This window comes from Rosa rugosa, chromosome 6 (genome assembly GCF_958449725.1).
Source record: "Rosa rugosa chromosome 6, drRosRugo1.1, whole genome shotgun sequence".
Classification (NCBI taxonomy): Eukaryota; Viridiplantae; Streptophyta; class Magnoliopsida; order Rosales; family Rosaceae; genus Rosa; species Rosa rugosa.
In genome coordinates, this window is record NC_084825.1 from 3,031,489 (window position 1) to 3,171,889 (window position 140,401).

Sequence of the window (140,401 nt, forward strand, 5' to 3'; positions counted from 1 at the left end):
GCCTGTTGTCATATGATATATGACAGGACCTGCCCCGAATTTCACCCTGAAATCCGAGGTGGCCCTGTGGGGCCCACCTTAGGAATAACTCTACCAAAAATTTGGCAGAGTCAACCCTAAAATGGACTACCCAAAACCTGTAGAATTACAATCACACTTCTAACAAATCATCTATAATCTCCTGGAGCCACCCTGCTCCCCAAAACCCAACAACTTCACAATAAGTAACTGAAATCCGAAAATAACATATTCTTAATTACACCAAAGTAACTTCCAACCTTTACATTATTTATCCCCCACAGGTTATCAGAGCAATCTAAAAGAGGAAGAAGAAAATAACAATACAGGTAGGTTCAACAGTTAACCTACAATGAAAACAATAGCAGCAGATGCTATGCCCCGAATCCTACTATGCCGAACCAGCTACTCTGCAGACTGGGCATTTGAAACCGAAGGGCCCAGGGGAAAAGCACATAAAACGTTAGCGTGAGTGGACAAAATAAATAAATAATTGTAAAGAAAAGTGGGTTTTGTGCTTTTCGATAAAACAATTGTATTCCGTAAACAACAATTCGATAAAACAATACGATTTTATATTGAATCCCGAAAACCCCACGTAAACTAGCAACTCCAACTCCTTTCGACTTCAAGCCAAACTTCACCATTATATCAATCCGTCGATTAAGGTATTCCATGACGGAATAAGGGAAATCCGAAGGCCGGATTCCCACAAATCAACAACCGAAACTCCACACTTTCAAAATTCACAAACAATTCCAAACTCCTCCAAAAATTACCAAACTTCATAAACAAGCTCTACTCAAATTATAGGATTTAATGGGCTAAAAATTGGAATTAAATGTCAGCCCTACGCGCCACCACGCGCCACCCACAGTGGCGGCGAGTGGGGCCCACGCGCCGGCGGCCACCACCTCCGATGGCCACCAAATTTGGACAGTAGCTTATACTCAACAAACCCAACCATTCATTCAACTACAACATCTCACAATTTTACCTTTAAGAGCTCGGATTAAGCTGATGAAGTTTGCCCAGAAAATTGCTTCGGACCCAAGGATGTTCTTCGTCGATTCGGCCTCCACGATGCAAATCGGAGCAAGAGGCCTTAGGGGAAACGTTCGCCGGCTCAAGGCGCTCCTTCAATCCAAGTTTGGTGGTCGGAGACGGCCGGAAACGGCGGAATCGCCGGAAAAACCAAAATTGCACCCGGAGGAGAATTTGCTTCGAATCGAGGTTTTTCGGCCAAATTGTCGAAAGCCCAGGGTACCAGCGTGTAGGGAAGGAAGAGGCGGTCCCAGAATGACCAGTGGCACGCCGTCAGGTGGCCGGAATCGGAAATTAGGCCGGAAATTCAAAAATCCCCCGAACCGGAGGAGGAGAGATCGGGGGAGAGGAGAGAGAGGGAGCCCGGTAAGTTTCCAAAATTGGAAACTTACCACAGTGATTTTCCCTTTATATAGAAACTTACCTTGAACAGTAACTTTCCTTTTTCGCCTATAACTTTCGCATATGAGCTCCGATTTTTACGAACCACATATGCACGCGCTCGGTTTAACATCCTCTACAACTTTCGTGAAGAAACTTTTCTCAAATTCTGACCCGAACAAAAAGTCAACTTTTAGGGCCACTAAAAGTGCTGAAACGACAGTCAAAGTGAAAGTAGTTGTCGTCTACCGTCCAAATGACCAGTAAACGGGTGAATTTGGGTTCGGGACGTAACAATATATGCTAGGAGTGTAGCATAAGCAGCATTACAAGTGGACAATGGCACAACACGTGACCAGCGTGCTTGCGTGTCAACCAACATCATGAGATATTTAAGCGTCCGCAAGTTGGTTGAATTAGTCCACAGAATCCCCATGGATTCTATGTAAGAACATAATGAGTATTTTCATAACCCTTGCATAGGACGGTCTCAGTCCTAATTTCCCTAAGGAACAGGCTTTGTAAAACGAGCGAGAGGCTTTAGAAGCAACCAATGAGGATTTTGGTCAGGCTTGAGCGTCTAAAACGATATTTGAAGCAAAGTTGGTGATTGTAGCATCACCTAGGGCGCCATCACCATGATGGATGCCATCCATGGCGTCATGGATAGGGACTGTGCCAGCCCTAGGCTGGTGGTGGACGGCAGCAGCGCCAGAGGTAGCGGCGGCGGTCACACTTAGTCCAAGAATCAACTTTTGATTCATGCTTTGTTTCGCTCCAGAGAATGGATGTCTGTATGAAGTCTTTAGTAGAAGGATCATCATATCATGACCAGGATGACCTATCCTGTCGTGATAAAGCCAATATGTGTCTAAATCCAAGAGATCTTCTCTCATAACTTTATTGGATTTAATAGCTCGAATAGTGACATAGCGTTCACTAGAGAGACACATAAACTTCTCTAAGATGCAATCATTAGAGGTATTGCAAAGGAACTCATTTTTCGTTCTCTACATGCGTTTCTGCATGGAATCCGTTGGCTATTCATAGATGCGATTTGCCCTAGGAGCGTAGAGAGTTTCTGTGACAGTAATCAAGGTGTCATTTGGCAAGGGGAACTTGGGCTATTCCATGTCCTTGAATTAATACTGATGGCCCAGCTATCTTAGTCACAAAGTAATATGCTCAGAATCAAAATGGAGTCATAATGAAAAGAACTCGAAATTTTATTCATAAGCCAACGGAGTACATCATTGTCTCTTAACCATTAGGAAAATCTAATTCAATTGCTAGCTAATGCAAAACAATGGTAGTCGTCTAACTTCTTTTGGTAACTCCAAAATAAATATGATCAGGTGAGTAGACAAATGTCGGTGGAGCAAGGCTCGCTTTAGTACCACTAATCTCAAAACCTTCCTAGACATCACACTCACTTTGGATGAGCCTACTTTGAAGAAAGACTAAACCATTGGCATCTACTACAAAAATATATGGCAATTGCATATTACATCTCTTGAAAAATAAAAAGACTTAATCAAAATCGCCAGTCTCTGGATCTTGGCCTTTAAAGTCTTCAACCCTTAGAGCGAGATCGTCATCTTGATCTTCTTGCTCCATGTAATTTGCTTCCCTTGCTTCACGATACGTCTTGTACGTGTTAGCAACATTTTGGGGTGCATTACATGCTTTGGCCCAATGTCCGGACGCTCCACACCGAAGACAAGCATCATTATGGTCAAGCTCCCTTGATCGAGGAGCGCTTGGGGCATGTTGGGGACGACTATGATCCTTGGTGGAGCCACCACCATAGCCGGAGGCTCTGCCTCTCTCTCTCTCCTCACACGTTGACCTCCACGGTTCTGTGCACGCCTATCTTAGCGGTTTCCTTCCTCTTTGGGGCGAGAATATGGACCAAAAAGTCCAGAATTATCCATTTCCTTAGGGTTTCGCTCCTTGCGCTCTCCCTTATGGGCACAAGTATGTTCTCGTGCTTTTAAGCTCATGAAATCTTGTGATGCGTCCGACATTGACATCAATCCGATAATTCTTTGCAATCATCAATGCCGAGACGGGGAAGGTAGATAGAGTCTTCTCGATCAACATTGTATCAGTGATGTTTTGTCCACAGAATTCCATCAAAGACTTGATACGAAGGGCTTTCGAGTTGTAGTCAAGTACAGACTTGAAATCACAGAACCGGAGGCTATGTCATCTCACTTCTAAATCAGGAAGTAAGGAGTCACGAATGTTGCCAAATCGCTGCTCGAGTTCTACACATAGCTTTCTAGGGTCTTCCTCAGTAAGGTACTCATTATGGACGCGTCATTCATGTGTCTTGTCATGAGAATTATGGTTTTAGCTTCATTCGCCTCTCTCGTAGCTCTATTCGCTTCAAAAGCAGCATCTTGTTGAGGAGTAAGCACGTTCTGACTTGGCTCTCGGATCGTATCTAGGATCCCATCAGCCTTAAGATGCTGGCGCACATCACGATCCCACTTGTGGTATCCTGCCCCTGTTGTCTCTAGTGGAGCGAAGCTTAACTTGTTCAGGTTACTCATCCTGAAAAACAACAAAGATTAGGGTTAATTTCGGAGCGAAAAAGGCTACCACGAAAACAATAAAAATTTATGAGCGTAGTCGCTTCCAAGAAATTCGATTCCAAGAGGGGTTGGATTAGATCGAAACAATGATGTTTGTGGTCGATCGTTTCTTCTCAACAAACTCTAAGTTTGGATGACTCTACAAGCTCCAAGCTTGGAGTGAGCACGAACCCCCACAGTTCTGCTTAATTAGGTCTCCCCTATGATGAAGAAAGGGGGGTAGAAGAAGAGAGTATGTAAGTCCTCGAGAAAAAGAATAAGAACTTCAAAAATGGAAACTTTTAGTAAAAATTACCTCGAAATAGGTCGTCGGAAAATTTGCCGGAAAAAGTCGTCGGAAAGTGGCCGGAAATTTGACCGCAAAGTTACTGTAGCTGACGTGGCACAGATTTGTTGATGTGGCAGGATCTGTTGACGTGGCAGGGGCAACTGATGTCAGTGGACCTGTGGCAGTAGGCCTGTGGGCTACTGGGCTTCTGAGCTGGTCACGTGCTTGGGCCGCCTCCTTCTTTTCTTATCTCTGGGCTGCCTCCTTCTTTCTTCTTTCTTTCTTTCTTTCTTTCTTTCTTTCTTCTCTCTGCCGGTTCATGGTGTAGCAGCAGTCAGGTGGCCGGTTCTGGGGAAAAAAATTTCGGTTCCCGGATTTTGGGATCAAAGCTCTGCTGCTGGCAAAATTTGGTAGCAATTGGAGGTCCAAAAGGTTGTGAACCGGTGGAGTGTTTGCTGCGGGTGATTGGAGCTTCCGGTGGCCGGTTCGGTGGATTTCCGACCTGTTCTGGTTGTTCTGCCGCTGGTTCTGGGCTCTTGGGATCAAGCTCTTTAATGTGTCAGGTGGAGGCAAAAAATGCTTCAAGGTTTTGTATTCGAATTTAGGGTTTTAGCTTCTTGAATCAAGGTTTGGCTATTTGTTTCAGGGTTAGAGCTTCGTGCTGCTAACGTGTTTAAGGAAAACTGAATTGGAAGAGAATTGAGTCGTGCTTTCATTGATAATAGGGACCTCTTTATATAGAGGATTACAAGACATAGAATCAGAGTTGTACAAGGAAGCATAATATTACATTGATTGAATATCTCCAAGATTCTCCGATATTATCTCTAATTCTAACCATATTCCCACTTGGTCAAGTAACCTAGAGTTTGGGCCAGATACATATTCTGGATTTACTTGAACATGTAATTATCTAAAATCTAAATGACTTATTAACACAATTTCTTTCTTATTTAGGCTTGGTTTATTAAAAAAGGTTTTTGTCCATTTACCCCATTTCTAGAGATTTTTTTCCCATTTACCCCATTAAGTTTTTTTAATTCCCTCTTATCTAAAACACTAAGGAGGTATTCCCTAATACCCCATTAAGATTTTTTTTTTGTTTTTAAAATTTTTTTAATACCATTTTACCCTCACCCTTTGTTATTTAGAGAGAGAGAGAGAGAGAGAGAGAATGGAAGAGAGAGAAACCATATGAGACTTTGCCGGAGCCGGTCACCGGTCGCCGGAATCCGGTCACCAGTCGCCAGAATCCGGTCACCGACCACTACCCACCGGAAATTTTTGAAAACATCTATTGCCCCCCAATAGAGGGGCAATAGAGGTCTATTGGCCCCAATAGTCTATTGCCCCCTAATAGACGTCTATTGCCCCTCAATAGACGTCTCAATTACCGAAATGAGAACTAATCTTCCTAAAATTGGACAAATAAAACTTTGATTAAATAAAGGGAAAATTTCACAAACAGTACACTAAGTAAAGACCACTAATAATTCTTATACATAAAGTTCCAAACCAAACATTTCGGTACACGAAATCTGAAACTCGACCCACTATCAGTGCACGACGTCAATTTTTGACACCAAAATGTCCATTATGCCCTCAGTTTTTTTTTTTTTTAATAATTTTTTTTTCTGTTTTTTTTTTTCCTTCGTTTTTATCTCTTTCTTCTTCCTTCTTTCGGCTCCACGAAACCCACCTCTGTTTTCATGTGAGAAGAAGCCGGAAGAAGGAAGAAGGAAGAAGAAAGAGATAAAAACGAAGGAAAAAAAAAAAGAACAGAAAAAAAAATTATTAAAAAAAAAAGAACTGAGGGCATAATGGACATTTTGGTGTCAAAAATTGACATCGTGTACTGATAGTGGGTCGAGTTTCAGATTTCGTGTACCGAAATGTTTGGTTTGGAACTTTATGTATAAGAATTATTAGTGGCCTTTACTTGGTGTACTGTTTGCAAAATTTACCCTTAAATAAAAAAACGAAGAGATTATATCAATTCAAAACGTCTATTGCCCTCCAATAGACCTTTATTACCCATTGATTTTTTTTTTCTTTTCTTCTAGGCTTATGCTGTCATTTTCTCTCTGTCAGTAGTCCAAAATAGTATTCAACCAAAAGCTGGGGTTTGTCATCGGAAAAAAAAAAAAAAAAGTTGAGGTTTGCCTTTTATCTTTGTTTGCATCTAAGACTAATAATAATCAAAATTTCAAGTTTGCTAATTTTAGTTTTGATACCCATATTTCCCCTGGACTCGAAACTGTGCCACCCTGCCAAACCTTGTATCTTTAGGATTCTGGAAACACTAGCCAGCAGACGGTAATAATAATTGGTATGTGAACACAGTTGAAGGAGAACTAACTGGACATACTATGGACTCTTATTAATTAAATAATACATCCATTTCAACTTGTCCTTTTGTCATATATACACCTGATGTATGATTGGAAAGATAGAAAGAAAAAGAAAGATGAGAAACGTGCAATGCATCTATTCTCTTCTTTTTGATAAATAGTAATTGTTGCTAGTCAAACCTGCAATTTTGACTAGATTTGGGCATCAATGCAACGCTAATTTCTGGTGGCATATGCATAGCTATCAACGCCGGTGGTTTGCACCGGCCATAGACGTACGACTGGTAGCTTGGAATTTCCAGATAATCGACGATTTCTGGGTCAGACACGGCCTTATACACCACCGGAGCCTCCGACAAATACCCTAGAGAGAGAGAGAGAAGAAGAAGATGTATCCGGCAGAGAGAAAGAGAGAGAAGATGATGAGAGAGAGTATTTGTAATTTTTAATTTTTTGGAGCCCAAAATCGTCATTTAGCTGTTAAATTGGGTTAGTGGGAATAAAAATCTCTTGGTGGTGTAAGTGGACTAACTTTATCTTATTTTGGTGCTATGGGTCAAGGACTCAAGGACCCTATTAAAAAAGTAAAAAAAACTGCGCCAGTTTCATTCGATTAAAAAATCAAGACTCTAGATTCTAAAACTATATAGCAAGGTACCATATAGGTATCATTAACACTCCCTGGAAGATCAAATTTATTGTGAATGACATAAAAATTTTGGCTGCTCCTCTGGATCATATTTCCTTAAAACATGTCAAGCGTGAAGCAAACTTTTAGCTGATGCAATTGCAAGCACAGTTCATGGTTCCACTACTCAAAGTTGGCGTCATTCTCTCCTTTTATTAAGATAATACTTGGCTAATTAGGCTAACCATAGCCAATAGCAAGAGGACACGTGTCTAATAACTAGTTAAAAGTGTTTGACAAAAAATGTGAAGAAGTTTCCATCACAATAAACTATTATTATTATTAGGGTTGGGCGGTTTGACCCGAGAGACCGAGAAACCGGCTCGATTCGGACCGAAACCGAACATTCGGGTCGGGTTTGAAAACAGAAAGCCTCGGTTCGGGCTAAACCGAACTGATTAAAACGTCCTTCGGTTCGGTCTCGGTTTCAATATTTGCAGAACCAATTAGAACCGATCCGGACCGATAATTGTACATGTATACGATTTTCTGCATTTCTGCATTTGTAGTTTGCAGTTTTGTTGCATTTATGCAATTCTGCATTTTATGTTTTACAGGTTTGCTGCATTTCTGCTTTACAGTTTTTCTGCATTCTCTGCTTTACAGTATTGCTGCATTTTTGCATTCTCTGCTTTACAGGTTTGCTGCATTTCTGCATTTTCTGCTTTACAGTTTTGCTACATTTCTGCATTTTCTACTTGCTTTACAGTTTCTGCATTCCTGCCAGATTTCTTGGCCCGAAAAACCAACAAACCGGACCGATTGTTTCGGGTCGGTTTCTCATCGGTCTCAGCATTCTGCAAACACCGATCCGGATCGAACCAACAGTGTCGGTTTCAGACTCGGTTTTCAATATTTTCGGACCGAACCAATCCGAACCCAGCCCTCATTATTATCATTGTTAAATAGACACGTGTTCTCTTGTCATTGGGAATAGTTAGCCGATTATTCCTTTATTAGCAAGTTATGTGACTTATGTCTTCTGGTTTGGTAATTTAGGATGAGAACTATTTTTTTTTAAAAAAATAACAAGGTAACATATCGCAATAAAATTGGAAAAAAAATTCTTTAGAGAAATTGTCGGGGTGTATATCCAATCCATACAATCAAACACACACGGCGTAGCTGCTGATGGAGTGAGCTACACTCGCCGTCTTCCTCCGCCTTATTTTCACTACCCACTTTGTAAATGGAGCTCCACCTCCTCCGCTCCACTGTTTCCACCCCAACTCTGTACCCTGACCGCACCCACAAGCCAAACCCACCAATCCAGTGTCTCCGTTCGTCAAAACGGAGCTCCGGCCCGAAGGAACTTTCTCGGATTCTGAGAACCGAGGCTGCTGTTAAAAACATTGAGAGGAAAGCAAACTCCAACAAGTACATTAACCTTTGGCCGAAGGCTGTCTTGGAGGCCTTGGATGAGGCTGTTGCCAACAATCTCTGGGAGACTGCTCTTAAGGTTGTCTTCTGTTTGTTTCATCTTCTTTGTGGGTTTTGCTACTTTCTGTGGATTTTGGCTTGTGGGTTGTTTGCATTTTCCTTGTTTAAGTTCTTGGTTTATGTGTTTGTTATATTGAGGATGATAACCTTTTGGAAATGGAAAGTTGATAACTTTGATTCAGGGGAGTAGGATCAGGAGGCTTTGTGGTGAAAAGTAATGATCTTTAGCCTTGTGGAGTACATTGTTTGTTAAAAAAAAAAAAAAGAAAAAAAAAAAAGAGCCTTATGGGTCTGTTAGATGTTCAATTTTCTTGGTTGGTTGCTGAAATTAATGAAAGGCTAGTTCATCTTTGTTAAAGGTTTTGTTTGTTAATTGGTGCATCTCAGGGAATATCAGTTAATAGCTGTAATTTGTTTGGATCCCAAATTCTTGATGATTCAGTGCTTTCATGCTAAATGTAATTAGGAGTCCAAATATAAAGTTGCCCATGTACGGTTGTCATTGCTATTATAGCAGTTTGGTTTCCTATCCTGCCCGCATTACTGTTGAATTTCTTCTGTTGTTTTCACTTGTGGATTTTGTTCAGGATTTGAAATGTTTCTGATATAAGTCAATGGTTCCTCTCCATAGATATTTGGACTACTGCGTAAGCAACATTGGTATGAGCCGAGATGCCAAACTTATGCTAAATTGTTCATGATGCTTGGAAAGTGCAAGCAACCTGAGCAGGCTGGCTTACTTTTCGAGCTCATGTTAACTGATGGGCTCAAACCAACTGTTGACGTCTACACAGCTCTTGTTAGTGTTTATGGCAAAAGTGGTCTCTTTGACAAGGCATTCTCTACTGTTGATGATATGAAGTCAATTTCCGACTGCAAACCAGATGTGTATACATATTCAATTCTTATCCATTGCTGCACTAAATTCTGTCGCTATGATCTGATCGAGCAAGTTCTGGCTGAGATGTCATATCTGGGAATTGGATGTAACACAGTCATATACAATACTCTTATCGATGGATATGGTAAAGCTGAAATGTTTGAACTGATGGAGGACTCATTGACAGATATGATTGAAAGTGGCAGCTGCCTTCCTGATGTTTTCACATTCAATTCTTTTCTTGGCGCTTATGGGAAAAGTGGGCAGATAGACAAGATGGAGAAGTGGTATGATGAATTTCAGCTAATGGGAATAAAGCCAGGCCTTAAGACATTTAATGTCCTGATTAAATCATATGGGAAAGCAAGAATGTATGAAAAGATGGGATCTGTTATGGAGTTTATGGAGAAAAGGTATTTCACCCCAACTGTTGTTACTTATAACATAGTAATTGAGGTATTTGGGAAAGCTGGAAATATTGTGAAGATGGAGGAATACTTCAGAAAAATGAAGCACCAAGGAATGAAGCCTAGCTCTATTACTTATTGTTCCCTCGTTAGTGCGTACAGCAAAGCTGGGAATATAAATAAAGTTGATTCCATTTTGAGGCAAGTAGAGAATTCAGATGTTATACTTGATACAGCTTTTTTCAACTGTATTATTAGTGCTTATGGTCGGGCTGGTGATATAAATAAGATGGGTGAATTATTTTTGACCATGGAAGAGAAAAAATGTGTTCCTGATCATATCACCTTTGCTACCATGATCCAAGCCTGCAATGCACTAGGCATGACTGCGGCTGTCGAAGATTTAAAAAACAGGATGATTACCACCAATGACAGTTCAGGTATCTAAAAATGCCTTTTCCTTGTTCTGACTTCTGTCAATTGCTTTGGTCTTTGGAATTCTCCTGCAACTAGTTATATTTGTACTGATGAAGTTACTATATTTCTCTAGTCAATCATCAGATAAGGTGGGAGTAAACAATTCTACTTACTAAAATCAGGGAGTTCAGTGAATAAGTTGTTAACACTAATTTGATTGGTGCCAACTCAGCTAGCATTTATATTTGTAAATATGAATGGTTAGGGGATATGCAGCTGTTCTTTATTATTTAGTAACACTTGAGCTAGAAGATTCATATATGAAAGAACTATTTTCTGTTTGGTCATGTGGAGGCTGCCTATTGAGCATGGGCTGGATAATGAGAAACTCTCACATCCCATAACCTTAACCTCGGTAAAGGTCGGATCTATTCTAATTCTTGGTATGACGCCAAGACTATCTAATTTGTGTCTTCTGAAAGTTCATTTAATCGCTACTATTAATATGGCTTATTTTTAAATAGATGCTTTCCTGTATTAAATGCTCCTTCATGAACAGTTGTGTTTGTGTTCTCAGGCACAAGGTTGATTGGATTCTAGTATCTTCATAGTGTTGAAGAACTATCTTCAAATAAGCAAATGCAAACTTCCAGAATGGTCAAAACTTGGACAAAATTGTGATAGCTTGTCCATTGTTCACTTTTATAGCAGGTAATCATAAGATCTCATCCTCTTCTCTTGCTTATTTGGCTATTAGTTTCTGCTGGTGATGTGATTGGAACATCATGAATTATTACCTTTAATGATTAAAGAGCCTATGCATAGCAGAAACTATAATTTTTCTGCATCATGAGCAACTTTCACACCTGTTCCGTATTTTGTAATCTAGATTAGAGATGATATGGTCTTCTCATCCTATGCTAGGTCCAAGAAAAGAGTCTGAAAGGATATATTTTGTGGGAGTGAGTTGGAGATAAAAGATATTGGTTGGTGTTGGTTGAAGTTGTTTCTAGTTCCTAAGAAAGGGGAGTTTAGAATAAATTTTTTTGATGAGAAGTGTGACTCTTTATTAAAATCTGGAGGTTCCTTCAAAGAATCCCTTAGGTATGTTGAAAGCATATTAGGGCTAAATGTTATGGGTATTCCCCAATCCAATTGTATGATCCGAGACTCCAGTCGATGCCCTTTTCATATAAATATCACAAGTTATAGCTTTGTTCGTTCTTTATCTTTGTTTAGCTGTGGGGAATGGTCACCGGGAGTAATATATAGGTTTTGGGAGGAACTGTGGATAGGGAAGTCTTTATTGTGTGCATTTTCTTAATAAATATTTTAGACTCTTCAGCCCTCATAGTGAAAAGAGGAATTTGTGAATGGTACTTTCATGTGGTCTGGGCTCTGGACCCCCTCCTAGCAATTTGGCAAGTTTCCCTTCTCCTTAAGATACTAGGGAATTCTAGCAGGGACCAAGTTTCAAGCCCTGATCCACAAAGCGGGTGATGATTTCTTGCTATAAAAAGAAAAAGAAAATAGCATCCCCTTGATGATTTAAAGATAGTGAAGCCATTCGTTTTATTTCTATTGATATTATATGCGTACAATTGAGTTGGATAGAAGATATTTGAGAACTCGAGATCTTTGATGTTCTTGCATAAATGTATCCTTTGCAGTCTAATTGATGATCATCCTACTACTTTTCATAGGTTTTCAGATGATTTGGAAAGAGAAGTACTGTGCAAGAAACTAATTTGGGGATGTTTTATCGCCCATGGCCAAGCCAATAGTCGTAGTAAAAAAAAGGAGGCCTTAGTTGATAACCACATCGGTGTAGCATGCAGAATGGTACCTTGAAGTATAGACCATCTTTAGACTAAAGAAACAAGCAGTATAGACTATAGACCATATGTTTTTCCGTCGCCTTATTACTCTAAAACTTTGGCACAGTCTGTTTTCGAAAGTGAATCTGATATGGGTGATCCCAGAATTATAAATTTCCATGTCTATTGAGAAGCATTTTTCGTTTGCAAGGGAGAAGAGCAAATATATGTGGTCGTATGATGGCCATTTTGTGGTTAATGTATGCATTACACCATTGCCCTCTAAAACTTTGGGACAAGCTGTGGAAGCTCATTGATACAAGCGATCATAATCTGTGGAGAAGCATTTTGAGTTTGGAAGGGGAGAAAAGCAAAAATTTGACTTTTATTATTGTAGGGAAGCATTTTGAAGAGGAGAGCAAAAATAGCAATGTTGTGGTGAATGTGGATGGAATGAAACAGGAGGATTTTTATTTTTTGGAAGCCGACGGTTTATGTGGCAGAGTTCGCCTTTGATGGCCTTCAGTTTCAGCTAAAAATCAGAATGTAAAATTTTTCTTATTTCATTTGGATTCGAAGGTGGTAGTGTCTTTGGATTTTCTCTTGTTTTACAGTTATAGGAGTGTGTTTTTACTTTATAAGCTACTCTGGGTCGACGTTCTTTTGTGTGTTCTCCAGTCTGATTGTTTCTTCTCCAAGCATGCTTGAACTACATCTCAGATAAATATCTATGATTCTTTTACTCCAGTACGTGCTGTTATGATGTTGGTGTTCATTCCTATTTGTTTACTATTAAACGGGTTTGTAGAGTAGCCACCATAATCAGGCCAAAAGGTAAAATAAAAATAAAAACTAGCCATCATAAATATTAATAGGCTAATTCCACGAGTCGAACTTATGACCTCTCTTATTTACAAAAGAGAGACTAATGTTATTAGATCAAATAATACTGAGCAAACATGATTCTGTCAGTCTAGCCTACTATGGGGTCTTAGTCCAGGACAATCTCATAAATATGGTGGCGTATTGTGTAACAACTTCGAACCCTGTGATAGTGTGAATTCTGAATCTGTATAGGATAAGTAATAACCCCATTAACCACGTTCTCTTGGGCAAATATACAAGACAGCCACATTCTCGATTAGGGTTTGGTTTTCTTGATCCAAAACAAACCCTAAACCCAAATTTCTCAAACAAACGCAAACCCTAGCTAGCTGTAAACCCCAACACATATTCATTGATCATATCTCTTTCGTGGAAGCATGGGAACCAAAAGAAGCTGCTACTCTTTGGGTGAAGATCTCATAGTAGAAATTCTGTCCAGATTACCTGTGAAGTCTCTGATGAGGTTTAGCTGCGTGTCAAAAGAGTGGTATTCTCTCACCAGAAACTCTTACTTGATCAATATTCACCTTCATCGCGCTGATTCGAATCTCTCTCTTCTCACTCATGAATATGATCGTGATAAGCGGTTCAATACTGATCCGAAGTTTGGAATCTCAATGCTTGGAGATGAAGCAGCAGACCTTGTGAGTATAGATTTACCTATCTTGTCGAACTCTTCCAAGTTTACAAACATTGTAGGATCTAGTAATGGCTTAGTATGTCTTGTAGCTAGGGTGAAAAAGAAAAGACGAAAGTTTATGGATAGTGCAGAAATAATAATATGGAACCCAGTAACAAAACAGTTTCGAAGTCTTCCTAAACCTGTACTTGAGGAAAATTTCCATCGTTTTGATCGTCCTACTCTTGGTTTTGGATTTAGTGATGATAACACCGATGATTACAAATTAGTTAATATTTTCCATAAGCAAGTACAAGTCTTCACCCGAAGTACAAATTCTTGGAGAGAAGTCGAGGGCAAAGGGTATCCATCATGTAAATATTGTTATGGAGATTTTTGGGTTTCGTTGAAGGGAGTGCTGTATTGGTCGGCAAGGACCGATAGATCCAAGGGCCGTTTTGTTTTGTCTTTCAATCTGCGTGATGAGGTATTTCATGTCATACAATTACCATCCGGGAATTATTGGTACTCTCGACTGCTTCTGTGGAAAAACTCACTAGCAATCGTGAGCAGGAATCAGGTTTGGGCGGCGAAGACCGATGACTCTGATGAGAGTGGTGACAATAACAAAATCGTTTGGACCAAACAATTTAGCATTGATTTTTCAATATCACGATGTGAAGAGGTCTTTGGAATTTGGAAGGATCAAGTACTAATTCGGAGACATATCTCAAGATATGACAGGCTTTATTTGTATGACCCTATAACCAAGGAAAGGGGAAAGTTGCTTCGGAAACCTGATGAAAAGAACTATTATGGTTATGGTCAACTAGTCAATTATGTGGAGAGCCTAGCTTTAGTCTAAACTACTATCGAGTTGTGGATCGATTAGCTAGGAACTTACAAATGAACCAAGTACTTTTCTTCAATATTCATTTGGCATAGGGCTTGTAACTAATACAGTTGAGTTGTTTCTACGTACGTAGAAGTTGCATTGAGGTCTTCATCTGTTGTATTGCTGATAATGATAAAGCAGAAGCACTTTCATCGTGTCCCATATGATATTCTCATGAATCGTACTAATTTAGTTAGGGACCCTTGTATTGCTGTGAATATATATACACACGTACTGGTCGATTTCCTAGATAGGTTCCTGGGCGCCCTGAGAATTGTAGTCCTTATTCTTTCGGTTAATTTTGGGTTGCGTAACGTGTGTCAAATGCACTAACATGATGGTTCACTTCTTTCTGGTTGATTCACTTCTCTGATCGTTGTTTTATTTCAGATCCCGCCTGTGTTAGGCTGGATAAGGGGATGTTTCACATCGTTTTGAAGTTGGATCTGGGCCACATTTCTCTTTTGTACGTTATCGATTATGTTTTTTGTGTTTTAATTTCCATATTGTTGTCAATAAGTTCTTCTACTTATTGCAGATTGAGTGACTACTTGATCTTTACACTCACTGTATGTTGTTCTTCTGTTTGATCTATCTATTCTTGCGTGTATTGGATCTTCGCTTACCGATGATCTATGTTTTTGCTACGGAGAGGTGTTGACTTTCGCCCCCCTCTCCCTCCATGTAGTGATACTTTTTTCTTTTTTTTTCCAATGAATTGAGATTTTTTGATAGATAATAAAGATATTTTAATTAGAGAATTTTTGTTAGAAAGTGCATATTATTATTACTTCTAAAATTTAGTAAATGTGAAAACTGTATTAGTTCACACGGTTTGTGCAATATTCTGATTTGATGGATATACAGCAAATGAGATGTTAGGTGGGTCTCCCTTAAAACTCTCACAACAAATTTTTTCTGTGTAAAAAGAAAAGTCACCGGCCAACGGTGGCGAAGCAGGAGAGGGTCTTGCAGTTTGGATTCAACCACCAGTCACGGTTACCACCCAGTTATAGTCCCCTATTGGGTGTTATCAGCCAAATAGCCCTAGGGAGCCACCCCACTCGTAGGTATCCACTAAGAGATGGTGCGAACTGAGTGTGTTTGACAGGGTAGCAAAGGTAGAAGAAAAAATGTCTGAGGAACCGACGAAGAAAGTGGATCCATCCAGTGCCCCATACATTTCACCTCTGCAGAAACCCTTCCTAGAAGAAGAATAATGGTATACAAAAAAGCATGGGAAAATAATGCCTTTGAACTCCTCCAAGAGAAGAAGGTTGCAGAAGCGGTTTGAGGAAGCCAAGCGGGTGGTACAGGCCATAAAACTAGGCCTAATCAAACCTAGCCAACTAACGAAGTTCAAACGACAATTGGAGGCTCAAGCTCAACACTTAAGGGCGAAACCATTCTTTGAGCCACCTCCAAACGAAGCCAAGAATGTCATTAGCACAGAATACAGAATAGGATGCATCAGAAGTTCGCCCTCCTACAGAGACCAGTAGATGATGGAAGAGCGAGCTATAGGGGGTTAAAAAGTTAAGAAAGAGTCCTTAGTCTGGAGGGCCAATGACGCAGTCGGAAGTAACCCTAGGTTTACAAGCAATAAACCTAAAATAAAGATTCTGGAGTCCACCAGAGATAAAAGAGAAAACTCTCAATTTTGATTGATAATATGATAAAAGATAGGTTCTGCAGCCGTTTAAGGTTGCTTATATATGGGAAAAGAAACCCTAGGGCGACTAACAATGAAACCCTAAAGCCCACGGATTAAAACAAAACAAATCCAAAATAAACTAGAACACCTAAAATAAAAAGAATGTAAAACTAGCCTAAAAATATTAAATCACGAATCGGATAATTAAGACGATACATTTTGGCCTAAATCTGATAGGGCTCACTAAAGTGAGTCTTGAAGATCTCGTCGTTCCCATTCTGGAAAGGTATCATGTGTCTCAAACGGACATTCTGGCCAAAAGTTAGTCAAATCTGATTCAAAATCAAAACCTGACTTTTCACACGAGAAACCTGAAAAGTCCAAAACCAAATTTTCTTGGATATTGCAGCGGCTAGTAACCTCATTATGCGTGAATTACCTATTTTCCAATCACTCTTCTTAATTCCACGCCGCTTCTTTATTTTTCTAATTTTCCGGCTAAACTAGGCCCATTCTCGTCCTACATCAGCCAAGAAAAAAGCTGAAGCACCACAAGTGCAGAAGAAATCTATTCAGAAGACAGGACAACAGGCCCTGAACTAGCAAACTGTAGCTGAAAAGAAAGGGAATCAAGTTCAGGACCAAAAGCTACATGTGGTATTACAAAAGGAGAGTACCATAGAGCCGCAACACCAATTTATGATCATTTCCTTCAGTGTTAACCCTGTACTTTCAAACGTTTCAAAAACCGAAAACGGGATCCCAATCGCAAGCCTTACCAAAACCATCTTGAAAGCAGAGAGAAAATTTTGTTTTTCTTTTCTTCCTCAGTATTTTAATTATACTTAATTTTCGACTTTGTTTCTCTTCAGATATTTTCTGTTAATTGGACAATCATTGTAATAGAGCATGATTGATTAGCTCAAAGACTAATTTGATATGATCCACCTTATAAATTTCATTTGAAACCTAAAGTAAATGCTCTTAACTCAAATTGCGCGCACAAGAAAATATTTATTGACTTTCTTATTGGCCTCGATAATTTCATAAGAACGATTTTTTTTTTTTGAACCCGTTCAATGCTCTCAGATAGGTTTCATGTGGTTAATTTGTGTATGATCTTAATTTTATCGTCTTTTGAGAATGATCATGGAATTTACACGAAAAGGAAATTTACACCACACCAAGAGTTCCTTTAATAAAGCTCTCAAGGACATTGACTGGACGGCTAACTGACTCAATGACACTACTTGACAGCATAATGCATGTCGCATTCTCCCAATAAAGCCATCTTTTCCAGTCTTTGAATGAAAACCCAAAATGAGAGAATGACACATCTTCGCACTTGGTTTCTAAGAACATAGGCTTCGCTAGAAAAACTCTTTGTAGGTTGTCAGCTGGAGGGATCATATTTAGTTCTTTGTACTCAAAAACAGTTAATGATCTTGGTACAATGTTTTCGTCTAGCTTTTCTATCCAATCTTGAAATGAATGCACATGACACTGAATGAGTGTCGTCTTCTCACTGAGTCTCCTCCTCAAACCACAGTCCTGTTTATCGTGCTCAAATCAGGATAACAAATTTACCCACACCCACTTGCAGCATAGATGCCACCCGTATCGGTTTGAACGCTGATCTATCTTCTAACGGTCCAAATCTCTTATGAACAAGCCATCTTTTTCTTCCCAAAATGGAGGCAACTCGTCAGAATTATCCCTTCGAACTAGCCATCCCAAGGATTCCTTTTGATGTTGAGTAAGCTCCGACTTCAACAGATGATTGGGAGGCTCTGGTGGTTGCAAATGAGAATTTCTTTTTGCACATTCATCCAACTTCTTAAGTATAACTGTGTCACCCCTTGTTTTCCTGTGGTCATGAAATTCATCCTTCTTCTTACTCTGAGAATCACCTCTACTCCCGTTCCCTCCCATATCTTCTTGCAGCAATGTTTGAAATATTTAAGATGAAAAAAAAAAAAAAGATACTAAGTTAAGAGACGATAAGAGAAGCAAGAAGTAAGTTGTGGAGAACAAGTGGTAGCAGATTATATTTATGAATGATCTACTGAAATGGTTTTACTACGGTTTTACTATACTAAAACGTGACTCAATTACATCGACATAAAAGATCCTTGAGTCAATGCAACCGCCTTCTATAATCATTCAAAATCAAACGCAATAATAAAACATTATTAAGCAAGCCTCTCAATTAATCGATCCATAGAAAATTCCTCATTTTCTTATTATAATTAATTGTTAACAAGTTAAAATTAGGATAAACAAGCATGTAGCTACATTTTTACAATATAACTCGTTGATCTATCCACCAGTATTTTGCACATATAGACTCATAAGTCGAACTAGATCGACGAAATGTAGCTACATATGACAACCGGCCTTTTAGGCCAAAGAATTAAAGAAATTTTCTAAGAAATTTAACGCCAAAGAAAGAAAATCACACTTCAAGCTTTCAAGAACGTCGATGGAATACAAAAGTTTTACATAAACAGACTCTCAAGATCTTCGACATAGTTATAATCAGTCTTCTTTGGGCTTCCCAGAGAAGAGAAAGATAGCAGCGATAAGGGCAATCTTGTTGAATTTGTTTTGAGGAACAACAGCAAAAAACTTAATTACTTTCTTAAAGAGTACAGTGCTGTCATTGCGAATGTTATTAAAGGGAGCATTCTCAATCTTGAAAAACTGTCTCCACCGACGAATGGTTTTGAAACCAATATCATTACCGTTGTTGATGTATCATTGAGCAAGCTCTTGAGGTAATCAGCCACCAGTGGAACCCATTTAGGTGGAAATTCTTGGCGGAGATAGTTTCAACGCTCAGCGTTCCTAATCTTGGCCCATTTTTTATTGCCGCCATACTAGAATTCCAGTAACACCGAGTAAACGGAGTCGCTTGGTAAACCATCTCCATCCAAGAATTGAAGCGTCTCTATCCTAGAAAAATATTTAAAATTGCCGAATTCGGTGGCATGCTCTCTTATTGTGTTATGTAGGCTTACGGGCATAGTGAACGGGGCGATCAATACTACGTGTTGCTCTCCCTTTTTCGGAATCTTCAATACATCCGTCGGGGAATACACATAATAATACATGAATCAATGTGCACCGAGTGAATTGTACCGGCGAGCGTTATGCCTCAATATCTTCATTCATCGATCAGAACTATTATAAATGCTCGTTATATCCACCTCTATCTCATTAGGTGGAAGTTTCATTTCTATCATTTCTTGATCAAGAAGAAGAAGAAAAGAATAATAATGAGAGAATCTAAGCATACGAAGAAGAAGAAGAAGAAAAATAAGAAGAAGAAGAAGAATGAGAGAATCTAAACGTAACTAAGCAATTGATTCTTGATGAGAAAGTTGTAAGGAAAAATGTGAAATGAGTTCTGCTGCAATTCGTATTTATATAGTCATAAAAGTTTGGAGACATGTGTTGTAGCATTAATTGCTAGGTAGAGAAATAGTTTAACAAAATCCTCACTCTAACAGAATCTTTATTTAGCGCCTCGCAACGACGCTTGGCAGTGGAGTTTTGTGTTGATGAAGTAGTGAATGTACACTACGGTGTTGGTGTAGGAAATATCTGCGATGGAGATCCTATCGACAATACCTTTAATTAGAGTCAAAGAGTGATACAAAACGATTGGATCCTAAGTGTGGGGTTACCTGATGCTCAAGTGAGTGTTTTCTCAAGGAGTCTATCAAGTATGTCAGGGTTTAGAGATTATCGTACATTCTTCCATACCTCTCATGATATTTATACTCATTTGAGCCGAATTGTACAAATCCATGACTGAGAGTATTTTGGGTATTAGTGGGCCAATGCATGTGGCCCAAAAAAGAGCATGTGTATGTTTAGCCAAATTTGCTTGGAAGTTAAGAAAATAGCCTATATGTATAGAGGTTAGGGCGAAATCTAAAAAAGCATGTTTACAATTAACATATATCAGTGTAATGCTATCAAATCTCTCTTGGAGTCTAATCCTCCCTACAAACTTGAGATAAAGTCTGAAACCTCGGACTTCGGCATAGTTCCTCCATAAGGTTGGACATCAGCTTCCCTTGAGCTTGGGTATAGTTCCCAGCTAGATTCAGGATTAATCTCCCATAAACTTGGGTCAAAGTTCATCAACCTCATCCTATTGATAACTCCGCAAGACAACCCTGGTTTAGTATTGATTTGTTATTGACTACTTGGTGTCAATAGTTAGTTAGGGCTCATGTGGCCTTTGATGAGTTTCAAGCTTGTTGAAGGAGTAAAAAGTCCTTCCTCAAGGTAACCCAAAAGAACTTCGCCTGAAGTTTATCCAACTTTAGGCTACCAGTTGCGCAAAGAAGAAAGTGCAAGGTAGCAACAAATTCCTACAAAATTACACCAAAAGATGTTGGCACGCTTGTAGAAGCAGTCAAAACAGACAACATCATAACGGGCAAAAAGGAAAATGTTGATACCACACGCATACTGAGCACAAACACCAGAAGTACATGGCAAAAAGTCATCGGAGATCGCCCTTCTAAGCTGTTGGAGACACGCCGGAGCCGCACCCCCCCCCCCCCCCCCCCCCCCCGACAACAAAGGAGCAAGACAAGTTGTTGACATCCATGTCGATCGGAGCTAGCTCCAGTAGCCGGCAAGACATGAATGCAGAACAACTCTCAGGTCGGCTACAAGAACTCCAGATCATGAGTGAGGACGGTACACCCTTCCACATCGAAGCGTCATGGGTGTGACCCTCAATATTTTCTATACATACTGGCAGATACTTCTAAATCAAGGTATGTCAAAACTATAACTTCTCCATACTGTCACTCCACCTTTATCTTACATTGATACTGACTTAGGCATCAGAGGTTTATAGGTTGGAAACCCCGGTATCGGAGGTTTATAGGCTGGAAACCCTGGTCTACCCCTAACCTATCTCTTTATCTTGACAGGTCCTGGGATGGAAGGTACTCAATCCGTGATTCTTTAGGTGGAGGTATCCCGATACCGACAAAAATAGACAATTTACTACCTGTCAAAGGCACGTCAAATAATTTGGCATACCCAGTGGGACAACTGTGGAAGGCCTCTCCTAGTTAACATGGGAAAGGAAAGAAGTCGGCACATCACCATCATCAAACCCATTTTCCTGAACTGACGGAAAAGATGGTAGATAATAATAACGACAGCGAACCCCATAACACAGAGGTCATAAAGACTTTTCTCAATTCTCTAAAGTAGTCGAAAGGAGACAGCATGGAGTGGCTAAAGAGATTGGAGCTAGCTAACGCTAAGTAGATGAAGAGGTCACAAAAAGCTAATGAACAAAGGATGCGAGAGCCTCTAAGAACTGCAAAAGAGCCAACAATTCATCTCAGAGTTGGTCCACAAGGTGCTGCTTAACAAGGTAGATGAGGGTCCTTACCAGTTCTAGAAATTGCTAGCGGTGAAGGCCAAGAAAAATAATCTCTATTTAAGGGAGCAAGCCCTTAAAGATGACATTTCACCGAAGAAACTAGATGAGATCCTAGCTGACGCTGATAGGCATGATGTAAGCTGAAGGAGAAAAAGATCAAACATAAAATGATGAAAAGAAGAAAATAAGAAAAAGAAAAAGAAAGCCAAGAAAGAAGAGAGCGAAAGCTCTTCATCTTCCAACAACGACTCCGACAGCAATAGCAGCTAGGACAGTGATAGTGACGATGACTCTAGTGTCTTATCGAAGAAAGGCAAGAAAAAGAAATGCATCCTAATGAACTCGAAGGAGATGGCTAGAGTTTTGAAAAAGTTATTGAAGAAAAGCGACAAGAAACAAGAGGCTTACGTATTGCTCTCCCTGAAGACATTGCAACTAAACCTTATCTGAAGAACTATAAAACCATCAACTTCCACTTGTTTTCAAGCGAAGACATTAAGGAAAATGCCACCACACATATTACTAGGTTTACTACACATTGTGGGGATCATGAGTCAGATCCAAATATGAAGTTCACGTTTTTTGGCACTTCACTAACAGGATGTGCCTTCACTTAGTATTCATTGCTGAGGCCTAGGTCAATCAAGACTTGGGTGAAGATGGAGCAGGTCTTAAGGGAGCACAACAGCAAGATGGAACCTGAGGTAGACTTGGGAGTGCTGGCGAAATTGTACTAACAGCCTTCGAAGGTGGTTTAGCCTTTATATCAAAGGCTCAAGCTCTAGTATGGAAAGTGCAGTGATTTAATCACAAAAAAGCAGGCAATCAAGTTGGCCCTAAGGGGTCGAATTTAAAGTTTCAAGAAAAACTCCATGGGAAGGAACTCTCATCTATTGGCGATTTGATCAAGGAGGTTGCCAGCTATGAGACTTTGCTAAGAGAGATTGATCACAAACAAAACGCATTGAAAGGGACCTAGGTACCTCCCAAGGGTAGGGATGTGAATGTGATAGACGTATGACAGTCCTCAATTCCTTTTGATCCATATTATTAGCTAGATGAAAGCATCACATATGCTGAGGATGAAGACGAAGATAGTGAAGAGGCTGACTATATATCAGCTTTTTAGCGTATGGTCGAGGAACGGACAATAGAACCCTTAAATGTGTTAAATTTTTTACCCATTACTGTCCAAATGACTAGAAAATAGATAAATCTTGGTCCAGGACCTAGGCTGTGCTCGTTCTAGTGTTGGTCTCTAGTTTGTGCATATTTCTTTCTGCATTTCTCTTGCATGCTTTTAGTTTCTCTAGCATCAATTATCTAGGGTTGGTCTACCGTTAATTATTTGGGTACTACGTAAAGTTTAAAATACTTCTCTCACTTGACAAGATTCATACGCTTATAAGTTTATGCATCAAGTCATCCCACAACATAAGCTTCACAAGGGGCCTATAGGAGTTCTTCTGTTGTATGCATGGGCATGTCAATTTGTGGTTGAGGACTTGGCAATGTTTGTTGTGTTGATGAGGTATTGCGCCTTGAATATGACCCACGTCAACTAGTGGAAAGAAACGTTATTCATGGGCGCATGTTCAAGGTGTCTTAGATGCAAGAACTTTGGGACATGGATAGTTTTAGGGTTTCTTTACTTGGCGACAAAACTCAAACGTAGCTAAGTATGACTGGCAAGGAATCCATAAGAGCAACTCCAACAGCTTCCCCATATTTTAATTTTTCTCTACTTTAGGGAAAAATGAGTCTCTTTTGCTCCAACAGATTCCCTATAACTATCCCTATTTTAGGGAAAATGAGGAAAGAGAAAACCAAATTCCCTATATTTACAGCAATCTCTAAAATTTTAAGGAAGAATATAGAGATTTTAGATATTGTTGTAAAATAGGGAATCTGTTGGAGTTGGAGAAGAAAAATATGCTAAAGTTTTGACTTTTGTCTGTTGGAGTTTCTTTAAGATATGATACTAACAGACATTGGTCAAGACACAGTCGAAAATCCTTCGTTTATGTGTTTCGGGTTTTGCCCGCCCGAGTACTTTCTTTAGTCTTCACCCGCCTTGTTAATCAGAAGGCCGGGCTACGACTTGGGCCAATTTGAGATTCAAACACGTGTGAATGGAATTATTGAAAGCATGTGTATCAATGGTTTGGAGCAAGGGTCTTATAGGGCATCATTGAGCAATCCACGAAAAGACTTACTCAAGTCGAACTCAGAATTTCCAAAGAGATTGCAACAAACTGAGATCAAAATTGACCCCCAAGCCTTTAGCAAGAAGCTTCTAGTGGAGGTTGTGACAATCATATAATTTGAGAGTTTTTTTCAAAAGGACCAATGAGTAACATCATTACACATAGGAAAGCAACCCTTTGAAGTTCTGACCAATGGGTTTACGACCCCAACTGTTTGTTCAAAATTCAAGTGACTAGAACTAGGTGGTCGGTTTCAATTGAAGTAATTGTTTGGTAAAGTGGCATATGGGAAGCTGCACTTTCGGAGCTGAATGAAGCTCATCCGAATACATGTGAAGCGAATTTGACATCGTATTTTCTTTGTGGGCAATGATGAAAACAACTTGCTATTAGGAAGAGATGTGAACTCTTTTGCCGCCTCTAGTCTCATATAGGACCGCCTCTAGTCTCATATAGGACCGCCGATGCTTCTTCAGTAGTGACATTTTTGAAAGTGTACGTAACGCTAAAGGTATCACATTCTCTTATCAAATAATATCATACCCTATTTGATTGTCTAGTATCGATCCAATTACTACAACATAACGTAAAATATTGAGCTGAAAAATGTAATCCAACTAAAATTGTTCTTCTTGTATGCTCTAAAAATAGTAAAATATTTAGAATTGGTGACGAAAAATGATATATATTGTATTATTAAACTGATTGCGTATAATAGTGATATCTTAAGACACATCATATCCATCACATTCTTATGAGGGGATCGAGGCGCATACAACAATAAAAATTCCATAATTTTGAAATTTGAGGACCCATCAAAGGGACTTTATATTAATTACTGGAAAACAATAATAAGTTCATATTGTCGAGCATTATCAGGATATGGTGGCCAAGGATCAATGTGCTACTCATTATATATCTTTGTTCCTAACTCAACACGGAAATATGGAGCAGGGAATATCTATCTATTCATATGGAAAGTCAATCTTGGCCAAAGACTGAGAAAGAAAAAGCAGGCAGTCACTTAATATGGTACAAAATCAAGTGCATGTGAGCTCATCATTGGGAATATTGAGATATGATGTGAACGTTTATTAGGGTCAGGATCGGAGTTTGATTTAACTTTAGCTATGCATGTTCATATGGAAAATCAATCTTGGCCAAAGACTGAGAAAGAAAAAGCATGCAGTCACTTAATATGGTACAAAATCAAGTGCATGTGAGCTAATCATTGGAAATTTTGAGATATGATCGATGTGAACGTTTTTTAGGGTCAGGATCGGAGTTTGGTTTAACTTTAGCTATGCATGTATTCCAAATGAAAGTTTTATGAATGTAATTCATCATTTTTTTTATTTAACTACTTATAAATTTATACGACGAGGGTAAAATTAAAATCATAAATATCCAATTACATGATGTACGTATATTCGAGATGCGCATATGATGATCCACGTAAAGAAATATTACAGTTCCACCCATGGTTGGTGCTTCACATGCAGTTCCATGCAACACTAAATCTCAGCACTGATCATCGCCATGAAGGTCCTGACCTCTTTCGTACCGAATAGCGCAAGGTCTCAGCTATGTCGACGCAGTTCCTTTATGGGTCCGCAGAGGATTGAAGATCCTACTCGGGGCTCCACCGGCCTGAAGGTCTCAGCTATGTCGACGCAGTTCCTTTATGGGTCGACAGAGGAGTGAAGATCCTCCTCGGGGCTCCACCAACTACAGGTTCTGGGACTAAAACCAGCCTGAATCTATTATCTGGAAAGTCTATGGAAGAGTTTGCCGTAGCAGCCACCCCATTGTTGTTCAACAGTAGCTAGATTGACGAGATTTGATTGTCCTTTTGTGGACACCGGCTCCTCCCCCATCTGGGCTAGGAAGATCGTTTTCCTGTGGTGTTTGGGTTCCCAAGGTTGGGACAAAAGGGAAGAAAGTATTATGTTATTGTTTTCGTTACAATCATGCACATTGATGAGCTTGATGTGTGGTTTCAATGCAGTCATTTTTTTATTTATCAAAAGGAATTACGGAAAATTTCAATTTCTCTGTTTTCGTGCTATCTTGTTAGGACGTTGTGTGTCTCGATATAACTAAAGATGCAGAAAAGATAAAGACCCATCTCTATAGAAATTATTCTATGCATTAGAAAGAAGACACAAAAACATAAGAAATATAAGTTGTTCAATTATTCTTAATAGTACCAAGCATTTTGGAATAAAACCTCCCACCTGTTGACACGTACCCTCATACATGGGTCGTTATTTCGTTACCATCGGAGTTCGATCAACACTAAAACAAAATACTTTACATCGTAATCTTTACTTTTTGAACCAAACGTCATCCATATATATTTTCCATTTCCAGAACCTCAACTGGCAAAGACTCAGATTTTCAGTGCCGACTGTAAACCAAAAGTTAATTCATTCCTTCAATGTGGACCAACTACATTTTCTTCTCTAAAACTGGTAATTCCAACCAAAGAAAAATTTGTTCCAATCGCACTCAAAAGTTTCTAGATGGCCAAGTTGGAATGTTGCTTTGAACCATTAATTAACTGTATGCAGCAATTCTTCTTCCTCCTCCAGTAAACCTTGTGACCTAGCCTCTCTCCCTCCCCAACCAAATTGGTCTATTTATGTGTCGTATTCGAGCATATTTGGTATGCACCAATACTGAAATGTCCCCATATTGTTTGGTAAATATGACAATATTGTTCTTTTCTCTTTGGTATTTGTTTACCTTTAGGACCACAGACCCATATATATAGCATCAAATTCCAAATTCCGGTCTGGGCCAAAGGAACTTGTTCCTTGAAAAAGTTTCCAATTTGCAATGAGAGAAGGTAGAGTTGATTATTGTATTAGTGTTGCTCACTTGCTCCTCATAGTTTCTGATAGGAGACTCATAAATCAAATCAGCATAACCATTTTTAAAAAGTATTAGAGTATTTACTATACCAGAGTTTTTATTATTTGTTAGTATTGAGGAAAGGAATCTCATATGATCTGGAGTCTTCGTTATTGCGATCTTAATTAAGAGATTTGTATTACTATAGTTAGTCCTATAATTATGGATAGGATTAGCATCTTTGTTATATAAAATGTTGTAAACCATTCTGAATGTATTGAAGTTATTACATATTATTCACACTACCAAATCTCTTTATGGTATCAGAGCAATCGCTCTTGAGAACCTAGAAATCTACACAAACAAAATACCTCATGGCTGGTGACGAAGAACAACAGGTCATTAAACACAAGAAAGACCAGAGCTCTTCCAATACCTCAAAACCATGGGAGAATTCCAATGATGGCCACCTGCTACTAGAGCAGTTGAATTCGATCAAACAGCCTTCAGCCAATCTTGTTGGTAACATTCCTAACTATGAGGAGCTCTCGGGTAAAGCATTTTCCCTCTCACAAGATAATAAAGATGTCACATGGATCCTTGACAGTGGAGCTAGTGACCACATAGTTTGTAATTCGGCTTTCCTCACATCTTTTCAACCTGTGCACAATCGTACAGTGAAGTTGCCCGATGGTACCATATTTCTTAAACAAGTTTGTTTCATACAGGACCTTCAATCGGGGAGGATGATTGGGACGGGAACTGAAAGTGAGGGACTCTACTGTCTCAATCTGCCAAAGAAAGGAACATGCAATGTGGTGAACACTAAAACACATGACCTATGACATCAAAGGCTCGGACATCCATCTAGCAAAGTGTCTTTATTATTTCCCTTTTTGCAAAATAAATCTTGCAATGCAAGTCCTTGTTCCATTTGCCCTTTAGCTAAACAAACTAGAAGACCTTTTCCGTTGAGTGTTTCTTCTAGTAATTCTTGTTTTGATTTGATTCATGTGGACATATGGGGTGGCTACCACGCCCCATCTCTTTCTGGGGCACAATATTTCTTAACCATAGTTGATGATCACTCTAGAAGCACTTGGGTTTATCTCATGCATCACAAGTCAGAAACACGAGCCCTACTCATTCACTTTGTCAATTTAGTTGAGAATCAATTTGGCAAAAGAGTAAAAATTGTTAGGAGTGACAATGGTCCAGAATTTAAATGCACACAATTTTACTCTTCCAAGGGTATTTTACATCAGACCAGTTGCATCAACACGCCCCAACAGAATGGCGTCGCTGAGCGCAAACACAGGCACTTGTTGAACATTGCTCGTGCACTTCTCTTTCAATCAAACTTGCCTAAACCATTTTGGGGGGATGCCATACTCACCGCTGCCTATCTAATAAATAGGACACCGACACCAATTTTGCAAGGTAAAACACCTTTTGAAACGTTATTTCACAAATCACCAAACTACTCTCATTTGTGTGTTTTTGGTTGTCGTTGTTTTGTGTCTACTCATCCACTTCGGCCCAGCAAGTTTGATCCACGCTCTACTGAGTGTATCTTCCTTGGTTACCCTCATGGTCAAAAGGGATATAAAGTCTATAGCCTGAAAGATAAGAAAATGTTAGTCTCACGAGATGTCATCTTCTTTGAAACTGAGTTTCCTTATCAATCCAAACTCTCCACATCTTCGCCTTCTGTCAGTTCTCCAACACCTCCTCAACTCTTTCCTTCTTTATCTACCTCACCTCACATTGATGACGATCAAATCTTCTCATCAAATCCCTCGGAATCAAATCTTGATTCTAATCCCACAACTTCCGCTGATATCAATCCCACAAATCACTCTGAATCAAATCTTGATTCTAATCCCACAACTTCCGCTGATATTAATCCCACAAATCACTCGGAATCAAATATTGATTCTAATCCCACAACTTCCGCTAATATCAATCCCACAAATCACTCGGATTCAAATATTCTACCATCTCATTTTCCAAATATGTCACCACCAGACTTATCCGTATCCCAAGATGCAATACCTCATTCTTCATTGCCACAACCACGAAGATCATCACGGCCAACTAGAACTCCAACCACATTGCAAGACTTTCATATTGAGGCAGCCCTTCCTTCACGTACTGCACCATCATCTTCCACGAGCGAGGTTACTCATCCAGGTACCCCTTATTCTATTGCTCATGTTTTATCCTATGATAGACTCTCTCCTACACATAAAGCTTTCACTGTTAACATTACACTTGAAAAGGAACCTAGATCTTTCTCTCAGGCTGTCCTTGAACCACGATGGAGAGAAGCTATGGACAAAGAGATTCAAGCTCTTCAAGAAAACAAGACATGGAGTTTGGTGCCTCTCCCCCCTAACAAGACACCAATCGGTTGCAAGTGGGTTTACAAGATCAAACACAACCCAGATGGCACAGTAGAGAGGTATAAAGCTCGTTTGGTTGCAAAAGGTTATAATCAAGTTGCAGGGATTGATTACCGCGAGACTTTTGCTCCGGTGGCCAAACTAACCACAGTTCGAGTGTTACTCAGCCTTGCAGCTCTTCAAGGTTGGCATCTTCATCAACTAGATGTCAGCAATGCTTTCCTTAACGGTGACCTCTATGAAGATGTGTACATAAAGTTGCCTCCTGGTTTCGGACGAAAGGGGGAGAATAGAGTTTGCAAGTTACACAAATCATTGTATGGCCTCAAGCAAGCATCGAGGCAGTGGTTTTTGAAACTTTCTGGTGCTCTCAAGGCTGCCGGATTCAATCAGTCTTGGTCTGATTACTCACTCTTCGTCCGACACACTCAAGGTAGATTCACAGCCTTGCTAGTCTATGTTGACGATGTTATACTGGCAGGAAACAACTTACAAGACATCATGGAGACAAAGCACTTCCTTGCAAGTCATTTCAAGCTCAAAGATATGGGTCAGTTAAGGTACTTCCTTGGAATAGAGGTGGCAAGGTCCAAGCAAGGCATTGTTTTATGCCAACGAAAGTATGCATTAGAGGTCCTTGAAGATGCAGGCTTCCTAGGCGCTAAACCATCTCGATTCCCAATTGATCAGAACTTGGTGCTAACGCAAGGTGAAGGGGTCGTTTTAAAGGATGCCTCTCAGTATCGCAGATTAGTTGGAAGGCTCATATACCTCACAGTCACGAGACCAGACCTCGTGTATGTTGTACATATCCTAAATCAATTTATGGATAACCCTAGACAACCTCATCTAGATGCAGCTTACAAGGTGTTGAGATATGTTAAGCAGGCACCAGGGCAAGGAATACTTTTGCCTTCCACCGGACAATTGGAGATCAAGGCGTATTGTGATGCAGATTGGGCACGTTGCAAGGACACAAGAAGATCAACTACTGGCTACTGTATTTTCTTAGGCAACGCACCCATCTCATGGAAAACAAAAAAGCAAGGAACAGTGTCTCGTTCTAGTGCAGAAGCGGAGTACAGATCTATGGCAACAACATGCTGTGAGATTACGTGGCTTCGAAGTTTATTAAGAGATTTGAATGTTGAACATGCACATGTAGTTAAATTGTTCTGTGATAATCAGGCTACCATTCATATAGCATCAAATCCCGTCTTCCACGAACGCACAAAGCATATTGAGATAGATTGCCATGTTGTGCGGGAAAAAGTACAGAGGGGGCTAGTCAAAACCATGCATATTCGAACAAAGGAACAACCAGCTGACTTGTTCACCAAGCCGCTGGGTTCGAAGCAATTTTCAGCACTATTGAGCAAGTTGGGTGTAATTAACATACACTCCAACTTGAGGGGGAGTATTGAGGAAAGGAATCTCATATGATCTGGAGTCTTCGTTATTGCGATCTTAATTAAGAGATTTGTATTACTATAGTTAGTCCTATAATTATGGATAGGATTAGCATCTTTGTTATATAAAATGTTGTAAACCATTCTGAATGTATTGAAGTTATTACATATTATTCACACTACCAAATCTCTTTAGTTAGAGTGAAATTTTTGAAATAATAATAAAAACTCTAGTATAGTAAATTTCACTCCAACAAATTTCGTATCTTTATCATATATTCAGGGCCGGTTCTAAGAATGTGAGGACTTAAAATGAAGTAAATCCACGACCGTCGAAACCTTTACGACATTAAACTATTTGTTTTAATTAATTGATATAAAAAATAATTATTAAATGAAACTAAAACAAAGATTGCATAGCAGTGATAGCACAGTGGATATATGTAATTCTATCAAAAACATTTTTCTGCAATTGAGAACCATATATCACTAAATTATGTAAAATCTAATAATAAAAAATCAAATTCATATGATACATATAAAATAGATTATCCATGAAGAAACTTCAAACTTTAGTATTAACTAATAAAGAAGAGAAGAGGATTGAAGAATTTGGAATTAAAACTAGAGCTTCTTATATTTCTCTTCATGTCTTCCATATATCAATTTTTGCTTTAAGCAGTGAGCGAAATGAGAGCAGCCGAAACCGTGAAAACGTGGTTTTTAAAAGCAATATAAGTGTCGTGCTGCTGGGCAAAGCGGCGAAGTATTGTATATTTGTACCCTATATAGTGAGAGTCTGTGCCTTTTATTTATGGGAATGTCTTTATAACGAATGATTTGTTGGTAAAGCTACGTGCATCATTTTTTTTTTTTCTTATGCTAGATTTTTACCAACGTACAATATGTTTGTAAAGGTGTGTGCGATTTTGTTTTATTTTTTATGAGACAAACATTCGTCTGGATATGTGTGTCGCTTTTGATCATTTTATTTTCTTTATGATAGGCTTTCAGCAACGAACAAGTTGACAACTCGACATAAGTGTGTCCCTTTTTCTATTTTTTTTTGTTATGGAATGGTTCTATCGTCCATATACGTGTGTCCTTTTTTGTTTTATTTTTTTATGAACCGCTTTTAGTGGTGACAATTTCGTTAGTAAAAGTGTGTACCTCTTCACGTTGGCTTAGGGCCGGCCTGGCGTATATTATGCTTCACGATTTCATTACTTATTTTTAGACTGAATGAGATAGAAAAGATTGATAATGTTAGTTATCAATAAGACTCTTCTTCAATACAAATTGCATGCACACTCATTAAAAAAAAATGTATGCTTATTTAATGTTCTATTCTAATATTGTGAAATTTACCTTATTGCAGTGTCGTGCCGCCATTTCCATATCGGTGACTGTTCTTCATAGATCAAAACACCACGCCACCACCGTTTAGATGAAGAAATGCCTTTCAAGGTCTTTGGCCGACGCCATCTGTACAAGGTCACATGCGTCTTACATTTGCTGCTATGGCGTTATGCTCTCTTGACTTGCTTAGGAAACATGAAGTTCCTAAAAATAATTCCAAATGCTGCATTTGAAAGGAAGAAAAAGAGAAAACGTTTATTGTGTTGATGACTTCAAAAGAGAAATGAGAACAAAAACACCGGTTGCTTCCATTAATGTTCAACAACAAATTGGGAAGAAAATTTTTATTTATATTTATTTTTGTAGGTTTGGCATGGGTTGACAGTGTTTTATTTTGTGGTGTCAAAGGAAATTTTTTGAGTTGTGTCATTCAGTCGATCATGCACTCATATTCCTACAATTAAGAAGAATGATAAATAGGGCATCATAGTCCTAACTTAAAACCTTGATAAGATTTTAAGCCGACATAGGTCATATGTCCCAAGATCTAGGTATTATGTTTTAAAACAATGTTATGACCCGGTAGTCGAATGTAAGACTAATTAGGGAGAGTCATTTTATCGTGCTTCAAATATGTGAGTGATTAGGTCTAATTTTGATCCTCATAAATAAAGGATTTTTATCACCACTAGGGTGAAAACTTTCTTGCACCGGACAGAATGATACCCAACTTGCAAAAGTGATCAAAGAGGTACCTAGACCTATAAAAATTGATCAATTTCATACCCTACTTTCAAAAGTGATCAAAAAGGTACTTAGACTTATAAAAAAAATTGATCAATTTCATACATCTGTCCATTTTCTGTCACATCTCCGTCAAAACGAAGGGTATATACAACTTTTGATCACTAAATATTTAGTTGGAATGTCATATTATCCTCTAATTTTTTTTCTTTCTCTTTTTCTGTTCTCGTTCTTCCTCATTCTTCTGCAATCTGCATATTGCATCGAGTCATCTATAACCAAACTATCCAAGCTTAATTCTTCTTTACTTGTGATTGCACGACTTTAGTTCAATCATCTTCCTTCTGCATATTGCATCTATAACCCAAGATTTTTTCTTGTTTATGTAAAAGTAGTTGGATCAATGGTTATTAAGCAATAGAACTGTGTGAAAACATAATGGTCTCGCCACCGCCGATGACACCACCGCCGAGGAGAGTGCAAAGAGAAGTTAGTGGAAGAGAAAAGTGAGTGAGATTTTTTTTGTTTATTTTTTTAATAAAAATATAATTTGTAATTGTTATAATTGTCCTTGTGATTTAATTAATTCTCAAAGTTTGTTTAATTTTTTAGGGTCATTTATGTCAAAATTTTTAATTTTGACTAACAAAGTCCATTCGCTTAATATAGATTAGACATTGACACATGCTCGGCATCTCACTATTAATAAAAAGAACATAAACTTTTGTAAGAAACATTGTTGACGTAATTAGGAAGAGAATGGAAAACAGGCTAGAAGTAGTAAATTTGTAAAGGGAAGCAAGCATTCAACTCTTTCACCATTTTCCCCACAAACACACACACACAACTCATTAGAGATTGACTGTAAAAGGGCGGTCGGATCAGCGCTTCAGATTTTCCCCTTTTACCACGTCGACGCGTCAACTCCGGTCAATTAGAGACACACACGTAAAAGCACCAAAAAAAAAAACAAAAACAAAAATTTGTGTACAACTCAAAATCTTTCTCCCCTTTTCTTCTCTCTCTCTCTCTATAACCGAAAAAATAGGCCCAACGCAACAACTATATAAACCGACTCCCGCTATTTCTCCTCACACAATAAGCACACCCTCCCTCTCTCTCTCTCTCTCTCTCTCTCTCTCATGGACTCTCCTCGTCGCTCCTCCGTGATCATAATCGGCGCCGGAGTCTCCGGTGAGAGCCGAAACCTCTGTTCGATCACGTCAATCGGCGCCGTTTGATCGAGTTCAATTTCATTATTCTTTAATTTCTGGCTGATTAATTAATTTTGTTTTTTTGTTTAATTAAGGCCTATCGGCGGCGAAGCTTTTGATCGAGAACGGCGTAGAGGACGTGGTGATTCTCGAAGCTTCGGACCGCATCGGCGGTAGGATCCGGAAACAAGAGTTCGGAGGCGTGTCGGTGGAGCTCGGCGCCGGTTGGATCGTCGGAGTCGGCGGAGAACAGCTTAATCCGGTTTGGGAGCTCGCCGAGAAAACTAACCTCCGGACTTGCTTCTCCGATTATAGTAATGCTCGCTTCAACATCTACGATCGCAGGTCCGGCCATATCCCGGAGCATTTTAGTGAATTTCTTTTCTGTTTTAGCTTGACGTACGCCGCGTGCGCAGTGCACTAACTTCAATGCTCTACCGGCGCAAAACTAACTCCAGCATGAACACTCTTTCAGTTATACCGGCGCACTTTAGAGTGCTTTTGCTATTGTGCGCCGGTGGTGAACTTTTATATCCGAATTTGAAATTTGCTGAGCAATTTGTAGTCCGTACTTTTGGCTCCGGCGGCGTATATTAGCGTTCACCTGGATTTGGTTTCTGAAATGCGCGGCGCGTGAAGAGTTATAACTGACCGAGTTTTGTTTGTGTACTGCAGCGGGAATCTAATCCCGAGTGGACTCGCAGCAGACTCTTATAAGAAGGCGGTGGAGTCAGCCATGGAGAAGCTGAGGGAGCTGGAAGCCGACGCTTGCTACGGCGGCAACGTCTCCAAAGTTACCGAACCGCCTTCGTATGTCTCCTTAAATATCGCTTTCATTTTATATAACTGTACTCACTTTCACTGGTTTTTCTGCGAAATTTAACTGGTTGGAGTTTGATTTGTATGTTTATGAATTATGGTCTTATTTAATTTTACTTTTTTTGGATTTTAGGTGCGGATTTTCCAGTACGCAGAAAACGCCGATAGAGTTGGCGATTGATTTCACCCTACACGATTTCGAGATGGCAGGTCAGTTTTTGATCAATGATCCAAAATGCATTTAATATCTTGATTAGCTCAGTTGCGTCAATGCTTTGCTATTATATTTTGAATTTTTTTTGTTCCAAAACTTCGTGCGTATTAAACGTATATATAGTAGAAGTTCGGTTTTGTTGTTATGTTAATGTTTTATTCGTTTGTAATCTGGGTGCAGAAGTTGAACCCATAGCAACCTATAACGATTTCGGAGAACAGGAATTTTTAGTTGCAGATGAAAGAGGGTACGAGCATTTGCTATACAAAATGGCCGCTGATTTTCTTTTTACCTCTGAGGGTAAAATCTTGGACAGTCGTCTCAGTCTCAATAAGGTACATGGTACCACCAACCGTACAACAATCATACTTTTTATTTTTTACATGGCCAGTATTTTTTTTTTTTTTTTATAGCTAATTTGATTCTTTCCTTGTTTGGTTACCCAATCATCGGGAATGAAAACAGAGGCAGATTTGGAGTTTTCTGAGGACAAAATCTGATTTTCCGTTAGATAATGACGTTTCTGATAGCTCTTTTATAATTAACTCCTTAACTTTCATGATTATATAATTTATATTGCAAACCACTTCTTTCTTCGAGGGTCAACTTGTTTTTTTGTACTTTTACTGCTCCTTTGTTTATAGTAGAAATTTATCTTCATTTGCAAGCAAACAAATAAAAAATTTGTGGCTTCTTTTTGTATTTTTCTTTTATCTCAAAGTATGACAAATAGACAATATAGTTAAAAAATAATGCAGTATTATTGGATATCATCATCAATCTCAGCAGCAAAATTGACAGATAAGGTGTTTGAAAACTTGTTTGGGTGGATAAATGCTTAGAAAAAGCAAAATGGAAAGCGGTAGTAACGTCTTAAAATGCACTTCATGCTAGTTTGTTTATGCATTCAATCCATTTCTTGTTATTTATATTAAGATTGAGCAGCATTCGCTACATGTTTATTTTGATTTCCGTAACACATTTTGAGTTGAGATTCAAAATTTTTTTTTTTCATTCATTCTTTCTTTCAGTAGCTGAACCCGATTCAGTGCCACACATTCTGACCCTGTAACAATAAAAGTACAGCCATTAAGGCACATGATGCTTGAGACCTTTAGTAGCCTCTTTTAGCACTCATAAATTAGTAGGCCCCAAAATTCCCAGTTTCCATTACACTACACAGTGCCCATTATGAGTTTATGACCCAAGAACAATAAAACGATGAGCTGAAATGTCAAATTACTTTCAAGTAAGAACACGAAAATAGGGAGTCTTGTTACTTTTCTCCAATAAATGGATTGGTGTTGTCGTTACCTCCTCAATGGATTTAATTCTAAACCCTGCTTCAATAAATCTCTCTCTTCTGGGAGTTTTATAGTTCTACATAATATTGCAACTCTGGAGACTAGAGATATAAGCCCTTCAATTAATGCAAGACACTCCACAAATAGTGACTAGTCGAATGTTTATAGTGTTTACTGTTTAGAGTTTGAATAGCTTTGGAGCATTTATAGAAGTTTTGGTCCTTTTTCATATCTGAAGCTCAGATTGCACTGTTTTTCTTAGTTTGACTGTAGATGATGTAATGGGGTTGTTGCCTTGGGCTCTTCACATCTTATGGTAAAATACATTTATGAAGATTTCTGAGTCCATTGGCATCCTTGATTTGGGGCAGGTTGTTCGGGAATTGAAGCACTCGAGGGACGGCGTTACCGTAATGACGGAGGATGGTTGCGTCTATCAAGCAAATTACGTCATTTTGTCAGCTAGCATCGGAGTCCTCCAAAGCGATCTCATTTCCTTCAGTCCACCCTTGCCTGTACGTCACTCTCCTCTTATTTGTCTTCATATCTTTTGCAAGTTTTTGCTGTTCTCCATTTTTGTCTGTCACCTGCAAATTCCCTAGCTCATATTTTTCTTTCCTTATTCTTCTTTTTTTAAAGTCAGGACCGGTGCGGGCCTAAGCCTTGATTAAAACATGTTTCCTTTACTAATGGGAGAATCTTGCTCATACAGTGTACATAGTGCATAACTGCATATAGTGGAATCTGAAGGTCTAGCTAGGACCTAGGGGGAGGCTAGGTCCTAGGATATGGGTCCCTGTAGATGGGAGGTTGCTATTTGCTACTTGTTTACTTATTTAAGGTGTGGTCCAGAATGTTAAATGCATATTAGAAGAAGTCAGAGTTTATGGATAGCAGGGCTCATTAAAAAAGGTTCACTACTTGATGATGCAGGAGAAAGATTGATTTTGGGAGTTTGATCTTTTGTTTTTTATATGCCAATACCACGGATCGTACATGATCCACAGAATTCTAACCCATTGGCTCCATAAGGTTGCCTTGCTGGTTTGTGGTTCAGTAGGTGTAGGTATTGAATGCTTCGATGCAGATCAGTATATGAATATAGTGACTACTGAAAACAGTGTGATAACTAAATTGTTAATGCTCGATTGCTCTCTTTACGAGTTTGCGTTACTATATTAGTTAGTGCCTTCATAGTTGGTTGACATTTTGACTTGAAAACAGTAAAGTGACGATAGTTTATTGATACAAAACTCTCAGACGCATGTATGGAACTTTTGTTTAGTTTGGTTGCCTGAGATTGCATCTAACTCATCATTAATTTGACTGTATGCTAGTGTTGGCATTACTTGAGTAACTAGTGATTGGTGACTTCATTCTCAAATCATGGTCGAATTGTCAACTCTATGAAATGTAGCACACCTTTTAGCAGCTTCTTAGAGGAGTTGGTAGTACAGTTTAAATGATATAAGACTGTAACATGTTGGAGTCTTGCCTTACATGTCGTTCTACCATAATGTATATACTTCCTTGCTAGCATAAGACCTACGGTTATGTATAGTATGGTCTGCTTAGGCAGACATCTGTGACAAGAATATGATTTTTGATTTTTGATTTTTGAGTAAACTTTTGAGTTAACAGAACTGGTAAATATTTTGTTGGACGTTGCCTCCGTTTAATGCTGACATCATGATTTAAATAATAACACAGAGGTGGAAAACTGAGGCCATAGAGAAATTGGATGTGATGGTATATACGAAGATCTTTCTCAAGTTCCCTCATAAGTTCTGGCCATGTGGTCCTGGGAAAGAGTTCTTCATCTATGCCCATGAGCGGAGAGGCTACTACACATTTTGGCAGGTTGGTTTAAATGATTGTCGTTGTTGTTGCTAGTTAACTTATATGTGAATTTTCCATGCTGCTGCCAGCAAGATTTACAGATTCAGTATTTTGCCTTCTGCAAAGATTTTACTACTAGCCTGTCAAATATTATTTTGTTCAATGAAACAAAGTTCATTTGAAGTGTTGTGTCATTCACCTTGGAAAATTAATAGAAGTTTAGGAATGCTGAACTACAGAATCTTGGGCACAACCTTTCAACATGTAAAATCTTATTTTTGTCTTAGCTGAGCTGACCAGACTGTCAATTTACTTTTGGTTGGGAGGAATCTGGCTGCTTCCTATCCTGGTTTTAGTATAAATAATTTCAGATCTACATTTAAGTCATGGAGTCTCTCTGTTAAGTTATTTTAACGTTCTGAGTAGCATCATCTTCAACTTTTTTCATATTATCCCATGTTATATTCTCTATTTAACTTTTTCTTTCACAGAAGTAGTTGATAGTAAGTTAGTAACAGAGGTTTCTTTTGCCTATGTCCTTGATATGCACCTCATTTTGATATAGCTACGGATCTTCTCATTTCCTCCCCATGTTAGACATGAATTTTGCTCATTTCCCTTTTTTTTTTGTTTAGATGACCTTCATAGTAGTTTTGAAACAGGAAACATTTAAACTTGTCCAGCATTTTTTAAGAGTCAGGTTATGCCATTTTATAGTTGAGTTATGAAACTTATTTACCAAACTAGAGTCTCTTACAGATTTTTATTTTATTTATTTTTTATTTTTGAATGTGTCTTCGTTTCCCCATCTCTATCTATTTCAGAAATAGTTCTGGCAACTTGTTAAAGCAGGCAATAATGGCTACATTTTGAATTCAGTCGCTATCTCTACCTATTGTCAATTTTTTAAATCAAAACACTACATAATATAATCAGATCTCAAACATCATTATTTTTGTTTTATTAGGAAATAATCCATATATTTAAAGTATCGCACATGGCTTATTTTTGTGGAGGCATTGTGTAATGTCAGTGTCTCTTTCACATACAATAATCTTTACTTCACCAATATATAGATGGATTCTAATGTTATACTATTTTACGACAAATAAGATATTGTGATTGAAGAAATTCAGCATATTCTAATCTTTGTTTGATGAGTATTGTTGTCTCCAACCTCAAGCTGGCTGCTAATTTTTCCTTTTTCCATTTTTTGTCATCAGCACATGGAAAATGCATATCCTGGGTCCAATATCCTGGTCGTGACATTGACAAATGGGGAATCAAAGCGTGTGGAAGCTCAGTCTGACGAGGAGACGGTGAAAGAAGCCATGGGGGTTCTTAGGGACATGTTTGGACCCAACATTCCTGAAGCTACTGATATACTCGTACCCCTCTGGTGGAACAATAGGTTCCAGCGTGGCAGCTATAGCAACTACCCAATAATCTCTAATCATCAAGTTGTTCGTGATATCAAGGTTTGCCATCTCTCCTATCTAAACTTCTGTTCATCATGTGTATATCAAGAATCATTTCACTGATTCTGGCCGCTTTAATTAAGAATGATGGCTTAAATCCTTACATGACATTTCAAACACCATATTTGATGCTCCCTTCATCTGTAGAGGCATCACGTAAGATGCATTAGATAGTATAACCAGCTGGTTTAGGTTTAGCTGTCTTCATGAGATATTTACCTTCTAGACTTTTGGCTTCGTTAGCACGTTGCAACCGGCATGAGTCATAAACCTGAGTTAGGAAATGTCAAATGGTACTTTTGTATCGTTCTAGTGAAATCTTTATGATTTGACATCAGACTTTTCGTCCTTTTGTTATATCAGGCCCCAGTAGGTTGCATCTTTTTCACTGGAGAACACACGAGCGAAAAATATAGCGGCTATGTTCATGGTGCATACCTTACTGGTAAGGAAATATGTCAAATTTATGTTGCAGGTTATGTCTCTCTGTCTCCCAATTATAAATATAACCTCCAATGGCTAATCTGTGGCATACTCTTTTATGATCAATAGGGATTGACACTGCAAATGCTCTGCTTGAAGAAATGGGTAGGCAGGAGGAAAGGAGTAGCGAGAATAAAACGTCGTTGTCAGAACCCTTGCTAGCATTGACTAGTTCACTAATTTTGACACAGAAAGATGCTGTATCGAGTCTAAAATGCGATGTCCCTACACAGTTATATCTTGGTGCCAAACACCCCAAACTATATTATGACTACTAGACTTGGCATGGTTAGTTTGTTATGATGGTGAAAATATGGCCCTTATGAAAGATTAAAAGATGGGTTTGGGTAAATTTTCTGTTTAATCCTTGGCGCCATTCCCACGGATAACGGTAGACTAGGGATAATCAAGGGAGATGCAAGGTTTTGGACTTCAAAAGGAACTAGTATTGGGAACAGATGTTACAGTCCACATTGAGACTAAGGGGAAAGAAAAGTGGAGCAGGTAGTTCAGATTCCAATTGTATTGGTAATGTTACACAAGAAATATTGGTAATGTTACACAAGAAATAACCATTTTCATTTTCTTCTAGTATACATTTACTTGCTTATTCCAAGATACATGACATGAGATTAATGCTTATCTTCCAGCAAAAGAAAGAAAAGAAGCAGAAGATCATAAAATTAAGGGAAAATTTCGCAAACAGTACACCAAGTAAAGGCCACTAATAATTCTTATACATAAAGTTCCAAACCAAACATTTCGGTACACGAAATCTGAAACTCGACCCACTATCAGTACACGACGTCAATTTTTGACACCAAAATGTCCATTATGCCCTCAGTTCTTTTTTTTTTTTAATAATTTTTTTTTTCTGTTATTTTGTTTTTTCCTTCGTTTTTATCTCTTTCTTCTTCCTTCTTCCGGCTCCACGAAACCCACCTCTGTTTTCATGTGAGAAGAAGCCCGAGCTCACCCACCTCTGTTAACTTCTCAGCCACCAAAATAAGATAACACAGGTGCCCATCCGCTGGAATACAACAAGCATTACCAAAAGGAAGCTTAGAAACTAGCTTATCTGAAGCATCCTTATCGAGTCTAGTATCCATTAAACAGAAAACATCAAGAGCAACTGAAGAAGACAGAAAGGTTGCTTGAGGGAGAAAACATGGCCGTGAACAACCACGGCAATTCCAACTTAGGATTGTCATTCTAAACTATTGAAAGAAGAAGGTTCTGCATTGGATTTTTTAACAGAGTCTCTGCCTCGTTTACAAGGACTTATAAAGAAAGATAAAAAATAAGGAGTCACATAATCTTGACTAGAGGTATGTAAATTTATGTACGAAGTCATGGGTTCGAGTCACCATGGGGGTAGGAGTGAAATCATTTGATTCTCTTTTTTTAAAAGAAAAAAAAAAAGAAGCCTAAGCTTGTAATATGCAGATTAACAAAATCAAGAACAAACAGAGAGCCAATAAAATTAATTGAGCAAAAGTAAAAGACAAACCTAGCCTTCACGAACTCAAAGCTACAATTAAACATTAACTGACAATTATCCAAGCTGAAGGAGAGAGGAGAGTTTAGGGGGGGGCATCTGCAATCCTCAAAGCCAAAGAGGCGCAGAGCCATCGAGGAGTAGAAATAACCTGAGCCCAAATGGATATCGAAGAGATTCTCTGGACCAGTGCTGCATCTGATTCCAAAAACCCCAATTTTCTGTTGTTGCCATGCCATATAGTCTTGCTCTCCTCCGCGAAAAAACCGATCGATGATCGAGAGATTTATGATTTGGTTCTTCAAATTGATAATCTCTGAGATAGAATTGATTGAAACCCGGCCAAGGATCTTTCCATTTGATCACCAAAGCTACCTAGAATCCCTAAGTTTGTGGGTTCAAGTCGAGTACCTCGAGTCTCCAGATAGTTTTTTTTTTTTCCTTTGGTATGGACTGAAAGGAAATATACATATACTTAGGGGTTTTACGGCCAAATTCTTGTCTAGGCTGCAGCCCAGAAAGCCTACCATTTGGTTCCGCCCCTGGTTGGAAGCGAGGGAGTGAGCCCAGAAGAAGGAAGAAGAAAGAGATAAAAACGAAGGAAAAAAAAATTATTAAAAAAAAAAAGAACTGAGGGCATAATAGACATTTTGGTGTCAAAAATTGACGTCGTGTACTGATAGTGGGTCGAGTTTCAGATTTCGTGTACCGAAATGTTTGGTTTGGAACTTTATGTATAAGAATTATTAGTGGCCCCTTTACTTGGTGTACTATTTGCGAAATTTTCCCTAAAATTAAAATCTTTGTTTAGCCAAAACAATGCAAGTTCTATTCACTTATAAGTATAAATTCACCATTTTGTCTAAGGTGATGTACTTCTGCTGGATGATGCTGCCTCAAGCCCTCAGCTCCTCCTTAGTGTTCAGCTCTGGGTTAATAAACAACTCAGCAACTAAGGGCCATGGGTTAGATAACCAATTGCTCATATCTCATGATTGGATTTACATCTCCACTGTTTAGATTTCAATCCTTTTATTGGGTTTGCATGGTCTGGGTTTTGGATATGTGTGTGTGTGTGTGTATATATATATATATATTTATATATATAGGGAGGATCAAGAGAGGACGTCCTTAAACTCTTAATGACGCAGTCGGAAAGTAACCCTAGGTTTACAAGCAATAAACCTAAAACAAGGATCCTAGAGTCTACCAGAGATAAATGAGAAAACTCTCAATTTGATTGATAATATGATAAAAGATAGGTTCTGCAGCCGTTTAAGGTTGCTTATATATAAGAAAAGAAACCCTAGGGCGACTACCAATGAAACCCTAAAGCCCACGGGTAAAAACAAAACAAATCCAAAACAAACTAGAAAACCGAAAATTCTGAAAAATAGTAAATTGCAGTTTTGAGGCCCTAAACGACCCCGAAAGCCAGAAAAATCTCACACGTCATGGCATAGCAACGAGTTTTGTTCCTGGCGTTGTTCCCTTTCCGGAAAGGTATAGCAATCACGATTCGGACACCGAATGCCAAATTTGCAGCAAACCAGGTTTTCCTTTGGAATGATCGAGCTGTTCTTCGATTCTTCTCGCCAACCGTTCTACATCACTTAAAGTGGGGATGTTTTTATTTTTAGGGTGTATTTTAATAGTCACAACCACTCATTCTTTAGTTACCTACACATATATGAATCCTACAAAAAATTTGCCAAATCGAAAAACATTTAACCATTTGATGAGCACAATGTTTGTTTTAATTTTATCTAACGGATTACATTTGTTTACACAATTTTGAATGACCAAATGATTATGGATTTGGTTTATTTTTTGTACGCACACTTCTTGCGTAGGAATCTAAAGGATCAACGGTTAGAATCATTAAATTAGGCCATATACTAGTGTAAAATAGTGAAAATCCTCAAATTCTTAAAGTAAAGACGTCCTCTTTAGAACGGGTGTGTGTGTGCATGTGTGTGTGCATGTGTGTGTGTGTATATATATATATATAATGGGTTCTTTGGTAAAATCAGATTTAAAACGAAAAATTGAAGAATGACCAAATACTAAAGGGAAATGAAATTCACACGTACTCCTCATTTTATAATTTACACTCCATGTTTCCTTTTTTAATATCTTAACATCATATATGTTATAATTCACACTATAAAAAGACAAAACTTAATATAATAAAAAGGGAAACCGCACCCGCTCTTTATTCACAAAAAAAAAAAGGGAAACATGACCTTTTAGAGGAAAAAAAAATGAGTGTGGATTGTAGCAACTCCAACAGCTTCCCTATAATTTTTGTATTATAGGGAAGCAAAAGTCAAAGCTTTACCCTCTTTTTCTTCTCCAGCTCCAACAGATTCTCTATTTTATAGCAATCTCTAAAATCTCCATAATTATTCCTTAAAATTTTAGAGCAACTCCAACAGCTTCCCTATATTTTGATTTTTCTCTACTTTAGGGAAAAATGAGTATCTTTTGCTCCAACAGATTCCCTATAACTATCCCTATTTTAGGGAAAGTGAGGAAAGAGAAAACCAAATTCCTTATATTTACAGCAATCTCTAAAATTTTATGGAAGAATATGGAGATTTTAGAGATTGCTGTAAAATAGGGAATCTGTTGGAGTTAGAGAACAAAAAGATGCTAAAGCTTTGACTTTTGCTTCCCTATTATACAGAAATTATGGAGAAGCTGTTGAAGTTACTCTTAGAGATTGCTGTAAATTTAGGGAATTTAGTTTTATCTTTCTTCACTATCCATAAAATGGGGATAGTTATAGGGAGTTTGTTGGAGCCAATGTTCTAAAAAACGGCCTAGGCGGCCGCCTAGGCGCTAGGCGGCAAGGAACCGCTCCGATTTTGGCCTAAGGGAACGCTAGGCGGCAAGGAACCGCTCCGATTTTGGCCTAGGCGTTGGGCTACTAGGCGGCCGCCTAGGCGGGCTAGGCGGGGACTAGGCGGTTCTAGGCGGGGCCTAGGCGGTTCTAGGCGGGGCCTAGGCGGTCGTAAACCCTAATTTATTCTATATTTTGACTATTTTTATATTTATAATTAATTTTTAGACTTTAAATATTGTTATTTATATTATTATATGTCATAAAAATAATTTAAAATTAAAAAACAAAAAAACCGCCTAGTCCCTGGGTCACCGCCCGACTAGCGCCTAGCGTTTTTTAAAACCTTGGTTGGAGCAAAAGAAGCTCATTTTTCCCTAAAATAGAGAAAAATCAAAATATAGGGAAACTGTTGGAGTTGCTCAAATCACTAAAAGGAGAAGTGTGAATTTCAATCCTCCTACTAAATTAAGAGGTTTGAACAGAAGTACAGAAGCCTCATTTCAGAAAAAATATAAGAATCTCTCAGATAAAAAGAAAATTACCAACTTAATATACAGAGTAAATTAAGTTTGGAAGGTTAAGCAATTAAGCCTAAACTCTATATTTCAAAAAAAAAAAAACCTAGACTCTAATAAAAGTGGAAATGAAATTTCATTCCCGACTTAATTTCCGCTCAAACAAATTAACAAGAGCCTAGAATCCAAATCAAATTATATGGCTCCATATTAATAAGGTAGGAAAATTAAATAAATAACAAAGACCAAAGAAAAAAAGAAAAGAAAAGAAAATAGAAACAGTACTTTCCTTATCAACTAAGGATTTTTTTCATCTTTCCTAATTGGGTTTGGATTTGGATTTGAAGCCCAAAGGTTCCCCAACGGTCGGAAACTGCAACCCCTTGGAGAACTAGGAAACACGCGTACAAAACGTCGCCGTGTATATATATATATATATGATCCAATAGTAGGGGCATTTCTTCGCCACCATTCCAAATCAGAAAGCCGCGGTTTAACATTCGTTTCTTGATTTCCTCTCTCTCTCTCTCAAATATGGCCGGAATCAAAACAAGAAGCAATAAATCAATGTCTCCGCCGTCGTCTTTGCCTGTTCTTCTACTGTTGGCATTAATCATCATTCTGGGTATGATCTCGTCTTCATCAACGTCGCCCCAGTCGACGACTCCGAAGGAAAGCCGGAAATGGCGATTATTGACGTGTGTGGGTTGGCCGCCGGTAGCCGTGATACTTATTTTGGCCGCTCTCCATGGCCACAAATTGAAAAGCATTCTTGGGTCGCCGGAATATCTCAAGACTGCAGTGCGGCCATGGCTTTTGCTTGCTCTGTTTGTGGGATTATTTTTGACCAAGAATTATCAGTGCACAATTCGTAATACCTTTTGGTGGTGGCTTTAACCTCAATTTTTTTTTGGGAATTCGATCGTTTTTGTACAAATTTAGATTATTCTGGGTTAGGTTTCCTCAAATACTAATTCATCTGCTAATTAAGGACAGTTCTTCAACAATCGCTGATCTTCAATTGTTATAAAAAAAAAAAAAAAAAAAGGACAGTTCTTCAGGCCACCAAGCTCCGGCGGGCCTCCGATCGTCCGATTTAAAAAAAAACTTATATGTTATATATATATATATATATTGACATTGTGAGCGCTGACCATAGTAAGCGTGTAGTCTAGTGGCAAGCGTTTTTTCCTTTGTCTGGACGACTCAGGTTCGATTCACCTTGGTCCTGTTTTTGTATTTTTTGGCCCTTTTTTGGTTTCTATTTGGTACTTTTGGCTCCTTTAATACATTATTATTCCTTTTTTGTTTTTTGAGACACATACTTTTTTTAATCTATAAACACAACAAAAAGTAAGAAAGCTAAATCTTTAATATTCTATATTTTTATTTCATGCGTTTTTTTTATTTTCTAGTTATTGTTTTCAATCTTATAATAAAATTTATATGTAGTTATTTTGAAGAAAAAAAAAATTCATGTAAAAATTAGTTGCTAATGCCTAGGCCACATTCCAATTATTTCACCTCAGACCTTCAAAATGTCGGGGTCGGCCCTACTAATCCCTTTAACATTACTGCTCCAGTTTCTATAGCTATATGGCCTATACCTTCAATTAAATATCATTTAGTTTAGTAATAAGATATTTCTCTTCACTAAAGTGATAGCAGAGAACACTAGTTCAGCTTCCCCCCATTGATCAGAAAACTTCAGAACCATGTCATTATAAAAAATAAAAATAAAAATTAGAAAAGCTTACAAAAACAAAAAAAGTTTTTTATTTTATTTTTTTAAATATTCTAGACGACAATACCCATAATGTCAGTGAGATTTGAACCCATAACTTTCACAACGACTCACCAATACAGAAAAAATCCTTCACAAAAAGAAATTCTTAACCGATCTTTATCGTTTTATCGTGATAATACTCTTCCAAACTATTTTAAAACAGTTCTTCTCATGATCATCCGATATGGACACAAACCAATAAACCTTCATGCGAGCGTGAACTCTAAACTGTGATAAAATACTTTTACCACACAACTTCATGCAAGGTAGGGCTGCCTGTACCTGTAGGAGTGTCAATAATTGTGGAATCTTCTATTTCTTGGCGGAGAGTCCGAACACACTCGGTACACTCGTACTCTCACTCTGTCGGTGGCTAACTGAAAAATGAAACTCAACAAAGATTCGTTCTTTGGTAGTGTAAGAGTGTTAAGAGTGAAGAGTGAAGAGTGAAGAGTGAAGAGACTCCCAGGTAGGTTAGAGCTTTACACACACATATTCAGAGCAGTTTTGGATCCAAATCAAATGTTGGTCCAAGACCGCTCAATCTCAAAACCCACCTCCAAACCTCACCAACTCTTTCTCAACAATCACTTCCTTCAACCCAAAACCTTTGTCTTCCCCAGATGGCTCTCCTTCAACCTCTTCAAGATCGCCACCATTTCAGTCCTAGCCTTCACCATTGCCGCCCTCTTCTTCCTCTACACCAACAATGACTCCCCCACCACCTTCCTCTGTTTCAACTCCAAATCCCACTCCAAGATCCCCACACCCATTGAACTCCCCAGAATCAACTTCAACTCCATCCCACCCATTTCAGATAAGTCCTCCAACTTCGCTTCTTTCACCTCAGACAGATGGATTGTGGTCTCTGTTTCGGATCCTCCATCGGACTCGCTCCGGAAACTGGTCAGGATCAAGGGCTGGCAAGTCCTTGCAATAGGGAACTCCAAGACCCCATTGGATTGGAGCCTCAAGGGAGCTATATACTTGTCAATGGAGGACCAAGCTAAGCTGGAGTTTCGTGTTTTGGAGTATCTTCCTTATGAGTCTCATCTGAGGAAGAGTGTTGGGTACCTTTTCGCCATTCAACATGGGGCGAAAATGGTTTTCGATGCTGATGATCGTGGTGAAGTGGTTGATGGTGATCTTGGGAAGCACTTTGATTTGAAACTGTCAAAGGTAAGTGTAATGCAGGAGAGGATTTTGCAGTACAGTGATGAAAACCCCAATAGAACAGTTGTGAATCCATACATTCATTTCGGGCAGCGGTCAGTTTGGCCTAGAGGATTGCCTTTGGAGAATGTAGGTGAAATTGGTCATGAAGAGTTCTATGGGGAAGTGTTTGGAGGAATGCAGTACATTCAGCAGGGGATATCCAATGGCTTACCGGATGTGGATTCGGTTTTTTACCTCACTAGGAGGTCGGGGTCGGAAGCATTGGATATAAAGTTTGATGAGCATGCTCCAAAAGTTGCCTTACCACAAGGTATGATGGTGCCATTGAATTCTTTTAATACATTGTTTCATTCGAATGCATTTTGGGCTTTGATGCTTCCTGTTTCGGTTAGTACAATGGCTTCTGATGTATTGAGGGGTTATTGGGCACAAAGACTGTTGTGGGAAATTGGTGGTCATGTTGTTGTTTATCCTCCTACTGTACATAGATATGATAATGTTGAAGCATATCCATTTACAGAAGAGAAGGATTTTCATGTAAATGTGGGTCGATTGATTAAGTTTTTAGTTAGTTGGAGATCTGGTAAGGTCAAGTTGTTTGACAGAATCTTGGAATTAAGTTTTTTGATGGCGAAAGAAGGGTTTTGGACCGAGAAGGATGTGAAGTTCACTGCGGCTTGGCTTGAAGATCTGCTTGCTGTTGGGTATGTTCAGCCAAGGCTGAAGGCCATAAAACTGGATCAGCTGAGACCAACCACCATTGGTCATGCAGATAGGAAAGAATTTGTTCCTCAGAAACTACCTTCTGTGCATCTTGCAGTTAAGGAATCAGAAACAGTGAATTATGAGATTGGGAATCTAATTCGCTGGAGAAAGTTTTTTGGCAATGTTGTTGTGATCATGTTTGTCAGCGGGCCTGTGGAGCGAACTGCGTTAGAGTGGAAATTACTTTATGGTAGGGTGTTCAAAACTGTGGTGATATTGTCCGACAGTGCTAAAGCAGATTTAGCTGTGGAGCAAGCCACACTGGACCAAGTATACAAGTAAGTTATTAGTGTTATGTCATGGTTCTTTGTTGTCTCCCACTAACTTCCACACATATTTAAGGTTAGAATAGTTTGTCTTGGTTTTTTTCTTGGTCTGTGCAATTGTGTGTTTATCTTGATCTGAGGATGAACGCTGCATTTTGGGTCATCTTCTGCTGTCATTTGATTATTTGGCTGTTCTTCTATCTTGTTTCTTTTGGTTCATCAATTTAATATGCATTTGAATATGAAATTGAGATAAAATCAGAGTATAAATTTAAACAAAACTGCTTTGGCTGTGAACTAGTTCAGGTTGTTCTTCAGGAAGTGCTGCTAGGTTAATTGGTAAGAAGTGCTTGGATACTGAAGGAAATTTTGTATGATACTGAAGAGAGCTATATATAAAAGCTTTTTGTTATTGCATTCACTAACAGCTACTTTGCCATAACATTCCGATACAATTTACAATAAGCAAGATTTTTGAGAAAAATATCTTGTGTAGAAAATTTTGTTGGAGAGGTTTGAGCATCAAGTTAGATTTGTTCCCATATTATTTTCAGTGTTTCTTATCAGTTGTTTTTTTTTTTTAAAATCATTTTGTTTATCAACTGGTGTCAAAATAATGTTTCTTTTGAAATTTGTTGTAATCGGATGAACTACCAATTAGGTTGTAAATATATGTGCTCTTCTTATATGGTAAATTGTTGGCAAAATTTGAATCACTTGCTCTGCTTTGCTTCTCAGGGTTTTCTTAATGTATTTTCTGCTGTCCTTCCTTTAATATTCCCAAATGGCTTGCAGGTACCTCCCCAAAATATTTGATAGGTTTGCCAGTGCAGAAGGATTCTTGTTCCTCCGGGACAATACCATTCTCAACTACTGGAACTTACTACATGCAGATAAAACTAAGCTGTGGATCACTGACAAGGTAATGCAAACCCCAAGTACAACACCTGGGTTTTTAAACAAGCAATAACTCTTTCTCTCTTCTCTCTCATTCTCACTCATAGGTGCCTCAGTCTTGGACTAAATTCTCAATTGAAGGAGAAGGCTCAGAATGGTTTTCTAAACAAGCAGACATGGTAAAGAAAGTCGTCAGCACCATGCCAGTTCATTTACAGGTCAACTACAGGGAGAGTAGCACCAGTAAGCAGAGTCTCATGATCTGCAACTTAGAGGTGTTCTATATCCCTCGACAATTTGTCGGGGACTTTGTGGATCTTGTAGGTCTCGTTGGCAAGTTTGACATCCATAATAAGGTAGCAATGCCCATGTTTTTCATGGCAATGGATTTGCCTTATAACTATGACTCTGTGCTCAATACAATGATTCATAAGCCAGAGGCATCACTGAGCAACTCTTCAAACATTTATTCTGCTCAAGTCCCAGCCGTCTACCCATGGACTGTTTCCAGTGAGTCAGATTTCGTCGAACTCATAAGATCCATGGCAATCGGTGATCCACTTCTTATGGAGCTATTTTAAGGTACGTAGCAGTTGTAGAGATTGATGCTGGCAGTGTAGGAAGATAGCAAATACTGATTAGTCAACTTTGATGTTTACTTTTTGCTTTTATTTTCTTCTTTCTTTTGGAATTGTAAATCTTTAATTTGGTCGCTTTGTAGCCTATTCAACTGTATGATTCATTCTTGATGTAAACTCATCCATGTATTTGATTTATGGATTTAACAAAGAATAAAATAACAAATGGGTAGCATTTTTAAAATGCCTCATAGCTCATTACTGGTGTTAACTTCGGGTTACGTCTGTCTTTCCCCATAGATTAGTTTGGGCTGTTCAAGCCTTTTTATTCATTATTTGGAGGTTCGTTTCTAACTTCTCATAACCGTAAACACACACTTAATTGCTGATATCAATGTGATTACAGATTCTTCTAAAACTGATTGGCTCCAACGCTGATGGTTGTACTGACATTCCATACAAATATCTGCAAGCAGTTGAATAACTTGACTAAATCCATGTTCAAGATAATACAATAACCAAAGTTTCTTAGTGATGCAACATGCAAAGGGCTCCTTTTGGTGAGGGGAAAATTTTACAACATAATACATTTCTTCTTCTCATAAATCTGGTGGTTTTTTGGTTGGTTTTGACAAGTTGGGGAAGAATTGAAGGAGATTTTAAGCCCAAAACAAAAGGGTGACTAGAAGGACTTGATGTTGGTGAGCTTATCATTTGCTGTTTATGCGTATATCTCCCAAAATTGTCTGTGCTACTTGGTAAAAGCTACAAACGTTCTGGTTTCTTTAGGAATGTTGTATATTTGAACCTTGATCGAGTATGTCTTTGTAATGGATAATAGAATGTTGTACATCCAAACCTTGAATAACAGCAGTGTGTTTGCTATTTATGATTAGCCTGAGGGCATAGAAAATGGAGGCTACTGTTAAGGATGGCTCATTTCAGGATTTCATCCTCTTCCGAGTTCCGAGAGGCATAGAGTATTTATAGTTACTAGTGGTGAAAATTCTGATAACTAATGAAAGACAAGGAAGCCTTCTAGTTCGTTATTTGGAGGCTCCTTTAACCTTGCCATCAATAGTGATTAACTCAAATAGAAAGTTTCTACCAAAGAAAAAAGAAAACGAATACAAATTAAAAGCACTCTTAAAGACACGCTTAGTTGCTAATATCATGTTATTTCAGAATTGAAAATGCTTCGCTCCAATGATGATTGCTGTACTGACTATTCCATACATCAATTTTCAAGAATCAATGACAAAGTATTTTATTGTTGATGCACCAGGTCTCTTTATGGTAAGGGGCAAAATTGGAGCATATGTCACAACATACAACATAATAGATGATACATTTTTTCTCTCATCCTATCAAACCAATTTTTCTCACACGAAATATTTTTCATACAATGCTTTAGAAATAGCAAGTGCATCTCCTTTTGCCTTCACTGGGTAAAGCTCTGTACCTGCTTGCCAATTGTTTGAAAAGGATATCCATTCTATTCTCCATTTTTCCACTTCAAAGTCTTTATTTTCTCTTAAGCTTTTTGACAAATAATGAAAGTAGGTTGAAGCTCGTGGTAGATAGTAACTTTCCAATAGGCCACTCCAGAACTTATTTGCTGATGATAATGATCGCTAAGTTAAGGGGGGAAAATGACAAAGCTTGAAACTATATTATATGATCAAGAAATTAAGATTACCATAATCATGAAGCTGGCTCTGGTTGGTTTTTGTGGTATCATACCACATTGTCACCTGCGTTCTTGCATTCCACTCATACTGAAAAAGACAATAAGAACTTTTAATCAACCATTTCAAAATTACTTTATCTGCCACATATATGATTGGGGAACTTGCTCTAAGGATCCTGGAGAAAGATTCAATTTGTAAGTGTTGTATGCGTTACAAATTCAATGGGTAGCTATCGCCAAATTCATGATGTTGAGCAGAGTAACAATGTGGACAAAAATCAGGAGTGACGACAAGATGACCGTGCCCCTTGTTTAAGCAGAAGATATAAGCCTAAACTGAATACATTCGAAGTGGAAAAAGGAAATGTGTGGTTTACCTGACCTCAATATGCGGAGTAAGGGTTTGTTGCATCACAATGATATGTCTAAATTAATTGCTAAAGTAGCTATATTGCCCCCAATAAAATTCATGAGCTAAAACAATAGGCAAAGAGGGAAATTGTTCTCACCTGCCTCATTTCCGTAGGACTGGTTGCCAGCTTTTTTGCACTTTCAAGCCAAGTTCCAAGTAAAAAATTATCATCAGAAGCAAGAAGTACATCAATATCCCTTATGAGTTGAACAAACTTTTTACTATTGAGATCAAAAGCTTTTACATCCTTCCTCTGAAAAGCAGTCACTGCATTCACATATACTTGGTTTGCTAGCTTTGACAGCACTTGGCGTGTTAAATCAACCAAATCATATCTGTCACAATGCTAACGACAATTAATGATCCAAGGCTTTAATTCCTTTCAGTTCCTTAGTGAAGATAATTAGATAAATGGAGGCAACTGGAAAAATCCTATTGTATCCAAGAAAATCTGGAAGAAAATTGAACTTAACGATTGGTGATCATGCATTCATGCTTTCTATGAAGTCATGGAAATTACAAAAGTGAACAGATATTTCAACCAAACAAGGGATTAATTCAGAAACAATAGAGATAGCATGTGCTTCAAAAAGGAATATAAGAGAGGTAGAAGCAGAGAATTAGGTTTGTGCTCTAGTCCTTTACCTGTACGTAAGGCTTCTGGAAAGATCATTTCCAGCATCAAGGAATAGCCGTAAAGCATTAATCACATCCTGAGTTGAATACCACAAATGTGCCTTAGGAAATTGAGAGCTGGTTTTTTGGAGTAAAAATCTCCTCTTCATATCTAGTGTGAAAAACATTTGCATCTTGTTAGGTTCTGACGTGTTCGATACACTCTCTAGTGATGGATCCCAGTCGGGTAATTTGACTATGAAATCTGTGTTATGGTCCTGCAGCAAGTTATATCCTCATCTCATTAGTATGGCAAATCATAGGTTAATTGACCACAGGGTCCAGTGTCCAGAGAGTATAAAACTACCCATCATGCCTAAAAAAAGTAATTAATTCCAGTCAAATATTTCTCATTTAAAAGTTAAGTTGCAACTCATCAAAAGTACTTCTGGTGAAACACATCAAGGGATGGCCAAGGCCTTGAAGTCTGGATTAACAGAAAATCAGTGAAAGTTTCGCCAAGTAAATTTTCCTGTTTGAGTTCTTCAGAAATGAACATCACAAGAATGCTTAACTGCATGTGAAACAGACTCCTAGAGAAAATTCAGCTTCAGTGACCTTTTGGTCTAGGAGAAAAGGTCTAGACTGAGCCAAAGGTGTCAACCTTATATTGGTTAACTGACAAAGGTATATTTGAATCATGTCATAAAGAGATGGAAACAAGTGTTTTCTTAGTTCAATTTGAAAGATAACAGGAAAACTCTTTAATTCTTTTCCGGCAGTAGGGTGTATTTGTTATCTTAAATTTTCCTACTACAATCTATGAAGAAAATCGAAGCGAAGAAAGGAATATTCTAAAAAGGAATGACTCCTTTAAGAACAAGGAATGAAGGACTTTCATTTGCTAAAGAAGTAACAGTGTTTATCCAATAACAATAACGGACTCGATAATCTATCCATGGTTTTCTTTTTCAGTGCGTAAAATACCATAGAACCATTAAAAGACTGCAGATTCTAATTCCACAGGCAGCACGATCATCTCATTCATACTTTGGATTTTGTTCAAGATTATGTTCTGATGGAAATAAAAATACTAGCCAATGCATCAATTGGGTTTACTGAAAAACGTACAGCTATTCCATCTGTGCAGTTATAAATTGTGCGATGAAGAATTTCCCAAGCCTCCTCAACTTGATGAACTGCATTACCATAACGTCTACGGGAGTAGGTCCTCAGCCAATCCTGCATGGCAATAAGGATTGCAGGCATACAGAAAATAATGTCATAAATAATGACCAGCATAAAGCTATTTCTGTACTCATTTTAATAAAACCATGCACTTCATGTGTGTGCAGGTGAAAGCTTTTGACAGGTGGACTCATCCTATTTTGTCCATCTGTGTTTCCACTTCATGTTCATGTGTGCACCTTAATCACATCATGTACTTCGTTTTTTTCCACATCATAGTTGCATATAATAGGTGCAATCCTACTTTATTCTAAATAGAATAGCAGAGTATATATTTACAAAAATTATAATAGAACTAAATGCATCCAAAACTACAATTTTTATCGAACGACAGTCATAAATCATAATTACCTGAACTGGAACCCTTTCACTGCGAAATGCCATTTCAGACGTCAATTCATAGATAACTGGATTGTGCTCGATTCCTTCCATGCACATGCCAACCCCAACCTATTATTATGACAAATTACATGAGTGCCAACAATTAATTTCTACAACATAAACAACTAATGATTTTCATGCACAACTCATGAAGTGTATGTGGGCAAGGACAGAAAGATGCTAGAACTTTTAAACTATATCAGTATTAGAAAGCATAGAGTGACATGAAAATAGAAGTCCTTCCATGGTTTATAGGCTAAAATACATGGAATTCAGGGTAATAGGACATACCATAGTAGAATTTTCACTAGTTCGGGCATCAACTGGACCTGAAGAAATTGCATCCAATATCCCATACATTTCAAGGTTCCCACCAAAATTGTGCAGGAGACACCTGAAATACATTAATTGTAACCAAGTACAATTCATTGCGACTACAGGAACTTAAAATGAAAACTGAAATAAACAAATGAGTATAGAGAGAGGCCTTGCATATTAGATGTTAAAAGCAGTTGACAACTGAAGACCCAATTACCAGATATAGGGAGTGTCGTAAAATTGAGATGACGTGTTCCATATTGGTTTCACATCAGCAAATAGATCAAGTACAATCATTTTCCCGAATGGAACAGAATGTAGAAGAGCCTGCATATATTGATAATTTGTTAAAATTATTCAAATAACCAAAATAACTTAAGCGTGTCTTGCAATAGGATTTGTAAATCGACTCGTTCAAACAGAAATCTAGAAAAGATCGTTGACTCCACAAATTCTGCAAGACAAGATATGAAATTTAAAGTCACTTGAATATTGCATAGAGAAAACTGTCATGGATCTTACAGCCATTTCCACTTTACAATACTTGATGTTAAAGGAGGGAGCTTGTTCTTCTATGATCTCCCACCAACACCAAAGCCCCTACCTACACTAGCACTGCCATATGATTTCTATGCACATGGCTGGATGGCACAGATCATCTTAGCTGATGATTCCTTATAGTGGACATCCCCCAGGTTTTCTGGATTCAATTATATCCCATGTTTTCCCCCTCATTACAGAATTTCCAAAATGATAGTGTGTTTCATTCCATGGTTAATCATGAAGAAATTACTTTCATATCTACAACAGACATTAATTTTTTGTTTTAACCTTGCATGATTTAGATAAGCACGATTATCTTTTGCTGGCAATGCAAAACAGTTGTACTCATGCGAAGATAAATATTAAGGTTTACAATCTACATGCATACCTTCATTTGAGGTGGTTTCCAAAAAGCAGAGTCTGAGTAGAAGAGCCAACCCTGCAAAATAAAATAGCTGTCAACTTGGAATATTTCGTGCATAACCGAGTAAAATTGCCCATACGGAAACAACTCAATACCCACAGTTAGCAAAAATTCCTACATCATTAAAATCACTGAGGTCCTTCCATAAAGATTGGTTAATTAAATAAAAAGGTAGAGAGGCAGAACAGAATATTATATACTAGAATTACATCATAGACTCAGAAAGGAAGGGAGGTTTGAAGAAGTTAGGAGCGTACTTGCATCAACCACACTGCATCCGTATCACCTTTAGACATTGCTTTGTATACAGCAGCTCCAAGTGATGAAATATATGCTGGATCATTTGTAGGTGGAGAATTTTCATTGAATGTATCACTGCATTGGATATAGTATTTTGTACTTATATAACCTTGGCATGCAAGATTCAAACAATCTCGTAATATGCAAGGAAGACACTTTACCACCAAGCTGTGCCAAAAGGGGCAATACTAATACCTATATATATATATATATAATTTGCTAAGAAACTACCAACATCACTAGTTTTTTACAATAATAATTACTTGTGCAAAAAGGTAAAGTAGGTTGAATTGAATATCACATAAAATATTATACTAAAAGATGTCACCATTTATATATTAGGAATAAGTGAAAGCAATCCAAAAAAAAGAAAACAGAGAATAAATGAGATAAATTACCAGTTATAGATGTCTGTCACATCCCCGTATTCTGAATGAGGAAAAACCACTAAAATTAGTCAAACATAAAACAAGAAAACTGGAGAAACATAAGCCACATCAAAATCCTCAATTGGCAGTCATATATCTACAGAAGAAGCCTAACGTTATAGTTGGAGCGACAGTAAATGGTAAATCAATACGTGAAACATGAAACTGAAAAAAATTATGCATAAGCTCTGACAGTCAAATCCTCCAAGGCAATATTGTGTGCGTACAAATAAACTTGACACTAGAGGCAAGTGTAAATTGACATGTTCAGAAAAAAGTACTTTACTTCAGTACTGGGATAACTTAGGCAAGTCTGAAACAGTAGTATGTGTCTTACTCAGAAAGTTAATTAGAATTGTACGTATTTAAAACTCTAAAATTCTAAGAGGAGGATGTCAATAGGGTGCTAAAGTTAAAAATGGCAAGAGGAAGTGGAATTCATTGCCTTTCATGGGTGATATGCCTTTCATGGGTGATATATACCAAGTCACCAAACAGTACATGTAACAATAGTAGATTGTACAGTCCGACAGCTGCCTACAATTTTAGAGTAGAATGATGAGATATGACATATGAGTATGTAGACAGTGTCAGTGCACAAGGATCTTTGCATATATCCATCAGCAAAATCCTTACACTGCTGAATTTCAACATTTCTTGGTCAACAGTGTTATATTCCAGATGATTTAAATTGGAAACTGAACATGCATGCACAAGGTTTTTCCAGGATCACACACACAGTGTATAGTTGCCAATTTTAGTAAAAAAGAAATGACACAATTGTTGGTCCTTAATCTAGCAGGAAAGACGTGAACAGTTTTAAGCAACATGAATCACACACCTTCAACTTGTCGCCTAATAAAAGCAGTCCCAATTTCAACAAATAAAGGATCAGAAGGATCAAGAAGGTAAGTACAGCACCAGCGGCGATCACCATTGACAGTGTTCCTAATTATAAAAGAAAAAAAAAAAAAAGTAAAATCTCGGCAAAGACATATATAGCAGATCTTTTTCCAACATATAGTACATGATACAGGGGAACTTCTCTAGCTTCATAAATGGAGGTCAAGATGGGGGAGGCAATTGAAATGTGGATCATAATATTATTTGTTCCATATATGTCAGGTGTACAAGTAAGCCATAGACATTGACATACCATTTGGGTCACATTACACTAATATGGGATTATATGCGACTTGATAATACCACTAAAACAAAAAAATAAAATTAAGAAGAAGAACAAGAAAAAGAACGATGTATACCAGTCTCCAAGCCTTGTTATATTAGCTGAAGGATAAAATTTCTTCAGTGTCGCTGGGACATTTCCAGAGAATGATGGCAGCACTGGAACACAAAAGAGGTTACACATAAGCAGCCATATTATCACAATGACATTATGTTCTGTCACTATATACAACTCTTTACACATTAGACTTGTTTGAAAGATTCATGTAATTTACTATTGTCTCTGTTGTTATTGGAGCATCAAACGGCATCAAAATGATAAAAGGTAGTTTCCAGGACAGGACATAATATCACCTGGAGTCATGCCTAGCTCTAACATCCGGGATAATATCTGTTTCTGCAAAACCAATTGTTGATCCAACCAATTCTGTGATAATGGTCCACCCCACCTGCGATAAGATTAATGCAGACTCTTTCAACCAAAACCACAGAATCAACGTTCCAGTTTACTAGCAACATCAAGTAGAGCCTTTTCAATTTAAAAATTGTTTTTCAGAAAGACTATCCTCAGAATAATAGAAATCTCGTACTTGAGAGATTCTAATATCACCTCCACTTACGCATGTAAATTCCCCATGCGAGCCCATGCAAGGAAGGCAGGTCCACCAAAGAAATCATTCAAGTCTCCCTTACTAATATTGAAATCCTATAATACAAAGCTTTTAGTCACAGGATATTTGCCGACAACAATACTGTGTTTATTTACTTAGAGTGCATACATGCATTGTTCAGACAAGGTTTAGAAAGATAATAATAATCTAATTCTGGGAAATTGGTAGTCTTCATCTGCCAGTACTTAATGTTGAGAGTAACATCACATATTAGAAATGTAGGACCCCACAAAAAACCTTACAAGGCATCAGGCCTTTCAACCAACATTGATTGGCAATGAGCCCCATGCCTCACAATACACTATGCAGGATCTTACACAAATTATTCCCAACACTTGGTAGATCAGTCATTTTTAGAATAAAACAAGGATGAACCATGTAGCTATTCGTAAAAAATTAAAAAAGGTTTACGACAGTCCTGTTCGTTGGAAATTTCACTGAAGCATTGAAACATATGATGCATACCACGATTTTCTTAGTAGTGTCATTTTTCACTTCGTCAATTTTCTCAGTAGTGTGATTTTTTACTTAATCAGAAGTGAGCTGACAACCTTTTCTTCTCAGAAAATTAACCTAACTGTAAGCCCTAAACACAAATTATATATCATCTGCCATGCCATTACAAAGAAGAAAACTTGGTTTCAGTTACAGAAGCGTCAGATATGATATTAAATTAGAACGTACCAGGCTTGCCTAACAAGTTCTGATTCTTAGAATGATATTGATATTTACCATGAAAACTTTCTGCCAAATTGATTCTTGCCCTGTGAATGCTAAAGGCAGGTTGATCCCCTGAAGAGCCATCCAGTCTATTTCTTTCTGCCATCTTTCCCAATCCCACCAAACAAATGAATCTGCAAAGATGTATTATATCCTTATAAGTTTATTGATCTGCGAATGTCTAGATACATATATCAACTAATATTGACAGTAGTACTACATGTCATGTCATTGTTTTGAAATGCAAACTAAGTAGGCTTTATTTCATAATTAGCTTTTCATCCGTTTCGTGTGTTTATTACTCACTGAGAGTCATGAAAAGAAACTCTCTGGAAACAAAGGTATGGGCATGTGGCTGCATTTGTCTTGGCCTCCTATACCTCATAAAGGAGGGAGTCTCATGCATTCAGCCACCCTTTTTGACTCTCAATGACACATGACCACATTACAACAATATATAGTCAATCTGATTGATATGAAAGAGGATACGAAGAATAACTACTCACAACTGGATGTAACGACATTTTGGTAATAGTTCCATGGGACCGGCCGTTGAATTTTCAACCCCTTGTCTTTTACACGAGGTAGTGATCCTGGATTGGGGATGGAAGCTAATTGCACGCCACCAGTCTTATCCCAAGAAACATGAGCACCACACCAATACTTCAAATACCAATGGAGGCCAGAAGCAATTTCAACTGCTGTGGTACCTTTAATCCTGCAGAGAATCGCATTATATTCATAAAACCTATAATTGCAGTTGGTCATACTTTCTTTTCTCTCTTTTTCTTTTTTGTTACTCCCTCACTCTCTTTTCTACTATCAGGTACAGAGGAAAGTTTCTGAGAAAAATATGAGGAAATTTTTAAACCCTAAACCTGTTTATTCCATAGAAAGAAAGAAGGATATTAGTCACCTATACTGTGCATAGCCTCTCACTAAGTTTTTAGATTACGAGGAACCTTTTAATATCAAACAAGGACAGGAATTAACTACCCAACAATCTTTCTTTAGCAGTTCTATGATGTTGAAAATGTCAACACAGATGCATGGAGAAACAAGGGAAAATAGAATAGAGTTGGAAATGCTCCTTCTAAGGTTGAGGGGAAACCAATTCAGGACAATATAGGGGAGCCACTTGAAGTGTTTCATATCCAAAAGCAATGAAACAATCAGTTAAAAAGTGCAATAGTTGAAGAAGAGCCAAAGGATAAAGAGTTAAAGACAGACCGATAATGAAATGGCACAATTGCAATCAAGTAGATATGTGATGATTAAGACCATTAAGAGGTAACGTGCCTTTTATTCTAAAGGCCAATACAGATAATACAGCCAGCCACATTGAGTTATGAGTGAGGCTTCACTGAGCTTTAAGCTTCTCTTCACATTAGCATATCATCCTATACTTAATACACCCACATTGTCAATGGGTACTATTCTTGATGAATTTCTAATCTGACGTGCGACCTAAAATACATAAGATCCAATCATATGTCAAGGGGTACTGAATCAATAATGTACAAGTGCACAATAACGTTGAGAACAAAGTATATCCTCTCCTCAAAAATTGCGATGAACTCAAGAAAGGAATGAAAAGAGCAAGAAATTAAAATTTTCAACTTCGAAAGTTTTGTTGGTTATAAGTCTTACAAGAAACTGAAGGCTTTATAAGCTGAAACTGCACAACATTACAGGACATCTAGATAATCCGGAACTTTTCTAAAGACGTAAACTGACATATTAGGCTAATGGTCTATAATGGAGAATTGGAACAAATAGTGCAGACGAGATGCAAGCAGGTAATGGTGTCCAAAAAGTCTGTTTTCAAATTGGAAAACAAGAAAAGTAACTATATTTGACAAGATCACAAGTTAACATACTGTATCTCGGGGCCATTTCGACTTGACAGGTTATGATTGTTTATCACAAAGCAACTATGTCCACCACAAACATCCTGATATTCGAATTTGAAACAGTCAGCATAGTCATTTACAATCAAATAACACAAAATGCAATAATAAATTTTCAAGCATAAACATAATACATGGATTATAGAACCTTGCATTGAATGTAAAGCTGGTAATAACATGAATTTTGAGAAAGGCAGTAATTAAAGTGAAACCCAGAATTCGTTGTGACAAAGAAATTGATGGGTACCTTGTCAACAATCTTGAAGTCGAAACTGTCGACATGGGTAGGCAGCAATCTAAAGAGAACAGCTTTAGCTGCAGCTTCTTGAACTGAAGCAGAGGAGCGTTTGGAGTCCAGACGACGCAGCAAAGCCTCAACTGGTTGTTGTGGTTCTGATGATACAGCTATTGGTACAAAGACAAGAATCAGAAAAATCAACTGGGTTATGGAATTCGACATGGTTATCGAGTCAGTTGATTGTGCCAGTGATCAACTGCTCAAGTTTGAAGACTTCAGTTTGAAGAAGGATTGAGTGTCATTGTTTGTTTGCCGGCTTTTTGGTGCCACATGGATAAAAGTATTTTCTTTTGGGCGTGCCGTTGTTCACAATGAGTTGTCAAATTTTTGTTCTTGGATTTGGATTTTATTTGTGGACGACCCATTGTTAGGACTTGGACCAACGCAACATCATCAACTAGTCAAAGAGAATAGGTTGAAATTTAAGGTACAAACTACAAAGCGATGGAGTTGTTATTTTGAAGTGAGTCTATCTTTTTCTTTGATTAGTTTGATTAACTGTGTGGCTTTAGTACTCCACTTCTTGTGATCAAAGGTATGATTTTGGTGGTTTTGTATGTGACCATTGTTGTCTACTCTTTTTAACTGACTTTGGTGATCTTGCGTCTAGTCTTCATCGTCCATTCTCTCTTTGACGGAAGGCGTGATATTGGTGGTCTTCTCTCTTCTATCTCCTTAAGTAAGATTATAAAACTGGCCTTTATGCTTCCTCCTCTTGACGTTTGACATCCACGGCTTTAAGTTGGAGGAGCTCTCTATAGCAAGGACGTGCAAAATTGAATAATTGAAGGTTATTGGAGTGACTGGTCAAGACACACTTTCATGCCTAAGTTTGATAAGTGTGTTTAAATCTTGAATGGAATTGCTCGACATTGCCTGAAAAATCGCTTATAGAATTGCTCCGGCAACATGGGTCTATGGCCTACACCCAGCCTATGGGTACCGCTACATTCCTCTTAATGTCTTAGATGACCAATAGGTAGCCTATGCCCGATTGCCTGTGAAATGACCTATTGCTGCATATGCCCTTAGGGCCTTAGGGGATGAACTCTTGGCCTTAGAGCAAGTTCACCCGTAGTCAAGAAAAGGCAAAGTCGAGAAGTCAAGAATTCGACCAGTCAAGATACTGTTCACTGCCACTGGACATGGTGTTTGGACCCAAAATGAACATTTTGGCCTGACAAGGCACGTCTTGGAGAAATTGAGCCAATATCAGTGGCTCAAGCTATATATTGTCGACAAGCTCGAAATATATATTTAGAGGCTAAATAAAGCCTACTATGGAAGTATGACAAGTCAACTTTAGCATATTTTCCTACTTCGGCTAGGAAAAACCGAGCTAGACAAGGAAGGAGGGGTGGCAGACTAACCAAATGAAATCGAAATGTGCTGAAACTTTCCAGATCCATTCTAGGGAGAAGAGAAATATCCCTAAGTCCAAAACGTTTTTTCTTGTATGTTGCGTGTTGTTCTTGTTTTTATTTTGAGTCTTAGGATGCCATTTCAACTGTCTATGATGAGTTTATATCTCCAGAATTATGGCTAAAATATAAAAAATAAAAATAAAAAGTCATAAATACAACTCTTAGGGGGCAATTCTAAGTGTTCCTACACTCGCAAAGCTACTAAGCCGAGTCAGCGGCTCCAGAAACTTTTTCCAGCTTTGCCCTCGCAGGAAAGGCTGAGCTCAAGGGAAATGTGAGAGCCACCACCGTGACCGCCACCTCCATCGGAAGTAGTCTTCATGTTGCCAAAGATGTCCTCACCATGCATGGGGAACAGAGGAAGGGTTTCAATCTCCATGTTCATAGATCCATAACCACCATAGTTCCCCATCTGCCCGTTAAAAGCAATCACACCAGCTGAAGAAGCAGAAGCAGATGCAGAAGATTCGAAGTTAATATACTGATCCTCAGGTTTCCAATTAGTACCATTGTCATCACCAACAAGCCCTGATCTTTGCATGGGCACATGAACATCCGAAGTGGATCTCTTCTTCCGCTTCTCCCGAGCCCTTTGGTTCACGAACCAAAAATAGACGTTCTTGAACTCGATCTTGCCGTACCATTTCAGCTGGAGACAGATCCTCTGAATCTGCTCTATAGTTGGGGACCTAACTCCCTTATTGTAGAAAAGCTACTTGAGGATTCTTATCTGATCTGTAGTGGGATTCCACCTGTTCCGCCTACAAAGCATGTTAGCACTACTCCCGGCTGCTTTGTTGCTTCCTCCATCCTCGGTTGGTTGCTGGGTTTGTGGTTCCATTGGTGAAGGGTTGAGAGAATGCGAGAATTGAAGAATGGTGATGACAAGTAATTAAGAAAGATTGCTGTTAGAATTATTGGGAAGGACTGAAGATCTGTGAGAGAATGACTGAAATTGACAGAGAGATGTTCTTAAAAAAGGAAGGGTATTGTTGAGGATCTGAAACTCAGAGGAAGGTTTTTTGGCGTGAACGTTCCCATCCCCATAATGCACCTATTTATAGGAACAGGGCATGCAAATCTCCACCCTTGGACAGACAGTCTCGGAAAAGCATTTCCACCTGCTGGACAGTCAAAGAGGAGTCAAATCGATGTCAGTAAATCGAGATTAGTGATTCCAAATCTCGGGAAAAAAGGGACTAGCAGCATGTGAGGAGCGGTTTTTGAGGAGTTAGCTATTATTAAAGGATTAATAGCATGTGGGGAAACGGAACGGTTTTCGAGGAGGTAACTGTTCTTTTCACGAGATTATTTTTCACGACTGTTGTTTTTCAACGAGTGATTAATGCCTTAAATCTCGGAAAAGAAGAAGTTATTGGCGCTAAGAGTTTTGAGTTGGGAGCCAGCAAGTGGATCCAAAAGATACATATTTTCTCAAAACCCTCGCCGCGAGTCTCTTTTTGACGCGGAGCATATTTTAAAAGTTCATATTATTTTCAATATACAACTATAGGGGCCTATATTTGGGGCCTTGCGAGACACAATTATTGGCTTCTCACGAATATTTGGATATCAGGATAAGAAAATATTATTGTGTTCATAAAGTGGCTTTGCAGCCAAAAGCAGTACATTCATTACAAAGCCAAAAGTGGCTAGAATACAAAACAGGAATCTTCGGATTATCTTCTGAATCTTTTCTCAAGTGGAAGCAGCTATGGAATCCAACGCCGGGTTGAGCCGCGCCATTATCTCCTGGAGTGGCAGAGAGTGAAGGAACCGAATATCAGCTTGAGTCTCTGCACCCCCTCTAGCCTTGGTAACCACCATTAGCTGGAGGTGAAGTACAGGAACAGCCATTCTGTAGCTTGAACCCATTCTTTCAAAGAGTCCATCCCTTCTCATCCCTCCAAGATTCTATCAAGAAGAGAAAGGGGGAGAAGGAGGTGAGAACCAAAGCCCCTTCCATCTGGAGGGCACAACACAGGCCGGGTCCAGAAGGAAGGAAACAGAGGAGGAAAGACGAACCTCAATTTGGCTTCCCTCCCTTCCCCGATTTGCTCCAAGTGGGGGATCCTAATAAAGATGATCTCGCATGATCATGGATCTCACACTCGGAGTCCCCTCGTGTTTCTAAACCAATCTGAAGCCTGGCATTGTTGTTGCAAGATTTCAGAAAGGTGAAACAAGGGGTTGCCTAAGATTACGCCATAAGGCCTAACCCAGGCTTAAGATTACGCCATAAAGCCTAAAATTTAGAGGCTAAAGGTCATTTCATGAGGGGAAGATTTGTGAAGAAGGAGAAAAAGAAGCAAGGATTGAAAGGCCATTTCTTGAATGTTTCAGAAAATTTGTTGTGAGTATTCCTTGCCCAAAATACAACTATTTAAAGGGACTTCAAGAAAATCCCCACCCTTGGATGGATGGTTAAAGAGTCAAACCGATGTCAGTAAATCAAGATTAGTGATTCCAAATCTCGGGAAAAAAGGGACTAATTGTTCTATTCACGAGATTATTTTTCACGACCGTACAATTTCAAGAGTGATTAATGCCTTAAATCTCGGAAAGAAAGGATTAATAGCATGTGAGGAGACCGAACGGTTTTCGAGGGGGCCTACAGAGATTGGCCCGCAAAGCTCAATTTCAAGCAAAGTTCCTCCACGCGGAGTTTCGCCGCAATAGCACTTGCTTCGGCCTGAGTGGCCCGTTCTCTGAGATGGGCCAGGTTGCGGCCCATTTCTTCAGAAGCAGCCAGAGGTTCATCGAGTTGGGCTTCTTCTGTAGCAATCGCGTTTTCAACAAAGGCTAAACCGGTATGGAGGTCCTCGATCCGAAGTTTGAAGTCGGACCTTTAGATTTGTAGTTCCCGCAGGCGGTTGGTTCGCTCATTTAAAATACCGCGAGAGATGTCCTTTTCTCGAGAGAGGCTATTCATAGCCTCTCGAGTGTCGTGAGCCTGGGCATTCGCGGCCGGTTGACGTTGGCGGGCCTCACCAAGTTCATTCAGCAGATCGTCAATGGCACTAAATTGCTGCAGGGTCAATACCTTCTCCTGGCAAAGATACCTTAGGGCTTCCAAGACTCGCGGGAGGATGTCAGTCTCCAATACCCGAGGACCCAGATGTTCGTGAAGCACCATCTTAGCCTCATCCACAGCAGAAAGAGGAGTTACCTCCAACACCCTCATCAATCTCTCGAATCTGGTAGGAGGAGGAGGTGGCGGAGGTACCACAGGATCATGAACCACCAATGAAAAAGGGTGGACAGCTTCCTCAGTTTCTTCATCTTCAACAGGTTGGTCTGTCCCTTCAGCTGCAGGAGAATCTGGAAACTCAACTCGCGGCTCACCATGGGCAAGTGGAGCAGATTCAAACACAGGGCCCTCGGCTTCGACGGTTGTCTCATTTATTCGCGAGACTTGGGGGGGACCACCACCGTCAGTATCATTTTCCATCTCTGGGGTGACTATCCCGCCGATAGGACCCTCAGCCTTCGTAGCCACCTCCTCAGTACAAACAGAATTCTGGTCAGATTCAGAAAGTCAGAGAACGGGGTTGGATCAAAAAGGGAAATGGAAAGTATTGGCCAAACAGTGGCTTACCTCTCGAGCTGTCGGGTCAATATCTGGTACGTGGTCACCAAGAGGAAGAGGCCCCGCCTCATTCACCTCTTGAACCTCTAGTGCCGCGAGAATCTCTGTCGTCATCATTTCCTCATAAGCGGCAGAAGTCTCAGAGTGGCTTTCCACGCTTTCATCCTCCGAGGAGTCGTCATCGGAGATCGTTATTAGAATGGTAGGACCTTGCAGATGCTCTGTAGATGTGGGAGACGGAAGAGGCGCCACGGGGTTAGTTGATGCTTGACCTAGCGAGAGGGTTGGCTTTTCTGCAGTGGCTGAGGGTCCAGCCTCGCTCAGGCGAGAGGGATTAGTGGTCCTTTGACGGACCTGTCAAAAGATACACAGTGAAGATCCTGCCCAGATTCTAAAATTTAAAAAGGATAAGACAGGGCCAGAGCTTACCAGCCGCATTAACAGAGGCTCGTCATCCTCAAAGTCCTCTTCAGCAATTTGGGCGCGACCGCGTTTGCAAGTATGAGCAGCAATTACCTGCACAGAAGAGGAATCACAACTCAGAAAATAGAAGGGGTCTGGAAAGCCAAATGTGCAAAGTCAGAATTAGTCTGGGGCAATTTACCTCAACAAGGCTCACATCGTCATCATCAGAGGACTCCCCTTCAGGAGGCTCCTCGGCTACTGCCTTCTGTTTCCCGGCCTGAGTATTGGCTGCCCTGCTCCGGTTGGTACGCTAGAAATAAAACAAATGTACTTAGAAATGGTGAGGGAAGTTGGAAACTTACTGATGCCCATTGTTCACGAATCTGTATTCCCGGTTGTGCTTGCCGCGAGGGCCTTTGTGGCTGCTGGGGCGGACCAGGTGGATGTTGCGGAGGAGCAGGAACAGGAGGCGGGGTCTCGCCAGCATAATATTGTTCAAGGATGTCGCTGTCCACGGCAAAGGGATGTTCCAAGTCGCGGAAAAGGATGGCGAAAAGGTCATAGTTATTCATGCCCCAACAGTTCACTGACACTTCTTTCCACCAATCAGCATAGTCATCATCAACATCGTTGAGGGGGTATAGTGCTCTGACCCAAGGGGGAATCACTATCAAAGTAAACTGACTCTGAAAGGGGGCAGACCCAGGTGGAGCTGATCTCCGCCAAGAGGTGTAGTAATTGGCAGAATCAACCAGAGGCCAGGGTACCAACTGGGCCAACCCAAATTGACGAGCAAAGTGATTGGGTGCATAAAGTTCGTAACTTAGTTCATCCGTGGCCAATTGAATGTCAGAGCAAGAAATAGTGCGGCGAAACATCATCATAGCTTCTTCGCGATGACCTGGGCGAGGAAGAAACCCATTTGCCAATATTGCGGGGAATCTTCTATTTACCACCAACTTCATATCCGGCATTTCATCCAGAAGATACAAAAACGAGAAACACTCGCAAAATGCTGGAGATTCAGACTTTCCCTCGCGGCAGAGCCACCGGCCCAACAGAATGTCATTTGGAGGCACTACTGGCACGTCTGGTCGGCGAAAATGGGGGAAATAAGTCTGGAGCCAGAAATCCAGAATCCAGAAGGGGCCTGAGGATTGGACTTCGAATGGATGCATAGCGACTTGATAAAGGGCTCGATAAAGCGAACCCAGAACCGGTTGACCAAGGCCAACGACTATGCCATTATAAAGAGCAGTGGCCAAAGAGGACCAAGTGCCAGTTGGTTTACCAGCAGAAGTACAGAAAATAAACTTACAGAGCCACCACTCGAGGAAGGCAATTCCCCCGGTTTCGTCATGATGTCCGCGGTAGTAATTTCGCCAAGACGGGAAAGATCTGCTATGAATGCTGCGACCAGTCTGAGTCATCTGCAGCGGGAATTTCTCGTCATCAAATTGACCTTGAACATACGGTGCCGCGTGGATGGGTAGGCCCGTGATAGCGAGAATATCCAATAAGGAAATACTCATCTGCCCAAAGCGGAAATCAAAAGTGTTGCTGGCGGTGTTCCATAAGCAAAATGCCGCGGCGAGAGGAGCGCGATTAAGGCCGCCAGGAATTTGAAGACACAAGTCAATATCATCCGCAATGCCTACTGCGCGCCAGCGAGCCAAATCTCGGGCACGAACCTCATTGTACCAGGCTACATCAGGAGGTTGGATTGAGGGCCAGAAACCAATTTTTACTCTATGATGTTTCTGGCCCCAACCTCCAAGATCGGCAGGAGACTGGAGAAGAGCCGGGATGAGACGGCGGATGGGAAGCGCATAATAAGCCATAGCATCATCTGGCAAACGATCGCGAGGTGTGGGACCCAGACTCGCTTGACTATCACCGCCACCAAAGCCGATCAGTCGACTTTTCTCCTCTCCGGTCTGACTTCTACATCGAACACTCATGTTAGTCCGCCAGGTGAATGCGGCTTTCTCAGTGATTTCATCTGCCTGATCGATAACGAATGGTTTCTTGGATGCCATTTCTGGGTTGTGAGGAACACTTCTCCATTACACTTTGATTTATAGCTCAGATATTACTGGAGATTAATTTATTAGCTGGGCCAGTGAGTGGCCCTAGTTGATAATTAATGAGTCATTATTCCATCTTGAGAATCGCATCTAAGGCGACAGCGGAGATACTTCTCCATTACACTTCGATTTATAGCTCAGATATTACTGGAGATTAATTTATTAGCTGGGCCAGTGAGTGGCCCTAGTTGATAATTAATGAGTCATTATTCCATCTTGAGAATCGCATCTAAGGCGACAGCGGAGATACTTCTCCATTACACTTTGATTTATAGCTCAGATCTTTCTGGAGATTAATTTATTAGCTGGGCCAGTAAGTGGCCCTAGTTAAAAATTAATGAGTCATTATTCCATCTTGAGAATCGCATCTAAGGCGACACTGAAGATATTCCACCTTTTCCTACCACCGCGGGGCCAGCATAGTGGCCTGATGTTTTTTAAATAAAACATGATTAAAACCGATGCGGTTTTAGATGCTAAAGTTGCAGCTCTTATGGTGGTTTCACTTGGTCACACGTCATGATGTCGATATGCCATGATCTAATCATCCTCTTCGGCATAAGACTCGCGAAGGATTAAATGACAGCAAACAGTTTGCTATTCTGGATCTTATTTCGCCAAGTACTATAGGCCTTGATCTAGCCAAGAAAGCGGCTTCAACACCTGCATTTGAGAAAATCAACAGGGAGCCAGCGAACAAGGCAGATATATGTTGCTATACACATGGCGAAGCTACCACCAAGGAAGAGAAGGATCCTCATTCGCGATCAAAAGCAGTCTCCTTCGCATGGGGGGCACGCTAAAGTTCTGATCTCCTACAACCTGCCCAAGTTTGGCCAGATCCATGGGGGGCAATAAAGTTGGCAAAGGAAGCGTCAGTTCATGACAAAGGCAATCCAGATTGTGGCATTCAAGCTTTATGGCCTATTTAGAGGCCTATATGGAATCAGTCAAGTATTATTAGTCAAGCCAATACAAGTGGCTTTGGAGCAACGACATTATCTTCAGTCAAGACGAAGACCCTTTGACTTCGAGGTCTGGGGGGCAATGTTTGGACCCAAAATGAACATTTTGGCCTGACAAGGCACGTCTTGGAGAAATTGAGCCAATATCAGTGGCTCAAGCTATATATTGTCGACAAGCTCGAAATATATATTTAGAGGCTAAATAAAGCCTACTATGGAAGTATGACAAGTCAACTTTAGCATATTTTCCTACTTCGGCTAGGAAAAACCGAGCTAGACAAGGAAGGAGGGGTGGCAGACTAACCAAATGAAATCGAAATGTGCTGAAACTTTCCAGATCCATTCTAGACAGCCCAAGGATCATTTCTTATGAAGAGTGCAAGAGCTTTTTTTGAGTGGAAGGCCTTCAAACAATCAGCCCAATTTTCTACAGAAGCAAAACTGGAAAACTGGACCTGTAAGAGGTCCAGCAGCATTTTCGGCCTAACCACATGGAATAAAAATCTGAAAATTTGTCAGGATGATCTACACTCATAGTGGAACATTTCATATGAAGAAGTCGAAGGCATATAATGAAGTCTTGTTGGAGAAATAATTGAAGGAATAAAGGGGCAGAAACTGACCTAAAACCAGCTCAATATTCACATGTTCATGTTTCCTACCCACATGAAGAAAGCTAGATGCTTTTCTCTTTTTCCTTGGATATATTTTTCTTCTACAATCTCTTTAATAGATCATCACCACTTCCATGTTGCTGCACCTTCATGCTTTGCTTTCATTTCATCTTTTCTCTATCTTTTCCATATTTTACAAGTGAACTTAGATCTACTTTCATTATTTTTCTTCCACTCATCATTTCACTCTTCTTTTTCTTCCCTATATAAACACCTTCTCTTCTCATTCTAAAAGACACATTCACATTCAACAACAACATCTCTAAGATGATCTAAGTTCTCTCTAGAGCAAACCTCTCTAAGAGCAACTCCTCTCCTTCTCTTTCTCTTACCGGTGATCACACTCCTAGTCCTAGTCTTCTCAGAAGCTGACTTTCAGTGCCACCAAACCCTCTGTCAACGTGCTTCGGTCCTAGTCTCCTCGGGAGCCGACGGTAGTGCCGCGACCACAACGGTTACAGAACCAGCCAAGCAAGGGTAACGCCCTAGCAACCCAGCCAAGCTAAAGTCACGCTTTAGCAAGATCTCAACATTTCCCGGTGATGTCGCTCTGCTCGATCTACAATATTGAGTATCGATTGTGTTAACAAGAAGAAACTTCAGCAAAGTCCTCACCACGAGGCAGAAAGAATCCCCACGACGAGGTTGGTGCTCTCCTCGTCTACAATCGCTTAAAAGAAGTCAGGTTAAGGGATACCCCCGACGACAACACCCGAACGGTGCTGGCACGCCCGCGCAAGAAAAGAGACTGTTGACCAGCTGCAGCAAAATTGGAGCCAAACACATGGGTTTACACCCGTTGTTTTTCTTGACCGGTCAAGACTGTTCATCTTTCACTGTTCATCAATTTTAACTATTCATTTCCAATGTTCATTGAGTGTTTTACCTGCTCATTTTACTGTTCACTTATTTTTCATTAATTCCATTACCGTCGGATCCACCCATTTAATTGAAAACAATGGCCCAAATCAAAGGATCGTTGCTTTCAAATTTGCTATTAATTCCATTACCGTCGGATCCACCCATTTAATTGAAAACAACGGCCCAGATCAAAGGACCGTTGCTTTCAAATTTGGTGATATCCAACAGCAACAATCCACGTGTCAACTGCCTGCGTCCCACTTGTTGTCGCTAGGCGACAAACCTGCTCTGCCTCCACGCTGCCAGCTGCTGATTCGTGCGTGCCCACAACTCTAGCTCTCCTCCGCGTCTCTCTCTGCGTCTCTGACGCTGATGTCCACAATAAATGCTTCTCCACCGAGCTGGCAGCTGGGCAAGAAGGGTCAAACGAAATGTCATGGGCTTGCCTTTTATTTTGACTAGGGTCATCAAAAGCCAAAACATGGCTGGACAAATCTAGGCCGGTGGAGTTGCAAAAAGTGTCTTGCCCGGTCACCACATCAACATTCCATGCTTTTGTCCGGTCAAACACATACCGCTGGACTTGCTCTTAGGAGCTAACCTATTGATTCTTTTTTACTATGATTTTATAATAGTCAGGTCATGATATGCTATGGCCTAATTTAAGATGGTAAGTTAATCACACTGTGACCATTTGAGACCCAAGAGGTGGAGGTCCTAGGCTAATGACTTAAGAGTGCCAATGCCACACATCTTTCTAATCATGGTTGATGCTATGTAAGGATTTATTTTCTCTCTGAGATAAAGATTTTAACTATTTAAGTGTGTTGAAAAGTCAATATGTAGATAGTTTGACATTTTAATCATATCTACATAATATGAGTTGAAAAATCAAATATATATTTACCGAATCAATTTCTGACACGAACAAACAACTTATGACCGCGGATGCTTTGGCTAGATGCAGCATTGATCATGAGCCTGGCCTCATCACATTTATGGATTCTCCTGTTCATGCTACTCATGCCTTCCTCGATGATCTTGCTACTGTAACTAGAACTAGGAGAACTGTCTCTTCTTAGCTTTTTCTTTGCTTTTGTTTGGGTCTTTTAGGTCCCGCTTGTAACTAAAAAAAAAAAAAAAAACAACTTATGAGTCGTGTCCAATTGCTCATATTGTGATATTGACAAGAAAGATTGTTATTATTATAATTTTTTAATTTTCTTAAATAAATGGAAAAAGAGAGGAAAAGAAAAAAAAACCAGCTCGAAGAATAACTCAGGTGGGCCCAATAAATCGGGTTACCTCGTGTTTTTTCATCGGGTTAACGGGTTCTACTCCGACCCAGACGTAAAACCCTGTAAAACCCATTCACCAAAAAACCCAGTAACATATATAAACCCTAAAATTTGATGACCCCATAAACCCTACCCCCCTCCTCTTCCCCAATTTGATATTGATTCCCAATTGTTGAAACTAAGAGCAATGGCCATGGAAGACGAAGCAGCGGAGAAGAACGTGATGTGTCTTCTGACGGACCCAGAAGATACTCCTTTAGGAAAGTCTTTGTATCTTCCTCAACACACTGGCACCCAGCAACTTCAACAAATCGTCAACCAGCTTCTCAACAATGTAATCCCACAAGTTTTTCTCATCAAAGTTTCAAGCTTTACAATTTAAAGTTTACATTTTTGTTGATGATGCTAGTTCAAGTTCATGTTTTTAATTTGTAGAATTTTCAAACTCAATTACCCAATTTGATATATGGTTCATGTATAGCTCAATATAATGTGAACTTAAACTGTGTTGCTGATAGTTCAATATTTAGATGAATATTGTTAGCAAGCAATGAATTGTGATGTTTTTTGTGGATCATGCTCTTATAAGTAATATGTCTGTGTTTTGTTTGCTCAGGAGGATAAGGTGCCTTATACTTTCTATATAGCAGATAAGGAACTTAATCAGTCGCTTGGCGAATATGCGGAGAAGAATAAAAGTTAGTTAAATCATGATGGAACTACTTGTTAACATTTCAGCTGACTTGATTGTGTATTGTTTGAAAATATTTCAATAGAATTTAGTGGTTGCTAATTTTAGTTATTACTCTTTTCTGGTGATAAACCTTGGCAGTTTCTGTGGAGAAGGTACTCAAAATCGTTTATCAACCACAAGCTATTTTCCGAATTCGTCCTGTCAATCGTTGCTCGGCCACAATTGCTGGTATGTGTCTCTCTCTCTCATATGCATGTTCCACTAAGGCCGTATTTATTTGCCATATAGCGCCTTATTTATTGATCATGGGCAAATAGTTTTTGTGTGGAAGATAAATTGGGCAATTCATAGTCCAATCTATTTATTTATAAAGCCTTCTGAAGTCTGAACCAATTGTTTTAGAGCTTCATGAGGGACCCAATCATTCATTTTATTTGGTCAATTTTTGTTACTGATATGCAGCTTGGACTTGTATCGTGATCGTTGAATTCATGTTATTGTTGTTACTGCAGGTCACTCAGAAGCTGTACTTTCAGTTGCTTTTAGTCCTGATGGTCGACAGTTGGCGAGTGGTTCTGGTGATACCACTGTCCGACTATGGGACCTTAATACTCAGACACCTTTGCACACGTGTTCAGGTCTGGAATCTGAGATCCTGGTGACTTTTCTTGTTTGTATAACATTTGAAAATTACATTCATTTGTAGCTTGAACAACAGAAGAGAAAATTCGCTCACAGTTAGAATATTCAGTCATTTTTATTTTTCTCTTGTTTTAAAATGCTAAGAGTTCGTCGCATAGGCTTGTGGGTTCTTATGGTAACTGCACATTATTCCATTATGCTTGTTATGGTGTGAGAACAAATCGATTTCATCTCGTTCTGTTTATCCAATTTTCTTATGTCGTTTTACTTCTTGCCTTATTGTTATTTGCATAACAGAATACCTTCTTTTGTTCAGGACATAAGAATTGGGTTCTTTGTATTGCATGGTCTGCTGATGGCAAGTATCTTGTTAGTGGGAGCAAGTCTGGAGAACTTCAATGTTGGGATCCACAGACAGGAAAACCAGCAGGCAATCCACTTACTGTAAAATCTCTATCCTTTACCGAGTGATCATCTACATATTTTAGATTTTTGGTCCTTGGTTGAGTAATAAACATCTATAAGTCTGTATGAGTGAAATTTATTGTTTGAAGATTGGAACAAATAGATGTTACTGTGTATTTTACTCAATAAAAACTTCTAGTCCAAGTGTTGTGAACGATTGCCTTTGTGAGAAACAACTGATTGAAAGCAGAAGGTCCTGAAAATAACCTTTTATGTGAGAATCTTAGATGTCTTATTCAGGGTATATGTATTCTTGGACATGTTTTTTGATGAAATCTTGGTTTGTTCATGTGTGTTAGGGCCACAAGAAATGGATTACTGGAATCTCTTGGGAACCAGTCCACCTTAGTGCTCCATGTAGACGCTTTGTAAGTGCTGGGAAAGATGGTGATGCACGCATATGGGACATCACGTTGAAGAAATGTGTTATATGTCTTAGTGGCCACACACTTGCAATAACTTGTGTAAAATGGGGTGGAGATGGTTTTATATATACAGGGTATACTCTTTTCTTATTTCATGCCATTTTAATGAAACCAGTGGTCTGTTCAGATGGTTCTGTAAACTATACAAAAATTAAACTTTATGGGTACTTACAAGGCTAATCAATTGGATGCCTAACGACATCCAAGTGTGAATAGTTCTAAATCTTGTTAATAGCCTTCTAGTTATGCCTTGCTGCTCAGAAAATAGAAAAATTATTGGAGGAGTCCATTTTAAAGATGACTGAGTTTTCTCACTCAAAAAGTGTCTTGGGCCTAGAATTCTGTAGTGTCTCTATTTTAAGTTACATTATTAAGCTGAAATTTTCTGTAGACATGTAACTAATTTCTCCACTTTACCTGTTGCAGTTCCCAAGATTGTACAATTAAGGTCTGGGAGACTACACAGGGGAAGCTGATTCGTGAGCTAAAGGTACTGTACATCCTGCAAGCCATGATGAGTTCAATTCTTTTTTGTTTTTTGCATTGTTGCTAGTTGTAATTGCAGATACTAAGTACATCATTTTGCCTTCTGAGGACCTCATTTGTTTTCTTCTGGAGTTGTTGTTTAGTGTATTCTCATGTTAACAAAATTCTTAATATTTTTTTTCTGTGGTTAGTAGGAAAGTTTTTACCTTCAAATTTATTGTAGGAATTAACATTCACTTCATTTAGGCTCTCCTCACCTTCAAGGCTTCAGCATTCAACCATGAATTGATTTGACAAATCAAAACAGTGTATCACGAGGGTGTTTCTTTATTATCATTTTTTTTTTCCTTCTTTTGATCTTGGCATCTTATGTGTCATCACTATTCATAATAGAACATTTTAGTTGCCTCGTAATTTATTGCTCAAAGAGTTCTTGGGGCTGGTGAATGGGCCTTGCTGTATTTTGTTCCAATACCCATTTGATAGCTCAGACTGATGATTGGGCTTTTGGATGTTTTTCTCCATACCGGTTCCTTTTCTCATGGACATGAATTCTTGATAAGTAATTATGTTGTTTTATGAGGTATTGCTCTTTTTATTATTGTTTTTCCATGCTGTAATTCTTTTGTTGTATTAGATATAGATAAGTGCCGCTTAGCTGAATTATAGTGGCTCCTTCATCAATAAAATGTCTCCCTCTTCTTTCACACCTTGTTTTCTTGTCTTTAATGATATTGGAATTACTGCCTTATCATCAATCAAATAATACTTCACTGTTGCGTCACTCCATTTCTTATGGAACAAATGAGGCTGGGTTTCCATTAAAAACCCTTCCCCTTCCTCCTCCTCCCATTTTTGTTTTTTGTGTTGTTTTGTTATTTTTTTTTTTGTGCTTTCATAATAAATCAATTTGATAGGTTTTATTAAGAGATTTCATATGCTTTTTCTGGAAAGTTAGGTTGGTTGATTGTTCAATGGATTTCTTGTAAACAATTGTTTTCAGGTTATATTCTTTCATTTTAATCTGGGATTTCCTAATGCTGGATAACGCTGTAATTGTTCTTGTTTTTTCACATCAGTAATGGTCATCTGTATGCTTATTTCTTATTCAAACATAGATGGAATGGGGATTCATTTAATTCTTGATGCCCTTGTATCTTCTTTTTCTATATTCTTCATTTACATCTTTGCATCTGTTATGCTATATGGTTTTAGGGTCATGGGCACTGGGTTAACTCTCTTGCATTGAGTACTGAATATGTTCTTCGCACTGGAGCTTATGATCACACTGGCAAGCAATATTCATCTCCTGAGGAAATGAAAAAGGTAACTATCTATAGCGTGGTTCGGTACTTCTGTTAGCCCCTGTAGTTTTATTCCTCGTAGCTAATAGAATCACTTTTTAATATAGTCAAACATCAGATGTCATCTCCTGATTATCTTGACATTCATGAGCATAACATTGTGTTTAGGCTTGTTAATTTAATGTATCGCCTGATTATCTTGGCTGGTGTTTGATTTGGTTGGAACTTGATCTTCAGTCTTTTCTTGTCTTATCACTTAATCCATACTTTAGATACAATTTTCGTTAGTTCAAAGGATATCATGTTTCCAATGAAAAATAAAATCACTTTCTTTTTTGTAATTTTTTTGCCTCCCCCTGTTATTCATTGTATGATGTTATTGCTTTTGAATATTTTTCTTCATGTCCCCATTCCTGGAATTAATTATATTTTCATTTACTGACATATAGGTAGCTTTGGAAAGGTATAACAAAATGAAAGGTAAAGCTCCTGAACGATTGGTTTCCGGATCTGATGACTTTACTATGTTTCTATGGGAGCCTTTTGTCAGCAAACAACCCAAAGCTCGCATGACAGGTCATCAACAGGTAAAAATATTTGCAACACTATTTGGCTTTTAATTGAGGATCCTAGTTGTTGAACTGTTTGTTTGGAGTGTAATATTGCTTTAGTTTTCCTATTTATGTTCTTCTGTATCAGCATGCTTATGAGTAATGAGTTGAACTTGTGACCTCCACGGTGTTGGTTATCCCTAATAAGTAATAACCAACAGACAACTGCTCACTGGAAAAATATTGCATATGAAAAAAAATGGGTCTTTTGAAGATAGCAATTTCAGAGTTTTATTTTATTTTTTTAATATTTTTTTAACAAATGCAAACATCTAATATAATGTTCTTGGAGTTCAAGCTCTGATGACAATTGCTAGAGTTTGTTAGATAATATGGTTTCACACTATTGCCTGTTTTTGTTGGTCTTAAGAATACAGGAATGTTTTCAAAACAAGGAACAAATTAGATTTCTTCTTTCATTTCTCATCGCTGTTGCTGACATTTAAAGACTGTCGTTCCCAGCATATTTCGATGCATTATGCATCTTCATTGTAGTGTCAATTTTAATCTAGAGCCCTGATTGGTAGCTTGCTCGTTATGACTACTCATTCATGATAAGAACACATAAGCTGATGTAGTTTGTTCTCTGCGGTTGCTCATGTTTTTGTCTTAGGGCACTCACAGTTACGATTAGATGATACTTGAAACTGGTAGATAAAGTTGCAAATTTTTACATTTGAAGGTTTTATAACTTCCATGTTTCTTGCCAACAGCTTGTAAACCATGTCTGCTTTTCACCTGATGGGCAATGGATAGCAAGCGCCTCATTTGATAGGTCTGTCAGGATATGGAATGGTACTACTGGGAAGTTTTTTGGAGTTCTCCGGGGCCATGTTGGTGCTGTTTACCAGATCAGGTCTGACTTTATTTCGTTGTTTTTGTTTTCTGGATGTGCTTATGTTTATGGCTAATCATGACATTGTAAATTGCCCCACAGCTGGGCCGCAGACAGCAGGCTACTTTTAAGTGCTAGCAAAGATTCAACTCTGAAGGTATAACATTTACGGATAATCTTTTTTTTTTTTTTTTTTTTTTTTTTGAGGACTTAGTTACTGACAAATTAGAGAGATTTTTTTTAAATTTCACATTGCATTTGAAGAACATCATGAAAAGTAACGTGGTATAAATGGATAAAAACAATCATTATCCATTAAATTTTTTTATAATTGGAATGTGATTTCTTCACATTTCAATAATCATATAATGCCATGGTAAAAATCATCTCAACTTGCTACCTGGGTAATACTCAGTTCATATGTGAAGCTAGGTCTTTGCATCTCATTCTTATATCATTCAGATAATATTGTTGTCTTATATGAGAGATGTGGTATTTTTTTTTTAATCTTTAATACCTCTGGCATAGTAATTTCTGAGCTATGACGAAGTAGTGCGTTCTGCATGAATGAATCTATTCAGCATTTGTGATACCAACTTTTCAGCATCTAAATTTTAGGTTCTTTACAATTGTTGTCTTGTTTTAATTTGGACCTTGGTTGGGATACTATGTTATTGTTTGCTAGTGGTGGAATTTTACGGGGATATATCCATGACCTGTTACTCAACTCAATGATCAGGTTTGGGATATCAAGACTATGAAATTAAAACAAGACCTTCCAGGTCATGCAGATGAGGTATGTTTTCCTTTGACCCTACAAGCAGTTGATATTCTTGCATCTCAGTCGAATAGTTTGCTTTATGCGGTGATATGCCTATTGATTTAGTTTGTCGTCTTGTAGTTTGGTATGAGTGTTTATTTTGTTGTCATCCATCAAGTCTTTTACAACACTTTATAAGAAATGCAGAGAACTAGACTAGTCTGATGCTACAAAAATAGGAAGACTCCGAAAAAAAATTGATAGCCATATCTATAAGTACAGTAAAAGTAAACCAATTGACCAATTCTCCCATTTGTAAAACTAGCTGTCGCATACTTGAGAAGCTCTATACATTTAACATAAAAGACCTCTGTATTTTTGCATCTGTTAAATTATTTGCACATTCTAATTTTATTTTTGACAGGTTTATGCTGTTGATTGGAGTCCAATTGGTGAAAAGGTTGCTTCTGGTGGTAAGGATAGAGTTTTGAAGTTATGGATGGGCTAATGGCAATAGACAAAAGTACAGGCAACAAGGCTTTAAATTGTCATGTGGTGAATTTAGCATTGAACTTCTTGATGCTGCAATATGAATACAAGTAAGCGTCGACGGGAAGACACCTAAATAGATAAACAAGACTTGGGAACTTGAGAATCAGTCACAGGCTCGGTTGACAGGGAAGCTCCTAAATCGTTGAAGTTTATATATATTGGGGTTAAGCGTTCTGCAAGCTGGCATTCTGAGAGGAAGAGCAAGGCAGCGATTTACCAGTTTGGTTGTTATGTTTTTTATTTTTTCCTTGATGAATTAAGTTGGTATTTGTAGATTCGACTTTTGTGAACTTCCTGATTTATTGTCATTTAAACGGTGCTTAGCATTAGATGTCTATTGTACACTGGAGCTCTGGACAAATCAATTAACAATTAAAACCGGTCGTGGTGTGTTACAAGGGTTGGTGTAGATTTTATAGTTTCAGAACAAATAAATAAATAAAAAAAGCAAGCAAGTCTTGCGTCAGGAACAAAATTTTCCATACTAAGGTGGGGATAAAGTTCTCATAAAATATCTAAACTCCGAAAATGTGTATAACAGTACAATGTGTTCATTACAGTGTTTCACTTTACAGTGAAAGAAAAAATGAGATTCTGTTGATGGAATTCCATTTCGTTGGACACCCTACAGTTATTGAAGATGTTACATGACTTCAATTCTTATGAAACATGTTGTTGCTTCAATAGAGATCAAGACATGTGGACATTTTCAACATTAACGTCCCCAAAACAATGCAACAGTCGTATGCATTGTTATCGTAGTTGTCCAATTGCACATAAGGGTAGCCGCCAATGCAAAAAGAAATGCACCATTGTCTCCATTGACTCAAATATATTTGCATGAGTTGTTGAGTGGTCTCCATTGTCCTTATTAAAAAAAAAAACCAAGTTGTTTGCCTCGCTTTGTTTGAAGCCTGTTTCCTCTATATATTCCTTCATTTACCAAAAATAGAAAGAAACTCAGCTCTTACTTGCTTCCTAGCAGAGCTAACAAGAGAAAAAAAGGATGAGCTGCGGAGAAAGCAAGGTTGTGTGTGTGACGGGAGCATCTGGTTTCATAGCATCATGGCTGGTGAAGCTCTTATTGCAACGAGGTTATACTGTCAAAGCCACGGTTCGGGACCCAGGTTTGTTCCATCACTTCTCTTTTCTGTCTTCCTTCCCGTTTTGTTTTTCAACTTTTAATCCATTTAACTTGCTCAATTTAGCCAGTTCCTTCACTAATCTTCAGATTAAATATCTGAGTTTTAGTTTTCACACTTAATTAAGCAAGTTCTGTTTTTGTATGCTCCAGACGATCAAAAGAAAACAGAACACCTACTCTCACTTGATGGAGCGAAGGAAAGGCTTCATTTGTTCAAAGCAGACTTGTTAGAAGAAGGGTCTTTTGATACGGCAATTGATGGATGTGAATGTGTTTTCCATACGGCATCCCCTGTCCTACTCTCAGTCTCATCTACTAATCCGCAGGTTCATCTCTTACTTTACATTCTTCAAAACGTTTACCAATTTTTCTTTGTCGCATCTTAAGCCAACAGTTTATGAAATTCAGTTCTATTTGATACTCTGCCAAGCGTTATTGATGCAGTTTGATTTTACCTGCAAAATCTAGATCAATATGCACTATAATGTTGCTAGCTCTTAATCGTTGTCAGGCAGAATTAATTGACCCTGCTTTGAAGGGAACGCTTAATGTCCTTGGATCGTGTGTGAAGGTCCAGTCTATCAAAAGGGTGGTAATAACATCCTCTATGGCAGCAGTTAGATTTAATGGAAAACCTCTTACTGCTGATGTAATAATCGATGAATCTTGGTTTTCTGATCCTGCTTTTTGTGAAAAAGAAAAGGTTTGTGTGTAAATGGTTTCTGGGGTTGCCTAGCATACCTTGCTATAACTTAATACGAGTTCGATCTCAACGCTTTCAAGCCATAAAAACTATGTGCATTGTATTTACTAAGGGATTGGTTTTCATCAGCTTTGGTATATGCTTTCAAAGACATTAGCTGAGGAAGCTGCTTGGAAGTTTGCAAAAGAAAAAGGAATTGATATTGTTACGATAAATCCGGGATGGGTGATCGGCCCTCTCTTACAGCCAACTCTGAACTTGAGTGTGGAACTAGTTCTGAAACTCGTAAATGGTACTTTATTGAAAATATTGCATTACTTAGATCTGAACACATGTTCTTTTTTTATCATTTTATCTATCATGGCGAGAATTAAAGTCACTGTTGATCTGCTAGAACTTCTGCATTTTGTATAACAGACCTTGCATTTGAACCCTTGCCTCCATGGTCCTATACACATATATAATTGATCTGAGTACTACTAGTCATTTTATAGTGACCGAGCATACATATTGAATAGTGATTATTCTTTGAGCACATCCTTTAGAGTGTTTTCATTAGTGTCATTTGCATGATCTTTTTATCATCAATTTGCGATTCTTATGCGCTTGTAACTACTATATTGAAATGCTGCTTCCACATTCACAATATAATCATTTGCATGATTATATACGGATATTTCTGCTGAAAAGGGAGTGGGGAGTCAGGTTGAGGGATGTAATGTTTGAAAATTACTTTCGCACAATATGTCATATTGCCAAATTGTCATTCCCATGTAGCCTGGTAGCTTTGTGTTATAAACTTAAAGTGAAAGTTAGTTTGCCCTTCAGCTTGATGGATGTCTTAAACAATCTGCCAAGAAAATTATTTTTCTTGATAACAGTTTAATTGATGCAGGGACCGAAAAGTTTCCCAACAGAACTTACAGACTTGTTGATGTTAGAGATGTTGCTATTGCACATATTCTAGCCCTTGAAAACCCATCAGCTAGTGGACGTTATTGTTTAGTTGGAAGCGTAAAACACTGTTCAGAGGTTGTGAAAATGTTGTACGAGATCTCCCCTGCTCTCAATCTTCCAGATAAGTAAGTTGCTAATATAATCAAATTGTCACATGCCATACCTCCATGTGTTTTAGAGGTAGCTGTAAGAACAGTGCAGGTTTACTTGGTCATTAACGGTACATCTAGATTTCATTACTTTCCCTTTTGCATAGTCAGTATGTGCTTACAAGGATACATAATGCATGTTACTTCTGGCATGATTGAGTACCTAATAAACGTAAATTTGGACAATATCTGTTTTAAACCTACATTATTATTTTTTTATAGAGGAGGAGGGAGTTTATTTGGTCAAGTTAATATCTGTAAATAGATCTTTTCTATATCCTTCCTTTTCACCTTGTTGTGTCTTCAGTACTTTCTAAAAGTAAATGTTATGCTTAGTACAGTCGGATAATGTAAACATTTTCATAAATGCCCAATACAGAATATTGGAACTCACAATCTAGTCTCTATTTTTGACAGATGTGCAGATGACAAGCCTTTCACACCAACCAACCAGGTATCCAAGGAAAGAACCCAAACTTTGGGTGTAAAGTATACTCCGCTTGAAGTGTCTCTGAAGGATACTGTTGAAAGTTTGAAGAACAAGAACTTCTTCTAATTGTGGAACTCATTCACAAGTCAGGAAGCAGTTAAAGATTGATAGTATGTGTATGTCTACCTCTGTTGTTTTATTATTCATGAGATCAAGCTTACTAGGCCCAAGATAAACTCTTTCGGCGCATGTGAAATGCTCTAACTGTGCATTGCAGCACAATGCCTCCCCACTTTGACAGCTTCGGGATTCGAACCTAGGTTGGGGAGCACACCTAACTAGGCAAGAACCACTAGGCCACTTGCAGTGGTTACACAAAATTAATCATAATAAAGCTAATTGATACAGTTCGTGTTTGTTAGAGCATGAGCAGTCACCAAATCCAACATTGATTGGAAAGTTACAAAATATTTTCACGATTTTTAATAAACTTTCTCCAAAATTCTCTATTTAAAATCTCAATTCAATTTATGAAACAGTAACATATGCGTGTGAACAGTATTTTTCTGATTTTGTTTATATAATAATTCAACGTGAGATAATGAAAACTGATGTAATCATTGCCCCAAAATTTCCTCTCATCGGAGTTGGACTGAAAAATTTGGTGTGCAGGTGTTGTTTTGACCAAACTAAAAATAAAAAGTACAGAAAGCAAAAAAAAAAAAAAAAAATTTTTTTTTTTTTTTTCTGGAGTGAGCTGTTCTGGGGACAAAGGCAAAAGTGGTTTAAACGTAATCCAAAGCTGAGGGAGGGTTTTAGCTCCAAAACCACAAAACCCTACTCTCACTTTCTAGTGTTTCACTCTGATATGCTTCTTTCTGTCACTAGTCACTACTAAAAGGTAGGTAGGTAGGCTCATGGCTGCTCTGGCTCACACCCTGCTCGGAATCATCCCAGCTCGGTGTGGTCTCTGCCGAGCCATTTATCCCAACCTCTGCTGCTCTTGGCGCCCTTCACCTAATCCCTCTGGATTCTCCATTTCCAGTAGGACCCACCTTGCTAATCTCACCGCCCGGTCCAGACTCAACGCCTCCCACACCCTCACCGTCCACAATGCTCCGGCTCCCCCCACTCTTGAAATCCCCGTCACCTGTTACCAGGTCACTCCAAGCTTCATTCTTTTTCTCTCAATTATTACTTGTGCTCAATTGGGTTCTGATTTTAGTTGCTTTTATTTTTTCTGGGTTTTCTGATGTTCAATCCTTATCCCCCAAGTTCAGCTTTTCGTATGGAAATATCATGTCTTTTTGATTTTGTAGTGATATTTGATGCACCAAATTTTCACTCTTTATTTTTGTGAACAAGTTAGTTGAGATTATTCGCTTTCGCGTATTGCAATTGCATCATTGCATCTACGTATTGGATGTTAATCGTGTATCCAATTACTTTTGAGTATTGAGATTTAGTACCCTCTTATCAATTACTTGAATGTTTGTTAATTGATGTTTTGTTCTTGCGACATTTATATTTGTTTTCGAATGTTTCTTATCAGTTTCAAATGCATGACAGAGAGCTTTCACTGCTGAATATGTTCTTTAATTCTCATAGTGGCTGTCAGCGTTTGTGTCGTTTAGCGGTTCAGATGTTTTTCTTGTGGGAGTTAAACGTGTTCCTTGTGCAGCCACACTGGATTTAAACTTGCAATATTTTTCGAGTTTACTTATTAGTCTGGATTTAAACTTGCAGCTTATTGGCGTTCCTGATCTAGCTGAGAAAGATGAGGTTATTAAAGCGGTAATGGATTTGAAGAATTCTGAAGTTGAAGAGGGTTATACTGAGAATGCTATTAAATCTCGGCAGGTAGATAACTTGAAACTATAGTTGTAAATTTCCTTCAACCTTAAAATTCAGTTTCCTTTCTTAATACAGGTGGTAGAGCTATTTTAAGTTGTTTTGATTGCTTTTATTGATTTATTTAATCTTCTTCTGGGTTGCTTTGTAGGACCTCTTAATGGATGTGAGAGATAAGCTTATTTTTGAACCAGAATATGCTGGTAATAGTCATGAAAATATCCAACCTAAATCTGCACTTCAAATCCCTTGGGCATGGTTGGCAGCTGCTCTTTGCCTCCTTCAAGAGGTATATTTGTATATTTTTGTCTTTGTACAATCTACTTTGTTTAGGCTTAGTTTTCAGTTTTTGTCGAAATATATACATAGAGAACTATTATTATTACTTAAAAAAAAAAGACATATATACTTAAATAGTCAGAGAGGGATTAGATTATTTTTGGACACTGGTAAACTGTAGTTTGAAGTGAAACTCATATTTTTGTTTTTGAGTCTGAATTTATATTTTTGGTACTATCCATCTTATTTGAGTTTGAAATATTTCTCATTAGTCTTTGTTAATGTTATTCATTTCATTTTTTTTTTCAATTAACTATGTGGTTTTAGAAGATGGATTTTATTGGATTTCTCCCTGCCAGGTTAGGGAAGTAGAGCTTGTGCTAGATATTGGTCAAGCAGCTATTAAGCATCCAGATGCTAAGCCATATATTCATGATATTCTTCTCTCTATGGCACTGGCTGAGGTAAGAAGCGTCAGCAAATAGGTCTGGATCTTGTACCGTCAATTTTGTTTCAGTGTCATTTTCTTATCATAGGTGTCCTTTCTTGAAGTGTGCAACTGCAATGATTGGTTTTGAGAGCAATAAAGTGTCCCAGGGATTTGAAGCTATTTCTCGTGCTCAGAGTCTTCTAAGAAGTAAAAAATCTCTTGAGAAAATATCATTATTATCTAAGGTAATGGACACATTTTATATTATTTCTCTGAAAATGTTTTTTCCTAATGGCATTTGTTGGTTCAGTCTACTATATGCATCTGGTCCATTGTGAAATGGGAGAAAAGAGAGTGATTGGTTGTTTTATTTTGTTATTCTGACCTTGTAATACGGTTTTGCAGATTGACAGAGCGAAAACTATGTGTGAGTGTCTGATTGCATCAGAGCTTACTGATCTGAAACTAGAGGAAGCTCTTACGCTGTTTCTTCTCGGTAAGGTATGTGTTTTTGCTTTCCTCCTAATTCAAATATTGGGTGCTGTTTCATTGAAATACTTTTGGGTGTATGGGAGTCATGAATTTTTTTTTTTGGTCCAATATTTCCTTTTGTTTCCTCCATTGTGACATTTTGGTTTTCAGGATAATGAGGCTGCAGTTGTTGAAAAGCTGAAGAAGCTTGATGGAAGCAAAAACCAATTAATACAGTCTTTATGCAAACAAGGCGACCTCAAGCTAGCTCTACAACTTTTTCCTCACGAACCCAACCCCTCCCAACAGACCTGTGAGCTCTTAATCCTTTCTTGCATCCGCCAGGATTCTCTCTCTGATGGGTTAGACGTGCATCGCCACCTTGTTGATGGCGGGTGGGACCAAGACCCTTTTTTGGCCACCAAACTTATAGAGATGTACTCTGAGTTGGACTCCATCGAGAATGCACGTGAAGTATTCGATAAAACTCGTAAAAGAACTATTTATATGTGGAATGCACTTTTTAGAGCCCTTACGTTGGCTGGCCATGGAACTGAGGTGCTAAATTTGTACAGACAAATGAATACAATTGGGGTTTCGTCTGATCGGTTTACGTATACGTATGTACTCAAAGCTTGTGTTGTTTCAGAGATTTTGAGTTCGCTTCTCCAGAAGGGAAAGGAGATTCATGGGCATATTTTGCGTCACGGATATGGGGTCCATGTCCATGTAACGACCACTTTGTTGGATATGTATGCAAGGTTCGGGTGCGTTTCATGTGCTAGTAGTGTATTTGATCAGATGCAAAATAGAAATGTGGTTTCTTGGAGTGCTATGATTGCTTGCTATGCAAAGAATGCAAGGCCTTATGAAGCTTTGGAACTTTTTCGGAAGATGATACTAGAGGCCCCTGATTTGTTTCCCAACTCCGTGACCATGGTTAGTGTTCTTCAAGCTTGTGCAGCTCTTGCTGCCTTGGAGCAGGGGAAGTTCATTCATGGGTACATCCTGAGAAGGGGTCTTGATTCAACCCTTCCGGTTATGAGTAGCCTTATCACAATGTATGCGAGATGTGGTAAGCTTGAGCTGGGCCAACAAGTTTTCAATATGATAAAAAAGAAGGATGTGGTATCATGGAATTCCTTGATTTCAAGTTATGGAATTCATGGATATGGAAAGAGGGCAATTCAAATTTTTGAAGACATGATCAATCATGGAGTATCACCGAGTCATATTTCATTTGTTAGTGTTTTGGGGGCCTGTAGTCATGAAGGTCTTGTTGACGAGGGGAAGTTAATATTCCAGTCTATGGTGAGAGATCATGGATTATATCCCAGCATTGAGCAGTATGCTTGTATGGTGGATCTTCTTGGTCGTGCTAATCGGTTAGATGAAGCAGCCAAGGTCATTGAAGATATGCGGATTGAACCAGGAGCTCAAGTTTGGGGTGCTCTTCTTGGATCATGTAGGATACATGGTAATGTTGAGCTGGCAGAGAGAGCAAGCAAAAGGTTATTTGAGCTGGAGCCTAGGAATGCTGGGAATTATGTACTTCTAGCTGATATTTATGCTGAGGCCAAGATGTGGGATGAGGTAAAAAGAGTAAAAAAACTTCTAGAAGCTCGGGAACTTCAAAAGGTACCAGGTCGCAGTTGGATTGAAGTTAATAGGAAGATATACTCATTCGATTCCGTTGACGAGTTTAACCCACAAATGGAGCAACTTCATGCACTGCTGGGTGAATTGTCAATAGAGATGAAAGGACGAGGATATAAGCCACAGACTAAAGTTGTCCTCTATGATCTTGATGAGGAAGAGAAGGAACGTATAGTATTAGGCCATAGTGAAAAGTTAGCAGTTGCATTTGGTCTCATCAATACCAAAAATGGGGAAACTATTCGGATTTCCAAGAATTTGAGGCTATGTGAAGATTGCCATTATGTTACAAAGTTCATATCCAAGTTTACCAATAGAGAGATTTTAGTCCGAGATGTAAATCGGTTTCACCATTTCCGTGACGGGGTTTGTTCATGCGGGGATTATTGGTAAGTGCAAACAATTATTCTTTCATTTTTGTTACCTAATAACAAAATAGGAGAAGTTGTGGAAGTTATAGAGATCTTAAAAGGATACATATTGTAATTGGAACACTGTAGAATTATATGAAAACTTGTTCTGATGAATAAATAGTTCTTCAAGCTTTATGATTTAGATTCATTTGCTGACTAATGTGATCTTCTAGCTTGAGTTTTCCTTGAACTCAATTCGATGAGTTATACTGATACAAAACCTGATCATGGCACACAAGTGATACAACTAAAAGACAGAAGTGCTGAAAGCTAAACTAACTCGTTTGTTTTAAACCAAATCCTCTACGACATAAGTAAACTTTATTTATCTTGCAAACAATATCTTATCTTGCAAAAAAGATACCACTTTTTTACACATAACTTGTAGAAATTCTGAACACAAACAAACATAAATTCATCATCTCTTTGGAGAAGCTTGTGCGATGAATAAGTAGCTGCCAGTTGCATAATTCAGGCCTCAAGGAAACCCTTCTCCTTCAGGCATTCAATAGTGTCCCTGAGACTTACTTCGAACGGAAGGAAATCAAGTCCCAAACTTTTTGCTTTTTCTTGGGATATTTGATACTCTGGAGCAGAAGGGATATCCTGCTCACATCTGCAAACATTGAAACAAACCGAATCTTTGCCTTAGAAATTTGTCAAATTCAATTAGTTTTCGACTTATTTTGGGTTATCAACATTCAATTGCAAACATTTGTGGCATTTTGCAAATGCAACTTACATTTCAGTTGGGCACAAAGTAGGATGAAGTTCCTTTAAAATCTTCAGAGCCTCGTGAATGGGGGTGACATTTGCAACTAAACAATATCTTCCACTAGCTGAAGGAACTTCAAATGCTTGAATATGAGCAGAAGCAACATCTCTAACATCAGTAGATGTATAATTTGCACTAGTTATTCCGTCGATATCTGTATAGGATAAGAAACAAACAATCAATTGATTGAGAATCATCTATAACATATAGTTCACTCCTTATGTTTTCATATATGCATTTGATTCTATTTCCCAGTGCAGTCACCAAATACTAAACCCTAAACCCAAATTGCTCATTCCTAAACCTTAAATGTCGATTTAAGACAGATTTCTGTGTAAATTTTCCATCCCTCTGCTCTAACCGGGAAGATAACAGGAGATTATTTCTGAAGTGTACCCTTCTTGAGATCCAGAACCATCTCCACACTGAAATTAAGAGTTGGCTGCAGGAGCGGACCTATCACATACGAGGGATTTATGGTCACCATGTCAATCCCGTTTTCCTTAGCAAATTTCCAAGCCGCCTCCTCTGCTAAAGTTTTCGAAAGAAAATACCATTCCTGAAAAGTTGATAACAGACCACATGTCAAGGCGAAACATTTCATTTTGTTCTTACTGCGCGTGAATAATAGTTGAAAAGTTTTCGAAAGAAAATACCATTCCTTAAAAGTTGATAACAGATAACATGTCAAGGCCAAACATTACATTTTGTTCCTACTACGCGTAAATAATAGGTGAAACTTGGAAGAAGATAAATTTAGTAGTGAAACAGACATACATACCTTCAACTCCTCACAAACAAGTGGATCAGAAAACCATGTTTCATCAACTACCACATTAGAGGTTAAAGGTCTTCCATTGAGTACAACTGCCGCCATGGAAGATGTTAAAACTACCCTCTTGATTGTTGGAAATTTCACGCACGATTTAAGAACATTAAGCGTTCCCTTTACTGCAGGATCAATCTGTTCTGCCTAAGATGTGGAGCAAAAAGAATTAATTATCGAGAGTACCGTAAGTTATTTCTCTAATAAGCAAATATGATAAAGGTTTAAATGATGGCAAAACATTTAAAGCATGTAGAAAAGTAGTCACGGAGATCGGATGAACCTGTGGGTCGCTGATCGATGAAAATAGTACCGGAGATGCTGTGTGGAAAACACCTTCACATCCATCAACTACAAGGTCAAAAGACCCCTCTTCTAACAAGTCTGCTTTGAACAAATGAAGCCTTTCCTTTGCTCCCTCGAGTGAGAGCAAGTGTTCTGTTTTCTTCGGATTATCTGTGGCATATACACAAACGGAATAACTGGTCAGTTTAACTGAGCTACGTTACATCAAATGCTTAGACCCTACTATTCTGTTGTGTTGAAACAAAAACTTATGGAAAGAAAGGAATTTATAGTAGTGACACTGACTTGGGTCACGAACGGTGGCTTTGACTACATAACCTCGCTGTAACAAGAGCTTCACCAGCCATGAAGCTATGAAACCAGAAGCTCCTGTAACACACACAACCTTCCTTTCTCCACTCATCTCTGATTAAGATGTCTCTTCCAATCTCTGTCTTTGGCTTGCTAGTTAGTACTAGCGCCTAGCTTGCTTGCTTGAGTTGCTTCCATATATATGTTGGAGGTAACGTTCTCATCTTAATTAGAATAATTAATAATATAAACACCGGTGGCTGGCTGGCTGCCTAGCTGTTAGTTTATTAAGAAAGGTCTCTAGTCCAGTGGTCCTGCAATGCAGGATCGGACTAGTTGTGGATCCTCAAAAGACCTTGAAACTGGTGATTCAAGGACAAAAATGGAAAGAATAAGTCTACTATCGATCTGTAGCTGTCTGGGGGGGTTGATATGTTCTTTGCTTTTGATTATTTTTTGGCTCAAAAAGTTCATATATATATATATCTGTTTTGAATCCAGTATCCTCATTTGAAATCTGCCTCATGCTCAACAGCTCAACTTGGATTCCATTTGCAATGTCATACTCATACGCTCGTCACAAAATCGTCAATTGTATGTTACTGCTGCTCATAAAGTTTTATTTCAATCATTCGTTTCCGTTATTGATCACCTGCATATATATGTGTGTTTCATAGTAATAAAGTAACTTATTGCTAGTGATTAGTGAATAACAACCCTTTTGTTATTAGTCTTTTACTATTTCATTAGTTGTGGGAGAGGGAGTACGAACTTGAGTATTATGTGTGGGATCGAGGATTTACGTTTGGAATTCGGATTCTCTAACGATTTTGTGTGCTGGGAAGGAGGTTTAGCATGCATACAGGTTATTTCCTAAATTAGAGGGAGGTTTTTGAGAGACTGACCTACATGTCTCATAATAGTGTTATTATTTGTGGTGGTGCGTGTGACTGAAGAGATATGGTATTTGGGGCTCTTATATCAGAAGTGTCTAGATGGAAGCTGACACCTGTCAGGAGCTGAGAGGAGAACGTGTTGATTACGCCAGAAGAGAGATGACTACATGTGGCAAGAATTCACTAGCGACTTGTACCAGTTTGTACGTTAGAGCTTGGTTACAAATTATGCTAGTGAGGTTTAAAAATGTTGCTGTCTTAGTCTGTTATAATTAACGTGAGATATGATAGTGATGTTCTTGAGAGAGCTAGTCTTAGTGAAGATTAGTAAGAAACATTGTGATTAGAGTACTAGTGAAGGGTATAACTACTGATCAGAGAGATTTTGCTTGAGTGTAATTCTGAGTGTTCTTATAATACAAATTCCTTTCTACTTCATTGTGAGTTCATATATCCTGACCCATAATTCTTATATATTGTCCTAAGAAGAATGACCATTTCTTTATAAATTATTCCCAAATTAGGCTGATGGCAAGATCTTTCTAAGACATCAATCAATCACTCCACACTTTGTCAGGTTGTGAAGTATAAAAGCAATGTTGACTTGGAATTAATTATTATATATTGTTGTCTACAAACTTCAGAAAATGATGGGATCAAAATTTTGAATGGACAGAAAGATGCTTGCGATGCTTCTTAATTTGCTCAATCAGGTATGGATCTACATTCTGCACTTAAATTCAAAGAAGTCGGGATGCAGAGGCGCCGGAAGAATATTATTTTCATAGTTATCTGTTTGGATTTTTGCTTAAAACAAACTTCAATTGTCAATATGTGACCAACTATTGCAATAATACAAGATTATTACAACGCGCTACCAATAATGACTAAAATGAGATAAACTTAGAGTATCTCCAACAGTAGGAATTATTTTTTAGTTAAATTTAGCTAAAATTATGAAATATAGCTATTGATTTAACAATGTTACTCTAGCAGTAGTAGCTATTTATAAATAATATACCATATTTTATCGAATCATAAACTGACATGTGGACAAAAGGAGAGAGAGAAATATAACTTTTGTTTTAGCTATGCATGATTTTCTAGCTAAATATAGCTAGCCAATTTAGCTAAAGCTAAATTTAACTTAGCTATAGCTAGTCTGTTGGAGTTGAATTTTGCTTTAAAAATAGTTATATATAACTAAAATTTGAATTTAACTGGTCTGTTGGAGATGTCCTTAGCTTTTGGACATTCGCTGCTTTCTCTGTTCAACTCTAGGCATTTTTAAAGGGGAGTGAAATTCACACTCGTCATTTTACAATCCACATTCTATGTTTTATTTTTTGGTAACTTAAACTTTTGTCTTTAGTAACTTAGTCTTGTGTTTTTATAAGAATTTCAATAAAAAAAAGCAAAGAAAGAGTGTGGATTGTAAAATGGGAAGTGTGAGTTTCACTCCCCTTTTTAAATTCTTAATCATATCCTCTTTCCAAATTCATCAAGCGGTTCAAAGCAGAGGAAAAAAAATGAAAATATAGAAAATAATTAATCCTTTTGTTGATAGTATTATTGTTTTATAATTAGAGCATCTGCAATGGGCTCCCATTTGAACTCTTTAGACAATAGACAATATTTAAGAAGAAGTTAAAAAAAGGCTTCAACCACTGCAAGTGGCCTAGTGGTTTTTGCCTAGTTGGGTGTGCTCCCCAACCTAGGTTCGAACCCTGAAGCTGTCAAAGTGGCCAGGCACTGTGCTGCAATGCACAGTTGGAGCATTTCACATGCACCGAAGGGGTTTATCTTGGGCTTAGGAAGCCTTCGGGTTCCCCTTGACAAAGTCGAAAAAAAAAAAAAAAAAAAGGCTTCAACCACGCTCTCCTACTACGCTCTCAAAATAGGGAAATTGCTAGGAGCTCTTAAATTTAAGTAGAGAGAAGGTGACTTTCTAGAGACTCCTAACGCATTAAATATTTGATTATTTTCCTTATTAATATTCTTTTTAAAAGAAAATAATATTTATGGCTCCTTAGAGTGTGAGTTGGTAACAACTGACAACTTATCATGTACGCTAGGTAGATCATGCTAATATATTTAGTTTTTAGACAAAATACTATTTACTGCCTATATTTATAGAGAGTCGACGTTTCAGTCCCTGACATTTTGATTTCACCTAAAAACTCCCTATACTCTCCAATTTCAAAAAATTGGTCATTGCTGTCCAAATTGTCCTTGAAGTGGCTGACGTGGCCAACTGTGAGAGGACACGTGGCAAAGTGAGAAGACACATGGTGCCACGTTGATTGTAAATTGTTGAAAATAACCCTGCCTCTATTACGATTGTTTCGAAACCCTATATCCAAATTCTCGTTCCTAATCTCTCCCAAAAAACCCTAAATTTGAATTTGTGAAAACGGGAACACTGTCCTCTCCGTAATCCCCAACAACCCAAAACCCGATTCTGTTGAAAATCGAAAACCCTAAAAGAGAGTTGGCTCATCAACCATTGTTGCTGGGTAAGAAACCACAACCTGAGTCGAAGAGAAGACCGACGTCTATTAGTAGCGACATGGTCGTGAACGATGCTGACTTGTGGTTACCTAGAGATGTAAACGGGGAGAAGGAGAAGGATGAAATCCCTAATTATGGTAAGTTTCAGCTATTTGAACCCCGATATCAGTTGATTGAAGATGATGAATTCTAAGGTTTTGAAAAACAATATTGGGGGTTCATAAATTTCTAGGGTTTCTGGGTTGTGGAAAGATGTATTTGTTTATGGTTTTGGATCTAGGAATGGTAATAGCTTTTGTGTGGTTTCTATTTTGGGGTTCAGGTTTCGAGTGCTTGGGGTTGATTAAAAATTGGGGCTTTGCTATGCTTTATGCACTTTCCCTGAGGGAGAAGAGAGACCTTTTTTTCAAAAGAGTGTATATTTGTTTGGGTGCACTGAAGTGTGACTTTAAGGCAGGTTGTAGATCTGTACTTGGGTTGGATGGTGTACATCTAAAGGGACCTTTTGGGGGGAAATTATTGTCTTATTGATAACTGTAGGTGTTAATGCTAATAACACATCATGGGTGGTGGAATGGGCAATGGTTGAGTTGGAAACCAAAGATGCACGGATCTGGTTTTTGGAGTTATTGGTCAAGGATCTGAGCATTGAACATGAAGGAAGGGGTTGGGTGTTTATAAGTGATAAGCAGAAAGGTTTGATGCCAGCTTTTGAAGAGGTTGTCCCAAGGGCTCATATTAGATTTTGTGTGAGGCACATGTGGACAAACTTCCCAAATTTTTCCTGGAAAGGTCATGAAGGACCAGATGTGGACTTGTGCAAAGGCAATCACCTTGCCTTATTTTAAAAAAGAAATGGCTGAGATGAAAAGCCTTGGTAAGGAAGCTTACAAGTGGATGACATGTAGTTGAATTTTTTAGTGTTTCCATGTGACCTTTGTTGAATAATTATCCCTAAACTAATTGTCCATGTTTGCAGCACCCGAGAGACCATCAAGACATTGGTGTAGAGCCTTCTTCAACACAGATATGGACTGTGACATCATGATCAACAACATATGTGAGAGTTTCAATGGCTGGATTTTGGAGGCTAGGGGTAAGCCCCCTATGACCATGTTTGAAGAGTTAAGGGTGAAGCTTATGAAGAGGATTGTTGTGAGAAAGGTAAAAATGGAAGCCTACCATGGGAATATCTGCCCCAAGCCAAGGGCTGTTATAGAGAAGAACAAGGAGAAGGCTGCTGTGGACTGCATTGCAACCTTCCATGGTGGAGACATTGCTAAGGTTGAGAATATAGAAGGCTCAAAGAATGTGGTAGACCTGTTATTGAGGACATGCACTTGCAGGAGGTGGGACCTGACTGGAATCCCCTGCAAGCATGCCATTTCTGCCATATACTTGAAGAGGGAGGACCCGGATGACTATGTGGCACCATGCTACATCAAGAAGACTTATATGAGTATATATAGCAACCTGATCCAGCCTGTGAATAGCATGGACCTATGGTTTAGAGGTGAAGATCCACCTATCTCCCCCCTCAATATTCAAGGCAACTTGGACGCCCGAAAACAAAAAGAATAAAGGATGCCTCAGAAAAGGTCACAGATGGTGGTGTGAAACTTGAAAGGGTTCAAAGATCATTGAGGTGTGGCAATTGTCAACAGGTTGGTCATAATGTCAAAACATGCTAGCGACATCTGCCCCCAAATTCAAAGAAGGCTGCAGCAATGAATAAGAAGACAAAGCACAATGAGGAAGGAGGTACATCCCAAAATTAGGTAAGAAGTTGTGATTTCAGTCATGTATTTGTGGTTTCAAATGAGGTTCCATTTGTAATTAACATGCTTATTATTTCTTGCAGTCTAAGAAGGCAAATAAACAGTCCTTTAGCAAGAATAAATTGAGGCATAAAGCAAAAGAAAGGGCAAAGTAACAAAGGGTAACATTACACTATCCTTTGATATAAGGATCTGAATTCATATGTACTACTTTTGTTTTTAAAACTCTACTTATGTACTTGTACTACCATATTGTGAATGTGTCAAGAAAAAGATGGCTGCCTTGAAGGCATCGAGGTTGGTTGCAAATAGGTCTGCACCAAAGTCATCAAGGGCTAAACAAGCTAGTTCTGCTAAGCAAAGTTCAAGACCTGCACAAGCTGCATCTGCCCCAACTTCTTCAAGGCCTATGCAAGCTGCATCTACCCCAACAACTTCAAGGCTTGTCCAAGCTTCTAAGGCATCAAGGAAGCAGGATGCAGCAGCCACAAGGTCATCTCAAAGGATCCAGGAATACTCAGGTAAAGAAAATTAGTGTGGAAAGTTGTAAAAGACATTAGCAAGCTTAAGAAAACATTTTAGGCATCCTTTTTTTTTTTCTCCAACCTTGCTTGGAGGTTGCTAGCTCTAATATTTTGTTAAGATGATTAGAGCTATCTTCAATTTAGGGTTTAGGAGTACTTGAATAGCTTTTGAGGATGTAATGCTCCGATTTTTATTTTTGGTAAATTTGAGCTCTGTTTATTGGCTTGCTATTGCTGAAAATACTATGTAGTTTGGATTAATCATGAATGTAGGTGAATGTTTGCCTTTAACCTTCATTTTTCTTCAAACTTCATTGTCAGTTTATGCTATTTCATATTGTGGATGCTTGGTTGGGTTATAATTTGCAGAAAATTAGCATGTATTACTTGGGTTATGATCTATGCTTCCAATAGGTGATTTGGGGATTTGGACACAAACATTGCCATGAATGGAGGGGAAAAAATGGAAAAACAAGGCAGGGGTAAATTGGACTTTTTCCCTTTCAAATTGAATGCAGCACTGCTGAGTTGGCATGTAAATTACAGCCACGTCAGCAAGATAACGGAGCTTCTGACGGTGGTTGGACGGCAAGGACCAATTTGTTGAAATTGGAGAATATAGGGAGTTTCTAGGTGAAATCGAAATGTCTGGGACTGAAACAGTATTTTGTCCTTCGTTTTTTAATGTCATCAGGCATGTATGTTACATTAACTATGGTCCTTAACTAATCATACCCAAATAAAGTATTATCAAAATAGATATCGTTTTTGTTAACGTATATACACACATAACTTAAAGAACATGGATTCTCTCAAAAATAGAATGTGTCGCATGCCCTAGGTCAAACTCGGAGAAATATTTGTTCCGTCCAGCGGTGTGTCTTAGGGACGTTGTCATCGGATGGGCTAATCGATGTCTAGGCCTCTCGTCGGCTGGTTTGTTGGACATTGCTCTTGTGAGCCTCGAAAAAGTTTATCGAGCTTAAGTGAAATAGTTCGATAATTTACTTATCGATCTCAATAAACGTTAAAGTACTCGAGAATATTTTCAGAAATTTTTACAAAGTGAAAATCCTCAATTTAGGAATTTGATAATAAAGTACACGACACGACGAGTCCGTGAGAATTTTCGGAAAATTTTTTGGACACCCGAAGTGTTTATAATGAATTTCTGAAGTTTGGAAATTATGGAAATTCATTTAAATAAAAAGAAACTATTGCAGTGCAATCCTAGCCGTCGATCTATCCACCGCTTCATCCTAGCCCTTGATTGAAATTTAAATTGGGGTATTTATATTCCTTGATCAGATCAAGCATGGGGATCAATTCCAGAAAAGGGAAAATTTTGCAAACAGTACATCAAGTAAAGGCCACTAATAAAACTAATACATAAATTTTCAAAACAATCATTTTGGTACACGGACTCCCGATCCCAGCTCACTTTGTAGACACACAGTCAAAACGGCGTTAGAAATCTCTGCAACTTGGCCTTTTTTTAGGGGTAAAATCGTCTGTACGGATTTTCCCTCCAATTCCTTCCTTTTTGCTGCCTCCATACAATGGTCTCCATGTTTCCCGCCAAAAATCCTCTATAAAGCAACCAATTTGTTGACCCTACCCTATAAAGCAACCAATTTGTTGACCCTACCCTATAAAGCAACCAGGGGAAAGTGGAAAAATAAAGTAATCTGCAGAAAATAAGGATATCCATACCAGAAAACCGAAACAATCTGCAGAAAATAAGGATATCCATACCAGAAAACCGAAACCAACACAAAACCATCCAAATAATAATCTGCAGAAAATAAGGATATCCATACCAGAAAACCGAAACCAACACAAAACCATCCAAGTCAAAGTACTTAATTAAGATAGATAACATTGGTTCAAACTACATCATTACCATTATGGCAGCCAAATTGTTCAAATCAAAAACCCCCTGTTACACAAAAGCTCTATAAAACCCAATGGCATTTGTAACATAACATAGGATAACAAATGCCACAATAACAGGGGGTATAAGCTGGCAATTATACCATAACTTGGTTCCTAAGAAGATACATTTAGGGCTTCCACAAGGCCCTTTGGAGTTTGGGTTTTGAACCCGGAACAACTGTCAATGCAGATGCAGAAACAGATTTTGAAGCAAGTCTGGGTGATTTCCTAGGTGTCTTTCTCCCTGCAATCCTCCTGAATCTCTTTCCCGAGCTACCAGGCATGGCTGTTGATCTCTCATTCCTTGGTTCAGTCTACAAAAGAGTGAATATACAAGCTAATGAGCTGCATCCAAAGTATAAAAATATGCAAAGTCCCAACCAAGATAAAAAAGCACAGAAATACATAACTGCAAATAGCTTACCTGTGCAGCTGGCGGCACCACATTGCCATTTTTTTTAGGAAGCAGAGTATTCCCATCATCACCTCCTTGCTCAACAGTCACATTCACATTCACATTGAGATTGACATTCTGATTGTCATTCACCATGCTTTGCAGAACTGATGATGCTTGAGAAAACACATGCTCTGCATTATCATAATTTGATCCTTCATCTGGCAGTTCTGTATTTTCTGGAATGTTGAGTTGAGGTGGGTTTTCTTCAGCCATCTGTGGTTGAACATTAGGAACTGCAACTTCCTCAGAAACATTATCCTCTGCAATTTCAGGGTCAGCTTCTTGGTTCACAACCTGCATGGATCCATTTAAAATCATACAATGATGCAACATATATTCCCATAAAACAGTCCACGAGCACAAGTATTGAAAATGATTGGTAATAGAGCATGTTATACCTGGCTTCTTCTTAAACAAGTCCTCTTGTTGTGCCCTCTATTCCCACATCTTCCACATTTAATTTGAGAATAGTAGCTCTTCGGCAGCACTTCAGTCCCAGCAGGTGGTGGTTCCTCACCTAAACATTACAAGTACAATGTAGTGATGACATAACATATACAAAGTCCCCATCAAAAATGAATTGAATGTAATTAAATACCTGGTTCTTTGGTCCTCTTGGTTTTTGGCCTTCCCGGTTGCCTCCTATACAGTGGAGGTGCAACTGGCCTCTCTATCCTTTCCCATTCAGCAACACCAGCTATGGGATTTAAAACCACCTCATATGCCTCAAGATATTTCTGTTGTGTATACCATTCAGCAACAAACTCATCAGGGCTCCATCCTTTGCTATATATAGCAGCAATTGCATGGGCACAAGGGAGACCAGATAGATCCCATCTTCTGCATGTACAAGACCTTGCATCTAGCTGCACACAATGCTGACTAACAACTCCACTTTCACAGGCCACACCTCTTCCTTGTATTTCAAATCGATTCTCACTTGACTCAAGTGCTCTGTATTCATGACTCCATCTTGCATTTTTCTTCATTATCTTCTCAACTCGAGGTCCCACTTTGCATCTCCATCTTCTTGCAGAGTTCCTTCTATTATTTAACCTCGTCATCAATGAAATCCTTATATCTTCCAAAGAAGGCAGTATTGGCTTTTTCCTTGCCTGAAGCACACTTTTGTTGAAGGACTCGCAGTGGTTGTTCAGAAGAATGTCACACTTGATTTGGTCCTTGAAATGTGACCTTGACCAATGTACTGCTGGCCTATCAATACACCACTTCCATGCATTGAATGATGCATTTTGAAGGTTTTCCATTGCCTTGTTAAACTGACTCATAGTATTTGACCTGGCCACAGCCCACAGAAGCTGCTTCAATGCCAAACCAATATGGCCATCTCCCTTAAAATTGTTGTGTAAATGTCTTACACAATGCCTGTGCTCTGAATGGGGGAACAAATCCCTGATCGCTTGCTCTAAGCCTTTTTGCTTGTCTGAAATAAACGAATAGTGCATTGATGAATACATGTGTAAGTCCTCTCTTAGAAATGTAAGGAACCATGTCCAGGAATCCCTTGTTTCCTGCTCCACAATGGCATAGGCTATAGGGTACATGGCATTGTTGCCATCAATGCCAACAGCAGATAACAATTGGCCCTTGTATGCCCCCTTCAGATGACACCCGTCAAGCCCTATTATGGGTCTACACCCAGCCCTCCATCCTTGCTTCAATGCTTCAAAACATATATAAATTCTCTTGAACCTTGTAATCTCACCATCGATCTCTGTCTGCATCCATATAGAAGTCCCATGATTTCTCTTTTTCAGCTCGTGTGCATAACTCTCAAGTAGGTTATACTGATCTTCAATGGAACCTTGAGCCATCCTTGCAGCCCTGTTCTTAGCCCTGTAGCACATCTGATAACCAATGTCCATGCCGAAATCCCGATTGACTGCGTTCTGGATGCCATCTCTTGACCAGTTTGAGTCCACAATGAATTGATCCATGTATTCATCTGCAATGAAGGGTGCATGGCAGTGATACACTCTCCCCTCAATAGAACTACACTTGTGCTCTGGCCTGTAAACTTTGATCATCAAGGAGGATGTGTCATTGCCTGGACTGCTAGCAAAAAGCCAAAATGGACAGCCAGCTGAGGTTTTGCAGATGACCTTGACCTTATGCCTTTCATTTCTTACAAATCGAAGCTCTTTCCTTGTCAACACAGCATGTTTCCTAACTGCCTTCTTAAACACAACAGAGTCTGCGAACACCATTCCAAGCTTGAATTTTGGATTCTTCATGTCAGTCTTTGGGTTAAACTCCTCCCACTCTGCAAACCTCTTCTTACCCTTCACCTTGAAAGGCCCAATATCCTCACCATCAGTGTCAGAACCATGATAGCTTGGAAATCCATCAGATCCATCTGAAGCTACATCACTTATGTCACCATCAGAGCCCATCTCAACAAACTCATCCTCCTTACTTGGATCACCATCAACATTTTCTTGAAATTGCAATTCATCATCCTCATCAAACAGTTCATAATCGCTGTCGACAAAATCCTCCCAGTTGGGATCATCTGAGTCTGAGCTCTCAGCATATGAACATCCTTCGTTGCCTCTGGGTCTTCCAGCTTTTTTCTTTCCTGTATTGCTTAGCCCACAATCAACTTTTTGCTTCCCTTTATCCTTGGTAGACTGAGAAGCTTGAACATAAGGTCCAGAACCTTGAGTGTCAGTAGGCTCCTTAATGTTAATCCCAGCAGTAGGCCTTCTCCTTGTTGGCTGCCTTCTTTGTTGCCTAGGTGGCCCATGATATGTATTGCTTGGGCCATTATCTGTGTTGCTTGGAGGAGTTTGGGTATTGGTTGTCCCACTTCTTCCAACTACTTCGCCCAGCCTTTGGCCTTCATCACTCTCTGCATCACCATCAGCCCTGTTTCCAACTGGGTCCAGGTCCTCTGCTTCAAGTGAAGACAAAGGGAGATCTTCAATGAAATGCCCAAAGTATAGCGAGTGATCGACTTCTTCATCCATTGCATCTATCTCCCAATCATAAACAAACAGCCTTCTTGGAGAAAGACACACAATGTAGACATCCAAAACCCTATCTCTTGATGGAACAAATTGGAGCATATCCATAGCATCATTCTCAGTCACTACGGGTAGGTACCCAGTGCCAGCCTCACTTCCTGGGATCCTATACCAATACATAATTGGACCCATCTGATACCCAAGATCGTTAGCCCAGTAGTTGAAACCCGTAACACTGACTTTATCGGGGTCAACACCGTCCGCATATACGACCTCACCCCCCTTGTACTGCCTATTAACTCCACCATTGCTATAAAATCTACCCCCATGATGAATTCGGACAGTAAACAGATTTTCACCTGTCAAATTCAACCATCAATTGACTATAAGCTGCTATGCATAACGATACACACCAAAATTCAACATAAATTCAGATCACTGTAAGTGTCAAACCATAAGTGTATGGGTTTTTCTGAAGAAGTGAAGGAGGAGGAGAAGAAGAGAGGAAGAAGAAGAGAGGAAGAAGAAGAGCATACTTTCGGCTAAGAGAGAGATAGGGGAGTTATGATTAAAAAGAAGAGACGGGGGAGTTATGATTAAAAAAAGAAAATGAATCTTTCTTTTGTCTCCCACTCTCACTATCTCCCATAACTTTTTCTTTTGTCTCCCACTCTCACCGGATAAGAATTACCATGCCTCATTTTTTTTTTTTTTTTTTGTCTCCCACTCTCACTTCAGAAGATTCCCATGCCACATTATTTTTTTATTTTTTATTTTTTTTGTCTACAGTTGCTGCATGACTTATTGACTTTGCCTGCGTCCCTTAACTCGAAATCCAATCGAACACTTCTCTTAAAAAACAAAAAAGAAACATTGCTTTCACGGTTTCACCCACTCTCTCTGACAATCTTTAATTGTTTAGGTTTATGTGTAATTGAGAACGGCAGGTGTGTGTATATCGGTTCCTCGGGGCTTTTTGCTTTTCATTCGGTTCGGTTCAGAACAGAAGCCGAATCTTCAGTATAAGAACCGCACCAAACTTTTTCCCTTTCACGTTTACTGTTGTCATTTCTGTTCGATTTTCCTGTTTTTTAGTTTAAATTTTTTTTTCCTTTCACGTTTACTGTTTTCATTAAGGGACTGAGCTATTAAATGACTCCACTGTTTTCACCTTATTTGGAAGAACAATTTAAACCCTAAATCTGCAGTTCATTTACTTCAACTCTATTTCCCAGCCACCAACCCAGAAACAAAAATCACACATATTTTCGAACTCCCAACCAGATCCAACAAATTTGACTGACAAAAAAGGAAAGTTTTTAAATGAAAGCACAAACGGACAAAAAATAAAAAACATGAACAAACAGTACCCACAAACCCTAAAGTCAATCTTTGACTTGGATAAACAAACATCCAATTGTTTGGACCACTTTCAGCAGAAAACCCATAAATGAGGACAAAAGCATGGAAAGATAACAAACTCTATAAAAGGCAATACTTTAATACCATACCTCCATGTTTCGGTGGATCCCCATCAAACCGAAAATATCTGAAGTAGTTTGCCATAACTTTTCACCCTCTTTCTGGTATAAAATCCGTATTGGATCCTCTGACTTTATTATGATTCCCTTTGCCCACACTGTTTCAGAAGTTTTTGAGCTCTCAAAGCTTGTAGCAGACGAAGGGATAAGGGAGAGAGAAATGCTTTGACTATTGGGGACCGCAACCCTTAAATATCAAAGGATTTTGGAGTTAAAACCCAATTCTACCCTCCATTGTAGAGTTAATGGCAGAGCTTGAAACGGCGTTAGTAACTGTGTGTCTACAAAGTGGGTCGGGTTAGGAAGTCCGTGTACCAAAATGATTGTTTTGAAAATTTATGTACTAGTTTTATTAGTGGCCTTTATTTGGTGTACTGTTTGCAAAATTTTCCCTCCAGAAAACACGAGAAAGAGATGGAGCTGGGAGCTCTGACCAGGAAGCCACCGCGACCCGAGAAGGAACCCGACCAGGGGGACGCCGTCCGGCCACTCCACGAAGGCGCACGGCCACTAGCAGCTTCGTCTCGGGGCCGCCTGCGTCCCCGTGGTCCCAGATTATACATGCAGCGACTGGAAACGGGGATTCGACGACTGGAAGCCTTGTGTCTCCTCCGGCGATTTCTGCAAACTCCGGCAACTCTGACCACCGTCAGAGCCGCTTGTGGTATGAAACCAAATCTCCTCATCATACTCTACACGTCTGTGAAATTAGAATTTCGATTCGATCCCGTTTTGATGATTTTGTTTCTGGGTTGGATCTCGGCAGCTGTGTTCTTCAACACCGACAGCTTCTCCGGTGCTTCCAGCTTGATTGGCATGTGAAGGACGGTCTAATCTTCCAGCTTCTCCGTGTTCCGGCGACCGTTTCACTGACTTCCGGACATTTTAAACTTGATTTCAGTGCTAGTAGGACAATTTGATGGTGGTATTACTCTAGTAGCAGAATCGAGGGATTGGTTAGTCTGGGTTCAGACTGTCGTGTTCTTCGTCAGTAGCATTGCTTTTGCAAATCCTACCATTGAAGGTAAAAACTGGAGTTTTACGTTTGGGTACTTCTCGACAGTTGAATGAATTGATAATCTGTTATTGTGATCTTGAAGTGGGTATTTGATTGATTGAATGTTGTATATGCTGTTGCGTGTTGAACGAGACTGAGAATGTTGTTGTGGTAAATTTGTTGTTCTGCTCGTGTTGGTTAAGGTGATTGGTAAATATTGTTGGTGAATTTGGCAAGGAATATTTAGAAAATATTAGTTGTGTATTTGGAAAATGGTCAAGCTTGGGTGTCCATAGTAGTTTTGGGCAAAACTAACAGGACCTATTAGATCAAAATTGAAAGAAAGTGCATGGGTGTTTTTGATGAAATTAGAAGTTCAGAGACTGAATTGATTTTGGACCCAAACTACAGGGTAGTAATCAGTATTTAGCCATTTTCTTATATATTTTATTAGGGAAAATTTCAAGAAGAGTACATGAAGAATTGGCCGTTCTAACCTTTTGTGAATCAAGTTTTGTTAAAATCAAAACGGTACATCAAATTCAAATTTCTACCCAATTTAGGTACATGCCGTTACGGGTTCCGTTTCGATGCTTGCCATTGTCAAATAATTGAAGGGTAAAATAGGATTTTTACAGTTTCCTCTCTCTCTCTCTCTCCCCCCTCCTCTATCTAAAGACTCAGATGCTCACTCTCTCATAGTCTCTTCGACAGTCGACGACACCGGTACGGCGGGCCAGCAGCACCTCCTAGTCTCCTCCAATTCGGATCCGATCTGGCCCTGTCCTCGAATCCATTCCGGAACCTCCTAGTCTCCTCCCTAAAAGCCTCACAACCCTTCCCCTCAATATCAAGCTCCTCTTATTCGAGGTCCAAACCACTTTTAACAAATACACATAGTTCTCCAACTCTCTCTCTCCCCTACTCTCTGTCTCTCATAGTCGAGCTATACACTTGAAGAAGGTATGCAAAAGCTTCTGGATTTGATTGTTTGGGATTGCAATTTCCGATTCCGATTCAGTTTTCGATTCCAGTCACCTCAGGTGATCGGACTGGTGGCGATTAAACCGTCTTGGCGGCGTGGAGCGAACCGTGGCCTCAGTTTTCTCGTGCGATGTCGGACGGCGACAGAACGAAGCCCGCAAGTTTTGATCTTCAACTGGTTTCTGGGAAAATTCCGGTGACGTTTTGAAATGCATGTGGTGAGAAAATCCTTCTACTCTTCATGCCTTATCTTCTGGTGTGATCAATTTCAAGTTTTGATTGGGTTTTGAATAATTGGTGTTTTTGGGTAGCGTCGGTTGTCGCTGTGTTTGTGGTTTCCGGCGACTTTTCTGGAGCTCTTTGATTCCCTTTTGGCAGTTGTTCTAGTCCTAGACCTCGAATTGATACTTGGCTGGACATGATTCGTGAATGGTTTGAGTTGGAGAGCTCGCTGATGTTCACTGTTGGAAATTCCAATGGATGATAAGATGAGCTGATTCTTCATGAGGAATTGAAATTAGTCTTGTGAATTGTGGAGTAAAAGCCACCGTTGTCTCTGGAATAGCTCCACCACAGCAACCCAGAAGCCCGTCAAAGCCGCCGTCGTCTCCACCACATGTGGGAGATGATCCTCTAATATTTGTTTTTATTTGATTTTATTTTTTTATCAATCCTTGAAGAGACGGATTTGTCCTTACAAATTTGACCAAAATCACATTGACTAACGGAACCCGTAACAGCATGTACCTAAATTGGGTAGAAATTTGAACTTGATGTACCGTTTTGATTTTAACAAAACTTGATTCACGAAAGGTTAGAACGGCCAATACTTCATGTACTCTTCTTGAAATTTTCCCTATTTTATTAATGTGGTGCATGTTAAGTGGTATGGTTTGGTTATGTTAAAATGCAATGCATACTAACCAAATCGTGAGAAATGTGATGGTTTGAGAGCGAAAGGGGCACTGACTTCCTTGGGTTCGATTCCCTAAACCTCCGGAGTGTTAGCTATGCTGGTCGTCTGAGTATCTATAATAACGGACTCGGTACGTGTGCGTACCTAGGTAGCGGACGCTCTCGCTACGCTTACCTGGTGATAACTTGAAGTGAGGTAAGGTCGTGTAGTGAGTTTATGGGACTGGCCATCGGGTAAGATTCAGCGCACGTATTCAATTGAGTATTATGCATCGATTTTCGAGTCAGAAATCATATTTAAAAAGTTTGTCGTTCCTTTATATATTTGGTTTAAGCGTGTTTTCATATTGGAGCTCCAAATATTTATCCGTTGATTTTCAAACCTAGTCGAGGTAGAGTTTCCGTTGAGCAGCGAGGACGAAAGCTCACCCCTACAACAGTATGGATGCAGGTACTGTGCACTGGTGACGGGACAATAGTGGATGGAGCTGGGTGTACAGAACTGATAGGAGCATTTTATGCGACGTTTTATGTGTTTTTCTACTCACATTTTGCTATGTTATTTCCTTTAACTTAATCATATTAACTTAGTTTAATGTCTTTAGGTACATTTGAGCTACAAACGAAGAAAATGAGTTGTAGGAAGCAAAAAAAAATGGAAAGAAATGAAGATTCTTGAAGGTTCTTGACGTTTCTACATCAAACAAGGCGTGGAAGACATGTGGAAGCATCTAGAAGTCTCAAGAAGATCATTATCGAATTGGACACAAATTGTTCTTTAAAAATCAAATCTATTACAGATTCGGAAAACTGCCTGTGCAGATTAGTCAACTTCAACGGAGTGTCAAAAATCGTTCAGAGCTCAGAAAATTATGATCTTTATATGGTTGGAAAGCTACGGATGTCTAGTTTCCAGAACTTTTTACAGCTCATCGATATCTATTTTCTAGAAGAAGTTATGATCATTTTAGTGCACTGAGGTCAAGTCTGCCGGAAATCTGTTTTGTGTCAAAGGAGTTCAAACTCAATTTTGTTTCTTCATCATCTATCTTAGTTTGTTTTCAAACTTGAGTACCATTTTGACAGAACATTTAGACTGTTATAGTATAAATATATTATAGTATAAATATCTATATCTTGTAATAGGTACTTGAGTGTATAGATAAGTACTTGAGTGTGTAAATATAGGTATGAAGACTTGTGTGGAATAAAGTATATGGGGAAGCAACAAGCATGGCAGCTAAGCAACAAGCATGGCAGCTCTCATAATTGCAGCAACCATGTGGAGCTGCAGCTATGATCATTGAAGCCATTATAATGGACTTCTTACCATTGCATTCACACTACAATGTATTTCTATAAATACCCTATTTTGTGAGAAGAAACAACATCTCTTCCTTCATCCATTTCATCTTCTTTGTCTCTCCATTTCCTCTCCATTTTCCTTTCCATTCTCTAGTCTTCTAGTTCTGCATTTTCAAGCAAAGAGGAGAAGAAGAAGAAGCCATGCAATACATCAATTTCCTAGCCGCCATCCACCCTTGTGTCGTCCCTAGAAGATTGCTTGCTTTCAAGGATCTTCAAGTTCTTCGTCTCAAGGCTTTATCATTCATCTTTCAAGGTGTATTATATCCTTTCTCTTGTTTTCTTTGTTTGATTTTGTAAGACTATGAATTCTAGTTAACAAATAATGTTAAGGGCAAAGTTTAAAGCCCGTTTATATGTTTTGAAATAAAGTTGTGATTTCTATATGTTGATTTATATGTTACTTATGTGAGATTGATCAATTGATTTTGTTTTATGGAAAACTTTTATATGTTTTTGTTCTTTGGTGCGCAACTTAGAATGATTGCATATAATTGGAGCTAGTAATTAGGTTCATGCTTTGTGACCCTAATTCGAATAAGTAGTAAAGGCTTTGGACAAAAGTCGAAATCAATTGGTTTGTGTTATTGAATAGACATGCTTTGTGTACTAGGATTAATACAATTATTGACTAAACTTTCACTTGCTCTTAATGATTTGAAACTTGAGTTTGCATGGTTGCTTTGATTGTGTGAAACCTGTTTTCAAAATATATTGGTTAGGTGCTTTGCTTGATCAATTGTGTAAAGGGAAGTAAAATAAGAGACATTGGTTGCTTTGATCTTTGTTTCTTGGTTGATATATTCTCGTCTCATAGATAACCAACTATTAGAATTGTAACCGGATTTCTTGCATATGGATGTAGTTTTGATCTTTGTTCCTTACGTTCCACCCTTGTAAATGTGTTTTTACATTATCTTTATTTTATTTAATTTTAAATCCGATTCTATAATCATAAACCCCCCCTTATTTGTGTTCACTTGTATATATTTTCTTTTCTTTCTATTCTTTTTGTAAATAATACTTTATTATTTTAATTCTTTATTTGTTTACACAATTACAGGTGTACCCTCATTCCCCGGATAGAACGATCCCTACTTTCTTTATACTACATTTGACAACAGGGTTAAATTGCGTGCTACTTTGAGCGTGTCAAGAACAAGTTCGGTAAATTACTGTCTAGACTTTACTCTAAACTCTATTTCTCGAACCTCGGATTCCGAGGCTTGTTGATTGAACATTTCGTTGAATTCTCCTTCTTTGAAGTTCATATCTTTCGAGTGAGCATTTCTATCAAGTTCTGGATGAACGAAATAGATTTTAGGAACTCAAGTTTTCACCTCAAAAGTATCTGTAGCTTCCGTTGTGTTTTCACAAAAAGTTTTCAAACAAAATGCCTAGCAGTTCTCTAGGATGTAAATCGAGCATTCAGTTTATGTTTTAGAGCCCCATGGCACTGAGCTGATAAGGTGTGGTTTGATGCATTACACCTCTGAGTACCCAAATCGAGGAATAATGGCAGAGGGAATCGCAGTGGCTAAGGAGGTTTGCTTGGAGGTTTCTTGGAGTCGTCGTCCGACCAAACTGGTGTTGTCGTCTTCAATTGGTGGTGCAAGATGTAGAGTCGCAAGGGCCAGATCAAGCATGAAAATAGGGTTTGCTTGCAGTTTATGGTCTGGTTTGGGTTGTAGGTGTGGGTTTTAGGTTTCCCCGAGACCTTTCCCTGCTTGTGTGGTGGTGGTGCACCGGCGGATCATCAAATTGGTGTTGCAGCACTGGCTCTTCGACGTTAAGATTGCTAGTGCGATGGCAGTGATGATGATACGAAGGTGCTTCTGGGTTGGGGTTGCGACGATGGAGGCTACGCAGGGTTGGGTTTGGGCTTGAGTCTTTGGCTGGTGCGGTTTCCTCACCATGTTTCCCGAGTTTTGGGCCTTGGCTCTTTTGATGGGCTGTTTTACTTTTTCTTATTTTTAATTTTTTTAATTTTTTATGTTCTGGTTTATTTCATATTTACTATTTTATGTTAGTAATAAGTCGCTACCACACGGTAGGACGAGGTAGGCTTTGTCCTCGTCTGCACACCTTGTTTGTCCTAGTTAGGCGGCAAATTTCTTGCTTTGTCAAATGGTCGCAACCTTTTAGTGGCATGATGTACTTAGTGTCACTGGGTTAATGTCTAGTGGCAACATAGTGGAAAAGTTGATATTATTGTACTATGGCTTCGACTGAGTATTGTTTTTCCGCTATGTCACCATAATTGTAAAGCAAATGGAGTAGCCTGTAATGCACTTCTTGCTAATTGGTGCATGTTAGAATAAATATTCTTAGTCGAGACGCCTATTATTATCTCAGGTGATTCTCTTAATGTATATTGTAATTTGGGGTTTAGACACTATGTTCCACCATGTATTCTATGGTTTCATTAATGGTCATAGGCTCATAGCTTAAGAGCAGCCGTCCTGGCTCTTCCTCAAAAATATATATTGTTTTCAAGCAACCTTGCTAGATATCATCTTGTTATGGCAACCAAGTCAATGGCATCTACTTCGGCAAAATTTCCAAGCGGCCTCTTTAGTTTTTGAAAGCATATACTATCGCTGGAAAAATGAAAAAGGGAAGTTCACATTGAGCTCATAGTTCATGTCAAACTACACCAAGAATACTGTATTGTCTCACACACTTTCGTTGAAATGTAGTAAGTTGTAGAATGACTGAGGGTTAGATGGTTGGATGAATCTAAGGATGTCTATGTACACGTACACTTCATTTTTGCTATATCTGGTACAACAATTTTTCTTGTTGTTTGAACATTGATAGTGTAAGTGGGAGATTGTAAGACTTAATGTGGACTTAACAATGTTTATTAAGAGTCACGACAACTAAGTTGCCTTTTTACAAAATAAGCAAGTATGACATTCCTAGCGTTCATTAGAACCATGTTTATTTCCTATTGACATCAGTATTGATTAAAGGTTTTCTTAGCTAATGAGTATCCCTAACTACTTGCATATGGAACAAGAATAAGGTTGGCCTAAATGTAATAGGATTGGGGGACCTTTATGGGAGACACCTAATCCTCAAAATGCCTCTTTACTGAATTCTCTTGTTTTTTTTTTTTTTAAAAAGACATGCGTTGAAACACCAAAAGATAGCTGTAGTCCTTATCAGGAGAGCTCCCGCGTATGAGTTGCAATCAAACTAACACTTGATAAGCTTGCGTGCAATTGTGTCGTGAGCTATTGGCTTTCATACATTTTCTGTCCTTTTTTTTGTTATTTTTTTTTGTTTTTTTGTTTTTTTGTTTTTTTGTTTTTTTGTTTTTTTGTTTCAACACTAAGGCACTTCATTTTCCTTGCCTATTCTTCTATCAACCTAAAGTTGAGTTTATTTATACCATGATTCACTTAGTGTCTATATGTCCTTGGCCACTCTAGGTAAGGCAGACACCTTATCTATTATTTGGGGGCACTTCAGTTTAATGACATAATTTTTTTTTACTAGATCTGGAACTTTTTAATGTTTTGCTACAGCCATGAACCTCCCTCTAGGATATCATCAAGTTGACATCTTAAATGGTTAAAAATATGGAAATCTTGTCAGGTTTTGATGCTTTAGATTAGTGGGAGGATGGAGAAAATTTAATTTCTTGCAGTTTCTGAATTTTTTTTCTGTAGACTTTATATAGATTCTTTATAACATTAACTTTTAAAAGCTCCTATTTTGGTATTCTGAATATGCAAATTTCTAACTTAAGAAGTATTATTGAATTCTGGATTCTGCATTTCTTTTATCTTACTCCAGTAAATTATCTGTTTTGGTTCATTAGCCTTTTTTGCTATCGAGCTGAAATTAGTGAATTCTGGATTCTGCAAGTGTTCAATATACTATCTAGCTGATATTTATGCTGAGGCCAAGATGTGGGATGAGGTAGAAAGAGTAAAAAAACTTCTAGAAGCTCGGGAACTTCAAAAGGTACCGGGTCGCAGTTGGATTGAAGTTTATAGGAAGATATACTCGTTCGATTCCGTAGACGAATTTAAACCACAAATGTAGCAACTTCATGCACTGCTGGGTGAATTGTCAATAAAGATGAAAGGACGAGGATATAAGCCACAGACTAAAGTTGTCCTCTATGATCTTGATGAGGAAGAGAAGGAACGTATGGTATTAGGCCATAGTGAAAAGTTATCAGTTGCATTTGGTCTCACCAATACCAAAAATGGGGAAACCATTCGGATTTCCAAGAATTTGAGGCAATGTGAAGATTGCCATTATGTTACAAAGTTCATATCCAAGTTTACCAATAAAGAGATTCTAGTCCGAGATGTGAATCGGTTTCACCCTTTCCGTGACGGGGTTTGTTCATGCGGGGATTATTGGTAGGTGCAAACAATTATTCTTTGATTTTTGTTACCTAATAACAAAATAGGAGAAGTTGTGGAAGTTATAGAGATCTTAAAAGGATGCATAGTTTAATTGGAACACACTGTAGAATTATATGAAAACTTGTTCTGATGAATAAATAGTTCTTCAAGCTTTATGATTTAGATTTATTTGCTGACTAATGTGATCTTCTAACTTGAGTTTTCCTTGAACTCGATTCGATGAGTCATACTGATACAAAACCTGATCATGGCATACAACTAAAAGACAGAAGTGCTGATCGAAAGCTAAATTAACTCGTTTGTTTTAAACCAAATCCTCTACAACATAAGTAAACTTTATTCATCTTAATTGCAAACCCGGTTTGGATATTATCATGATTTTCATTGGTTTATTGACTTATTCCCTGTTACAATAATGGAATAAGAAATACCACTTTTTTATACACATAACTTGTAGAAATTCTGAACACAAACAAACATAAATTCATCATGTCTTTGGAGAAGCTTGTGCAACGAACAAGTTGCTGCCAGTCGCATAATTCAAGGCTTGAGGAAGCCCTTCTCCTTCAGGCATTCAACAGTGTCCCTGAGACTTACTTCCAACGGAAGGAAACTAACTCCCAAACTTTTTGCTTTTTCCTGGGATATTTGAAACTCTGGGGCAGAAGGGGTATCATGCTCGCATCTGCAAACATTGAAACAAACCAAATCCTGGCTTTAGAAATTTGGGTTATCAACATTCAATTGCAAACGTTTGTGGCATTTTACAAATGCAACTTACATTTCAGGTGGGCACAAACTAGGATGAAGTTCCTTTAAAATCTTCAGAGCCTCGTGAATAGGGGTGACATTTGCAACTAAACAATATCTTCCACTGGCTGAAGGAACTTCAAATGCTTGAATATGTGCAGAGGCAACATCTCTAACATCAGTAGATGTATAATTGGCAATTGCTACTCCGTTGACATCTGTATAGGATAAGAAACAAACAATCAATTGCTTGAGAATCATCTATAACATATAGTTGTTCACTCCTTATGTTTTCATATATGTATTTGATTCTATTTCCAAGTGCAGTCACCAAATACTAAACCCTAAACCCAAATTGCTCATTCCTAAACCTTAAATGTCGATTTAAGACAGATTTCTGAGTAAATTTTCCATCCCTCTGCTATAACCAAGGAAGATAACGGGAGATTATTTCTGAAGTGTACCCTTCTTGAGATCCAGAACCATCTCCACACTCAAATTAAGAGTTGGCTGCAAGGGCGGACCCATCACATACGAGGGATTTATGGTCACCATGTCAATCCCGTTTTCTTTCGCAAATTTCCAAGCAGCCTCCTCTGCTAAAGTTTTCGAAAGAAAATACCATTCCTGAAAAGTTCATAACATACCATATGTTAAGGCCAAACATTACATTTTGTTCCTACTACACGTGAACAATAGGTGAAGCTTGGAAGAAGATAAATTTAGTAGTGGAACAGACGTAATACCTTCAACTCCTGACAAAGAAGTGGATCAGAAAACCATGTTTCATCAACTACCACATTAGAGGTTAATGGTCTTCCATTGACTATAACTGCCGCCATGGAAGATGTTAAAACTACCCTCTTGATTGTTGGAAATTTCCCGCACGATCTAAGAACATTAAGCGTTCCCTTTACTGCAGGATCAATCAGTTCTGCCTAAGATGTGGAGCAAAAAGAAATAATTATCGAGAGTACCGTAAGTTATTTCTCTAAGAAGCAAATATGATAAAGGTTTAAATGATGGTAAAACATTTAAAGCAAGTAGAAAAGTAGTCACGGAGATCCGATGAACCTGTGGGTCGCTGATCGATGAAAATAGTACCGGAGATGCTGTGTGGAAAACACCTTCACATCCATCAACTACAAGGTCAAAAGACCCCTCTTCTAACAAGTCTGCTTTGAACAAATGAAGCCTTTCCTTTGCTCCCTCAAGTGAGAGCAAGTGTTCTGTTTTCTTCGGATTATCTGCGGCATATACACAAACGGAATAACTGGTCAGTTTAGCTGAGCTACATTACATCAAATGCTTAGACCCTATTCTGTTGTGTTGAACATAACTATTGGAAAGAAAGGAATTTATTGTAGTGACACTGACTTGGGTCACGAACGGTGGCTTTGACGACATAACCTCGCTGTAACAAGAGCTTCACCAGCCATGAAGCTATGAAACCAGAAGCTCCTGTAACACACACAACCTTCCTTTCTCCACTCATCTCTGATTAATTTGTTTCTGACTTTCTGTATACCTATCTCTGTCTTTGGCTTGCTAGTTAGGGCTTGCTTGCTTGAGTTGCTTCCATATATATATATGTGGAGCCGTGGAGGTAACGTTCTCATCTTAATTAGAATAATAATATAAACACCGGTGGCTGGCTCGCTGGTTAGCCATTAGTTTATTAAGAATGGTCTCTGGTCCTGCAATGCAGGTCAGAGCAGCCATTTCTTTGAATTGACAATTCTGTCTTGTTTATTACTTGATTTGTCCCATAAAGACCACCAAAATATATATAAAATCAGCAATGAAAAAGTCTTCACTTGGAGGTTAGGACGTGTTGCATATCTGTAATAAACTTGTTGTGGATCCTCTAAAGACCTTGAAAGCATTACTTCCATTGAGAAACTGGTGATTCAAGGACAAAAATGGAAAGAATAAGTCCACTATCTGTAGCTGTCTGGGGTGGTTGATATGTTCTTTGCTTTTGATTATATTTTTGTCAAAAAGTTCATTTTATATATATATATATATATATATATATATATATATATATATATATATATATATATATCTGTTTTGAATCCAGTATCCACATTTGAAATCTGCCTCATGTTATATATATATATATATATATAATATATATCTGTTTTGAATCCAGTATCCACATTTGAAATCTGCCTCATGTTCAACAGCTCAACTTGGATTCCATTTGCAGTTTCATACCCTCGTGACCTCGTCACAAAATCGTCAATTTTTATGTGCTGCTGCTCTTAGGAACCGTAGAATTTACTGGGGGGTATCCCATACTGTGTGTTTTGTGAATATTGGGATCATGATCATTGATTGATAATATATCCAATGGTCATGGATATTTGAAAATAGTTAACCTATTTAGCAAGTAACCTGTTCTTAAAAAAAAAAATAATAATAATAATAAAAAAAAACAAAAAACAAGAAGAAGAAGAAGAACGAACGCTTGCTTCAGTTCGCTATCTCAATCTCAGTCTGACCCTCACAGCCCACGGGTTCTCCATGTAAGTTCTTGTTCTTGACTTCTTCGAATCTTCTTATTCTGATAAATTGAGAATCTGGGGTTATGGGAATTATTGAACTGAGGTTGAATTGGAAAATTGAAATTTGAAATTGGTATTGTTCATTAGTTCTACGATTACTGATAATCAATTTATTTATTTCTTACTGATATCAACTGGAAATTCGGTAAAGGCTTAATGCTGCAAACTTGGAAATTTGGTGAGCTGGAATTCTGTATATTTAGGCGTTTTTGTTTCTGTTGTTGGCTTGTTGCTATAATATTATGTGTAGAAATTGGTGATGTTCTATTAGATTTTTCAATTGGTACTTTGTTAGATTGAGACTTTGAGGTCAGATTGCTCTCGTAAGGACTTAAGGTCAGATTGTTGACATTATTGATCATTTGATTGTATTTATGACTATTTGATTATTTGTAAATGATGTTCCAATAATTACAGCTACGATGTCTGGGGCAAACTTACAGCTATGATCCTTGCTTATCAGTATTTGGCTTCTTGTTGTATGTAGTTCATCTCCAAATCCGCTCATGGCAGATTCTGAAAACCAATCTAGTGGTGGAAAATTTTCACCTCCTAAGGACTTTGTGTGTCCCATAACTAGTACCCTTTTTGATGATCCAGTGACACTTGAGACTGGTCAGACATATGAGCGAAAAGCCATCCAAGAATGGCTTGATAGAGGAAACTATTTGCATTTGCTCCATTTTGGGTTTACAACGATATGACTTCACGAAAATGGTTTGACAAAGGCTCTTGGCTTCTGCTTTTGTCACTGGTGCCGCTTCTAGGCCCTGCTTTGTACCTCGTCTTATGACCATCCCTGTCCACTGAACCTAATTAACTGAGCTCTGTTGAGCCAGAATAGTAATTAAGATCTTTGTGTCAGTATCATCTGCACAGAGATTACACTACAGATAGGGTGGAAGGGAATGTAAACCATCATACAGTTGTGGAGATCCCAGTCATTGAAAGATGCTGGAGATTTCTTATCCCAGCTAGCATCCTTGTGGGTTTGCTTAAATGACAAGATACACACTGTCATTGACTTCTTATACAACTCGAGCCCTTTGAAAGCTTGATGTAGCCGAGAAGACCAATAATTAGGATTTATACAAAAGTTGCATGTTGCAACGTACTTTTAAACAACAATGGTTACAGATGTGAACATCTATGCTTATTTGTTTTTGATAATAAATGTCATTATGCTTACTCTTAGGTAAGGCATCAACGATGCTTTTGTATTATTCAAAAAACTTGGATTCCTGGACTTGATACAATTATTGTACCAAGTACCAATGATTGATGATCTTTTATATATTACTCATCAATTTTAGCTGAATGATTGATGTTCTTTTATTTTATATATTACTCATCTTTGGTTTGAGTTTCTTGGAACTGATCTATTTGAATGTAATGAATCTGCAGCAAATCATCTGGAACCCTTTCTGTGGATTTCTGTCTGGATTTCAAAAAGAGGCACAAAGGAAACTCTTTCAGAACAAAGTTTTGGAGAATAGTGAGATTCTTCTCTGTTTGGGAAGACAAAAATGAACAAAAAGCATTGGTGTTGGTAGAGCTTGAACCTCAGACCCATATAGTGATAACTAGGCATCCAAACCAATTGTTCAACAATACATTTGAGCATTAATTGTGTGTTGTTTCTATATATATCATCTTTAAATTAATTACATTACTAGAGACGGTTCTGATTATTAGTTACTATTAAGTCATACAACCATGCATGATTATTTGTTGTTCGTTATCAATAAGACCCATTATCAATAATATGGAATAGGTCTATGAAATCATACAACCCTTCACGTCAGTTTTATGCTCCTAGAAGAGAGATACCCTCCTAGACAACATATATGGTTGTAGTCTCTAGATGAGATATTTCCATCCCAGATGAGATATATATTTCTCTACACCTCCTTGACAATATTTATGCTACTACAAGAGAGATACCCTCCTACTCTCCTAGACAACATATATAGTTCTAGATGAGATATTCTTCCTCAATACGATATATATGCTCCTCAACAAAATATATGCTATTAGACGAGCTATTTCCTCCTAGATGAGATATATAGTGCTAGATGAGATATTCCATCCTAGACAATATATATGTTTCTCTACACCTCTTTCACAAGATTTATGCTCCTAGAAGAGAGCATACCTCCTAGACAAGATATATGGTTCTGTTAATGTTTGGATCCGTGGGGATCTAATTAACGTTAAGTAAAGAGAGAGAGAGAACGACACAAGCGAAGTATAGTGGTTCATCTCCCGCCTTAGCGGGAGACTACGTCCACTTGAATGTTTAACTATGTGTGTTTGGGCCTTGTGGCCCAAGGGGATTACAAAGCATGTAATGGGATGTAATGGAGTGTTGGATATGGAATGTCTTTCTAAGTGGGAGGAGAGTTCCTTTTATAGGTGAAGGAAGCCATCTCCTTTACATTTTCTTAGATGTGGGACAAGAACCCACTATTCTAGTCTTGAAGCCATGTTGTGAAGGCAACTTTGCAAGGCCGGAAAGGTGGCTTCCCGGCGACGTATTTGCCACTTCCGGATACAGTAGCGTAGCTTGAACATAGGGCTACAAGATGCAAGTAGCGGTTGGATCCCACGAGGGTGTTGTTTATGCTTGGTGAGGTAGCAAACTAGCCTTGCTAGTAGAGGTATCTACAAGTCCCCGAAGTCCCCGAGTAAGAGGAGCTTCTTGGTTGGGGAGTTATAATCATGAAGTCATCAAGCATAAACAATGTCCGAGAGGCGCCTAACCCCTACAAGTCCCCGAACTCCGTAAGCAAGAAGGGACTCGTTAACCTGCATAACAAAGACAAAAACACGCATATGTAGAATGCTCGTTGCATTGGGCAACAAATGTGAGTTGTATTGATATGCGTTGGCATATACGAATGTATGAGGTGCGTGATACATGTTGATGTATGCACGTAAATGGCGCCGAGTATGATCGGTTATGACGTAGAAACTCGAGAACGCATATGGTTGTGTGAGCAAACGAATTGCATATGATAAATGCGTGATGCGCGCAAGGAAACGAACGAGGTCGAGTTTGACGAGGTTACGCTTGGTGTAAGTTGCATGAGTGCCATGAAGGCAAGCGTTTGTAATTCGTGAATGATGAATACGCGAACACTTGTGTTTGTTTGGTTGTCGCTCGTATTAATGGAACGCGAAAAGAATTCGATTTGTCGCAATCGATAAACGACAAATGGTAGAAAAATTCAATGTTCCATTAACGTGTAGTGTGTCGAGTAGACATGAGTGTAAAGCTTGGGAATGCCGGGACGGTGTGAGCGGAAAGCTCGGGGTTGCCGGGAAGGCATGAGCGGAAAGCTCGGGGTTGCCGGAAGGCATGAGCGGGAAGCTCGTGGGTTGCCGGGAAGGCATGAGCGGGAAGCTCAAGGATTGCCGGGAAGGCATGAGCGGAAAGCTCGTGAGCGGAAGCTCGTGGTTGCCGCGAAGGCGTGAGCGGAAGCTCGGGGGTGCCGCAAAGGCGTGAGCGGTAAGCTCAATGGTGCCGGGAAGGCATGAGCGGAAGCTCGTGAGCGAGAAGCTCGGGGGTGCCGTGAAGGCATGAGCGGAAACTCGGGGTTGCCGCAAATGCGTGAGCAGTAAGCTCGTGAGCGGAAGCTCGGGGTGCCGGGAAGGGGTGAGCGGTAAGCTCGTGAGCGGAAGCTCGTGGTTGCCGCGAAGGCGTGAGCGGTAAGCTCGTGAGCGGAAGCTCGGGGGTGCCGCAAAGGCGTAAGCGGTAAGCTCGTGAACGGAAGCTCGGGGTGCCGGGAAGGCGTGAGCGGTAAGCTCGTGAGCGGGAAGCTCGGGGTGCCGGGAAGGCGTGAGCGGTAAGCTCGTGAGCGGAAGCTCGGGGGTGCCGCAAAGGCGTAAACGCGAAAGCTCGGCGGTGCCGCTGAGTCGAGAGCGTGAGAGCTCGGGGATGCCGCTGAGGCGAGAGCATGACAGCTCGGCGGTGCTGCTGAGGCGAGAGCGTGACAGCTCGGCGGTGCCGCTGAGGCGAGAGCGTGAGAGCTCGTGGATGCCGCTGAGGCATTAACGGGTAGCTCGAAGGTGATGCCCTGAGGCATGAGCTGCCCTGAGGCATGAGCGTGACCGTTGCTAATTATGCTGGGCTGTATGTACAAGTCCCCGAAGTCCCCAGTCAAGGAGGGTGTTCTTGCGGGTTGATACCAAAGAGTAGCTTTGTGCCTTAAATCAAGCATAATTAGTGCGAGTGCGTCGTCCATCTAGAATTGGTCGGAGCGAACGCTTTTGCCCTTTCGGGTGGGCCCCTGCTAGGCCCTCCGAGGAGTCCCCCACTCCTGGCTATAGACCTCTGGATGATCGAAAAATTGTTTGATGAGGGGAGCTGCGTTTAAGCAGTGGGCGTTAGGTAGCGAACCTAATCTTAGATACCCAAGCGTCGGGGTTAACTGCCGGATCAATGGCTGCCGTGGGCTATGTTAACTGGTCCCTTTACTTTTTTCTCGAAGGAGAAAAGCTTGACTGCAATGCCGCGTAGCGGTCATTGTCATTATGAGGCGTTGCCTTACCGCTTGGCGGTTGGTCGTGGACCATAGACTCGTGGAGTCTAGACCCGTTTAAGTCTTCTTCCTCTGGGAAAAATTTGACAAAGTATGGTGCCCGGAGGCTAGACAATATGTTTACATGTAGTGTACATGTAAATATTGCTTAATTGTATGAACAACAAATAAAACATGGCATAGTTTGTTTGAGTGTCACATGTTTATTTAATTTTGCAATTAAATAGAAACATGGCATATGTGTATAGCATGTACTTGTAATAAAGTCGCTAATAACATTTTGTAGGCATGCGTACGGGTCATGGAGACATGTATAGTCATGGCAAAGGCTCTAATTGCAAGAGCGTAAGAGATAAGACATAGTGACTTATCTTATGCCGAGCATGACGGTCCATTGCTTGGCGCAGATAAAGTACTCTGATAATGTCCGTTAACTCGTAGTTGCGGTTGAATGCTCAATAGAAATAGTTGAATTTCCTTGAAACAAAATAGATGATTAATATGTAGATTTGTAAAATCAACATAAATAATTTGCATATGTACTTTGATAAAATTGTAGGCAAAGTGTATAAGCAAATTAATAATCGATGACAAATAACTTGCATATATACATATCTATTTTGAATGTTGAATTTGCGGGAAAGATACAAACTCTTATTATATGTGATGACAATTGAAACATGGCCGTGATGGCAGCATTTATATGTAAATGTATATGGCCCAAGCGACAAAAATTACTTTGATATACGCATGCAATAGGCTATATATATATATATATATATAAGTTGGCGCCCACAAATGAAATGGTCAGAAGCACGAGATTTTAATGGCAGCTGGGCGGTGGGGGCATACACATATCATGAAGTTGACTAGGTACGTGGTGTCCATAAGTTGATAACAAGGCACATGCAGTTAATATAGAAGTGGAGGGATATTAATTAGCATGTTCATGCACAGTAGTTCACATAATTGATTTCCACAGTTAAGTCATGTGTGGGCATGCCGTGAATCATGTTTGGTGTAGGCAGTAGGCAATAGTCATGCTTAGGTGCGGACACGTGATGCTTTATACCAGAGAGATAAAAACAAGAAAATCTTATCCTTTGAGTAGCCAAAGCATGTCAGAGTACAAACGTGGAAGCATGTGCCAAACCATGATAATAAGAGGAAGCATATATAAAACAAGTTCAAATGTGGTTTTGAAAACTCATCTTGTTCTCTGGTTTTGCCAGAGAGCTGCGTCCAGGTGAGGAGCTGAAGGTCGAGGAGATTGACCGCCAAGGAACCAAAATGAAAATCTCGGCATATGAGCGGAGGAGGCCAGTGGAGGAAGCCGAGATAGCTAGCTGAGGAGAAAACTCAGCGGAGGAGCTCGGCGCTGACGGAGCCTGGTTTTTCCGCTGACGGAGATGAGCGGAAAAAAGTGCCGCTGACCTAGTTTGGCGGTGGCAACGAGCTGTGATTGATGATTGGAGATGTGATTGATCACTTGACGCTGGTTAGCGTCGTCGCCGGCGGTGGTGCCTAGCGGTTGGCGGAGGTCGACTTGCTAGCGGTGAAGCTCGGCTCGGGGACGGCTGTTCAACGATGAGGTCCAGCAGGTATGGCCAGCGGTGCACAGTCCAGCGGAGGATAAGTTCGGCGGAGCGGGGCTTAGCTAGCAGAGCTCGTTGGAGCTTTGGTCAACGGTGAAGAAGCTCAGCAGAGGCCATTGCCGGTTAGCGGAGCGGAGATGCTGGTTGGCGGATGGGGGATGGTGACTTGGACCGGACTGCAATTTGCTCGATGTTAGTTTGGCGGTGCACAGTCCGGCGGAGACGGCGATGTTGTTTGCTAGCGGCGGAGGCTCAGAGTACGGTGGAGGAATTGCTAGCGGAAGAGCCTTGCTGGCGGAGGATGGAACGAAGAAGGAGGGTGACCTTCCAGCGGTGCCGCTCGTCGGTGAAGTTCGAAGTTCGGCCGTGAACTTCCAACGGTGCGGTGAAGTTCGAAGTTCGGCGGTGACCCTCCAGCGGTGCCGCTCGGCGGTGATGAGGCTGGCGGAGCGGAGCGTTTGGCCAGCAGGTTGGGCTGAGAAGGAAAAGCAGAGCTGGCGGAGCGTTGCTTATCAGCGGAAGCGGAGCTTGTCAGCGGAAGAGAAGCTCGTCAGCTGAGGTGGAGCTTTGGTCAACGATTGGTGGGACTCTGGCCAGTGGTAGCGGAGCTATGCTCGGCGGTCGGCGATGCCGTGCTCAGCGGTTGATGATCATGGCCGCTAGATGCAACGAAGACGAAGGTGGGTGCAACTGAAAAAAGAAGGCAGTGGCCAAAGTATATCTCTGGGTGTCCAGAGAGAATTGGCACCCAATTTGTGCCGCGTTGACCTTTTGAGCTGGCGTTGACCTCATCTTGACTTGGAGTTTTGCGAGCACTGAGCCCAAGTTGAACTTGATGCAAGAATTGTTTGGTTTTTGTTTTACCGCTAGGATGGGTTGGCGGATGTAGCTAGAGCAGCACGCCACTTTTTTTTTTGTTTAAGTTGGAGTTGACCAAATTTTTATCAGCGTTGACTGATGTTGACTAGAGTTGGTCGGCGTTGACCAAGCCCTATGGGCGTTGACCAGATGCCAACGGGCCAAAGTTCATGGTACATGACGAAGCCTTTGTGTTGGCTTCCCACAGACGGCGCCAATGTTAATGTTTGGATCCGTGGGGATCTAATTAACGTTAAGTAAAGAGAGAGAGAGAACGACACAAGCGAAGTATAGTGGTTCATCTCCCGCCTTAGCGGGAGACTACGTCCACTTGAATGTTTAACTATGTGTGTTTGGGCCTTGCGGCCCAAGGGGATTACAAAGCATGTAATGAGATGTAATGGAGTGTTGGATATGGAATGTCTTTCTAAGTGGGAGGAGAGTTCCTTTTATAGGTGAAGGAAGCCATCTCCTTTACATTTTCTTAGATGTGGGACAAGAACCCACTATTCTAGTCTTGAAGCCATGTTGTGAAGGCAACTTTGCAAGACCGGAAAGGTGGCTTCCCAGCGACGTATTTGCCACTTCCGGATACCGTAGCGTAGCTTGAACATAGGGCTACAAGATGCAAGTAGCGGTTGGATCCCACGAGGGTGTTGTTTATGCTTGGTGAGGTAGCAAACTAGCCTTGCTAGTAGAGGTATCTACATGTTCTAGACAAGATGTTCCATCCTAGAGAAGATATATGTTCCCCAACACCTCCTTGATAAGATTTATGCTCCTAGACGTGAGGTACCCTCCTACACGATATGTACTTCTGAACGAGATATTCTTCCTCGATACGATATATGCTCCTCAACAAGAGATATGCTCCTAGCCCATGTCACCAAAATGGTTCTTATCAAAACCCAGATGGAAACTGATATGAACGTGAAACCCACCCAGAAAAATGCAACCCAGAAACCCAAATTTCAATCAGATATTGAACTAGGCCTAAATTTCTAAACCTTACCCAATCTTTGGTGAAGTGACCGAGAAAGTGCGTGGATGAGACTATGAGAGAGGGAGAGGGACTCTGAGAGAGCGAAAGAGGTCGAGAGGAGCTGAAAATGAGATGACAGAAATGGCGAAAAATGTTGTAAAAAATGTCCTCTTTGTGGTAATTACAAGGTCTAGGACCACATTTACAAGTTTATGAATCATTTTATAAAATTAAAAACGAATGTGTTATTGTTGGTGGTAAATCTTCATATTTTAGACTAAATAGAGCATGTGTCCTCATTCACGTAATAAAGCTCTCAATTGTGTAATTAGGTGGTACTTTGTGTAATGTTCCTCATTGAGAAAGTAATTACATCTCTGACAGCGATTATTACGAATATAAGGACAAATGATAAAAAATATTGTAATAAATGTCCTGTTTTGGGTAATTACAAGTTCTAACACAACATATACCAGTTTATGAACTATTTTACAAAATTGACGACAAATGTGTTGTACAAGTGGTAAATCTTCATATTTCATACCAAATAGAGCATGTGTTCTCATTCATGTGATAGAGTTCTCGAATATGTAATTGAGTGGTACGTACCTTGTGTAATCTTCCTCATTGAGAAAATAATTACATCTCTGACAGCGATTATTACGAATATAAGGACAAATGATAAAAAATAGGGGAAATGATCATTTACCCAATTTTAGCTTAAAAATTGCCCACTTACCCAAACACTCTAAGAGATTATTTCCCTAATACCCAATTAAGTTTTTTTTTTTTTTTGGGACAATTTTGCCCTTTCCTTCTTTGTCACTTAGTGAGAGAAGTCATCGGAGACCTTGCCGGACTCTAGTGACCAGTGGCCGGCCGAGGACTACGGCGACCGGTGACCGGAATCTCGAATCCGGCTACCGGACCGATGACCGGATTCCGGCTTCTGATTTTATTACCCCCCAATAATACCCAGTAATCATATTATTGCCTCCCAATAATCATATTATTGCCCCCCAATAAACATATTATTGCTCCCCAATAACAAGTTTATTGAGGATCAATAATTAGTGAAAAATGAAGATGTTTTGAATTTTGAAAGCTTTTGGAGGTTTATTCAAATAAATAATTTTATTATTGCCCCAATAAACATTTTATTGCCCCTCAGTAATCTTATTATTGCCTGCCAATAATCTTATTATTGCCCTCCAATAATCATATTATTGCCCTCAAGACCTTAAGTGAATTGCATAAACTCCCAAAACCAAAATGAATACACTACAATTATGTTCAATTGTACATGTTCACTTTTTTTTTTCTTTTTTTTCCTTCCCCATTCCGGAAGCTCACAGTATACCAAAAAAAAAAAAAAAAGTGCTCTGGCCACCCACCGGAGTGTGAGGCCGGCAATTCGGGTCTCTTCTGATCGAGGCTCTGGGTTCTCTGAGGCGAAGGCTTGGAAGTTGACGAGGACTTTGAGGTGGAAATGGGGTTGGGCTTCGATTGGGGAGGCTTCGAGGCACGGCCGACTCCTCCTCTTTCGCTGTCGTCCAGTCCCCGACGCCCAACTCCGCTACCAACTCCGGCTATGAGATCACCATCCCCAATCGCCTAGTCAATCGCCGTCCGGCGGAGATGGATTCCGATCTGGAATCCATGATCGGAATCCCTTGGCTGCGGTCCAAAACCTCGATCGACTCCAAGGATTCGAGGATGGCTTCGTTCACCAAAGCCTCGTCCCTATTTTGGGACTTGATTGTTCGGAGACGGGATCTGGCCGTCCGGCTGGAGAGAGAGAGAGAGAGAGAGTATGAGGGCAATACTGTCAAACACTATTGGATTGGGTAAATGGGGTTAAAAAACTCTTAGTGGAGTAAGTGGGCAATTTTTAGGCTAAAATTGGGTAAGTGGTCACGGCCCCTAAAAAATATTGTAATAAATGTTTCTGATAATTACAAGGTCTAAGACAACATTTACCAGTTTATGAACTATTTTACAAAATTGACGACAAATGTGTTGTACAAGTGGTAAATCTTCATACTTCATACCAAATAGAGCATGTGTCCTCATTCACGTAATAGAGTTCTCGAATGTGTAATTGGGTGGTACCTTGTGTAATCTTCCTCATTGAAAAAATAATTACATCCCTGACAACGCTTATTATGAATATAAAGGACAAATGATAAAAAATATTGTAATAAATGTCTTGTTTGTGGTAATTACATGGTCTAAGACAACAAATACCAGTTTATGAACTATTTTACAAAATTGACGACAAATGTGTTCTGCGAGTGGTAAATCTTCATATTTCATACCAAATAGAGCATGTGTCCTCATTCACGTAATATAGTTCTCGATTGTGTAATTGGGGTGGTACCTTGTGTAATCTTCCTCATTGAAAAAATAACTACATCTCTGACAACGCTTTACGAATATAAGGACAAATGATTAAAAATATTGTAATAAATGTCCTATCTGTGGTAATTACAAGGTCTAAGACAGCATCTACCAATCTATGAACCATTTTACAAAATTGACGACAAATGTGTTGTACAAGTGGTAAATCTCATATTTCATACCAAATAGAGTATGTGACCTCATTCACGTAATATAGTTCTCGATTGTGTAATTGGGGTAAACATTTTGGTATTTACTCTATTTTGGACAATATTTACAGATACATAAACAATATTACAAATTGATGACAAATGTGTTGTTAAATTGATGATATATTTTTTTTAAATTGCCATGTGTCAAAATTTGAAGGAAAGATTGCCATGTGTCAAAATTTGAATGGGTAACCTGATGACCAATTCATCAGGTTACCATCATATTAAATTGTTATATATTAAAAAAATAAAATAAAAAGGTATGGGATACAGTACCGCGCTTGTCTCGTAGTCATCAGGTTACCATCATATTAAATTGTTATATATTAAAAAAATAAAATAAAAAGGTATGGGATACTGTAGCGCGCTTGTCTCGTAATAATTATATGAAAACTTGTTATGATGAATAAATAGTTCTCCAAGCTTTATGATTTAGATTCATTTGCTGACTAATGTGATCTTCTAACTTGAGCTTTCCTTGAACTCAATTCGATAAGTCATAGTGATTCAAAACCTGATCATGGCATAAACTAAAAGACAGAAGTACTGAAAGCTAAATTAACTCGTTTGTTTTAAACCAAATCCTCTAACAACATAAATTAACTTCATTAATCTTGCAAACCCGGCATCATGATTTTTCATTGGTTTATTCCCTAAATGTTACAATAAATGGAATAAGAAATGCCACTTTTCTCTATATAACTTAAGAAATGAAGACAAACAAACATAAATTCATCGTCTCTTTGGAGAAGCTTGTGCAATGAACAAGTTGCTGCCGGTTGCATAATTCAAGCCTCGAGGAATCCCTTCTCCTTCAGGCATTCAATAGTGTCCCTGAGACTTACTTCCAACGGAAGGAAACTAACTCCCAAACTTTTTGCTTTTTCCTGGGATATTTGATACTCTGGGGCAGAAGGGATATCATGCTCACATCTGCAAACGTTGAAACAAACCAAATCTTTACCTTAGAAATTTGTCAAATTCAATGAGTTCACGACTTAAATTTGGGTTTTCAACATTCAATTGCAAACATTTGTGGCACTTTGCAAATCCAACTTACATTTCAGGTGGGCACAAAGTCGGATGAAGTTGTTCTAAAATCTTCAGAGCCTTGAAAATGGGGGTGACATTTGCAACTAAACAATATCTTCCACTAGCTGAAGGAACTTCAAATGCTTGAATATGAGCCGAGGCAACATCTCTAACATCAGTGGATAAATAATATGCATTTGTTACTTCGTGAGCATCTGTATAGGATAAGAAAAAAGCAATCAATTGCTTGAATCACAAGAACCATCTCTAACATATAAGAGCATCTTTAGCAATGCTAGCCATTTTTGAGTCAAATTTTAGCCATAGTAGCTAAAAAGTCATTTTGGCTAGCCACTTTAGAAATATGTCTGCATCAATGCTCTCTATTACAGCTAGTTTTGAATTCATATTATTTTTTAAAGGAAGGTTAAATAGTTTAAATGTATTTAAAAATTACATAAAATAACTCAAAAGGAATGTTATAAATTATAGAGAGCCTCATCTCGCTCTCTATATTTAGGAGCGAGATAGCTAAAAGTTATAATAGAGAGCCACTTAGGAGTCTGGTGCAGCTGTTAAAATATATAAAAAGCTAAACATGCTCTCCAAAATAGCTAAGGAGCCAAAATAGAGAGTCTGCTAAACATGCTCTAAGTGTTGAATGTTCCCTCTATTTATTTAAAAAAAAAAAAATTAAGTGTTGAATGTTCACTCCTTGTATTTTCATATATGTATTTAATTTTATTTCCAAGTGCAGTCCCCAATTAATACTAAACCCAAAACCCAAAACCCAAATTGCTCAGTCCTAAACCTTAAATGTCGATTTAGACAGATTTCTGTCTAAATTTTCCATCATACTCGATCTGCTATAAGCAAGGAAGATAAAAGGAGATTATTTCTAAAGTGTACCATTCTTGAGATTCAGAACCATCTCCGCAGTGTAATTAAGAGTTGGCTGCAATAGCGGACCCATCACATACGCTGGATTTATGGTCACCATGTCAATCCCATTTTCTTTAGCAAATTTCCAAGCAGCCTCCTCTGCTAAAGTTTTTGAAAGAAAATACCATGCCTGGAAAGTTCAGACCAGACCATATATTAAGGCAAAACATTACATTTTGTTCATAGTACACGTGAATAATATGTGAAACTTGTAAGAAGATAAATTTAGTAGTGGAATAGACATACATACCTTCAACTCCTCACAAACAAGTGGATCAGAAAACCATGTTTCATCAACTTCCACATTAGAGGTTAAAGGTCTTCCATTGATAATAACTGCAGCCATGGAAGATGTTAAAACTACCCTCTTTATTGTTGTAAATTTCACACATGATTTAAGAACATTAAGCGTTCCCTTTACTGCAGGATCAATCAGTTCTGCCTGTGATGTGGAGCAAAAAGATTAATTATCCTAATAAGTACGTAATTTGTTTCTCTAATAAGAAAATATGATACAGAATTAAATGGTGGTAAAACATGCATGTAAAGCATGTAGGAAAGTAGTTATATGGGAATCGGATGAACCTGTGGGTCGCTGATCGATGAAAATAGTACCGGAGATGCTGTATGGAAAATACCTTCACATCCATCAACTACAAGGTCAAAAGACCCCTCTTCTAACAAGTCTGCTTTGAACAAATGAAGCCTTTCCTCTGCTCCATCAAGTGAGAGCAAGTGTTCTGTTTTCTTTGGATCATCTGCGGCATATACACAAACAGAATAATTGGTCAGTTTAACTGAGTACATTATATCAAATACTTAGACTCTATTCTGTTTTGGTGAATAAAAAGTTATGGAAACAAAAGAAAATTATAGTAATGACACTGACTTGGGTCACGAACGGTGGCTTTGACGACATAACCTCGCTGTAACAAAATCTTCACCAGCCATGAAGCTATGAAACCAGAAGCTCCTGTAACACACACAACCTTCCTCTCTCCGCCCATCTCTGATTAATTTGTTCCTGTATACCTATCTCTGTCTTTGGCTTGCTTGTTTGTGCTAGCTAACTAGCTTGCTTCCATATATATGTACATGGAGGCAACGTTCTCATCATAATAAGAATATATAATAATATAAACACCGATGGCTGGCTGGCTGGCCAGCTATCAATTTATTAAGAAAGGTCTATCTGGTCCTGCAATGCCGGCCATCGGAGCCATATCATTGAATTTACAATTCTGTCTTGTTTATTACTTGATTTGTCCCATAAAGATAACAAAATATATGAAATCAGCAACCACTTGGAGATTAGGGCGTGCTGCATACCTGTAATCAACTAGTTGTGGATCCTGTACAGATCTTTTAAGCCTTACTTTCATTGGGAAATTGGTGATTCAAGGACAAAAATGGATAGAATAAGTCCACTCTATCTGTAGCTGTCTGGGGCTCTGGGGTGGCCTATACGTTCTTTGCTTTTGATTTCGCTCAAAAAGTTCATTTCGTACCTGTTTGGAATCCAGTATCCACATTTGAAATCTGCCTCATGTTCAACAGCGCAACTAGGATTCCATTTGCAATGTCATACCCTCGTCACAAAATCGTCAATTGTTATGTGCTGCTGCTCATAAAGTCATATTTCGATAATTTGTTTCCGTTTTTCACTTGCATATGGGTGTTTCATAGTAACAAAGTAACTTATTGCTAGTGAATAACAACCCTTTTGTCATTAGTCTTTTACTATCTCAATAGTTGGGGTAGAGGGAATACGAACTTGAGTCTTTTTCGTAAGGGTAGACGCCTTTCTGTTTACCTGTGGGATCGAGGATTTACGTGTGAATTCAGATCCTCCAATGATTTTGTGTGCTGGGATGGAGATTTAGCATGCAGGCCGGCTATTAGAGGAAGGTTTTTGAGAAACTGACCAATTTAATGATTTATGTCCTATTATTGTCCTTAGAAGAATGACCCTTTCTTCATAGATTATTCCCAAATTAGGCTCATGGCAAGATCTTTCTAAAACATTAATCAATCACTCCACACTATTTGTAAGGTTGTAAAGTATACATAGCAAAGTTGACTTGGAATTATTATACAGTTGTTTACAAACTTCAAAAAATGATAAGATCAAAATTATTAATGGACAGGAAGATTTCTGCGATGCTTCTGAATTGAGAAAGCAAACTTGTGAGCATTTGCTCAGTCAGATATGGATCTGCATGTCTGCACGGCTGCACCTAAATTCAAAGAAGTCGGATATGGATCTGTTTGAGTTTTAGATTAAAACAAACGTCAATTGTCAATATGTGACCAACTAGTGCAATAATACACTAGCAAGTAGCCCACCTTCTCCTCCTTCAGGCTTTTAACGTACGTTGTCCGTAGACAGTTACTTCTATAGAAAACGAAACTAATTTTGCCTTCGCTTGCCCATTACCATTAGTTTTTGGTTGGATGCTTAGGTTGCTTAATAGTATCAGACAAGGTCATCCTGCGTGTGAGACCATTGTATTCACACATGCTCCACGTCAACCATTTTTGTTCACAAAATTATCACAGTACGTAGAGTAGCAGACTACCAATAATGGCCAAAAGGAGATAAACCCTAGCTTTTGGTCATTCGGTGCTTTCTGTGTTCGAGTCCAGGTATTTCTAAATTCTGACCTTATCTTCTTTTCAAATTCATCAAGCGGTTTAAACATGCATGCAGAAAATAATTAATTCTTACGGTGTTAGTATATTGTTTTATTAAGGCATCTGCAATGGGTTCTTATTTGAGCTCTTCAGACAACTACTAAAAAAAAAAGTTCCTACCACGCTCTCTAGTACGCTCCTAAAATAGGGAATCACTAGCTAGGAGCTCCTTAATCTGAGGAGACAAAAGGTGACTTCTAAAGGGCTCCTAACGCATTAAATATTTGATTATTTTCCTAATCAATATTTCTTTTAAAAATATAAGACTAGCTTGGTATAGATCGAGGTAGACTAATTTGAGATCAAGTCAATAAGTTAGTCTACTTATGCATGAAGTTAGTCTACTTCTATCTCAAATCTAGTCTACTTAATGTATTTGTACATTAATGTACCGTAGAATTCTATATCTTGATGTTGTATGATATGAACTATGAGCTTAATGTGAACTTTCCTTTTCATTTTTCGAGCAATGCATGATATATGCTTTCAAAAACTAAGGAGGCTGCTTGAAAAATTTGCCAAAGTAGATAGCATTGACTTGGTTGGCATAACAAGCATGATATTAACAAATATTTTTATTAATGTACTCTATATCGAACTAGTCTACTTGATGTATCGATATATTAATGTACTGTAAACGAACCCCACCAAGTATACTGTATTGTCTTAGACTCTTATGTTGAAATACAGTTTGAGGAATATCTTGCCATAAGTGATTTACACACAACATTCATCATTACTGCAGTCACAGAACTTACAATCAGTCCCTAGCTTTTCAGTCTGATATTTACGCCTGATTTTAGAATAGTAAGCGTTCCCTTCACTACAGCGTCGATAAATTCTCCCTGGGATTGCTTATGCAGGCGCAGACACATCTGATCCTGCAAAGAGGAATTAATTGAAAATAGACAGACGCATGCACACAATCCTGATGAAAACAACAATTAAATGATCAACCCCTTCCACAAACTCAACAGGTTTTGTTTGAATATTGAAAGATCATTCTAGAAATTAGTTATGGGACCTCTTTTATGCAATACGAAGAAAACGAAGTCAATGGCTAAATTAACTCAGGTCTTGTTTGCAGGGCCGGTCCTGAGCTTTTTGATGCCCAGGGCGAAATTTTGTGTGTGTGCCCAACTAGCCTAAATATGACATGTAATAATTATTTCAAATGTCATACTCTAAATATTTTTTTTAAGGGGCTATTACATAGAGAAACAATATTATACAACGGGAACATAAAGTGATAAAACCAAAATCCCGTATAAAAAAGTTTACAAATCATCTAAAACGATGTCTTCTTGCATTTCTTGAAGCAAAATCATCAATTATCTTTTCATAGTCAACATTTGACAACATATTTCTTTCAATGGTTAAAATAGTTAATCCATTCAGCCTATCTTGAGTCATGTAGTCCGCATATAAGATTTTAATAATTTTAATTTCAAAAAACTTCTTTCAGCTGATGCTACCGTCATCGGTATAGTCAATAAAATCCTGTAGGCAACCATAACACTTGGAAACATATCCATTTTCTTTGCAAACTCCATAATTTAAATGGATGTCCAAGGCCTATCTGTTTCATATGCCTCATTTGGCAACATTTCCTGCAAAATTTGTAACTCCATAAGCAAATATTTCGCATCAATATCAAAACCCTCACCACTTCTCAAAGCAGTTTCAAGATTCAAACAACAACTTTTCAATTCTGATCGAGTCTGACTTGCAAATCTAACTTCACCTAATATTGAAAATTTAAAACCGATGAATGAGCAAGTTGTTAGAAATCACTTTGAATAATAATTGATAAACACTGGAGCATAGAATAATACTTGAAAATTTGAAATTGAGTAAACGTTGCAACCAATTTAAAGAAAAAATTTGTTGGGTTTCAAGATTTGGGACTTGAGAGAGAGAGAGACTTTTGCCGAAACTATTCTTTTCACTAGCTGCTACGATGAAGTGAGGAAGAAAGAGGAGGAAGAGGAGAATCTGGAGAGATGAAGAAGAATGGTTGCGGGCTTGCGGCTAAGTGGAAAGAGATGGGAGTATATAAAGTATACTTAAATTATTAAAAAGAAAAAAAGAACAAAGAAAGAGAAAAAGATGGGGTAGTGCGGTGGTGGCAGAGAGACATAGAGAAATGGGAGTGAGGGAGTCCATAGGGCATAGGGTAGGGTTTTGACCGTTTTATATTTTATAATAAAAAATTTATTAGAGAAAACTATAGTATAGAGAAATGGGAGAGAAATCCGGTGCCCCCATCAATCTTAGGCCCTGGGCTGTCGCCAACATTGTCCATGGGCAAGGCCGGCCTGCTTGTTTGGTTCGCGAAAAGGAAATCAATTCTTTTCAATTCCTTTTTGTGAAATATTAATGGGTTATATTTCTATTCCATTAATATCCTCATATGAAATTAATAAGATATTTAAGGATATAAATGGAGTATATCTCCTTTCTCGTAGCAATGCAGGAAGCAGAAATAAGATTGTACCAAATGGAGTATATCACTTTCTCGTAGCAATAAAGAGACCCTTCTCTACGTTGCACCCAACCAATTAATAGTCGTTTATGGACTTATTGATGTAGAATGGATGACAATTATGATAGAAAAGCAGCTTGATCGCTAAAAAGAAAAAATCGGTTTGTTGTAAAGTTGGCGTTCGGTTTTAGTTTGCTAATTTTTATACCTTTCCGAGAAGGGAATTACACCAGGAATCAAATTCATCGCTTTGCTAGGATGTATGGGCTTTTTCAGACTTTCGACGTCGTTTCCGGCCTATAAACTGCAATTTACTATTTTTGCAGCAATTAGGATTTTCTAGTTCGATTTGGATTTGTTTTGTTTTAATCCGTGGGCTTTTAGAATTGATTGTTAGTGGCCCTAAGATTTCTTTTCTCCTATGTAAGCAACCCTAAACGGCTGCGGTCTCTGTCTTTCGTATCATTATCAATCAAATTAAGAGTTTCTTTTATTTCAATCCGGTGGACTCCATAATTCATGTCTAGAGTTTATAACTTATACTCAGGGATTGAGTCACTTATGGTCCACTCGTCACTTTTAGTCCTTCTAGGACTACGCATGTTAAGTTATTCTCGTCCTTTTAGGATTTCTAGATTGACAAGGAGAAGGTTTATCACACCGCCTGCACCTTAGATTATAATCTATGTCCCATGGGAAGTCTACTCAGGTTGGAGCAAGAAACACGTACCTTGAGTAGGTCACTTGGTAAGCACATGCTCACTGGTCCGCGACTCCGCGTCATATTAGGCTAACCACTCAGTCTTCTTATTGGGTCTTCTTGGAGTTTGATCTCTTTGGATCTAATTTTAGAACCTCTTTGGTCGTGATGATCTCTCGGACTTATAGCATGTACGTACGGCTCCTAATGGACCAACGGTCCTCTATGGTCGTGGGTCTCTTAACTCACAAGATCTATCACGGACCTATGATCCATCTGTAGATATTAGGACTCGTGGCCTCGATTGAGATAAATTTCTCTCTCTAGAACACTAGACGGTAAGCACTTGACCAATCCTAGAGCTCATGAGTACTTGAATCAATTAGTGAACAATTTATGATTTAATAACCTCTCATGGAGCACTTGGTCACATATAGTCTGGGAGCATTAGGCCATCTCCAGCTGTGAGGGGCTAAAATAGCCCCCGGGCTAAATTTTAGCCCCCCATAATCACTATTCATATGAATAGTAAGGGCTATAATTTCTACCATCTCCAACCCTTAGGGCTATAATTTTAAATGCCCTATTATTTTATTGTTTTTCATTATGTATTTCTAATATATAGTATTTTATAACTATGCTACTATTTCCACTTATATAATTATTTTTTTATCAAATATTATTAATTTTTTAGATAAGATTTTATCATGCCACGTGTCACGTTGTAAGTAATTATTCAGATTCTTGATTAGATTTGTTTGTGAGTGAAGGTGAGGAATGAAAATGGGAGTGAGGAGGTATTTATAGGAATATTTGATAGATTTTTTTATTATTTTTTCTGCAAATTAGCCGTTGCATTCAAGTAGGAAAAAAAAAAAAACAAAAAAAAAACAAACATTGCCCAACGGCTAGTTTCAAACTGACCAAAAAAAAAAAACATTCAAAACGGCTACTTTTTAGCCGACAAAAAAAAAAAAAAAAAAAAAAAACCCAACGGTTAGACTTAGCTGACATCAGCATGCTGATGCTGACATCAGCCATGCAATTGTCAGCCATTCAAATAATCAGAATGGGTTTTTTTGTGTACACCGTGGCCCCCACACAGCACAAAGAAGGGGCCATATATAACCCAGCCCATAGCCCTTTTAGCCCCCCAAACTCATTTTTGTAATAGCATGCCCCTCAATTGGAGATGGTTTTCACAATATTTTGGGCTATATCAACCCCATGGCCCTCAATTGGAGATGGCCTTAGAGCACTCCTCCACTCATGGACCACTTGTCCACTCATTGGGCTCCTTACAGTAGAGCACAAAGCTCATGGTGAACCTTACAGGGTCACAGCCCATTTTCTTAATATCGAGCTTAACTATTATTGATTAAGGATTAGCTCGGTCTCGGGTAAGTTTATCCTGTCAACAAAACACCTTAAGAATGGACATATATATATAGGAATTTGCTCAGGAACGGATTTTCATATTTTGACCATTTTTCGATCACATATTCACATCTTAACCGTTCAGTTTTTATGTCCTAATGTATAAATCACTTATGCAAATTTTCAGCCAATTTGATGATCGTTAAGGTATCGAACTTTATTAAATCAATGAACGAACCGAATCTGTCTAACCTGAACCATTCGTGTTTATAATGGTAAATTGCAGTTTTGGATGCCTTAATGATCATCAATTTGGCTGAAATTTTGCAGAAGTGATCTACACATTAGGACTTAAAAACTGAACGGTTGAGATGCCGAAATGTGATCGAAAAGTTGGTCTTATGCCTTATCCCTAGAAAATACCAAAAAAAGGGATCCCGATGATCGTTAAGGTATCTAACTCGCTTAAACCAATGGACAGACTGAATCTGTCAACTTGAACCATACTAGCTTTAAAGCAATTATCAATGCCTTCACGATCATCAATTTGGCTGAAAATTTACAGAGATGATCTATACACTAGTACCTAAAAACTGAACGGCCGAGATGTGGATATGCGACCGAAAAGTGACCCAAAACTCGAACTTCACACGTTAATTTCAAAGCGGAGCTCCGCCCTGGATAGGATCTGTGTGTATATATATATATATATAGCGGATCGAGAGAGGACGTCCGCACTTTCGCTAAAGTGCGGACGACGGCGCTGTAGCCCAACTCAGGCCACGACAGTGCGGCGCTAGTTGCCGGAGGGAGGCCAGGGGTAGGACGGACCAGTCTGCAATCGGGTGGTGTCGCCGGCGACGAGGTTGCAGCACTGCAGGTCAGGTTGCAGCACTGCAGGTCAGGTTGCTGCTCAGAAACCTGCAACCTCGACCTCCGCCGACCTCGATCGCTGTCCAGAAGCCGTCTGGGATGCTTCTGGCTTCCTTCTGGCCCGATTCGTGCTGCCGTCGAGGCCTCAGCGGGGCTGCAGCGCCGTCGTCCGCACTTTAGTGAAAGTGCGGACGTCCTCTCTTGATCGGGCCTGATATGTATGTACATATATATATATATATATGTATGTACATATATATATTATATATCTATATATATATATATATATAGATATACAGAAAGGTTCTGAAGAGGACGTCCGCAACCCAGAAAAAGTGCGGACGTCCCTCTTCCGGCATCGAGAAGGCGGCGATGGCTGCGCTGCGGTCGCCGGACGAACCCTCTGGACATCCCGGACCAGTTTGCAGTCGGGTGGACTCGCCGGCTACCACTTTTCAGTTGACCTTGATCGGACTACCACTTTGCAATCGACCACGCTGCCCAGACCTCCGATCTCTATCTCTTTGGCCTTCGTCTTCACTGCAAACTGGTCTGGGATGCCGTTGGCCTCCGTCTGGCAAGAGGGGCGCCGCCGTTGGAGCTTGATCGTGGAGAAATGCGGGACGTCCGCACTTTTTTTGGGTTGCGGACATCCTCTTCAGAACCTTTCTGTATATATATATATATATATATATATATATATATATATATATATATATATAAGGAACGGAGGTCCGTTCCTTAGCTAAAGAACATATTTATGTTAGTACCGGCCTTGCTTTGGTTGGTACTAACTGAGATCATAATTAGTACCAACCAAAGCAAGGCCGGTACTAATTATGATCTCAGTTGAAGAACTAAAAAGAATACTTAGTATAAATAAAACAAGAAAAGAGTGGAGGGATAAAAACATAACAAAACAAAGAAGGAAAATGAAATAGGAAAACAAATAAAAGAACGAGATGAAGATAACAGAAAAGGCAAATAAATAAAAATATAGAGGCCTTACTGGAAGAAACATGGAACGAAGAAAGAAAAAAAAACAGAACAGAGAAGATCAAAAAAAAAAAAACATCAAAATAGAAAGGCCCAAGGGACTCAAACCCAAGACATATCAGATCAAATCAAGCAACTACAACGGTTCATCATATACTTTCACACTTTCAATTTATATATATGCACATAAAGGCATTACGAAATTCGGAGGCCTTCGAAAATCAGAGGCCCTGTGCACCTGCACCACATGCACACCCCAAGGGCCGCCTCTGAACCAAAGCAAGAGACAACAAAGGACTACAGAACCAGGAAACACAACAAGCCACCCTAAAGGAAAGCAGAGCAATCCAGCAAAGGAAGCAAAGCAAAAACACTAGGTAGCAGCAGCTAAATTCCACTTTTGAGCAATGGTTTTATTATTCTAATATTACATTATGCTCCTCATGAGCATTTATTCTCGATCAAGCCAATAAAGAGCCAAAAGCAACTTCACATTTTCCTAGTCAAATCTGCACTATATGCAGATGATTTTCAGGATAGGAAGTCTGGGCAGTAGTACGTTATTTACATTGTTATCTCTTTGGAGTTTCACATAATCCAAACTTCAACCGCCAATATATAATAAACTTCTGTAACGATAAACAAACAAATTGCTGTCAGAAGGATAATTCATACGTTGAGGAAACCCTTCTCCTTCAGGCTTTCAATAGTGTCCTTCAGAGTTACTTCCAATGGATAAAAACTAATTCCCAGACTTTTTGCTTTCTCCTTGGATACTTGAAACTGTGGGCCAGAAGGATTCAAAAGAGGATTGTCATCCTCACATCTGCCATTAATGACAAGAAAACAAAATAACACAAAAGGAAAGAACCATTAGAAATTTGCCACATTCGTCGAGTTTTCTAAGCTCCTAATCAATGTAATTTGGTTTTGCAAATTCTGTACATATGAAAAGGTGGTAGTGAGTCCAGTATATATGCACAGTGAGACGGCTAATACACACACAGAGAGACATATTCTTACTGCCATATAGTTTTGCAATACAAGTGTATAAGCAGAAAAATAAAAAATTGATGACTCTGCTTAGTTAGGTTATGCCAAAATATAGATAAGGTTATAACTCGGAGGTAATGTTCACTCGTCAGATATCAAACATCTTATATTCTTAAGAGTATCAATATACATCAGACCTCTAAAGTCTAAACTACCACTCAACCTTAGATAAACAGTCCAAAATGACAGTCCGGCAACAATATGCCAAACAGCTTATAACATAAATTTTCGGTAGGATAAAACATGAAATTAGTAGGATAAAGTTGTAAATTTCATTACCAGTTGAATGGTAATCTTTATTAGTGAAACTGGCAACAGTTACGGCATTTTGCAATTGATAACTTACCTTTCAGGAATGTACATTGTGGGATAAAGTTGTCGTATCATCTCTAGAGTCTCGGAAATATTTGCAACATGGCTGACCAAACAATACCTTCCACTAGCTGAAAGAATTTCAAATGCTTGAATATGTGCAGCGGCAACATCTCTAACATCAATAAATCTGTAATTTGAAGCGGGCACTGCCTTGCCTACAGAAGAGAGAAAAGAAATAATCAACTGCCAGCTTGCAGCACAGGAATTTCAATAATCAACTTTACATCATAATTTGCTCTAATTAATCATGCAAAGGTAGAGAAAGACAATTGCTGAAGTATGTACCAGTTATGAGATTCTGAATCATCTCCACCGTCAAATTAATTATCGGCTGTAAGAGTGGTCCAATCACAAACCCCGGATTTATTGAAACCAAGTCAATCCCATTTCCTTCAGCAAATTTCCAAGCAGCCTCCTCAGCTAAAGTTTTTGAAAGAATATACCACAGCTGGACATGTCAAAGGGAAGTTCATACCAAATTTAAAATACATACTAAAATAAGCTAAACTGCTTTGTATGTAAATCTCTTGATTTCAAATATTATTCTATAAAAGTAGGAGTAAAATGAATTACTTATAAGACTTACAAAAGGTGAAACCTGGAAAAAGATGAGAAATGGAACCTACTCACCTTGTGCTTCTCAGCAATTAGTGGATCTGAATACCATGTTTCATCCACTACAACATCAGGGGTCAGAGGTTTTCCATTCATCATTACTGAAGCCAAAGAAGATGTCAAAACCACTCGCTTGACGGTTGGAAATTTTGCACATGATTTCAGAACATTTAATGTTCCCTTCACAGCAGGGTCAATTAGTTCTGCCTGAAGATATGGAGACAAATGCTCATTGCATTCTCTACATCAAAAATTATAAAATAAATTTGAACCATTGAAAATATGATGTTCTCTAAACAAATACAGACAGACACCGAGAATTATGATCCTCCAAAGAGGTACAAACAGAAACCTAAGTTTTTACTGACAACATCGGAAGAATCTTTTGGAAACTATTCCCAACCACCTCTCCGATGAGAAACTAGGTGGAAAAACAAGCCAATTAATAGAAAAATTACAAAATCAAAAGATTAAACTAATCGCTGCTAATGGAAACAATCATAAACTTATCTTAACAGGTAAGTGAAGTTACTAGAGGGGATAAGCAAAGAAAAGTAAATTTATCAGTCCGTTTATACATTTTCTCTCAAATATTTACGGCAAAGTGCATGAGCCTTAACATTCTCTAGCTAGAAAAGTAAATACCGCTGCCTTAGCTAACTTATATCAACTATTTTGCTTTTAATTCATCTACAAGAACACAATGTGAGATTCCTGCCACCTGGATTAACTAGTTATGATTGAATAATCCACTTATGGGTGAAAGAAGAACTATAAGAAACAGCCAGTTAAGAGAATGACAAAACATGTACATTTGAAGTATGTAAGTAATTGAAGAGATGTACCTGAGGGTCACTGACTGATGAAAAAGATACCGGAGATGCGGTATGAAAAACACAGTCACATCCATCAACTACAGGGTCAAAAGATCCTTCATCTAGCAAATCTGCTTTGAACAAATGAAGCCTTTCTTTTGCCCCCTCAAGTGAAAGTAAGTGTTCTGTTTTTTTGGGATCGTCTGGGGCATACATAAACACAACTGGTTAGTTGAATTGAGAATACATCAACCACACTGGAGCAGAAGTATCAGCATACAAGTTTAGTTCTCTTCAGTAGGTAGTCAAAGATGCAAGAACAATCAATATATGGATGTAACTTTACCGGTTATCATAGAACAAGAACATGCATAAGGTTTTGGCAAATATGATCTGAGGAATCAGATGATACGTGGTAATAGGTTTGATCAACAAGTCTTAGTAACACATGAGGAACTATCCACACCTACAACTAATTAACATTTCCTCATATATGTTGTTATATACAACTCTCCTTTTGTCTTTGTCTTGGAAATATCTATCTTTTATTGCTAGAAGTCTCCTTTTGTTCGAATTTGGAGCTACACTGTGGGCTTCGGCGTTTTTGGGAGAACCAAATATGGCACCGGAGATGGGGCTTCTAAAGCATTTTTGTCTGACTAACAACAGCTAAAGGCTTGCTGTATGTAGCAAACATAAAACATTATATTTCAAGAATCATACTTTGACTCCTCAACTGTTCTTATGGTAAACAAGCAACAAAACCCAGAACTTGAAAATGGAACTAATTGAAAGAAGTGTGTGCCCAGAAAAGCTTCTAGCCTTCTACTCACTTGGGTCCCGAACAGTGCCTTTGACAATATAACCACGTTGTAGCAAAAGCTTGACCAGCCATGATGCAATATAAC

At 38.9% G+C, this 140,401-nt stretch overlaps 13 protein-coding genes and 1 long non-coding RNA gene across 17 annotated transcripts in view; 8 read left to right on the forward strand and 6 right to left on the reverse strand.

Moving 5' to 3' along the window:
• Positions 1–8,440: 8,440 nt before the first annotated feature.
• LOC133716063 (pentatricopeptide repeat-containing protein At3g53170) lies at positions 8,441–15,257 on the forward strand. Of its 2 annotated transcripts, none has more exons than XM_062142799.1 (4): positions 8,441–8,809; positions 9,422–10,517; positions 11,072–11,205; positions 15,101–15,257. In XM_062142799.1, exons 1-3 carry the CDS (start codon positions 8,540–8,542, stop codon positions 11,092–11,094), a joined length of 1,389 nt encoding a protein of 462 aa, XP_061998783.1. In that variant the 5' UTR covers positions 8,441–8,539; the 3' UTR covers positions 11,095–11,205; positions 15,101–15,257. The 2 variants fall into 2 exon arrangements, with proteins under 2 accessions (XP_061998783.1, XP_061998782.1); XM_062142798.1 differs by lacking the exon at positions 15,101–15,257 and adding an exon at positions 12,198–13,058.
• Positions 13,535–14,917, forward strand: LOC133713944 (putative F-box protein At1g47730). The gene has a single exon (XM_062139964.1). The coding sequence runs from the start codon at positions 13,574–13,576 to the stop codon at positions 14,678–14,680; it is 1,107 nt and encodes a 368-aa protein (XP_061995948.1). The 5' UTR covers positions 13,535–13,573; the 3' UTR covers positions 14,681–14,917.
• An 18,570-nt stretch (positions 15,258–33,827) lies between the features above and the next one.
• On the forward strand, positions 33,828–40,713 carry LOC133718827 (polyamine oxidase 1). Its single transcript, XM_062145706.1, has 10 exons — positions 33,828–33,960; positions 34,076–34,325; positions 34,656–34,790; positions 34,933–35,009; positions 35,194–35,348; positions 36,689–36,832; positions 38,028–38,177; positions 39,380–39,634; positions 39,998–40,079; positions 40,187–40,713. The coding sequence occupies exons 1-10, from the start codon at positions 33,909–33,911 to the stop codon at positions 40,393–40,395; spliced, it is 1,509 nt and encodes a 502-aa protein (XP_062001690.1). The 5' UTR covers positions 33,828–33,908; the 3' UTR covers positions 40,396–40,713.
• A 6,374-nt stretch (positions 40,714–47,087) lies between these two features.
• LOC133718708 (probable glycosyltransferase STELLO2) lies at positions 47,088–50,704 on the forward strand. The gene is made up of 3 exons (XM_062145576.1): positions 47,088–48,983; positions 49,767–49,893; positions 49,976–50,704. The coding sequence occupies exons 1-3, from the start codon at positions 47,287–47,289 to the stop codon at positions 50,447–50,449; spliced, it is 2,298 nt and encodes a 765-aa protein (XP_062001560.1). The 5' UTR covers positions 47,088–47,286; the 3' UTR covers positions 50,450–50,704.
• An 870-nt stretch (positions 50,705–51,574) lies between these two features.
• On the reverse strand, positions 51,575–61,901 carry LOC133715381 (alpha-N-acetylglucosaminidase). The gene is made up of 19 exons (XM_062141868.1): positions 61,539–61,901; positions 61,262–61,335; positions 59,888–60,099; positions 59,394–59,515; positions 58,611–58,696; positions 58,345–58,439; positions 58,068–58,149; positions 57,647–57,753; positions 56,776–56,806; positions 56,335–56,452; positions 56,042–56,092; positions 55,328–55,437; positions 55,084–55,186; positions 54,763–54,861; positions 54,295–54,405; positions 53,194–53,441; positions 52,646–52,883; positions 52,146–52,224; positions 51,575–52,064 (listed from the first exon to the last, which is right to left on the reverse strand). Exons 1-19 carry the CDS (start codon positions 61,749–61,751, stop codon positions 51,829–51,831), a joined length of 2,415 nt encoding a protein of 804 aa, XP_061997852.1. The 5' UTR covers positions 61,752–61,901; the 3' UTR covers positions 51,575–51,828.
• Positions 61,902–72,985: 11,084 nt separating this feature from the next.
• On the forward strand, positions 72,986–80,067 carry LOC133715940 (notchless protein homolog). The gene is made up of 13 exons (XM_062142643.1): positions 72,986–73,226; positions 73,509–73,590; positions 73,725–73,814; positions 74,099–74,224; positions 74,545–74,672; positions 74,993–75,192; positions 75,545–75,608; positions 76,820–76,930; positions 77,358–77,495; positions 78,233–78,375; positions 78,457–78,511; positions 79,094–79,150; positions 79,539–80,067. Exons 1-13 carry the CDS (start codon positions 73,080–73,082, stop codon positions 79,620–79,622), a joined length of 1,425 nt encoding a protein of 474 aa, XP_061998627.1. The 5' UTR covers positions 72,986–73,079; the 3' UTR covers positions 79,623–80,067.
• A 532-nt stretch (positions 80,068–80,599) lies between these two features.
• On the forward strand, positions 80,600–83,485 carry LOC133715942 (phenylacetaldehyde reductase-like). Its single transcript, XM_062142644.1, has 6 exons — positions 80,600–80,793; positions 80,961–81,136; positions 81,322–81,513; positions 81,643–81,805; positions 82,409–82,595; positions 83,037–83,485. Exons 1-6 carry the CDS (start codon positions 80,673–80,675, stop codon positions 83,173–83,175), a joined length of 978 nt encoding a protein of 325 aa, XP_061998628.1. The 5' UTR covers positions 80,600–80,672; the 3' UTR covers positions 83,176–83,485.
• Positions 83,486–83,821: 336 nt separating this feature from the next.
• LOC133714277 (pentatricopeptide repeat-containing protein CRR2, chloroplastic) lies at positions 83,822–88,297 on the forward strand. Its single transcript, XM_062140360.1, has 7 exons — positions 83,822–84,209; positions 84,796–84,909; positions 85,052–85,189; positions 85,539–85,643; positions 85,732–85,854; positions 86,015–86,110; positions 86,252–88,297. The coding sequence occupies exons 1-7, from the start codon at positions 83,967–83,969 to the stop codon at positions 88,127–88,129; spliced, it is 2,697 nt and encodes an 898-aa protein (XP_061996344.1). The 5' UTR covers positions 83,822–83,966; the 3' UTR covers positions 88,130–88,297.
• A 156-nt stretch (positions 88,298–88,453) lies between these two features.
• On the reverse strand, positions 88,454–90,682 carry LOC133714280 (phenylacetaldehyde reductase-like). 2 transcript variants are annotated; one of them, XM_062140367.1, is made up of 6 exons: positions 90,342–90,682; positions 90,034–90,206; positions 89,706–89,897; positions 89,381–89,483; positions 88,892–89,078; positions 88,454–88,765 (listed from the first exon to the last, which is right to left on the reverse strand). In XM_062140367.1, exons 1-6 carry the CDS (start codon positions 90,457–90,459, stop codon positions 88,621–88,623), a joined length of 918 nt encoding a protein of 305 aa, XP_061996351.1. In that variant the 5' UTR covers positions 90,460–90,682; the 3' UTR covers positions 88,454–88,620. The 2 variants fall into 2 exon arrangements, with proteins under 2 accessions (XP_061996351.1, XP_061996350.1); XM_062140366.1 differs by having other exon boundaries at positions 89,321–89,483; positions 90,342–90,674.
• Positions 90,683–97,862: 7,180 nt separating this feature from the next.
• Positions 97,863–101,890, reverse strand: LOC133717174 (uncharacterized). Its single transcript, XM_062143837.1, has 4 exons — positions 99,047–101,890; positions 98,847–98,965; positions 98,416–98,742; positions 97,863–98,305 (listed from the first exon to the last, which is right to left on the reverse strand). The coding sequence occupies exons 1-4, from the start codon at positions 101,625–101,627 to the stop codon at positions 98,120–98,122; spliced, it is 3,213 nt and encodes a 1,070-aa protein (XP_061999821.1). The 5' UTR covers positions 101,628–101,890; the 3' UTR covers positions 97,863–98,119.
• A 1,502-nt stretch (positions 101,891–103,392) lies between these two features.
• LOC133718468 (uncharacterized) lies at positions 103,393–104,068 on the forward strand. The gene is made up of 2 exons (XR_009850318.1): positions 103,393–103,640; positions 103,743–104,068. It is a non-coding gene; the product is annotated as an uncharacterized LOC133718468 (long non-coding RNA).
• Positions 104,069–111,900: 7,832 nt separating this feature from the next.
• Positions 111,901–113,919, reverse strand: LOC133714281 (phenylacetaldehyde reductase-like). Its single transcript, XM_062140368.1, has 6 exons — positions 113,753–113,919; positions 113,450–113,622; positions 113,122–113,313; positions 112,840–113,002; positions 112,407–112,593; positions 111,901–112,310 (listed from the first exon to the last, which is right to left on the reverse strand). Exons 1-6 carry the CDS (start codon positions 113,868–113,870, stop codon positions 112,166–112,168), a joined length of 978 nt encoding a protein of 325 aa, XP_061996352.1. The 5' UTR covers positions 113,871–113,919; the 3' UTR covers positions 111,901–112,165.
• A 12,283-nt stretch (positions 113,920–126,202) lies between these two features.
• LOC133714282 (phenylacetaldehyde reductase-like) lies at positions 126,203–128,593 on the reverse strand. Its single transcript, XM_062140369.1, has 6 exons — positions 128,400–128,593; positions 128,096–128,268; positions 127,761–127,952; positions 127,478–127,640; positions 126,597–126,783; positions 126,203–126,469 (listed from the first exon to the last, which is right to left on the reverse strand). Exons 1-6 carry the CDS (start codon positions 128,515–128,517, stop codon positions 126,325–126,327), a joined length of 978 nt encoding a protein of 325 aa, XP_061996353.1. The 5' UTR covers positions 128,518–128,593; the 3' UTR covers positions 126,203–126,324.
• An 8,482-nt stretch (positions 128,594–137,075) lies between these two features.
• Positions 137,076–140,401, reverse strand: part of LOC133714278 (phenylacetaldehyde reductase-like) — a 3,440-nt gene continuing 114 nt past the window's right edge. Inside the window, exons 1-6 of one of the 2 annotated variants that reach the window (XM_062140362.1) lie at positions 140,327–140,401; positions 139,524–139,696; positions 138,694–138,885; positions 138,349–138,511; positions 138,035–138,218; positions 137,076–137,461 (exon numbers count right to left, since the gene is read on the reverse strand). The exon at positions 140,327–140,401 is cut by the window's right edge and continues 114 nt beyond it. In XM_062140362.1, the coding sequence (XP_061996346.1) occupies positions 137,305–137,461; positions 138,035–138,218; positions 138,349–138,511; positions 138,694–138,885; positions 139,524–139,696; positions 140,327–140,401 (944 nt within the window). In that variant the 3' untranslated portion in view covers positions 137,076–137,304. Of the gene's footprint in view, positions 137,462–138,034; positions 138,219–138,348; positions 138,512–138,693; positions 138,886–139,523; positions 139,697–139,839; positions 140,292–140,326 lie in introns of those variants that run through there. The other variant, XM_062140363.1, reaches the window with a different exon arrangement.

Bases quoted from the DNA above. Each gene is read 5' to 3' on its own strand.
- LOC133713944 (XM_062139964.1), top strand. From the start codon at position 13,574: ATGGGAACCAAAAGAAGCTGCTACTCTTTGGGTGAAGATCTCATAGTA.
- LOC133715942 (XM_062142644.1), top strand. From the start codon at position 80,673: ATGAGCTGCGGAGAAAGCAAGGTTGTGTGTGTGACGGGAGCATCTGGT. The intron at 81,137-81,321 runs GTTCATCTCTTA...AATCGTTGTCAG, and splicing joins TCTCATCTACTAATCCGCAG to GCAGAATTAATTGACCCTGC. The intron at 81,514-81,642 runs GTTTGTGTGTAA...GGTTTTCATCAG, and splicing joins CTTTTTGTGAAAAAGAAAAG to CTTTGGTATATGCTTTCAAA.
- LOC133718708 (XM_062145576.1), top strand. From the start codon at position 47,287: ATGTTGGTCCAAGACCGCTCAATCTCAAAACCCACCTCCAAACCTCAC. The intron at 48,984-49,766 runs GTAAGTTATTAG...AATGGCTTGCAG, and splicing joins ACACTGGACCAAGTATACAA to GTACCTCCCCAAAATATTTG. The intron at 49,894-49,975 runs GTAATGCAAACC...TCTCACTCATAG, and splicing joins AGCTGTGGATCACTGACAAG to GTGCCTCAGTCTTGGACTAA.
- LOC133715381 (XM_062141868.1), bottom strand. From the start codon at position 61,751: ATGTCGAATTCCATAACCCAGTTGATTTTTCTGATTCTTGTCTTTGTA. The intron at 55,438-56,041 runs GTATGCATGTAG...CAATATATGCAG, and splicing joins GGAAACCACCTCAAATGAAG to GCTCTTCTACATTCTGTTCC. The intron at 52,065-52,145 runs GTAATCTTAATT...CATTATCATCAG, and splicing joins GAGCCAGCTTCATGATTATG to CAAATAAGTTCTGGAGTGGC.
- LOC133717174 (XM_062143837.1), bottom strand. From the start codon at position 101,627: ATGGGTCCAATTATGTATTGGTATAGGATCCCAGGAAGTGAGGCTGGC. The intron at 98,743-98,846 runs GTATAACATGCT...GGATCCATGCAG, and splicing joins CTTGTTTAAGAAGAAGCCAG to GTTGTGAACCAAGAAGCTGA. The intron at 98,306-98,415 runs GTAAGCTATTTG...ACTCTTTTGTAG, and splicing joins TGGTGCCGCCAGCTGCACAG to ACTGAACCAAGGAATGAGAG.
- LOC133714281 (XM_062140368.1), bottom strand. From the start codon at position 113,870: ATGAGTGGAGAAAGGAAGGTTGTGTGTGTTACAGGAGCTTCTGGTTTC. The intron at 112,594-112,839 runs GTACACTTCAGA...TATCCTATACAG, and splicing joins GGTTCTGGATCTCAAGAAGG to ATGTCAACGGAGTAGCAATT. The intron at 112,311-112,406 runs GTAAGTTGCATT...CAATGTTTGCAG, and splicing joins AGTTTGTGCCCACCTGAAAT to ATGCGAGCATGATACCCCTT.
- LOC133718827 (XM_062145706.1), top strand. From the start codon at position 33,909: ATGGACTCTCCTCGTCGCTCCTCCGTGATCATAATCGGCGCCGGAGTC. The intron at 36,833-38,027 runs GTACGTCACTCT...ATAATAACACAG, and splicing joins CCTTCAGTCCACCCTTGCCT to AGGTGGAAAACTGAGGCCAT. The intron at 39,635-39,997 runs GTTTGCCATCTC...TTGTTATATCAG, and splicing joins AAGTTGTTCGTGATATCAAG to GCCCCAGTAGGTTGCATCTT.
- LOC133714282 (XM_062140369.1), bottom strand. From the start codon at position 128,517: ATGGGCGGAGAGAGGAAGGTTGTGTGTGTTACAGGAGCTTCTGGTTTC. The intron at 127,641-127,760 runs GTATGTATGTCT...TGAACTTTCCAG, and splicing joins TTGTTTGTGAGGAGTTGAAG to GCATGGTATTTTCTTTCAAA. The intron at 126,784-127,477 runs GTACACTTTAGA...TATCCTATACAG, and splicing joins GGTTCTGAATCTCAAGAATG to ATGCTCACGAAGTAACAAAT.
- LOC133715940 (XM_062142643.1), top strand. From the start codon at position 73,080: ATGGCCATGGAAGACGAAGCAGCGGAGAAGAACGTGATGTGTCTTCTG. The intron at 75,609-76,819 runs GTACTGTACATC...ATATGGTTTTAG, and splicing joins AGCTGATTCGTGAGCTAAAG to GGTCATGGGCACTGGGTTAA. The intron at 78,512-79,093 runs GTATAACATTTA...CTCAATGATCAG, and splicing joins GCAAAGATTCAACTCTGAAG to GTTTGGGATATCAAGACTAT.
- LOC133714277 (XM_062140360.1), top strand. From the start codon at position 83,967: ATGGCTGCTCTGGCTCACACCCTGCTCGGAATCATCCCAGCTCGGTGT. The intron at 84,210-84,795 runs GTCACTCCAAGC...TTAAACTTGCAG, and splicing joins TCCCCGTCACCTGTTACCAG to CTTATTGGCGTTCCTGATCT. The intron at 85,644-85,731 runs GTAAGAAGCGTC...CCTTTCTTGAAG, and splicing joins TCTCTATGGCACTGGCTGAG to TGTGCAACTGCAATGATTGG.
- LOC133716063 (XM_062142799.1), top strand. From the start codon at position 8,540: ATGGAGCTCCACCTCCTCCGCTCCACTGTTTCCACCCCAACTCTGTAC. The intron at 8,810-9,421 runs GTTGTCTTCTGT...TCCTCTCCATAG, and splicing joins TCTGGGAGACTGCTCTTAAG to ATATTTGGACTACTGCGTAA. The intron at 10,518-11,071 runs GTATCTAAAAAT...TTGTGTTCTCAG, and splicing joins TACCACCAATGACAGTTCAG to GCACAAGGTTGATTGGATTC.
- LOC133714280 (XM_062140366.1), bottom strand. From the start codon at position 90,459: ATGAGTGGAGAAAGGAAGGTTGTGTGTGTTACAGGAGCTTCTGGTTTC. The intron at 90,207-90,341 runs GTCAGTGTCACT...TATATGCCACAG, and splicing joins AGCCACCGTTCGTGACCCAA to ATAATCCGAAGAAAACAGAA. The intron at 89,898-90,033 runs GTTCATCCGATC...TCCACATCTTAG, and splicing joins CATCGATCAGCGACCCACAG to GCAGAACAGATTGATCCTGC.